Source organism: Macaca thibetana, chromosome X (assembly GCF_024542745.1).
Source record: "Macaca thibetana thibetana isolate TM-01 chromosome X, ASM2454274v1, whole genome shotgun sequence".
NCBI lineage: Eukaryota > Metazoa > Chordata > Mammalia > Primates > Cercopithecidae > Macaca > Macaca thibetana.
In genome coordinates, this window is record NC_065598.1 from 87,441,489 (window position 1) to 87,585,667 (window position 144,179).

A 144,179-nucleotide genomic window follows, 5' to 3' on the forward strand; every position below is an offset into this window, starting at 1 on the left:
TGATGAATTGTTGAGGTGATGGATACCTCATTTATCCTGATGTGATTATTACACATTGCATGCCTGTATCAAAATATCTCATGTGCCCCATAATTAAGTACATTTATGATGTACCCATAATTTTTTTTAATTTTTAAAATTAGAAATGTAATTTTGTAATAATTAAATGTTATATATGGACTGTGATGTAGATGTTGCACCTTACCACTTACCTTATGAGTTAATTTACAATAGAAAAAATAACTACATCCATGTGATATCTATATATAATGTGATAGATTATTGTAGGTTCTTTCTATGATTTTGAAAATCGTAACCCCATTCCATGTCTATTATTCTTGTCTCACAATTATCTTCTTCAAATATCCGCTGCTGTCTGCTTCTTTACCTGAGAGGTTTCTCCTGCAGATGAACTTATTCAGCATAAAGGAATAGCAACACCAAGGCGGGGAGATTTAATTATCACAGAGTAATCTTCAAAGGCAAAGACTGGAAAGATTTTTTTAGATAAATACATATCATTATGCTGCTTTTTGCTAATGTATCTGTATCTTACTACTGTCTATAATACAATGAATAAATTATATTAATAAATAGGCCTGTTTGATTACTCCAATATATAATTCCATGCATAAAACTTCAATCAAAGGAAATAAAACATTCTAATTAAGGAAGTAATGAATTCTTTATTTATGTTTCCTCAATTTCTTAAATATCACATTGGAAGGTTACTTTGAGAATACTGATAGGATTACTATCCTCCAAAAATAGCATTTTAAAAATATAAGACTTCAATTTTCTACACCAGAGTGCAAAGAGCTTAGAAATTTTCACTCAACCCTATCTACAAGTAAACAGCTAAGCAAACTAAAAAATCAACAACTTTTCTTAGAACAATGGGTAAAGAGAAATACACAACTCCAGACCCTTTCAATAATTCTGTCTTACCTAAGTAGGGGTGAGGAAAGCTGAGAAGCTCTTCTGAAGTTCACAGTACAGAGGCTCAGGCTCAGCCAGAGCAATCAGGCAACAGAAAGAAATAAAAGTCAACCAAATTGGAAAAGAGGAAGTCAAAATTTCTCAGTTTTATATTCCATAATCTTATACCTACAAAACTCTAAAGGTTCCCCAAAGAGACTCCTAGGTTAAATAAATGACTTCAACAATGTTTCAAGATATAAAATTAATGCACAAAATTAGTAGCACTTCTATACATCAGTAATATCCAAACTGAGAACCAAATTAATTACTCAATTCCATTTACTGTAGCCATACACAGAAAATCAAATACTCATTAATATATTTTCCTGAAGACATGAAAGATTTCTACAAGGAGAGCTTGTAAAACACTGATGAAAGAAATTGTAGATGTAATAAACAAATGGAAAAACAGCCTAAGCTCATGGATTAGAAAAATCAATTTCATTAAAATGACTATACTTCCCAAAACAATCTATAGATTCAATGCAATTTCTATCAAATTACAAATAATATTTTCAACAGAATTAAAAAATATTTGAAACCAAAAAAGAGCCCAAATAGCTAAAGCAATTTTAATCAAAAAGAACAAAGCTGGAGCCATCAAATTACCTGAGTTCAAATTACACTGTAAGGCTAGAGTAGCCAAAACATCATGATACAGACACAAAAATAGACACATAGATCCATTGAACAGAATAGAAAACCCAAAAGTAAATACACATACTTGCAACCAACTGATCTTCAACAAAGTCAAGAACACCCTATTCAACAAATGGTGCTGATAAAACTGAACAACCTTATGTAGAATAATAAAACTGGACCCCTATCTCTAATGATATACAAAAATCAATTCAAGATGGATTAAAGACTTAAATGTAATACTCAATACTATAAAATCCTGGAACAAGCCTAGGAAAAACTCTTTAGGACATTGGCTTAGGGAAAGAATTTGTGACATTGGTGACTAAGACTTCACAGGCAAGTGCAAATAAAATCTAAAATAGACAAACGGGACTTAATTTAAGCAAAGAGCTTCTGCAGAGCAAAATAAATAATCAACACATTAAACAGAGAAGCTACAGAATGGGAGAAAATATTTGCAAATTATGCATTCAACAAAGGACTAATATCCAGAACCTACAAGGAACTCAAACAACTAAACAAGAGAAAAAACAAACAACCAAAAAAAATAAATAAATAAAAGTGGGCAAAAGACATAAACAGACATTTCTTAAAAGAAGACATACAGGTGGCCAACAAACATATGAAAAAAATGCTCAACAAAATTAATCATCACATAAATGTGCATAAAATCCCCAGTGAAGTACCATTTCACAGCAGTCAAAATGGATAACATTAAAAAGTCAAAAAAAGAAAAAAAAACAAAACAGATTTTGATGTGGATGCAGGAAAAAAAGGAACACTTACACATTGTTGTTGGAATTGTATATTAGTACAACCTCTATGGAAAACAGTATGAAGATTTCCCAAAAAGTTAAAAATAGAACTACCATCTCACTAATAGGTATCTACCTGAAGGAATAGCAATCATTATATTAAATAGACACCTTAATTTATATATTTATCACAGCCGTATTCACAATAGCAAAATTATGGACTCAAGTGTCCATCAATAGATGATTGTGTAAATGTTGTAGATATACACCATGAAACACCAGGTAGCCATGAGAATAATAAAATCATGTCTTTGACAGCAACATGGATGCAACTAGAGTTCATTATCCTAGATAAAATAACTCAGAAACAGAACAACAAATACTGCATATTCTCACTTATAAGTGAGAGGTAAATAGTAATTACATGGGCACATATAGAAGAATAGAATAGATACTGGGGACTCTAAAAAAGAGGGAGATTGACGGGGGTGAGGGTTGATAAATTATCTGTTAGGTGCAATGTTCACTATTTGGGTGATGGGTACACTAGAAACCCGGACCTCACAATGATGGAATATATCCATGTAACAAATGCACATAATTACTTCCTGAATCTAACATAATAAAAATAATAATGTTGGTTTCTTTTTGTCTGTTTTAATCCTCTCATAGTGACACTGAATGCCTAATTAAGTGTAGATTTGTATGTACAGTCTTTATTCTTAATTAGTACACTTGATCCTCATAATTCTCAGATTCCATATTTACAACTTCACCTGCTCACTGCAATTTATTAGTAATTTCAAAATCAATACTTGCAGGACTTTCATGATCAGTCACAGATATGCACAGGGTGACAAAAAATTTGAGTCACTCTATGAGCACATTCTTAGCTGAGGCTGAATAAAGGGACACCCTGCCTTCTTGTTTCAAAAATAAAAATAATATAATAAAATACATTAAAAATTTTTAAAGACACATATGGACTAAAAGTGAATGGATATAGAGGTATACTATGCTAATACTAATGAAAAGAGAGTGGAAGTACGTTTATTAATTTCAGACAGAAAAGTCTTCAGAATAAGAAAGGTTTTTAGGAATAATGAGATGCAGTACATAATAATAAAAAATTCAGTAGACTTCAAGAAGACATAAATATCCTTAATGTGTATGTATCCAGCAACACAGTGTCAAAATGGATCAGAAAAGAACTTATAGAAGCACAAGGGTAAATAAATAAATATCATATCACACTTGGTGAATTGAACACCTTCTTACCAGAAATAGATTCAACAGATCAATAAGGACATAGTTGAACACAACAGTATCACTAATCAACTGAATATAACCAACATCTATAGACTACTTTATCCAACAAGAGCAGAATATACATTCTCCTCTAGCTCTAGTTCAAGTAGAAGGGGAACATTCAACAAGATAGACTGTATTCTGGACCATAAATCATCTTTTAACAAATTTTATAAAACAGAAATCATATAATGTCTGCTCTTAGATCACAATGACATTAAACTAGAAATCAATAACAGAAAGGTAACTGAAAAATCCCCCATATACTTGAAGATTAGTTAATGCTTCTAATTAACACATAGGTTAAAGAATAATTCTCAAGTAAAATTAATACGTATTTTGGAATGTATGAAAATTTTTAAAACTTACCAACATTTGTGGAATGCAATGAATTCATGCAGTACTTAGGAGTAAATTGTATACATATATTAGAAAAGAAGAAAGATCTAAAATCAATCACCTATGTTTTCAACTTACAAATCCACAAGAGTAATCTGAGTACAAAGTAAGAAGAAAAAGACGTATACAAATTTAGGGCAGAAATCGATGAAATTGAAAATGGGAAATCAATAGAAAAAATCAATAAAACCCAAAGCTAATTATTTGAAAGCCTAATAAAATTGATAAGCCTACAGTAGGCCAACTAAGAAATATAGAGAGAAGACACAAATTACTATTATCAGAAATGAAATAGGGGATATCACTACAGATGTCATGGACAGATAATAAAAGAGAATTATGAACAACAGTTCATCTACACATTTAGTTACCTAGATGAATGAATAAATTCCTTGAAAGGCATGATGTGCCAATATTTACACAAGAAGAAATACACAACATAAATGAGCCTATATCTACTAAATAAATTGAATTAAAAATTAATAAATATCAAAAACAGGAAGAAGCAGACCCAGATAAATTACATGTTGAATTGTACTAAACAATTTGGGAAGAAATACCAATTTTATACAATCTTATTCAAAACATGGAAACAGAGGTAATTCTTACTCATTCTATGAAGCGAACATTACCTTAATACCTAAGCCAGACAAAACATTACAAGGAAAGACAACTACAGACCAATAACTGTCATATACGTAGACGCAAAAAATCCTCAACAGAAAATTAGTGAATCAAATGTAACAATATATAAAATGAATTATGCACCATGACCAAGTGGGATTTCTTCCAGGTATGCAAGACTGGGAACATTTGAAACACAATTAATTTAATCAATCATATCAACAGAGTACAGAAAAAAAAATAACATGGTCATATTAACAGCTGCAGAAAAAGCATTTGGCAAAATTAAACACACATTTATAATAAAAACTCTCAGCAAACTAGGAATAAGGGTGAACTTCCTCATCTTGAGAAAGAACATCTATGAAAAGCCTACAGCAAAAATTATAATTAATGGTGAGAAACTCAAAAGTTTTCCTACTGAGATCAGAAGCAATAATGTCCCCTTTTACCATTGTTTTTCAACATCATAGTGAAAGTCCTAGCTCATGCAATCAAACCAGAAAAAGGAAATAGAGGTATATAGATTAGGAATAAAGAAATAAAATTGTCTTTGTTCACAAATAACATGATCATCTATGAGAAAGTCCCAAAGAAATCAACAAAAAATTCCTAGAAGTAATAAGTTATTGTAGTAAGGTTACAGGTTACAAGATTAATATTTAAGAAAATTCTATTGCTGTCTTATATACCAGCAATAAATAAGTGGAACTTGAAATTAAAAGTGCATTATCACTTAAGTTATGTCAAAAAACATACATAGATATAAATTTAATGAAATAGGTACAAGATTGATATGAAGAAAACTATAAAATCTTGACGAAAGATATCAAAAAAAAGAATGGAGAGATACTCCATGTTTATCAATAGAAAGACTAAATATTGTCAAAATGTCAGTTCTTACCAAATTGTCTATAGATCCCAAACAAAATCCCAGCAAGTTATTTGTGGATATCAACAAATGGATTCTAAAATTTAAATGGAGAAGCAGAAGTTTTAGAATACCAACAAAATATTAAAAGGTGTTCAGTATTATACATCATCTGTGAAAATTGCAAGTTAAAATGGCAATGAGATAACACTACATCCTTCTTTAGAATGTTCAAAGTCCAAACTATTGACAACGCCAAATATTGGCAAAGATCAACAGAAACTCTCATTAATTGCTGATGGGAATGCAAAATTAAATAGCACTTTTAAAGACAGTTTTACAGTCTTTCACAAAACAAATCATATTCTCACCATATGATCCAGCATTCATGCCCTATGGTATTTACCCAGAAGAGTTAAAAATTTATGTTCACACACACACACAAAAACTGCAGTCATGTTTACAGAACCATCACTTATAATTGCCAAAACTTGAAAGCATCCAAGATGTCCTTCAGGAGATGAATGGATAAATAAATTGTGATACATCCATAAAATGAAATATCATTCAGTGCTAAAAATCCATGAGTTAACAGGCCATGAAAAGACATTGAAGAAGCTTAAATCTATATTACTAAGTAAAATAAACCAGTCTGAAAAGCTACCATTATTGTATGATTTCAACTATATGATATTCAGAAAAAGGCAAATCTATGGAGGAAGTAAAGAGATCGCTTGTTGCCAGGAGTAAAGGAGATGGGAGGATTGAATAGGCAGAGCACAGAGAATTTTGGGGCGCAGTGAAAGTATTTTGTGTGATAACTACAGTGATGAATATATGTCATTATACATTTGACATGTCCAACGCCAAGAGCAAACCCTAATGTGAACTATTGACTTTGGGTGATAATGGTGTGTCAATATATGTTTGTCAATTGTAACAAATGTACCACTCTGGTAAGAGATGTTGGTAGTTGGGTTAGTTGTTTATATTTGGGAACAGAGGGCACAGGATAAGGGAGGTCTCTGTACCTTCTGTTCAATTGTGTTGTGAAATTGAAGCTGCTCTAAAAAATGAAATGCATTAATTGAAAAAAAATGGGACAATGGAAAGAATATAATTCCACTATATATTTTTAAGTGCTTAGTGATCCTGAAAGAAAATATTTTATGTAGATACAAAAAAACGTTTCATGTATTATGGGAACTTTTAAGAGCACAAAATGGTTAAGAGTACAGATTCTAGAATGAAACTCCCTGCCGGTATAGTACTTACTAGCTGTATAACTTCAAACAAATTATTTACCCTTTTGAAGAAACATCAAAAGAAAAATCAACTTAAAGTTGTGCCATATTATTGGTAGAGCAAATTTGATTAAGCGAGATTGAGAAAACATACAGCTTTTTAAGTGTGAGTAAACAAGTTCCTTTCTCTACATAAGCAACTAATTTCAAGAGATCCATCTGGTTCCAGTGTTTCTCCTTGTCCCTTATCATTTTTTTTTTTTTTTTTTTTTTTTTTTGCTTCAATTTGGGGACTGTTTGCCTGAGCATGCAAAATGTGATTGGCATAGGACTCAACAAGAAATGATTATTTTTACAAATCATGAAATGGCATGCTTACTACCCAGAAGGCCAACAATACCAAGAAAAAGCTTCTTGTCCATATGTCAGGTTATGTGAAAATGGTTCATGTAATACTTGTGGTTATTTGGGACTCTTAGGTCCTGCTCTTTTGAATCATATATAAGTTGTATTTTAATTTGTTGTCAAAGGAGTCTCCGTATGGACAACTTTTCCTAACTTACTCGAAAAATAAAAATTCTAGTACTTAAACTTCTGTGTGGGAAACTCACAGAAACTTAGAAATGATAACGAAAATTGTTAATCTTCAACTTCGACTTGGAAAAAAGGAGCCACATGATAGAGGGACACAGGGGGATTGACAAGATAATGAGCAATTCAAGTTTACAAAGCGTGTAATTTGTGTAGAATTTTGAGGTGAACAACATTAGAAAGGAAACAAGAATACATTTATTCCTTTTAGCAAAGCATTTACAGTGTATTTGAGAGCTAAGTGAACAAGTCAGTAAAGTTGCTAAATTACATATATTCCTATTCCAAAATGTTCAGTGTAGGCTACGTGCGTTCTGAAGAATTAAGGCAGGGACAGTCCAATTTTGACCTTAGGCTTAGATTTGAAATCAGAGAAAGCTTTACAGAAGGTTCACATTAAATCACTTTCTCTTTGATTCTCACTTGTTGGTACATAATTTCAAAATGACTCCAAGAAAACTAGTTTGCACTTTTCAAAAAAAAAATAAAAATAAAAATATGATTTCCAAGAAAAAACCTTATTTAAAATTACCGTGAGCTTCAAGTCACACTGTACTTCAATGATAGCTCAAAGTGCCTATCATTATTATTAAACTGCCAGTAATTTTGATGGTGAGAAAAATTTTGATGGTTACAAGCCAAGTCACTTGTAACCTCCTTAAATTTATCTACAATTGTCTTCCATTTCGCTTAAAATAAATGTGAAGTTCTTATTTGCTATTTGTTTCATTAATACCTGTGCAATGACACCATAAATTATTACCTCTTCTTCAATGAAGCTTTATTTTAAAAAACTGATAATAACATTCACGAGAAAGAAAGGTTATGCCAAATACCATATTGAGCAGTTAAAATGGATTTGTCAACTTTTCACCATCATTGTTCCTAGAGAACAAATGTAGTATGAGGACATTTAGATCCTGAGGGAAAAAAGACCAGAAATTTCTCTACAGGGAAAGTTAAAAAAAATAATTTTTACTATTTATTTTTAACTTTATTTCTAAATATTTGCATTCCATAACAATTTATGCTAAATTAATAGTACTATTCATTTTTCTTTCTGTATTAAGATAAACTGAGACATGCACATGGCCACATGTATATGTTTGTGTGTAATGGTGATTATCTTTTTATCCAAGGGCATTCATTTGCAACAACAGCAAAACATGTTTACCTTAACAAAAGGAATAAAACTGTTTAACTTTAAGAAATTAGTTGAATAATGACCTCAAACTATGGTAAGGTAATTTTGCTCCATAGGAGAAATAACACAAACGCAAAAAGTTCTAATGGGGTTGTTCTTTTGTGTGGGTCCTGTTCTCTTATTTCAAATAGAAGAGAACGATGAACAATGAACAAAAATGTATCTGAAGTCACAGATAACTAGAGGGTGAATTCGCGGAAGATCTAAATGTTACCCAACAACATTGACATCAACAAATGCTGCACCTTCAAAATTCTAACAATTGATAATCTAACCAAATATATGCACTAGCAAACCTCAAGTTTTTATATAAATATTACAGATTGCCTCAGTATTTCTAAGAATAACTGGTTTTTCATTAGGTAATTTCAAACTTGTTAGGTGTATATTTTAACTATTATTTCCAAGTTTTTAAAGAGAAGATCTCTCACAGATCAATCACTACACTGAACAATTTGAGGAGAAGCCTAGAGCAAACATCCTTAGCTCCTCTCAGAGCCGTATACATTCTGCTCTGCTTTTGTATCCAGTTTATTTAAAACATATTTTTTAAGATTTGTCTCCTTAAATATCAGCTAAACATACTTACACTTTTTAATTTAATATATTTCAAATATACATAAAATATAGAGAATAATTTTTAAATTACAGCAAATAATTTAAAAATATTATAGCTACTGACCCACCAGCAAGCTTTATCAACTCTGAATATTCTGCTATCATTTAATATGCATTTTTGGTATAGATGCATTATAAATTCTTAGAAAATATATATTACAAATACATTGAAACATGCTTTATAAACTTCCTTTGTATATTCCCCTGTCTCCCTCACCAGTGTAAACTACTATCTTCAATTGAATGTTTATTGTTCCTATATTTTTATATGCTTAACACTTATTTGTCAATTAAACTATACAGTTTCTTGCCTTAAACTTTACAGCTTTATAATAAATAGTATGACACTATATATCATTTATCTTTGCTGAGACTTATATTTTAAAGGTTTAACCATGTTTATATATGCAGCTCAAGATTGTCACATTAACTGCTTATTTGTTTTCCACAATATGAATATATCAGTATGTTCTCCTAGTGATAGGCATTTGTTATTTCAGATGGTTCACTATTATAAATACTACAAGCAAGTCTACAGGATTATAACTAGAAGTATAACTGCTGGGTAGAAGAGTGGGGGCATTTTCAACTTTACCCGATATTGCAAGTGTGTTCACCTAAATAGTAGTATTAATAAATATGTCCAGTAGCCATGCAGAAAAATGCCAGTATTTTCATATCCTTGCCTGATTTGTTTTTTTCAGACTTTTTCCCAATACGCTGGATTCAAAATGGTATCTCACTATAATTTAAATTGTATTTCCTTGATTATTGATGAAGTTGAGCATATTTCCATATTATTATTCACTAAATGGATTTTCTTTTCTGTGAAACACCTGTTTAAACTCTTGCCTGTATTTCTCGTGAAGTTTTGGTGTTTCATTACTGATTTGTGAAAATACTTTATATATACTATATATTAATCCTTTATTGTTTATATGTGTTTAAAATTTCTTTTCTCAATCTATGTCTCATTTTAAAAAATTTTACAGTGATTTTTGTGAGAGATCTTTCAACGCAGTCAAATAATCTTTTTAAGATCAATTTCAACTTTTATTTTAGATATAGTGTGTATATGTGCAGGTTTGTTACATGAGAATATTCTGTGATGCTGAGGTTTGGAATATGGATCCTATCACACAGGTGGCAAGCATAGTTACCCAGTAAGTAGTTTTCAACCCATCCTTCCTCTCTTCCCCCCCGATCTAGTAGTCTCTAGTGTCTATTGTTTTCATATTTATGTACGAGTGCGCTCAATCTTTAGCTCCCACATATAAGTGAGAACATGTGATATTTGGTTTTCTATTCCTGCATTAATTAGCTTTGGATTACAGCCTCAAATTCCATCTGTGTTGCTGCAAAGGACACGATTCCATTCTTTCCTATAGCTGTGTAGTATTCCATTGTGTATATTTATCACATTTTCTTTATCCAATATACCACTGATTGGCACCTGGGTTGATTCCATGTGTTTGCTATTATGCATAGTGCAGGGATGAACATGAGTGCATATGTCTTTTTAGTAGAATAATTTATTTTCTTTTGGGCATATGTTCAGTAATGGGGTTGCTGTGATGACTAGTAGCTCTGCTTTAGGTTCTCTGAAAAATCTGCGGACTGCTTTCCACAGTGATTGAACTACTTCACATTCCCACCAACAGTGTATAAGTGTTCTCTTTTCTCTGAAACATTGCCAGCATGTATTATTTATTTTTTATTTTTTACTTCTTAATAACAGCCATTCTGATTGGTGAAAGATGTTATCTCATTTTGGTTTTGATTTGCATTTTTCTGATGACTAGTGATGCTGAGAATTTTTTCATATGTTTTTTGACTGCTTGTTTGTCTTCTTTCCAGAGGTGTTTGTTCTTGTCCTTCACCCATTTTTAATGAGGTTATTTGGTTTTTGTTTGTTGGTTTGTTTAAGTTCCTTATAGATCCTGGATATTAGGCCTTTGTTGGATACATAGTTTTTGAATATCTTATTTTATTCTGCAGGTTGTCTGTTTGCTGTTGATTATCTCTTTTGCTGACAGGATCTCTTTAGTTTAATTAGGCCCACTTGTCAATTTTGTCTGTTGTGATTGCTTTTAAGGATTTAGTCAAAAATCATTTGCCAAGGCTGATGTTGAGAAGAGTATTTCCTAGGTTGTCTTCCAGGATTTTTATATTTTGAAGTCTTCAATTTAAATCTTTAAACCATTTAAGTTAAACTTTGTATATGGTGAAAGGAAGGGTTCAACCTTCTGCATATGGCTAGCCAGTTATCCTAGCATTATTTGTTTAAAAAGGAGTCCTTTCCCCTATTGCGTATTTTTTGTTGGCCTTGTTGAAAATCAGATGGTTGTACTTGTGCAGCTATATTTCTGAGTTTTCTATTTTGTCTCATTGGTCTATGTGTCTGTATTTGTTCCAGTACCAAGCTGTTTTGGTTAGTGTGGCTTGATAGTATAGTTTGAAGTTGGGTAGTGTGGTGTCTCCAGGTTTGTGCTTTTCGCTCAGGATTGTTATGGCTATTTGGGCTCTTTTTGGTTCCATATTATATTTAGAATAGGTTTTTCTCATTCTATGAAACACGATGTTGGTAGTTTGATAGGAATAATATTGAATCTGTAAGTTTCTTTAAACACTCTGGCTATTTTTTAAATATCCACTCTTCCAATACACGAGTATGGAATGCTTTTTCTTTCATTATTGTATTGTATCGGATGTTTCTCGACAGTGTTCTGTAGTTTTCCTCATGGAGATCTTTTGCCTCCTAAGTTGGATATATTCCTAGATATTTCATTTTCCTTGTGGCTATTGTAAATGAGATCATATTCTTCATTTCCTTCTCAGTCTGGACATTGTTTCTGTGTATGCAAGCACTATGTATGTTTCCTTCTTAATAAAGGTAAAAAAAAAAATCATGCAAAGCATTTTTCCTATTGCAATGAAATAAAATAAAAAATCAATAATAGAAATAAAAGTGAAATAAAAATAAAAATAAACAGATACCCTCTGTAAAAATCAATGGATCAAACAATAAAACACAAAGGAAATTATAAAATATCCTGAGACAAGAAAATATAAAATACAATATACTAAAGAAAAATTTATAGCTGTAAACATGAAAAGAGAAAAAAAAAATCTCAAAGCAACACCTTAACTTTACAATTTAAGAAGCTAGAAAAAGAAGAGCAAACTAAACTAAAAACTAGAGAAAGAAAATAATAAAAATAGAGTAGAGACAAAGAAAATAGAGAATAGAAAAACAATAGAAAAATCAACAAAAATATATGCATTTTTTAAAAAAGGTCAAAGTATTGACAAATCTTTAGGTATCTTGACTAATGAAAAAAAGAAAAGACCTTGGGATCTGGCAAGATGGCCGAACAGCAACAGCTCTGATCTGCAGCTCCCAGCGAGAACAACACAGAAGGTGGATGATTTCTGCATTTCCAACTGAGGTACCTGGTTCATCTCATTGAGACTGGTTAGACAGTGGGTGCAGCTCACAGAGGGTGAACAGAAGCAGGGTGGGGTGTTGCCTCAACTAGGAAGTGCAAGGGGTTGGGAAACTCCCTCCCCTAGCCAAGGGAAGCCTTGAGAGACTGTGCCTTGAGAGATGATGCTACCCAGCCCAGATACCATGATTTTCCCATGGTTTTTGGCAACCTGCAGACCAGGAGATTCCCTTGGGTGTCTACAACACCAGGTCCCTTGGTTTCAAGCACAAAACTGGGTGGCCATTTGGGCAGATACCGAACTAGCTGGAGGAGTTTTTTTTGTACCCCAGTGGCACCTGGAAGCCCAGTGAGACAGGATCTTTCACTCCCCTGGAAAGGCGGCTGAAGCCAGGGAGCCAAGTAGTCTTGCTCAGCCAGTCCCACCCTCATGGAGCCCAGCAAGCTTAGATCCACTGGCTTAAAATTCTTGCTGCCATCACAGTAGTCTGAAGTCGACCTGGGATGCTCTAGCTTGGTGGGGACGTGGGCATCTGCCGTTACTGAGGCTTGAGTGGTGGTTTTCCCCTCACAGTGTAAACAAAGCCACTGGGAAGTTCAAACTGGGTGGAGCCCACCACAGCTCAGCAAGGCCTCTGTAGCCAGACTGCCTCTCTAGATTCCTCCTCTCTGGGCATGGCATCTCTGAAAGAAAGGTAGTAACACCAATCAGGGGCTTATAGGTAAAACTCCTGTCTCCCTGGGATAGAGCACCTGGGGGAATGGGTGACTGGGGGCACAGCTTCAGCAGACTTAAAAGTTCCTGCCTGCCAGCTCTGAAGAAAGCAGCAGATCTCTCAGCACCATGGTCGAGCTCTGCTGAGGGACAGATTGCCTCCTCAAGTGGGTCCCTGATGCCCTGTGCCTCCTGACTGGGAAGACACCTCCCAGCAGAGGTTGACAGACATCTCATACAGCAGATTTCCGACTGGCATCTGGTGGTTGTCCCTCTGGAGCAAAGCTTCCAGAGGAAGGGGCAGGCAGCAATCTTTGCTGTTCTGCAGCCTCCACTGGAGATAAACAAGCAAACAGGGTCTGGAGTGGACCTCCAGCAAACTCCAGTAAAACTGCAGAAGAGGGACCTGACTGTTAGAAGGAAAACTAACAAACAGAAAGCAATAACATTGACATCAACAAAAAGGACTCCCATGCAAAACCCCCATCCAATGGTCATCAGCATCAAAGATCAAAGGTAGATAACTCCACGAAGATGAGGAAAAACCAGCACAAAAATGCTGAAAATTCCAAAAACCAGAATGTCTTTTCTCCTTCAAAGGATCACAACTCCTCGCCAGCAAGAGAACAAAACAGGATGGAGAATGAGTTTGACGAATTAACAGAAGTAGGCTTCAGAAAGTGGTTAATAACAAACCACACTGAGCTAAGGGAGCATGTGCTAACAAAATGCAAGGAAGCTAAGAACCTTGATAAAAGGTTACAGGAACTGCTAACTAGAATAACCAGTTTAGAGAAGAACATAAATGATCTGATGCTGAACATAAAGAACAGCACGAGAACTTTGTGAAGCACACATAAGTGTCAATAGCCAAATCGATCAAGCAGAAGAAAGGATATCAGAATTTGAAGATCAACTTAATGAAATAAAGCGTGAAGGCAAGATTAGACAAAAAAAGATTGAAAAGGAATGAACAAAGCCTCCAAGAAATATGGGACTATCTGAAAAGACCAAACCTACGTTTGATTGGTGTACCTGAAAGTGACGGGGAGAATAGAGTTAAGTTGGAAAGCACATTTCAGGGTATTATCTGGAAGAACTTCCCCAGCCTAGCAAGACAGGCCAACATTCAAATTCAGGAAATACAGAGAACACCACAAAGATGCTCCTTGAGAAGAGCAACCTCAAGACACATAATCTTCAGATTCACCAAGGTTGAAATGAAGGAAAAAATGTTAAGGGTAGCCAGAGAGAAAGGTCAGGTTACCCACAAAGGGAAGCCCATGAGACTAACAGCAGATCTCTCTGCAGAAACCCTAAAAGCCACAAGAGAGTGGGGGCTGATATTTAACATTATTAAAGAAAAGAATTTTCAAACTGGAATTTTATATCCAGCCAAACTAAGTTTCATAAGTGTAGGAGAAATAAAATCCTTTACAGACAAGCAAATGCTGAAGGATTTTGTCACCACAAGGACTGCCTTACAAGAGCTCTTGAAGGATGCACTAAATATGGAAAGGAAAAACTGGTACCAGCCACTGCAAAAACGTACCAAAATCTGAAAAAAAGAAAAAGCCCCAAAACTAAATCAGATATGGAAGACAGGGCATTACAACTCATTTTACAGAAATAAAAATTATTATTAAATATACAATAAACAATTATACACCAACAAAATGAAAATGATAATGACAGGACATAATTTCTAGAAACACACTACCAACAAATACCAAATCATGAAGAAAGAGAAAATTTAAATAGACTAGTAAGGGGATTGAATCTGTATTTAAAAACCTCCTACCAAAGGAAAGTCCAGAAAGAGTTGGCTTCACTGGTGAATTATATCAAATATTTAAACAAAAATTATCCAATCCTTTACAAATTCTCCCAAAAATTTGAAAAGGAGGAAACACTTCCAAAGTTACTTCATAAGCCCATCGTTACCCTGATACCAAAACCAGACAGACACTTCAAGTAGAGGAAACTTCAAACCGATATCCCTGATGAACATAGAGGCAAACATGCTAAACAAAACACAAGCAAACAAAATTTAACAGCACATTAAAAGGATCGTAAACCATGAACACAAATTATTAATGCCTAAGATACAAGAATGATCTGACACATGCAAATCAATCAATGTGATACACCACATTACCGAAACAAAGGATAACATCACATGACCAACTCAGTAGATATCAGAAAAAGCATATGACAAAATTCAATATACTTTCATGATAAAACTAGTCAAAGCATTTGGTATAGAAATAATTGCCTCAATATAATAAAGGCCATTTATGAAAAGCCCACAACTGATATCTTACTCAATAGTAATGAAACTGAGACTTTTTCCTCTAAGACCAAGAATAAGGCAAGAATGTCCACTCCAGTCACTTCTATTTGACATAGCAATTAGGTAAGAGAGAGGGAGAAATAAAAAGCATCCAAATTAATATAGAATAATTAAAATTATCTCTGTTTGCAGATGACATATTCCTTTATGTACAGAATCCAAAATATTCCACAAAATATTCTTTAAACTAACAAATTTAGTAACATTGCAGAATACAGAATCAAACTACAAAATGGCATTGTATTTCTACACACTAACCAAAAGAAATCTGAGAAAAAAAAATTAAGAAAATAATTATTTACAACATCAAATAAATAGAAATACACCCCATCCTGTGTTTCTGGGTTTAAAATGTTCATAATACTCAAAGCTATATACACATTCAATGAAATCCCCATCAAAATCCCCTTGGCTTCCTTTTTCAGATATAGACAGAAAATCCTAAAATTTATATGAAACCACCAAAAGAATCCAAATAGCCAAAACAATCCTCAAAAGAAAAAAAAGCTGAAAGCCATTCATTTACTAATTTCAAAACATATTACAATTCTATGGTAATCAAAACGGTATGGTACTGGCATAAAAAATAGACATATAGACCAATGGAACAGAATAGAAAGCCCAGGATTAATCCTACACACATACATATGGTCTCCTGATCTTCAACAAATGTGTCAAGAATTCACAATGGGAAAAGGATTGACTCTTGCACAAATAGTGTTGGCAAACCTAGATACACACATGGAAAACAATGAAAATGGATTATTATCTTACACCATACACAAAAATCAACTTCAAATAGATTAAAGACTTACACATAAACCTGAAACTCTAAAACTCATAGGAGGAAATGGAGGAAAAGCTTCATGGCATAGATCTTGGAAAGGGCACCAAATGCACAGTCAACAAAAGCTAAAACAGGCAAATTGTACTTGATCAAACTGAAAAGCTTCTGCAGAGCAAAACACACACACACACACACACACACACACACACACAGACACACAACCATCAACAGAGTGAAAGGCAACCTACAGAATAGGAGAATATATTTGCAAGCCATGCATCTGATAGGGGACTGGGGGCTAATATCCAAAAGACAATCTATGGAATGGAAGAAAATACTTTCAAACCTTGTATCTGAGTAAAGGCTAATATCCACAAAATTTATCACAAACCCCTACAACTAAATAACAAAAAACAATAATTTGATTTAAAAATAGGCAAAGGGTAACATGGATGCAGCTGGAAACCATTATCCTAAGAGAACTATGCAGAATCACAGAACCAAATACCACATGTTCTCACTTATAAGTGGAAACTAAACTTTGGGTATACATGGTCATAAATATGAGAACAATAGACACTAGGGATACAAGGGGGAAAGGGGAAATAAAGGCTGAAAAACTACCTATTGAGTATTATGCTCACGACTTGGGTGATGGATTCCTTTGTACCCCAAACCTTAGCATTATGCAATGTACCTCTGTAGCAAACATGCATATATATCCCCTCAACCTAAAATAAAAGTTGAAAAAAATGGGCAAAAATCTTGAATGGACATTTCTTTCAAGAAGATATACAAATGGCCAATAAACACGTAAAGATGCTCAGAACCACTGCATTAGTCAGTTCTCACATTGCTATGAAGAAATACCTGAGGTTGGGTAATTTATGAAGAAAAGAGGCTTAATTGGCTCACCATTCTGATGGCTGTATAGAAAGCATGATGCTGGCATCTGCTCAGCTTCTGGGGAGGCCTCAGTAAATTTACAATCATGGTGGAAGGTGAAGGGAGAGCATGCATGTCACATGGCCAGAGTAGGAGCAAGAGAGAGAGAAGCCACACACTTTTGAACCACCAGATCTCATGAGAACTCACTCACTATCATGAGGTCAATACCAAGGGGACTGTACTAAGCCATCGCCATCATGAGAAATGCACTCCCATGAGCAAATCACTTCCCACCAGGCCTCACCTCCAACATTGGGGATTACAATTCAACATGAGATTTGGGTTGGTTCACAGATCCAAACCATATCAACCACTAATCATCAAACAAATACAAATCAAAACCACAATGAGATGTCACCTCACACATGTTAGGATGGTCATTATACATTTAAATAAAATAAAATAAAATAAACAGAAAAGAAGCGTTGCCAAGGATGTGGATAAAATGGAACTCTTCTTATCTGCTGGTGGGAATGCAAAGTAATGCAGCTGTTGTGGAAAACAGTATAACAGTTCCTCAAAAAGTTAAAAATAGAGCTGCCACATAATTTGGCAATTTCATTTCTTGGTATTTAATCAAAAGAATTGAAATCAGAATTTTTTTTTTTTTTTTTTTTTGACAGAGTGTCACTCTGTCACCCAGGCTGGAGTGCAGCGGTGTGATCTCGGCTCACTGCAACTTCTGCCTCCCAGGTTCCAGCGATTCTCCTGCCTCAGCCTCCCAAGTAGCTGAGACTACAGGCACATGCCACGATGCCCAGCTAATTTTTTGTATTTTTAGTAGAGACAGGGTTGCACCATGTTAGTCAGGACGATCTCGATCTCCTGACCTCGTGATCTGCCCGCCTCAGCCTCCCAAAGTGCTGGGATTACAGGCGTGAGCCACCGCGACCAGCCAAAATCAGAATCTTGAAGAGGTATTTGTGTCCTTATGTTCATTGCACTGCATTTATAATTGCAAAATTGTGGAAGAATCTAAATATTTATTGATAGATGAATGAATAAATAAGTTTGATATATATACACAATGAAATACTCAGCATTAATAAGAAGGAAATATTGCCATATGCGACAATCTGCATGAACCTGGAGGACACTACCCTAAGTGAAATAAGTCATTACAGAAGGACAAATACCACGTGATTCCACTTATATGAGGTATCTAAAGTAGTCAAACTCATGCAAGCCGAAAGTAAAATGGTGGTTGCCAAGGGTTGAGCAGAGGGGAAAATGGGAACCTGCTGTTCAATTGGCATAAAGTTTCAGTTATGCAAAATGACAAAGTTCTGAAGATCTGCTATACAACATTGTGGTTATAATTAACAATATCGTATTATACATTTCAAAATGTATTAAGGTGGTAGATCTCATGTTTCATGCTTTTTGTCACAATTTTAAAAATCATGAACGAGCACCTATTGAGATAGATAGTAACAGTTCAGTGTTAAATGCTGTAATAAAAATCTCAGCATACTTAGATATTGAGGGGACATGAAACCAAGACGTGGGGGAGAGGGAACCAGGAAAACTTTATAGAAAAAGTGATGCTCAGGTTAGGAAGCTATTAACTAGGTGAATAGAATTTGAATTTAGATGAAATGAGTAAGTCTATTTCAGACATATATTCTAACTTGTGTAAATGTATAGGAAAGGAGCGTAGATAAAGTTGGAGGAACAAAATCAATTCAATATGGCTGTAGACATAAAATGTAGGATGAAGAGTGAACAGGGACATGATCAAAGGAAGATGTAGCTCTCAAGGCATTTATAAGCTTGGTAAGTCATGTAAGGAATCTGAACTTCAAGAGCAATGAAAAAGATTAACATTGACCACTGAAGTGATGTGATCAGAGTAAGGAAGGTGAGTTAGTACTGTGGTAGTAATACAGGTGACTGTAATGGTGGTCTGAACTAATTTAAAATTGAATAGCAATAATAGACAGGCTTAGTAATTGAATAGATGGTGGGGAGAATACAGCTATCAAGGATGATTCCTATGTACGTACGTAAGGCAACCAAATGGGTGGTTTGTAATTCACTGATGCAGAGAAGATATAGTAAAGATGATGAACAGAAAGTGGAAATATGAGAAATAGGGGAGAATCATCAGATTTTGGCAACTTGTGTATAATGGATAATTTTTACTTAAAATTCTGAAATAAAGGCTATGTTTTCTAATTTAGGTTAGAATGTTTTTATTTCTATTTTTAAAACTGAAACAATACAGGTTTTAATATGATGCTGTTATATTAGGATTTTATTAATACAGTGACTCTCTTTTGCATTTTTTTATAGATATCTCGTATCTGTCATACCGGTATTAGTATATTTTACTAAGAAACCAAGTTGGAGGTAGATGTTAACAAATAAAAGGCTCGGTGAAAACAATAAAGTTTCTTGTTGTAAAATTATGCAAATAGCAAGAATGCAAGTATTACAATAACAATGTAGGGTTGTACACCCTATGGTTGTCATTACTTCCTCCAGGTAAAAACATTTTTTTGAGACATAGTGTCTTCTGTGGCTCAGACTAGACTTCAGTGACATGATCATAGCTCACTATAGCCTCAATCTCTCTGGCTCGAGCAACCCTCCCACCTCAGTCTCCTGAGCAGCTGGGACTATAGGCATGTGCCTCAGAGCCAGGCTTTTTTTCTTTCCAAATTTATCTCAGGTTCAGGAGATATGTGTGCAGGATTATTACATGGGTTAATTCCCTGTCATGGGGAATTAGTGTAAAGATTATTTTGTCACCCAAGTAATAAGCACAGCGAATAATAGGTAGTGTTTTTGTTTTGTTTTGTTTTGTTTTTTTTAAATCCTCACCCTCCTTCTACCCTCAAACCTCAAGTAGGCCCTGGTATCTATTGTTTTCCTCTTTGTGTCCCTGTGTACTCAATGTTTAGCTTCCAATTATAAGTGAGAAGATGAGGTATTTGGTTTTTTGTTGCTGGGTTAATGTGCTTAGGATAATGGCCTCCACCTTCATCCATGTTGCTGCAAAGGACATGATATGGTTCTTTTCATGGCTGCATTACAGTATTCCATGGTGTATCCGTTCCACATTTTCTTTATGCAGTCTACCATTCACGAACATTTAGGTTGATTCCATGTCTTCAATATTGTGAATATTGCTACAATAAATATATGTGTACACCTGTATTTATGGTAGAATAATTTATATTCCTTTGGGTATATACCAAGTAATGGGATTGCTGGGTCAAATTGTAATTCTGTTTGAAGTATTTGGAGATATCTCCAAACTGCTTTTCACAGTGGCTAAACGAATTCATATTCCCATGAGCAGTTTATGAGCATTCCCAAGTTTTTCAGTATCTGTTATTTGTCTGACATTTTAGTAATAGCCATTCTGACTGGTGTGAGATGGTATCTCACTATGGTTTTGATTTTCATTTCTCTAATTATTAGAGATGTTGAACATTTTTTCACATGCTTGTTGGTTATGTTTATGACTTCTTTTAAGAAATGTCTGTGAGGTCAGGAGTTTGAGACCAGCCTGGTCAATATGGTGAAACCCCATCTCTATTAAAAATACAAAAAATTAGCTGGGCACAGTGGCAGGTGCCTTTAATCCCAGCTACTTTGGAGGCTGAGGCAGGAGAATCACTTGAACCTGGGAGGCGGGGGTTGCAGTGAGCTGAGATCGTGCCACTGCACTCCAGCCTGGGTGACAGAGTGAGACTCCATCTCAAAAAACAAAAAAAGAGGCCGGGCGCGGTGGCTCAAGCCTGTAATCCTAGCACTTTGGGAGGCCGAGACGGGCGGATCACGAGGTCAGGAGATCAAGACCATCCTGGCTAACACAGTGAAACCCCGTCTCTACTAAAAATACAAAAAATTAGCCGGGCGAGGTGGCGGGCGCCTGTAGTCCCAGCTACACGGGAGGCTGAGGCAGGAGAATGGCGTAAACCCGGGAGGCGGAGCTTGCAGTGAGCTGAGATCCGGCCACTGCACTCCAGCCCGGGCGACAGAGCGAGACTCCGTCTCAACAACAAAAAAAAAAAAAAAAAAAAAAAAAAAAAAAAAAAAAAAAAGAAAAATATGTCTGTTCATGTCCTTTGCCCATTTTTAAAATGAGATTGCTTGCTTTTGGCAAGTTCATTTGTTTATGTCCTTTATAGATTCTAGATAGCCGACATTTGTTGGAGTCATTCAGAAGAGGGTTGTTTAATTTCGATGTAATCGTGTGGCTTTGAGAGATCTTCTTAGCGTTGGTTTCTATTATTATTTCACTGTGATCTGAACGTGTGGTTGGTATTATTTGATTCTTTGTTGAATTTGTTGTTTTATGGCCAATTGTGTGGTCAGTTTTAGAGTATGTGTCCTGTGTAGATGAGAAGTATGTATATCATGCTGTTGTTGGGTAGAGTGTTCTGGAGATATTTGTTAGGTTCATTTGGTCAAGTGTTGAGATTAGGTTGTGAATATCTTTGTTAATTTTCTGCCTCAGTGATCTGCTAATACTGTCAGTGAGTTATTGAAGTCTCCCACTATTATTGTGTGTTCATCAGTCTCTTTAAGAACTTTAAGGACTTGTTTTATAAATCTGTGGACCCCGGTGTTGGGTGCAAATATATTTAGGAAGATTAACTCTTCTTGTTGAATTGAATGCTTTGTGATTATGTAATGCCCTCCTTTGTCTTTTTGCATCATTGTTGTTTTAAAGTCTCTTTTGTCTGAATTTAAAGCAGGATCCCCTGCATTTTTTCCTATTTGCTTGGGATATTTTTCTCTTTTCCCTTATGTTGAGCCTACGGGTGTCACTGCATGTGAGATGGGTCTCTCAAAGACAACGTACAGTTGGTTCTTGCTTCTTTATCCAACTTGCCACTCTGTGACTTTAAGTGATGTGTTTAGTTCACTTATGTTCAAGGTAATGTAAATGGACTGTGTTGATAGTTTATCAACTAAGCATTGATAGTATGTAAATGGACTAAACACACTAAATATTGATATGTGCAAATTTGATCCTATCTTCATGTTGTTATCTGGTTGTTATGCAGATTTGATTGTTTAGTTACTTTACAGTGTCAATGGTCTATGGACTTGTTTGTTTTTGTAGTGGCCAGTAATGGTATTTTATTTCCACGTTTAGCACTCCCTTAAGGACCTCTTGTAAAGCAGGTCTGGTGGTAATAAATTTCCTTAACATTTGCTTATCTGAAAAAAAATTATTCTTCTTTGCTATGAAACTTAGTTTAGTTGGACATTAAATTCTTGGTTGGAATTTAATTTTTGATGCTCAGTGTAGGCCCACAATCTCTCCTTGTTTGTAGGATTTCTGCTAACTGGTTTGTTGTTAGCCTGATAAGGTTCCCGTTGTAGGTGATCTGTCCCTTCTCTCTAGTTGCCTTTAATATTTTTACTTTTGTGTTGACCTTGGAGAATCTGATGACCCCAAGGTGTCTTGGGGATGGTTATCTTCTGTAACCTGTGTCTCACAGGGGTTCTCTGCATTTCCTGAAATTGAAGGTTTGCCTCTCTAGTAATGTTGGGGAAATTTTCATGGACAATATCATCAAATTTTTTTCAAGTTTCTTGCTCTCTTTCCCGCTCTTATAGAGATGTCAATGAGTTGCAGGTTTGGTCTCTTTACATAATCTCATATTTCTTAGAGGTTTTGCTCATTGATTCTTATTTTTTCTTTATTTTTCTCTGACTGAGTTGATTTGAAGAACTTGTCTTTGAGCTCTGAGATTCTTTCCTCAGCTTGGTCTATTCTGTCGTTCATACTTCCAGTTATATTATGGCATTCATGTAGTGAGTTTTTAGCTCTAGAAGTTTAGTTTGGTTCTTTCTTAAAATGGCTATTTCATCTTTCAGCTCTTATATTGAGGTATTAAATTCCTTATATTTCTTTGATTGGGTTTCTACGTTCTCCTGAATTTTGATGCTCTTTGTTCCTATACAGATCCTGAATTCTATGTCTCTTATTTTAGCCATTTCCAAGTGGTTGAGAATTGTTGCTGTGGTGCTAGTGCAGTCCTTTGGAAGTAAGAAAACACTCTAACTTTTTCAGTTGCCAGAGTTCTTACACTGGTTCTTTCCCATCTGTGTGGGCTGATGTTGCTTTAATCATTGAAGGCATCAGGGTATACTGGTTGTGGTGGTGACTCTGTGAGTTCCAAGTGCACACTAGTGGAGGCGGGGCAGCAGTTCAACATACACACTCATGCATGGCAGTGGCAATGAGACAGTGCACATATACGCACTGACAGAGCAGTGGAGGGGACTGGGGGTGAGTGTGGTCCAGCAAAGCAATAGGGGGAGGCTTCTGGTGGGTGGGTGCATGTTCATTGGGGCCCATCTGCTGAAGCTCTCTTATAGTTATGAAAGGTCTGCTAGTGAAGGAGCTATGGTGGCAGTTGCCAGGAAGCACTCCTGTTGGGTGTTCAAGGCTACAATGCTAGCGGGCATGGCTAGGCATGATCCCTGAGAGAGGTTGGCAGACAGGGAGGTGCTCAGGTCATACTGGCCCCATCTCATGGCCAAGACTACCCTGTTTTATTCTAAGTCCAGTTGTCAACAAAGACCAATCTCACTTAGAAAAGCATGGCAAGCCTTGGGGAATGGGCATTGCTAGTCATATTCATCTGCAGCCATTTCTTCACCAAACCATCTGAGCTCTAGACAGTCTGGAGTCCTGACCCTGATACTTCTTAAAACAGCTCTCCCTTTCCGGTCAAATGTCCGTGGGGGTCATCGGACCTCCTGCAGCTAGGATTCTACAAGTCTGTGGTCAGATTGAACCACTTCTTGCCTATTTCACTCATCCCTTTCCCAATAGCTGTTTGGGACCAGGAACTAGTCCTGGTGTTTGTCAGCACCATGCAGGGTTCTCAGTTTTCTCCTCTTTCAGCAGAGTCTGCATTCTCCTTCTGTCCACTCTCAATGCCCTTCTTCCCAAGATCTGCTTGGAGTATGCTGATCTTCTCGACGGTCTGGTATTTTGGTGAGAGATGTTCTTCCTGGTTGCATCTAGTCAGCCATCCTGGCTTTTGTCTCCATTTTTTTGTTGTTGTTGTTTTTATTTTTAGTGGTGACAAAGCCTTGCTATGATTCCCAGGATGTTCTAGAACTCCTGAGCTCAAATAATCCTCCTGCCTCAAGCTCCCAAAGTGCTTGGATTAGCAGCATGAGCCACCACACCAAGCCAAGACTTCTTAATAATGTGTTTTACAGTTATTCAAAATTATTTTCTAGTAGAAAGATGTAGATTACAAGTTTTTATATTTATTTCGTCTTAAAACGTGTGTAATACTTTCTGTCTGATTCACTATGGGTTAAATATGAATAGAATTAGTCATTTATAAAATATTTTCTAATGAAAAATGAAAATATAGAAAGTTATGGAGTGGAATCTAATATTTAAACACTGAGGATTTGTGAATATGTTCTTATAATGAGCTCAAGTTCTCTAATGTGGTTCTTTGGGAAATAATGCCAGTGTTATGTCCAAATATTAAGCCTGTGACATAATCAATGTCCTTTCATTTGGAATGAGATTTCAATATATACTTACTTGTGATATTCCAACCTATTTTCCAGTCAACTTTTTTAGTTAAAAGCATTATCAACTTACTCAACTTTCTTTAAAAATAAAGATAAAAAATTGAAAGCTTATTTTGCCATATTATCATGTTACATCTCCCCTTCCCTTCACATTCAAAACTTTTAAAAAGTGTGATCTAGAATTAGTTTTCATTTTCTTACAAACTATTTCTTTGTTCCCTATTATCCAGTTTTCATTCAAAATGAAAGTACCTTTCTTGCAGGTAATTGGTTATCTCTTAACTGTCAAGTCCAAATGCTTCTTCTCAATCCTCGCTGGGTACTTGACACTTTCATCAACACCATTGTAAACACTGTCTCATTTTTAAAAATCTTTTTTTCTTGCTCTTCACAATAACATTATGACGTACAGGCTGATGACTACCACATCTATAATTCTCGCCCTGCTTCCTCTTTCAAGCACTAGACTCATTTTCAGCATATGGCATGGCATGTGTCTCCTTGTGAATATCCCACTAGGATCCTAAACCTGACATTTCTAATAACAAACTTATCTGAGTCACCAAACCTGTTCTTCCTCTTGTGGTCCTACTCCTTGTTATTTTGGTTCTCACCTTTAAAATAACATCCTTTAAAAATAACATATTAGAAACTTCAAAGTCATTGTAACTCTTTCCTTTCTTTCCACATTCATTTAATTGTAAGACCTTCTAATCATGCTTCCACCACGTTTTTATATATTTTCTTTCCTATCCATGGCCATATGTCACACCTTTATTAATTCTTGCCCAAAGTGTTACCAAAGCTCCCAATTATTTCTGCTTTCTCTATTATTTTTACTAGGGTTATTCTCAACAGGTAAGGTTATGCCACTACTCAGCTCAGAAATATTTTGAGTATATTCACTATGTAGGAAATTGCATCAATTCGTGTTAGCAAAGCATTCAAGGTGTCCTGGCCATACAAACTTTCAGTCTCATTTTCTATTATATCCTTCTATGTTACTTGTGTTCTGGCCACAATGATCTCTTTATCCATAGCTTCATGCTCAATATTCAATGCCCCAGAAACATAGAAGGTTCAGCTAGAATATCACCATTTTCATGAAGCTTTCTGTTAAAAATCAATTTCTTCTTCTGTATATTCCTATAACACTTTTACCTAGGTTATGATACTTGTTCTTCTTTATGCTTTGATAGTTGGTAGAATATCTAAAACAGAAAAGAAACAAATCAGTGTACTATAAAAAGTGTATATACACTGAAGGACATTTGATTATCTAGAATTGAAAGGCTTTAATAATATGTACTACTTGCATGGGGAAGCATTTAATGTTACACTAACAGACAAAGAAGTAGAACATGAAATTGAGAAAGATGGCAAATGTTTTAGGAATCTTGCCAATGAATCAGCTTCTAACCAAGATCATGGTGACAAAGTAATCATTTTTATTCAAATGTTTTGTTACTGGCCGGGCATGGTGGCTCACGCCTATAACAGCACTCTTGGAGGCCAAGGCGGGCGACTCACTTGACATCAAGAGTTGGAGACCAGCCTGGCCAACATGGTGAAACCCCATCTCTAACAAAAATACAAAAACTAGTCGGTTGTGATGGCATGTGCCTATAATCCCAGCTACTTGGGAGGCTGAGGCACAAGAATCGCTGGAACCTGGGAGGTGGAGGTTGCGTGAGCCAAGATCTCACCACAGCACTCCAGTCTAGCTGACAAAGTGAGACTATGTATCAAAAAAAAAAAAGTTTTGTTTATAAGACATTAACATGCAATATGTTTAATATGGATTCTAAATGAATTTCACCAAGATCATTTTTCAAATTCTTTTCTACCACAGAAACAGAGTAAATAATACACATAGATAATAAATATGAATATAGTAGCTACTAAAGTTGCTACTAAATAGTAGGAAAAATACATAATGATATGAATGTATTTACAACCAATGTCATCTTAACACTGTAAACCTGTATCATTGCACAAAACATTAAGTATCAATAGGTACGCAGCAACATATCCTTCATAGACAGCTATTAGCCTTTACCATGAACCAAATGGCATTTATTATTTCTCATTCATGTCTAGAAGAGAGAAGACATTGGTCCCTTACTTATATTTTCAATCACACTGACTTAGAAATAGTAGCCTCTGATTTAATATTGATAACGTGTTCCAACGTACTTCATATTATGTTCCAACATACGCCATATTATGAAAATCACTCTTAAGAACTCTTAACACTATTTGTATATTTGTGCCTTGGACACTATAGGTCAGCCTTTAAAATCAATAATAGCCCTTACTATTATTTGTTAGGACTCTGTGGCAGTGTATCCAGAATAATGACTGTAGAGTTGAAAAGTTATTTTTATATTATTGAACATGCTCCTTTGTTGACAGAATAAGCCTTCTTCTTTCTCTGCACCTATTTCTTTTATGCCTATCTGAGGATCATAGGTGAGTGGAAAATTTCTTAGTTACAATAGTGAAACTTCGGACTATTTGGATAATCCTTCTTCAAATAGTTACATCAAAAGAAAATAATCTCTAATTGCAAAATGTCAAAGTACTCTTTTAAATCAAGTATCTAGTGATTTATTTTATCTAAGATTTTTCTATTCCTTTTTATGTTGGCTAAAAGACACACACTGTTATGAGACAATTATCTGTAGGTCTCTCACACTGCTACACGTCTTGCAAAGAGAGTCATTGTCTGACTTTCTTCCAGTCTATCTTTTTGAGAATGCTTATATCATGAACTGCTTTAGAAGATAGGGGTAATTTCTCCCCCAGAGCATGGAACAGTTTTGTTTACTGTCCAGTAAAATGAAGACAATGTCTCCCTCCATGACAATAATCACATAGGCTTACTGACTCTGAAAAAAGTTTTAAGTTCCCTAAGCTCAGGGTTCCTTTTTTGTAATGTAACCTATTGCATGTATAGGCATCATGTGAACATCTTACATCACTCTGTGACAACTAAGGCTTACAGAACTGGTACAAATGCTGATGCTGACACTTTGGCTACTGTTATTGACATTAGTAACAAACTTACTTTTTTCTGGCTCTGATGTCTCATGTCTCCTGCCAGTATCCTTGAAACTATGGCAGCCTAACTCATTAGCTTGGAAGAAGGGTAAAATCTTAGACCCTTCACAGTTCTCAACACATTCATAAGTGCATTACTGCAGGAAAAAGAAAGAATAGAAAAACAAACTCCAGGCAGCATTGTCCTAGAAATATGTTTCAAATTGGAAAAATATATATGTTAATTTAATTTTCTTTATGCAAATTAATTGTCATGAATTGTAGGCTACTTAGGTAGCTGACACTATTCAAACATTATTTTTCTATTAATTTAATAATTTAAATTGCTATGTAATTTATTTTCATTTGCCCTCTGCATTTGTAGTCTATTTTAAGAGTAAATAAGAGGTAAAACTAACCAAATGCATTTATGTGGCTATACTAATGGGTACACAGAGAGTTGTCTCACACTTTGCTGCTTAAGGAAAAAAATGAGTTACTGCATACTGAACAGTGCTGCTCTGGGAGAATATGGAAAAGGCTATTTAGTTCACAGTAGGAGAGGTTACAGTTGTGTGTGTGACAAATATTGTGAAAAATACAAACACTAAGACTTCTTTTGCTCATGGCAGTTTTTTATAGGGATGGCTTCCAAAGAAAAAAGATACTGCGTTAGATCAAACTACAGCTATTTTCTGTACTCTTGGGTTTAATGGAGGAAGCACTTTTCCTCGTCCTGTCATGCTTACTTTGCAGGAGACTGCAGATGCATGCAATCTGATTTTTGACTCCTCTGTAAGAATGCTACAGTGTGGGAAAACAATTTGGAGAAAATTGCCATAGAGATTTAAAAAAAAAAAAATCGAATCATGCATTTTGCTTCTATAAAAATGATGTGAGTAAACATATCTTATACTTGTGATATTTGAGTTATTGCTATAGCCAACATGTTTACAACAACATTCTGTTATTAGTGTGGTGTCATCTTAACTACAAAATGCTGCATGTTGCTATGAAAAAGAACATGATGTGCCAATTTCTGCTCTGAAACCATTTCACAAATATCTAATTTGGGGGTTTAAAATACCAGAGAAAAATTAAAAAGTCATAATTTAGAAAGTAAGTTAATTCAATATTTCTCAGATTACTCAATGAATAACTATTGGATAAAAATTCTTCCATTAAACAGTATTAAACACACACAGCTTATAATTTGGCTTTTAATGATATTTATGAATGCCTTACACATCTCCAAATGACAAGTAAATATAGCTTAAGGAGACGACTTAGAGTAGTTCAGTCATCAACCATTAATGAATTAATGGTTGAAGGCTCCTGGAAGGGACAAAAGAGACAGAATATGGATTTGAAAATATATTTCTTTCCAAAATAACTGAATATTTGATAAAAATAAAAAGGCATATTTCATATGAAAGGTTACGTATCCCCCACTTAGAAAGAAAATGTGAACCTATTTTGGCATTTTTATCCAAAGCCAAACAGATCAAAATTTCCCTACTCTCTGATTTTGTCATATTCATTCTTTATATTAAATCACTCACTTAGAATGTAGCAGAAAGTTCCATGGAAAGAAATTCTACAATTTCTCCTTTCAGCAAAGCCTTCATACTTAGAAATTATCCACTATCTTATACCCACATAGAGAGCTAAAAATAAGGATGTGAGGGTTTTTCTAATGCAGCTCTGTCACAAATTCCAAATGAAATACTTTAAAGGTCTTTATAGGTCTGATAATGGGACAATTACGTTCCTTAAAGTCCACCTCTCTTTTCTAGTCTCCCTACAAAGCTGGCAGTAAAAGAAGTTCATTTTACTTAAAGAAAATCAGTTGGAGCTCCAAAGTGGAGAAAAGCTAGAAAACTAAATTTAATTTTTATTTTACTCTACGTATGTATTGGTGAAAAATAAGATAAATAAAAGTATTATTAAACAGTTTAGTAATCAGTCATTATATTTTTTCAAAGTTCTGCATCTTAATTGTCCTTAAATTATACAGTAAATAGCCCCAATCTTCCACTAAAATAAAGCAGCATTAATAATGACATAAATCACAGCATAAAAAAATCACATGTGTTCCCCAAAGAGCAAAAACAGCACTCTTTTATCAACCAAAGAGGGTCTCTCTGTTCAAAATTTATGCTAAGACAGACATGAAATCTTCAAAAGTATACAACACCAAAACTATTGTGTGACTTGTTATTTAATATTTAATATTCTGTTGTAAATAACGTCACACCGGTATGACACAACTTAAAATATGCATTGAATTGCATTTGTATTCAGGTTATATGCAAATGCAGATACAATACTTTAAGCTGCTTGGTAGGCATCATTCTTATCTGTGCTTTGCCTAGCTGCCTCTCTTTCTCCTCTCTAACAGAATAATAGAAACCAAAGTTACAAGCAACCTTAGAGGTCAGCTATCCAACTTGTCTTGAAAACACTCCAGGAGTCACTCCAAGTATCCCTGGAAGGTAATTGCCTAACATTTGGTTGAATAAATTCACAAATGAGTTGAAAAGGGATAACGACCATAGAAGTAGAGAATGTTTTATATCAATTATTTCACAAGACTAACTCGTGTGGTGAGAAACATATAAAAATGATGTTCTTTGTGATTATGACCTTGCACAATTATAAAGCCTAGAATGTGCATAATCTTCTAGATTAGTTTTATAAAAATTCAAAAAGCCCATCAAAGATGGACTTACTATACAACTCTGCTAAAATGAAGATAAATGCTAATAGGATATTCAAAAATTGTCAGGTTATTCTTAAGCATCATATTACTTTATACTCAGCCTTATAGTTACTGTGCTATCTAATTAACTGCAATACTAATCTCATAGGTAACTAGAATGTATACTAATTTGAGTATCATTAAGGAAGCTACATTTATATTTATTTAAAAACAAAACAGTATTTTCATAGTTCAGTAAAAATTATCAGTATTTGGCCGGGCACGGTGGCTCATGCCTGTAATCTCAGCACTTTGGGAGGCCGAGGCAGGTGGATCATGAGGTCAGGAGTTCAAGACCAGCCTGACCAATATGGTGAAACCCCATCTCTACTAAAAATACAAAAATTAGCAGGGCGTGGTGGCAGGTGCCTGTAATCCCAGCTACTCAGGAGGCTGACGCAGGAGAATCGCTTGAACCTGGGTGGCAGAGGTTGCAGCGAGCTGAGATCACACCACTGCACTCCAGCCTGGGTGACAGACTCTGTCTCAAAAAAAAAAAAAAAAAAAAATTATCAGTATTTGTCATCTGTCATAACACGTAGATGATCTATGAAGGGAGAGAAATAAATAGAATAGAAGCTAAGTAGAGTGGAGAAACAAAAATAGATGGAAGGAAAAGAGAAAGTTTGTAAGGAGTAAATGAAACCATGTCATTGGAGGCTAGTCACATTCTAAAAATTATCAATATTTACAGTGACCATATGTCCCTGTTTTCCTGGGACAGTCCTCGATTATGCCTCTTATTCTGAAAGCATCCCTCTTTCACTCTCAAAAGTGTTTGGTTTAGATGAGAAATTTTATGGTTACTCTACTTAGGTTAATTTAAGAAATTGATTCAATTGTATTAGATGCTACCTATTTATTTGTTTTTATTTTTAAAATTTTTATTGAGGTGTGATTGACAAATTATTTATAGTTAATGTGTACACCATGACGTTTTGTTTACCTTGTTTAATGATTCCCTAATCAAGTTAATTAACATATCTAGCCCTTGACATAATTACTATTTGTGTGTGTGTGTGTGTGTGTGTGTGTGTGTGGTGAAAACACTTAAGAACTATCTATTCCTTAAGCAAATTTCAAGTTTGAGTTATAAGATGAATAAGTTCTAGAAATCTAACATGCAGCATAGTAACTATAGTTAATAATATATATTGTATACTTAAAATTTGCTAAGGCAGTAAATTTGGGGGCTAAGTGTTTAACACATTCATTATGCTATATGAGTATACTTAATAACAGTATTTTTTCATTTTAAAATCAACGTTATTGAAGTATAGTCTATATTCAACAAGAAAAACACCTACTTTAAGTGCACAATTCACTGGTTTTAAAACATGTACACGCCCATGTAACTACCATTCCGAATCAATTATAGGATATTTCTATTACCCAAAAAATTTCCTTGTGCTGCTTTGTAGTAAATTCCTATCCCCACCTCCACTACCAGTCCTAGATAAATAGTGCTTTCTGTGACTATAGGTTAGGTTTGTCACATCTAGAGATTCATACTGATGGAATCATACTTTATGTTCTATTTTGTGTCTGGCTTCTTTTGTTCATAATAATGTTTTAGAGATCCGTGTATGTGGTTGTGCATATTAATCGTTTTTTCTTTGTCCTCGCTGGTATTCCATTGTATAGACAGATGTGTTACAGTTTGTTTAACCATTCATGTATTGAAAAACAACTGGGCTATTTCCAAGTTTTGTCTATTACAAATAAGATTAGTTTGAACATTTATGTGTTAGCATTTGTGTAGAAAAATATTTTTCTTTCTTTTTGGTGAAAACCTAGGAGTGAAATAGACAGATAATATAGTAAGTGATTATTAACTTTGTATGAAACTACTATATGAAATATTTTCCAAAGTATTTGTACCATTTTACAGTACTGCTAGCTATATATGAGAGTTTACTTGTTCAACATCCTGCCTACAATTTAACTTTAGCTCATCTAGCTGCTATGTAGTGCTGGCTTTACTTTGCATTTCTCTGATACCTAATGAAATTGAACATCTTTTCAGATATATTCTTTTGTGAAGTATCTATTCAAGCCTTTTTAAAATTTGCTTAACAGTATCTGAATTAATGATTAGAGATGATATTGGAAACTGTGTTTTAGAGTCCCTAATAGTCATCCTATGACTTTTATACATAACATGCAAATTACAATGAAATGAGTCAAAACTATAAGTTTGTGGAAATATAAAAGCATGCCAGAATTTCCAAATCTACACAGTGAATGAAGTGATCTCAGCAGTGATTCTATTTTATCAACAGTCTCAGAGACTGTGTCCAGCGCAGTGTCTTGTACCCAGTGTTCAACAAATATCTGTGCATTTATTAATTAATGATCTTATATCATTTTAGATTACTACATCATGGCAGTTAATTTGTGGGAAATGTATTAATTAAAAAATATTTTAAACAATGATTGATTTTTTTTCCTCTTGAAACCACACATTTTTGCTACTGAAAAATCTGCTTATCAAGTTAGTGAAGTATCCAGTTTCTTTACTTCTTTCATCTTTCTCTCATTTAAACTGACTCACTTCTCACAACAGAGAAGTCATATAAGTAAGAGAAAGTAAAATAATAAACGTTGAATTTCTTGTTTCTTAGTAGTTTGGGTAAAAAAGATGCGTTTGAAGAAAGGTAAAGTTATTAGAAGAATGAGCTTTTTACATTAAATATGTTTCATTATCCTTGTTCCCCTTACTTTTAATCAGCAACTATGCATATTATGTTTTTAAGAATACATTCTGCAAATAAGCCTAACCGTTATCTGCATCTGTTTCAGCTGAAATGCTATGCAGATGCAATTATAATAAAAGATAGTAAGATCTAAAACTAGGCTCAGATACTTAGAAAAATCTCAAGCATTTTAGATAGTTTTCAAAAGATTTGAAACATTTATTTTGAGACCTCACTATACTTGATTCCAAAGGGAAAGATACTTATTTCTATTTGGTATCTACAAATCAAACTGAATCTTTTTATTTTATAGTTTTGCTATTTTTAATACTATACTGCAAGTTACCGATTTTAATTTGTTCAACTTGTACTTGAAATTCATAAATTCTGTTCTGTCAGACAACATAGAAAAAAATCTTAGTTTAGTGCAAAACAAACTTAGGATTAGAAGTGAGTTTGTGTATGCAGAATATCATGTTCTTTCTTATATTTCTAAATAAAAAATTTAAAACATGTATATTCCAAATAATGGAAAATTATATTAATTCTAATCATACACCCAAATTATAAAGAATTAAGTGTAACATTTCTTGCCATCTTTATAGAGACAGAAATAATATATCAGCACTACCATAATTCAAGAAAACACTGTGTTTCATTTGGTTCAATTAATAAAAGATGAATGCATAAAAATTGACAACATAATTTAACCTTTTGAATCTAGCCCATTTTATATGTGTTTATTTGAGGATCCTCAGTATACAAAGGCATCCTTCATTACAAAGTTCTAGCTACTAGAACAAGAAAGTGTCCTGTTGAATAAAACAGCTCTTTATCTCTTTGCTTAAGAAGATATAAAGTTAAAAATACAATGTATTCACTATTAAGCAGGATCATCCAATACACTCAGTAGTTTGCAATGGAAAAAGCTGCAGATGATCATACAGGGAGCTGATTCTCTCAAAATGAGAACCAAGAATTGCTGAGATTTCCAATTACACCTTCAGCTTCCCAAGGTTCCCTCTCTAGAACACCATTAAGAAAGTATATCCTTCTTTCTTTAATGCTACTTACTCTTAGCTCTTCTTCTCCTGATTAGGCTTAGGGATGATTTAGCCTTCGTTGAATTAGCTAACCCACTATAGAGAGCAATAAAAAGCCCCAAAATTCTGGATACACAGGTGTGCAGAAGAACAGGCCATATTTGGGTTTGTTACCTAACCCGATGGATATTCCATGGACAATTTCTACTATGAAACAGGCAAGTCCAATTATATGAAGGAAAAAATCTGCCCATGACTTCTATTAGATACAGATGAATATAGCTTGTGACCTAAAACAAATTAATGCTTATCTCCCCTGTAATGAGATATATTTCAACATTTATTGAGTGTCCAGCATTTATAAGGCCTTTTGTTGGGTCTAAGAGTAAGAAAACATGAAAATGTAAAGATGTGATCTTTGTTCTCAAGGTGTTTTCAATCCAGGAAAATTCATATAGCTCCCAAAACAAAGTTTGGAAGATAAAACAAGTGAGATAAACTCAAAATGGTATAGAAACACAATAAAGTATGATAGTAATCGGACTTGGGGAGCTCCAGAAAGGTAGTTATGTTATGAAGAATAGGTCAAATTTTGTCAGAGTGGGAAATTCATAGTCTAGTTTGTGTGGACTATGAGGTAAATGCTAAAGAAGCAGAAGCAGAAGCAGAATCTGGAATAGTAATTTTAATTTTGGTGATAATCATTTTTTTCTTTTATGCATCATGCTTTCTGTGTCATATCTAAAAACACATTTATTTAACTAACCCAAGGCTAAGGTAACAAATACATTCTCTTTTGTTTCCTATTATTTGTTGTATAGGTTAAGGTTTTCTATTTTGGCCTGTGATCCATTTTGTGTGTACTGTGAGAAATATATAGGCTAAGGTTTATCTACTTATTTCTCTTATGACTCTCCAGTTGTTTCTGCTCCATTTTTGGATAAGACTATTCTTTCTTCATTTTCTCCATTGAACTGCCTTTGATAAAAACCAATTGATCTTATATATATAGGGCTACTTTTGGTCCCCCTTTTTCATTTCTTTGATCTATTAGTTTATCTTTTTACCAATATCACACTGGCTTAATTATTGAAGTTTCATACTATCTTGAAATCAAGTAGTCTAAACTCTCTATTTTTTTTTTTCAAAATTACTTTAATCACCCTTCTTGAAACTCAGCAATAATTCTTTTTATGGTCAAATGTCTTGTGATACAACGTGTAGAGGTCACGATTTGTCAAGTTCTGCAGCTGCTGACGTACTTAACTAGTCCACAAATAGCGTTTTTAGGGTCCTTCAGGATTTCTGGTGGACTCAGAAGAAAATAACAACAGGATTCAGGTCATTGAGAATATATGTGTGACAGATTTTTAGAAAGTTCTCAATGAGGTTTATTATAGAAGAGAAAAACTAATTCAACTAGAAGAAAATATTTTCTCAAAATCAATTATTTGGGCTTTTTTAAAAGTTTCATTAAAAATCATTTATGTGAACTATATTTTTTTATCTTTTATTTTAGATTCAGGGATACATATGTAGATTTGTTATATGGATAAATTTCATGTCACAGAGGTTTGGTTTACAAATAATGTTGTCATCTAGGAAATAAGCATAGTATCCAATAGGTAGTCATTCAAGGATACAATGGGGGTACAGGCATTGGGTAAATGCTCCCACTCTAAAAGGGAGAAATTGGCCAAAACAAAGGGGCTACAGGCCCCATGCAAATCCAAAACCAAGCAGGGTAGTCATTAAATTGTAAAGCTCCAAAATAATCCCCTCTGACTCTATGTCCCTAATCTAGGCCACACAAGGGGTGGGCTCCCAAGACCTTGTGCAGCTCTGCTCTCATGCAGAGGCACAGGGGAAGAGCTGCACAAGGCCTTGGGAGCTCACCCCTTGCATTAGTGTGGCCTAGATGTGAAACATAGTCAAATATGGAACAGTGGGTAGAAGACACTGCACTGGGCACAGTCTCTGAGTTTGTACTCTGCAGGTATACAGCCCCCCAAGCTATACCTTGCTTTCATGGGTTGGCATTGAGTGCCTGCAGATTTTCCAGATGGACACGGCAAGCTGTCAATGGAGCTACCATTTTGGGGTCTGGAGGATTGTGGCCTTCTTCTCACAGCTCCACTAGGCAATTACCTGGTGGGGACTCTGTGTGGAGGTTCCAAACCCACATTTCCCCTCAGCACTGTCCTGTTAGAGGTTCTTCATGAGGTTTCCTCCCCTGCAACAGATTTCTGCCTGGATATCCAGGCATTCTCATACACCCTCTGAACTGTAGGCTAAGGCATCCATGCCTCATCTCTTGCCCTCTGTGCACCCACAGGCTTAATACCACATGGAAGCTGCCAAGGTTTATGGCTTGTGTCCTTTGGAGCAGCAGCCTGAGACATATCTGGAGCCCTCTTAGCCATGACTGGAGCTGGAAGGGCTGGAACAAAGGAAGAAGCGTCCCAAAGTTGCACAAGGCATCAGGGCCCGGGGCCCAGCTCACAGGACCATTCTTCCCTCCTAGGCCTACAGGGCTGTGATGGGAGGGGCTGCTACAAAGGTCTGAAGGTCTCCAAAATACCTTTGAGGCATTTTCTCCATCATCTTGGCTATTAACATTGGGCTTCTCTTTACTTATGCAAATTTCTGCAACCGGCTTGAATTCCTCCCCAGAAAAAGTTGTTGTTGTTGTTTAATCTTTTCTGCCATATGGTCAGGCTGCAAATTTTCTAAACTTTTATGCTTTGCTTTCCTTTTAAATATAAGTTCCAGTTTCTGGTCATATCTTTGCTCAAACATATGACCATACATTATTAGAAGCAGCCAGGCCAAATCTTTTCTTCTTTTTGAGATGGAATTTCACTCTGTCACCCAGGCTGGAGTGCAGTGGCAAGATCTTGGTTCACTATAACCTCCACTTCCCAGGTTCAAGCAATTCTCCTGTCTCAGTCTCCTAAGTAGCTGGGATTCCAAGCACCTGTCTGCATGCTCAGCTAATTTTTGTATTTTTAGGAGAGATAAGGTTTCACCATGTAGGTCAGGCCACTCTCAAACTCCTGACATCAGATGATCCATTCACCTCGGCCTCCCAAAGTGCTAGAATTACAGGCATGAATCACTGTACCCAGCCACCAGGCCAAATCTTGAATGTTTCGCTGCTTAGAAATTTCTTCCATTGGCTACCCTAAATCATTACTCTCAGACTCAAACTTCCATAGATCTGTAGGGCAGGGGCACAATGCCTCCAGCCTCTTTGCAAGAGTGATCTTTACTCCAGTGTCCAGTAAGTTCCTCATCTCCGTCTGAGATCTCCTCAGCCTGGCTGGACTTCATTGTCTATATCACTGTCAGCAACCATACAAGAAGTCTTTATAATGTTCTAAAGTTTCCCTCATTTTTCTTTTTTCTTCTGAGCCATCCAAGCTGTTCCAAACTCTGTCCATTACCCAGTTTCAAAGCTGCTTCCACATGTTTAGGCATCTTTATAACAGTATCCCACTCCTTGTACCTATTTTCCTTATTAATCTCTCCTCCTATTGCTATAAACAACTGCCCTAGACTGGGTAATTTATAAAGAAAAGAGGTTTAATTGGCTCATGGTTCCACAAGCTCTACAGGAAGCTTGGCTGTGGAGGCCTCAGTAAAGTTACAATCATGGCAGAGGGTGAAGGGGAAGTAGGCACGTCCTACATGGTTGGAGCAGGAGGAAAAGAATGAAAGGGGAGGTGCTGCACACTTTTGAACAACCAGATCTCATGAGAACTCACTGTCACAAGAACTGCAGGGGGGATATCTGCCCCCATGATCCCAGCACCTCCCACCAGCTTCCTTCTCCAACATTAGGAATTACTATTTGACATGAGATTTGGGTGAGGACCCAAATCCAAACCATATCAGGCACATGCAGCCAGGTGGCTAAGCACAAGATGTCAGCATCCAAGCAGGGTGAGAGCAGCGTGGTGGTCAGCCTAGTGTGGGATATTAAGGACTATGCAGTGTGAGGAGGATCTCCACATGGAGATACAAGTTAGGGCACACTCTCAGACTTGAGCATAACAGTGAGGTTATATGTGCAGAGGAGTGGCTGAAGTTAAAGCCAGGAGATTAATTACATACAGGGCGCCTGATCAAATAAGTAAATATACTAAGAATAATGTAAGCGAGGTTTCCCACTATCATAATAAAAAGGAAATTCAAGTAAGATAAAGGATAAAACTACAATAAACCCAGTAGTATAGATTGGAATTTGAGATACAATGTGAGCCCATGGTTTTCAAAATATAGAGCTATGAAAAGAAATACTACTGTAAACTTTCGTTTGTTTTTGCATATGCACTAATACATGCATACCGTAGCTTATTTACTGAGAGGACAGGCCTTGGAGCAGCAGCATCATAATCTCAATGAGCAAATATAGTGCTCAGATCCTGACTTATAAATACTACTTTGTGATAAAAGGAACCAGCACTGGTTAAAGACATGACTGATTCCAGGGCTGAAGATGGAAAGTATGATTTTGATAGTTGTATTGTAGTTATATCAAGAATGTCCTTGTTCATAAGTAGTAGACATTAAACTGGTATTAGGAAGGTGATGAATATCATGTTGTTAACCAACTTTTAAATGGTTTGTAATAAAATATTCCCTGAATCATACTTATAACTTTTTCTATAAATTTGTGAATTGCTTCAAATTTTTTAAAAGTATATATCATTAAAAAATAATTGTTGTATGTAAATTAAGATGAAGAGCTATGCACCCCAATCAATAGTTTATCCATCGCAGTTCTTAAGTAAATATAGCTCTCATCATTTATCCACTGCAATTCCTAAGTAAAAGTAGCTCTCATCATTTAGCTTTCACGTATAAGTGAGAACATGTGGTATTTGGTTTCCTGTTCTTAAAAATTTTTGGAAAAAAAATTGTACATGATTGAATTTTATTTTATTACTAAGAAATTGAACAACTGGCACATTTTTTCTATTTTATTATTTGCTTCCTTTCCTTAGTTTTGTATACCACATATGCAGTTAAATAAACACTCTTAAAGGTCTACATTTCAAATCTATTCTTTTTTGTTTTTGAAAAAGTTACTTACTGAAGAGGTATTTTATACACCAGGTTGATTAATAAGTTGAAAATAATTGTTCTGGCATTAAAAATCATTACAATATATTTCTTTCAATGATTTCTGCGTACTTTCAAGTACAGAACAAAATTCATGAAAGTGTGCGTGCACACACACACGCACGCACACACAGACGGTAGTAAAAGTAGTAAAAATGGTAAGCCCAGGCTTGAAACCACTGTTGGTTCTGACAGTAAATATATTCTATTACAGTAATTTAACAGGTCTGTATTAACTATCTCCATAATATTCAAAATCTTTAATTTCTTTTCTAGATAACCCAGAACATAATGGAAATTTTTCTTATGTAGTAATGTGGTGAAAATTACAACATTAGCTGGTTTGTGAACGTAAGGAGATTTATGAAATAAAAAAGTCTAGTAAATTTCTGTGGCTAGCAAACACTCTAAACTGTGAAAGAAAATGGAATCTAAGGGCCTCTAATTCACTATGCAAAAGGAAGTTAAGCTTAGGAACTGAGTCACACAATATTTGCTTCCTTTTGTTCCCAACTGGATAGCTGCAATTTCAAAACCTTCATCCATAAGCCAGGTTCTCACAATGATGGAAGGCCATATATCTCCTCAGATGGCCTCGCTCACAAATTTCTAACAGTGGAATTCCTTGTCTCCTTGTGAGCCCCTAAGTCTTTCAGGATATATATCTCCCCTATAAAGTAGCCCTAAAACCAAGTTCCATTGAATCTCTCCCCGACAATATTAATAACCAGCTTATCTTCACAGGTACGGGCAAGGACAAGACCAGAAATCATCCCACTGCATATTCTGAGACTAATGCATAGTTAGTTGGCTTTTTCTCTAATTTCTCTTTTCATATTTATTTTATGTAAATTTGAGATTTACCAATGGGGACAGGAAGGCATAATTGACTTTTTCTTCTCTACTCTCTTTTCATATGTAAAGTGTAGATTTACTGAGCACTAATTGGAGGCACAAAGGAATGTAACCATTTGCAAAGGACATGATATTGTTTTCTATGGCTGCATAGTATTTTATGGTGCATATGTACCACATTTTCTTTAGATTGAGGCCATCATCCTTAGCAAACTCAAGTAGGAATGGAAAAACAAATGCCACATGTTCTCACTTATAAGTGGGAGCTAAATGATGAGAACATTAGAACACATTGAGGGGAACAACACACACTGGGGTCTTTTGGAAGGTGGAGCGTGGGAGGAGGGAGAGGATCATGAAAAATAACTAATGGGTACTAGGCTTAATACCTGGGTGATGAAATAATCTGTAACACAAATCCCCATGACACGAGTGTACCTACGTAACAAACCTGCACATGTAACCCTGAACTTCAAATATAAATTTTCCCTCACTGCCTACACTCTCTTCCTTTTTTTCCTCCTGCTTGCTCTTGCCTCTTTAAATATTGAAGTTCCCAAAACCCTCTTTGGAAAAAGCACAGTGCACAGATACTCCTGTCCCTTCTGTTTTGCTAGGCACATCCTGAAACTTGGGGTACATAAAACTCACCCCTGAGGCAGCAGCCTCCGTCACTTTTTGGTTAATAAAATCTAACCAACATTATCTTCTTGTTACTGAAATAACACCTGTAAGCCTCCACATTTGGAAATGAAGAACCGTCATTCTAATTTGTGTTCAGAACATGCAAGCTAGAGCTTTTTTAAAAGATTAACTTATACTATTATATCATGGAGCATATACACAGAATATTGTAAACCTTTAATTAAAATACTTATATTTTGAGATGGAGTCTCTCTCTGTCCCCCAGGCTGGAGTGCAGTGGTACCATCTCAGCTCACCTGCAACCTCCGCCTCCTTGGTTCAAGCAATTCTTCTGCCTCAGCCTACTGAGTAGCTGGGATTACAGGCGCGCACCACTACGCTCGGCTAATTTTCACATTTTTGGTATAGACGGGGTTTCACCGTGGTTTGCCAGGCTTGTCTCGAACTCCTAACCTCATGATCCATCTATCTCTGCTTCCCAAAGTATTACAGGCGTGGGATTACAGGCGTGAGCCATCGCTCATGGACTAATTAAAATATTTTAATAGAAAGTATTAAATTTGTTTAAAAACAGAAACAGAAAATTCATGAATCAGAGCGTAGAGGATAGGGTCTACAAATAGTTATGGCAAAGAAAGTAGAAAGAATCAACATAATTTTTTAAGAAATTAAAAACATAAAATTACTATTACAAACAAAAGTTTTGCCAATAACTAGAAGATTAAAATTTGCTTTTCTAAGCATCATTGTGCCCTGTATGAGCTAAATAGGAAATCTTTCCATTTACAAGAAAGTACTTAGATTCAGAGTTCTGTTGAAACTAGTCTTCTTGGCTACTTTGAAATGAATTACCATCTCATTAGGACCATGCAAACCTAATAACAACAATTAAGGTTGAAAGAATATATCAACTTGTCTTAAGATTCACTTATTTGTTAACTATTCAATGGCCCAGAATGTACATTCCTTTGGGAAACAAATTTTGTGTTTTTCTTTAATGTGTCAAGCCCTGTGTTTGGAAGTTTACATACAATATCAGATTCACTTTTCACAATAACTTTGTGAGAGAAGAATTACTACTTCTATTTCCTATCTATGTAACTGAGAGTTTAGATAACTCACGACCTTACTGTAAAGGAGAATCCTAGGACTGGCTGGCACTGAATACTATATACTCTTTTCATTAGACTCTTTGTACAAATGCAATGCAGTTAGGATGAAAGGTATTTTGTTCTAATCATAAACTTCTAATGGAACAGTAATTTGGTAAAACCATTTCTAGCAATCACAAAACAACAATTTTATGAAGCAGTGCATAATAAGGATTGAAGTGGCAATGTTAAATGAAAACAACAACAAAAAAATCTCTGTTCTTCAAGTAATACTTGCAAATGACCATTTCCAAGCTCCTAGCACAGTGCGTCTGGTGCACAGCAGGCACTCAATACTTATTTTCTTTTATTCTTTTTCAAATTAGAATATAAATTTAAATAGCATTCTGCACTTTGTAAATCATAACACTTCTTTGGGAAAGCAAAAATTGATTCTAATTCACTGCTTTCAATAGATATTAATTTTGTACACTTACTCTATTCTTTGGGCTCTTAAGATTCTGAGCTCTATTATAAAAAATTGTCAAATGACTTGAGACTAGGTGAATGATAAGGTGTAAGAAAGGGTGTAAGAAGACAAAAGGGAAAGGAAACTGTAATACCATGATTTCTTGTTTCAGAGATAGAGAATATAATTATAAATTATTCAAACAAGAAAAAATACATAATTATAAAGTATTCAATAAATAAAATTCTAGAAAACAACATCAAAAAGATATGAATATGTTAAATATTAAAAACTTTTTAATGATTATCTGTAGTTTAATAATAAATGGACAGGGAGGACAAAATGGCCGGCTAGACACAGCCAGGAAGCACCACTCCCATCAAGAGAGGCCAAGCATTTTAGTAAACCTGTATAACTTAGATGCATCTTTAGAGAGAAAATATTATGTGGATAGTAATGTTACACAGATGATGAGGCTGAGGATGGAGGAGACTAGGGACCAATTGCAGGGTACCAGAACACTGCAGGTAGCTCCTCGCCCTGAACACCTCCTGGGAAATGTGTGAGCGTAGGAACCGTGGGACTGTTCACCATCATCACCACTGAGCTCTGGTATCCTGGTTACAAAGGGGCCCACATCTGCTTTAATGTTTGAGCTTACAGGGGGATCTGCTTGGAGAGTGGACAGAGGCAGGGCTTCAGCCAGCACAGAGCCAGAGGCCTTTGTCCACTGTGCACCTGCAGCAGAGTGTGGCTACAGCACCTGTCTCCCAGGTTTTCCCATCTCTCTCCAAGAAGCTCTAGCCCCAGCTGACCCTGAACCAGAAGAAAGCAGGGCCAACTTTGCTGCAGGACTGGGGCATGTCTGCACTGCATATTCTCCTGCTTGCCAGCCATTTCCAGGGCTCCTGCCTGGCCACCTCGCAGGATTGTGTGGACAGTGTGGCTACCACTGCCCAGCCTGGGTGCTGTACTTCACCCAATTATCTTCCCTGTAACCTGGGAACACTTTGGATCCCCCAGCACACCTGATACCTGACTCTATTGGTACAGAGGATAGAGCTAAGAGACAGTCCTGGCACCCTAGGACTGCAGTGAGGAGCTCAGGAGTGCTGAACCAAGGTCTGTGGCTGGCACTCCAAAAACATCCAAAAATGAAGCCAATTTACTATAGACAATTTACACCACATTTGAAGGAACACTAACCTTTCCACGTGAGAATCAGTGCAAGAACTCTATAATTTAAATAGCCAAAGTGTTCCCTTACCTGCCAACAAGTCCACTAGTTCCACAAAATGGTTCATAACCAATCTGAAATGACAGAAATGATAGGCATATAATTCAGAATTTTGATGGCAAAAGAAGTTCAACAAGATTCAGGAAGAAATTGAAACCCAATCGAAGAAATCCAATAAAATCATACAAGAGCTGAAAGATGAAATAGCCATTTTAAGAAAGAACCAAACTAAACTGCTAGAGCTGAAATTCACTGCAAGGATTTTATAACACAATCAGAAGTATTAACAGCAGAATAAATGAGGCTGAGGAAAGAATCTGAAAGCTTAAAGCATGGTTCTTTGAATTAATTAAATTTTTAAAAAAGAATTGCAAAAGATGAACAAAGCTTTTGAGAAATATGGGATATTTAAAGAGACCAAATCTGACCCATTGATATTCCTAACAAAGAAGGAGAGAGAATAAGTAAATTGGAAATTATACTTGAGGATACAGTTCACAAATTGTTTTGAATTTCACTAGAGAGGTTGACACCAAAATTCAAGAAACACAGAGAACCCAAACTAGATACTATACCATAACACTATCCTCAAGGCACATAGTCATCAGATTCACCAAGGTCAACACACACACAAAAATCTTAGTCAGCTAGAAATAAGGGTCAAGTCACATACAGAGGGAACCCCATAAGGCAAGCAGCAGACCTTCCTGAAAAAAAATCTTAAAAACTAAGAGACACTGTGGGACTATTTTCAGAATCCTTAAAGGAAATGAATTACAACCAAGAATTTCATATCCCACCAAACTGAGCTTCGTAAGTGAAGGAGAAATGTAGTCCTTCTCAGACAAGCAAACACTGAGGGAATTATTTCAACTAGACAAGCCTTACAAGAGGTCCTGAGGAAATGCTATATATGGAATTGAAATAACACCTGCTACCACAAAAACACACTTAAGGGCATAGCCCACAGTCACTCTAAAGCAACTACACAGTCAAGTCTACACAACAAGCAACTAACAGCACAATGGCAGAATCAAAATTACACCTCAATAGTAATCATGAATGTAAATGGACTAAACACCCCACTTAAAAGACATAAAGTGGCAAGCTGGATAAAATGACAAGGCTCAACCATCTTTTGCCTTCTAGAGATCCATCTCACATGTTACAACACTCACAGACTCAATGTAAAGTGATGGAAAAAGATCTACTATGCAAATGGAAAATAAGAGCAAGAGTAATTATTTTTATATCAGATAAAAGACTTCAAGCCAATAAAATTAAGAACAGAAAAGAGCATTACAAAATGATAAAGGGTAAAATCAAACAAGAAGACTTAAGTGTCCTAAATACATACACATCCAAGTGAAAAGACTTAGACAACCACACAATAATAGTGGGAGACTTCAACACCCCACTAACAGGATTTGAGAGACCATTGAGGTAGAAAATTCACAAAGAAATTTGGGGCTTAAACTTGACCCCTGACCAACTGGACATAATAGACATCACCAGAACACTCCATCTGACAACCACAGGAAATATCTTCTTCTTATCTGCACATGGACGATATTGTAAAAGAAACCATATGCATAGTCATAAAGCAAGTCTCTATAAATTCAAAAACTTAAAATCATATCAAGCCCACCTGCAGAGCACAGTACAATAAAAATAAAAATTCATATCAAGAAGATATCTCAAAACCATACAAATACATGCAAACTAAGCAACTTGCTCCTGAATAACTCCTGGGTAAACATGAAATTTAAGGTAAAAAAAAAATTCATTCAAATTAATGAAAATAGGAACAAAATGTGCCAAAATCTCTGGGATACAGCTAAAGCAGTGTTTAGAAGAAAGTTTATAATGCTGAACACCAGCATCAAGAAGTTATAAATATCTCAAATTTACAGTCTAACATTTCACATAAAGGAATCAGAGAAAAACAACCCCAAAGCTAGAATATGAAAGGAAAAACTAAAATTAGGAAAGTTAATGAAATTGAGATGCAAAAATTCATAAAAAGATCAATCAAATGAAGAGTAGTTTCTTTAAAAATAGTAAACAACATTGATAGACTGTTAGTTAGACTAACAAAAAAATCAAAACAGAATATGCAAATAAGTACAATCAGAAAAGACAAAGATAACATTACATCTGATCCCACAGAAACACAATGACTCCTCCAAGACAATAATAAACAACACTGTATACACAAATTAGAAAGTCTAGAGGAAATGGATAAATTCCTGAAAATGCATAATCTGCAAATATTGAAGCAAAAGAGATGGAAACCTTGAATAGACCAATATTGATCTCTGAAATTAAACCAATAATAAAAAATCTAGCAACCAATAAAAGCCCAGGACCAGATGTATTCACAACTGAATTCTACCAGACACACAAAGAAGAACTGGTACCAATTCTACTGACACTATTCCAAAAACAAACAAACAAACAAACAAAAAACAAAATCACAGAGGAGAGGCTTCTTCCTATCTTATTCTATATGAAGCTAGCATCAGACAGACACCAAAATCTTGCAGAGACACAACAACAACAACAAAAAATTACAGACCAGTATCCATTACAAATACAGATATTAAAGTACTCCACAAAATACTAGAAAACCAAATCTAGCAGTATATGAAAAAGTTAATTCACTACAATCAGGTAAGCTTTATTCCTGGGATGTAAATTTGGTTCAACATACACAAATCAATAAATGTGATTTGCTACATACATATAGAATTAAAAAAGAAAAACTATATGATTATCTAAGTGGGTACCGAAAAAGCTTTGGATAAAATCCAACACCCCTTCATGAAGAAAACCCTCAACCCACTAGGCATCAAAGCAACACACCACAAAATAAGTACCATCTATGACAAACCTACAGCCAACATCATACTGAATAGGCAAAAGCTCAAACCATTTCCCTTGAGAACTGGAACAATAGAAGGATGCTCCCTCTCTTCACTCCTCTTCAACATAGTTCAGGAAGTCCTAGCTGGAGCAATCAGGCAAGAGAAAGAAATAAAAATCATCAAAATACGAAAGGAAGAAGTAAAACTACCTGTCCTCACTGATAATATGATTCTATGTGTAGTCCTAAAGATTCTGCCAGAAGGCTCCTAGAAATGGTAAGTGACTTTAGTGAAGTTTCAGAATACAAAATCATGTATAAAAATTAAGAGCATTTCTATACACCACCAACATCCAAGCTGAGAACCAAAGCAAGAACAGAATCCCGTTCACAATAGCTCCCCAATCCCCCCCACACACATAAACACCTAGGGTTACAACTAACCAGAGAGGAGAAAGATATCTACAGGGAGAATTACAAAACCCTGGTTAAAGACATCAGAGATGTGCTAATGAATGGAAAATCATTTGATGCACATGAATTGGAAGAATGAATATTACAGAAGTGGTCATACTGCCCAAAGCAATTTTCAGATTCCATGCTATTCATATGAAACCCTCAATGTCATTCTTCAGAGAATTAGAAAGCACTATTCTAAATTCACATGGAACCAAAAAAACCTCAGTAGCCAAACAACCCTAAGCAAAAATAACAAAGCCAGAGATATCACACTACTAACTTCAAATTATATTATGGGGTTACAATAACCAAAACAGCAAGATACTGGGACAGAAAGAGACATATAAAGCAATGGAACAGAATAGAACACTCAGAAGTAAAGCTTCACACTCATAACTACCTGATTTTCAACAAGACCAATAGAAACAGGCAATGGAAATGGACTCCCTATTCAATAAGTAATGCTTGGATAACTGCCTAGCCATATGCGGAATAATACAATCAGGACACTACTCTTTACCATATAGAAAAATTAACTCAAAATGAAGTAAATATTTAAATGTAAAACTTCAAACTATCAAAATCCTAGAAGAAAACCTAGGAAATACCCTTCCCGACATCAACTTTGGCAAATAATTTTTGGCTAAGTCCCCAAAATCAACTTTGACAAAAACAAAAATAGACAAGTGGGACCTAATTTAATGAAAGAGCTTATTCACAGCAAAAGAAATAATCGACAGAGTAAACAGGCAACCTAAAGAATGAGAGAAATTATTCACAATCTACGCATATGACAAAGGCTTAATATCCAGTGTTTATAAGGAACTTAAACAGATCAACAAGCAAAAAAACAAATAAGCTCATTAAAAATAGGCATAGTACATTAACACTTCTCAAAAGAAGACACAGACATGGTGAAAAGCAATCGCAACAGAAGCAAAAATTAACAAGTAAGATCTAATTAAACCAAAGAGCTTCTGCACAGCAAAGAAAACTATCAACAGAGTGAACAGACAATCTACAGAACGGAAGAAAAATTTTGCAAACTGCATCTGACAAGGGTCTAATATCCAGCATCTTTAAGGAACTTAAACAAATTTACAAGAAAAAACAAACAACCCTAATAAAAAGTGGACAAAGGACATGAACAGAAACTTTTCAAAAGAAGATATACATGCAGCCAACAATCATATGAAAAAAAAAAAAGCTCAACATCACTGATCATTAGAGAAATGCAAATCAAAACCAAAATGAGACACCACCTCACACCAGTCAGAATGGCCATTACTAAAATGTCAAAAAATAACAGATGCTGGTAACATTGTGGAGAAAAAGGAACGCTTATATACTGTTGGTGTACAAATTAGTATAAATTTATACAGGAGTATCAATTAGTTCAACCATTGTGGAAGACAGTGTGGTGATTCCTCAATGGCCTAAAAACAGAAATACCATTTGACCCAGCAATCCCATTCCTGGATATGTACCCAAAGGAATGTAAATTATTCTATCATAAAGACACATGCAAGCATATGTTCATTGGAGCATCATTTGTAATAACAAATATATGGAATTAAACTAAATGTCCACTAGTGGTAGACAGGATAAAGAAAATGTGGTAGATATACACCATGGGACACTATGCAGCTATAAAAAAAAAATAAAGAAAAACAAGATGTGTCCTTTGCAGGAACATGGATGGAGCTGAAGGCCATTATTCCTAGCAAGCTAATGCAAGAGCAAAAAAATAAATGCCACATGTTCTCACTTTTAAGTAGGAGCTAAATGATAAGAACAAATGAACACAAGAGGGGAACAACACACACTGGGGCCTGGATCAGGAGAAATAACTAATGGGTACTAGGCTTATTACCAGGGTAATGAAATAATCTGTATAACAAACCCTCATTACTTAAGTTTACCTATATAACAAACCTGCACATGTATTCCTGAACTTACAATAAAAATTAAGTAAATAAAAATAAAGTGGCCAACAAACATGAAAAAATACTCAACATCACTAATCATCAGAAAAAAATGCAAATCATAACCACGATTAGATACCATCTCACATCAGTCAGAAAGGCTATTATTAAAAAGTCAAAAAGCATTAGATGCTGATGAGACTACAGAGGAAAAGAAACACACACTGTTTGGGAGAATGTAAACTAGTTCATCCCTTGTGTAAAGCAGTTTGGAGTTTCTCAAAGAACTTAAAACAGAGCTATTATTTATCCTAGCAATCGAATTGCTGGGTACATAACCAAAGGAAAAAAATATCATTCTACAAAAAGGACATATGCACACATATGTTTATTACCGTGCTATTCACAATAGCAAAGACAAGGAATCAACTTAGGTACCAATCAATGGTGGACTGAATAAAGAAAATATGATGCCTATACATGGTGAAATACTATGCTGCCACAAAAAAGAACAAAATCTTATTCTTTGCAGCAATATGGATGCAGTTGGAGACCCTCATTCTAAGTTATTTAATGCAATAATGGAAAACCAAATGCCCCATGATCTCACTTATAAGTTGGAGCTAATCATTGAGCACGCACGGACATAAACGTGGGAATAATAGACAAATTGGACTTCCAGAGAGGGGAGGAAGGGATGTGTGGGTGCAGACCTATCTATTGGGTATGTTGTTCACTAACTGGGTGACAGGATCCATACCCCAAAACTTAGCATCATGCAATATACCTATGTAACAAACCTGCACACCTATCCTTTGTATATAAAATAAAAAATGAAGCACTGCTATACACCAACAATATCCAAGCTGAGAATCAAATCAATAACTCAATCCCTTTAACAACAGCTCCAAAGAAAAAAAAATACTCACGAAAGTACTTAATCAAGCGGGTGAAACATCTCTATAGGAAAACTACAAAACACTGCTGTAAGAAATCATATATGACACAAAGAAATGGAAACACCTCTCATACTCATGGATAGGTATAATCAATATTATGAAAATGATCACACTGCCCAAAGCAGTCTACAGATCCAATGCAATTCCCATAAAAATATCATCATTATCATTCACAGAATTAGAAAAAAATCCTAAAATTCATATGGAACCAAAAAAGAGCCCACATATTAACAGTGAGACTAAGCAAAAAGAACAAATCTGGAGGCATCACATTATCCAATTTCAAATTATACTGCAAGGATATAGTTACCCAAATAGCATGGTACTGATATAAAAATAGGCATGCAGACCCATGGAACAAAGTAGAGAACCCAGAAATAAAGCCAATACTTACAGTCAACTAACCTTCGCTAAAGCATACAAAAACAAAAATTGAGTAAAGGACACCCTATTCAATAAATGATGCTGGGAAAACTGGCAAGCCACATGTAGAAGGATGAAACTGGATCCTCATCTCTCACCTTATACAAAGATCAACTCGAGATGGATCAAAGACCTAAATATAAGACTTGAAACCATAAAAAATCTAGATGATAACATCAAAAAAACTCTTCTAGACATTGGCTTATGCAAAGAATTCATGAGTAAGACCCCAAAAGCAAATGCAACAAAAACAGAAATAAATAGATGGTACCTAATTAAATTAAAACGCTTCTGCACAGCAAAATAAATAATCAGCAGAGTAAACAGACAACCTGCAGAGTAGGAGAAAATATTTGCTAATTATCTATTCAACAAAGACTAATATCTAGAATCTACAAGGAACACAAACAAATCAGAAAACACAATCAGAAATGACAAAGAGGACATTATACCAGTCTCCACACAAATACAAAACAAAAAATCCTCAGAGACTATTGCAAACACCTTGACACACAGAAATTTAAAAACCTAGAAGAAAGGGATCAGTTCCTGGAAACATATCCCCTAAGATTGAACCAGAAAGAAATAGAAACACTAATCAGACCAATAATGAATTTTGAAATTCAATAACTAATAAAAATCCTGCAAACCAGGAAAAGCCCTAGACCAGACAGTTTCACAACTTAATTCTACCAAACATATAAAAACCTGGGACCATTCCAACTGAAAATGTTACCAAAAACTGAGGAAGAGAGATTCTTCCCTGATCCCTAATTTATTCTATGAGGCCAAGATCTTCTGGATACAAAAACCTGACAAAGACACAACAACAACAACAACAAAAAAAAACTTTAGGCCAATATCCTTGATGAACATAGATTCCAAAATCCTCAACAAAATACTAGCAAATCAAATTCAGCAGCACATCAAAAAGTAAATTGACTGTAATCAATAGGTATGATCCCTGGAATTCAAGGTTGGTTCAACATACACAAATCAATAAATGTGATTCCTCACATAAACAGAACTAAAAACAAAAGCCATGTGATCATCTCAATGCATTCAGAAAAGGATATCTATAGCATTCAACATCTTTTTTTCTTTTTTTTTTTTTTTTTTTTTTTTTTTTTGAGACGGAGTCTCGCTCTGTCCCTGGGCTGGAGTGCAGTGGCCGGATCTCAGCTCACTGCAAGCTCCGCCTCCCGGGTTTACGCCATTCTCCTGCCTCAGCCTCCCGAGTAGCTGGGACTACAGGCGCCCACCACGTCGCCCGGCTAGCTTTTTGTATTTTTTAGTAGAGACGGGGTTTCACCCTGTTAGCCAGGATGGTCTCGATCTCCTGACCTAGTGATCCACCCGTCTCAGCCTCCCAAAGTGCTGGGATTACAGGCTTGAGCCACCGCGCCCGGCTCAACATCTTTTCTTCATATTAAAAACACTCAACAAACTAGGCACTGAAGGAATATATTTGAAAATAATAAGAGCCATCTACACAATACCCACAGTCAACGTCATACTGAATGGGCAAAAGCTCAAACAATTCCCCTTGAGAACTAGAAAATGACAAGGATGATCACTCTCAACCATTCCTATTCAACATAGTACTGGAAGTCTTAGCCAGAGCAGTGAGACAAGAGAAATAAATTAAAGGCATCCAATTAGGAAGAGAGGAAGTCAAACTATCTCTATTTGCATCCAATGTGATTTTATATCCAGAAAACTCCATAGTCTCTGCCAAAAGTATCCTAGATCTGGTAGACAATTTCAGTAAGGTTTTAGGATACAAAATCATTGTACAAAAATCAGTAGCATTTCTAAACATCAACATCCATGCTAAGTGCCAAATCAAGAACACCATCTCATTCTCAATGGCCATATAAAAAAGATCTAGGAATACCACTAACTAGGGATCTGAAGGATCTCTACAATGAGAATTATAAAACACTGCTGAAAGAAAGAAATCAAAGATGATACAAACAAATGAAAAAAAATTCCATGCTCATGAATAGGAAGGATATATATTGTTAAAAGTGGTCATGCTGCCCAAAGCAATTTACAGATCTAATATTATTCCTATCAAACTACTAACATCATATTTCACAGAACTAGAAAAACTATTCTAAAATTCTATGGAACCAAAAAATAACCCAAAGTGTCAAAGCAATCCTAAGAAAAAAAAATGTTGGAGGCAGTACATTACCCAACTTCATGCCATACTATAAGACTACAGTAACAAAAATAACAAAGTAATGGGACAAAAACAGAAACATACACCAATAGAACAGGTAAGGAAACTAAGAAATAAAGCTGCATACCTACATGCATCTCATCTCTGACAAAATTGACAAAAAACAAGCAATGGGGAAAGAGTTCTCTATTCAATAAATGATGCTGGGACAATTGACCAGCAATATGCAAAAGATTAAAACTGGACTCCTTCCTTAGACCATATACAAAAAGCAATTCAAGATGGATGAAAGACTTAAATGTAAAACCTAAAACTATAAGAACCTAGAAGAAAACCTAAGAAATGCTATTCTGGACATAGGCCCTGGCAAAGATTTCATGACAAATATGCCAAAAGCAATTTCAACAAAAACAAAAATTGACAAATGGGATCTAATTAAACAAAAGAGCTTCTGCACAGCAAAATAAACTATCAACAGAGTAAACAGACAACCTACAGAATGGGAGAAAATATTTGCAAACTATTCATCTGGCAAAGGTTTAATATCCAGAATCTATAAAGAACCTAAACTAACAAGCAAAAGACAAACAAGCCCATTAAAAAGTGGACAAAAGACATAAACAGACACTTTTCAAAAGAAGACATAGATGCAGCCAGCAAGCACTTGAAAAACGCTGAACATAACTAATCATTAGAGAAATGTAAATCAAAACCACAAGGAGATGCCATCTCACATCAGTCGAATGGCTATTATTGAAACATTAAAAAACAACAGATGCTGGTAAGATTTTGGAGAAAGTGGAATGCTTATACACTGTTAATGGACATGTAAATTAGTTCAGTCATTGTGGAAACAGTCTGGAGATTTCTCAAAGAACTTAAAACAAAACTACCATTTGACCCAAAAATCCCATTACTGGGTATATACCTGAAAGAAAACAAATCATTCTACCAAAAGGACATGTGCACTCATATATTAATAGTGAAGAAAGTGAAATAATACCAAAATATTTCTTCTCCTCACTAAAAATTACAGAATTAAAGGGGATCTCAAAGATCATTTTTAACTATCTCACCTTAAAAAACAAATAATTTCCAGGTTTGTTAAGAAGCAAAGTGATAGCTCCAAGATTATCCAGGAAGCATCATAATCAGTCTTTGATTTTACATTCTCCCCACATCCAGATTCAAAACAAAACGTCTCTCCTTTTTCTTTTCAACAATCCCAATGTATATCTCTAATTATCTATTATCTTGTACTGAATTTATTTAATATTGGGTTCATTTGCTTGATTAAAATCTCCTTGCAAAGAGAGATCCTTTTTATTCACATTTGCATTCATAGACACATACATCTCAATTTGTACATTTCAACAAAAGTTTATTAACTAGACAAAATTATTAAATTCAAAAATAAGGGCTAGACATTGGTTTTTATGACTATTATTCTTTTTACAATGTTATCTCGCCACTTCTATTCATTTATTTTACCTACTAAAAATTAAATTATATAGCCTATGTAAAAATTGTTTTTCTGCTGAAATAGTTCTGCCTGCCTCAGGTTCCTCAAGATGCTGTAAGAAATGCTAAAATAATACATGTAAATTAAGAAAAACCTTTTGGCAAAGAATATATTGTTTTAAAATTCCAGGGTCAAGAGAAGGATATGAAATATCCAAAACAGGAAAATATAAAGACAATTATTTGTGGTTTCCTGGGGCTTGAAGGAGAGGAGCTGGGGAGTGACTACTAATGGGTATGTGGTTTCTTTTGGGAATCATGAAAATGTTCCCAAATCAGATTATGATTATAGTCACACAACTCTTTATTCATTCTATAATCCACAGAATTGTACACTGTAAATAGGTGAACTTTATGGTATCTAAATTAAATCTTAATAAAGCAGTTAAAAAATGCTCTCCCCAAATGGAAAAAAAAATTAGTCCATAGTAAAATTGGTTGATGAGAAAGTTTAAATGATTTGAACTCCTGTGATTTAAAATTCTGGATATACTTACCGCTCTTTATATAAGAAAGTTATAATATTAAAAGAATAGATATGTTAACAGTAAAAAATAATTGCTTGGAGGATAATCAGCCTTATCTGGATTCCAATTTTGGCTCTACCACGTATTTGATGTGCAACCAATTACTTAACCACCTTGAACCACCGTTTCCTCGGAGGAAAATATTAGTACCTAATTCATAAGATTGTCATAAATATTAAATAAGACCTATTATATTCAGTGCTTAATGCCTCTTGTTACTCTTTCTCCATTTATTTTTATTTTATGCTATATCCAACTCTAGATTTTGGGGCTTAAGTCTACCCACATAATCACTTATTTCTTCTTTTTTTCATACGGATAATTTGCACATTACAACTGTAGAATTTAATATCTCATCTCGCAAACATTCTCACCTTTGTTTTATATGGGAAAGCTTCATATGTTCCTCTTTGTTTTGTATGGGAAAGCTTCACACGTCTACCTTAATCCTGCTAAACTCTATGTCGATTAGGAACGTAAACTCTTAGGGCAAACTTATTGTATTTAAATTCCATTTCCAAAATTATTAACTGTTTGAACTTTAAGTGATTTGCCTCTCTTGCCTCCGTTTCTTCATCTGTAAAGCAAAGATAAAAATAACATTGACCTTATAGGCTTTAACACTGAGGTGTCTTACTTCATTATGTGTTGCTATAACAGAAAACCTGAGGCTGACTAATTTATTTTAGAAAAATAGGTTTATTGAGCTCACAATTCTTCAGGCTAGGAAGATCAAGGGATGGAAGATCTTCAGGCTAGGAAGATGTACTTGGCTTCTCATGAGGGGTTTTGTACTGCATTATAACATGCCAGAGAAAGTCAAAGGAGAAGTAGACACATGTACAGAGGCATCCTGGTTTTATAACAACCCACTGTTAAAAGAAAAACCTCAAACAAATTAAATTGAACAGAGTTTCACTAAGCAAAGAACAATTTGTGAATGTGAAATTACTCCCTAACCAGAATAGGTTGACGAAGATTCCAAGATTCAGTATGGTCAGAGAAGATTTTTGGACAGAAAAAGGAAAGTGATGTACATAAAATATAAGTGAAATACAGAAACAGCTGGACTGGTTACAGCTTGACCTTTGCCTTATTTGTACACAGTTTGAACAGTTGGCTGCCTGTGGCTAGCTGCAACTCAGTAATTGGTACAGTAGCAGATTATAGTCTATTTACACATCCAATTAGTTTACAGTTCACTAAATATTGAGAAATGTTTCAGGACAAGCTTAAAATATGGAAGGAGACAGCTTTAGGCTAAACTTTAACACCCACTCTCAAGAGAATATTTTCAGTCTCTTGAGAAAGAGAACTTATTCTCTACCACAAACCATTCCACATAATTTATGAGAGACTCATCCTCATAAGCCAAACACCTCCCATTAGTCCCCACTTTCCAATGCAACCAAATTGGAGATCAAATTTCAACATGAGTTTTATTGGGGATGAGCAAACTATATGCAAGCCATAACATGAGGATAGTACCTGCTAAATAGAAAGTTCACAGTCACTATTGAATATCAAAAATGATTAATAAGTATAATTATTCTCATAAAACTCTTCAACTTGTGGATCCATAAAGACTCTGGCATTGCTTGTATTTTCCAATAAATATTCTTATTCACTCTCTTAAACAAACTATTTTATTCTACACTTTACCCCAATAGAACCGTAAGCCTTTGTAGGGACCCTATATAACTGTAACCCTTTTCCTTATTATGTTTATTTATTTATTATGCCTTAGTCCAGCTGGACTTGAAAAATAATATATTCATAGTCTGTGTTCATTCAGCACCCAGTCGTGAAGAATCAGAAGGCTACCTTGGAGGTCAAAGATTTTTACTTGCTCTAGAGTAGCTCAAAAAGTCTACTTGGACACAAAGGTACAAAGTAGGCAAGGGAGATTCTCCAGAATATATCTAGGGTAAGTAATACCTCTAGAACATCTATGTATTCTTGATTTAAAAAAAAAAAAAAGTTTTTATTTTTGTGGGATCATAGTAGGTGATATATTTATGGAGTACATAAGATACTAATATTTTGATGCAGGCATGTAATGTGAAATAATCACATCATTGAGAATGAGCTATCCATCCACTCAAACACTTATCCTTTGTGTTACAAACAATCCAATTACATCGATTTATTTATTTATTTATTTATTTATTTTCAGTTTTTGAGACGGAGTTTTGCTCTTGTTGCCCAGGTTGCAGCACAATGGCACCATCTCAGCTGAGTGCAACCTCTGCCTCCCGGGTTCAAGCGATTCTCCTTGCTCAGCATACCGAGTAGCTGGGATTACCGGCATGCACCACAACTCCCAGCTAATTTTGTATTTTTAGTAAAGATGGGTTTTCTCCATGTTGATCAGGCTGGTTTCAAACTCCCGACATCAGGTGATCAGCCCTCCGCATCCTCCCAAAGTGCTGGGATTATAGGTGTGAGTCACTGAGCCAGGCCTGTTTTAGCTATTTTAAAATATCCACATTATTATCAACTATCCTGTTGCGCTATCAAATAGTAGGTCTTATTCATTCTCTCTAGCTATTAACATTCCCTATTAACATCCCCTATTAACATTCCCTACCTGCTTGCCAAAACCCCCTATGCTTCCCAGCCTCTGGTAACAATTTTTCTACTCTGCATCTCCATGAGTTCAATTATTTTGATTTTTAGATCCCACAGATAAGTGAAAACATGTGATGTTTGTCTTTCTTAGCCTGGCTTATTTCACTTAACATAATGACACCCAGTTCCATCCATATTATTGCAAATGACAGAATCTCATTCTTTTTTATGGCTGAACAGTATGCCATTATGTATATTAGAACATTATTCATTCATCTGTTGATGGTCACTGAAATTGCTGCCTTATCTTAGCTATGTGAACAGTGCTGCAACAAACATGGGAATGCAGATATTTCTCTGATATCCTGATTTCCTTTCTTTTGCATATATACCCAGTAGTGGGATTGCTGGATCATAGGGTAGCTCTACTTTTTGCTTTTCTGAGGAACCTCCAAACTGTTTTCCATAGTGGTTGTACTAATTTACATGCCCACCAACAATGTATGAGGGTTCTCTTTTCTCCACATTCACACCAGCATTTGTTATTGCTTGTCTTTGGATAAAAGCTAGTTTAACTGGGGTGAGATTTCATTTCTCTGATGATCAGTGATGTTGAGCACCTTTTGCCATTTGTATGTCTTCTTTTAAGAAATGTCTATTTAAATCCTTTGCCCAATTTTTTCTTGAGCTATTAGATACTTTCTTATAGAGTTGTTTGAGCTACTTACATCTTCTGGTTATTAATCCCTTGTCAGGTGGATAGTTTGTATATATTTTCTTCCACACTGTGAGTTGGCTCTTCATTTTGTTGATGATTTTCTTTGCTGTGCAGAAGCTTTTTAAGTTGATGTGATCTATTTTGGCTTTGGTTGCCACTTGTGGGGTACCGCTCAAGAAACTTTTGCCCAGACCAATGTCCTGGAGACATTTCCTGAAGTTTTCTTGGAGTAATTTCATAATTTGTCTTAGATTTAAGTCTTTCATCTATCTTTATTTGATGTGTGTATATGTCAAGAGATAGGGGTCTATTTTCATTCTTCTGCATATGGATATCCAGTTTTCCCAGTACCATTTATTGAAGAGACTGTCTTTTCCTCAGTGTATATTCTTGGCACCTTTGTGGAAAATGAGCTCACTGTAGGTATGCAGATTTGTTTCTGAATTCTCTATTCTGTTCCATTGGTCTATGTGTCTGTTTTTATTTAAGCCAGTACCATACTGTTTTACTTACTATAGTTCTGTATCATAATTTGAAGTCAGGTACTGTGATTCCTCGAGCTTTGTTCTTTTTGCTCAGGATAGTGCTGGCTATTTGGGACCTTTTGTGGTTCCATATAAAATTTAGGATAGTTTTTCCTATTTATGCAAAGAATGTCATTGATATTTTGACAGGGATTGCATTGAATCTGTAGATAGCTTTGGAGAATAAAGGCATTTTAACAATATTGATTCATCCAATCCATGCACATTGAATATTTTATAGTAGCCCCTAATGAATCTAAATTTCTACAGTATCAGTTGTAATGTTTACTTTTTCATTCCTGCTTTTATTTATTTGTATCTTCTCTCTTTTTCTCTTAGATACTCTGGCTACAGGTTTATCAATTTTGTTTAGCCTTCCAAAAATAAATGTTCTTGATTTTTTCATATACTGTAAATAAGAAGTATCTGTGTCACCTTTGCAGTTAACTTCCTACTGATTAATAATTGAGAAATATTTAAACATTTTTTTCTCTGCAAAAATAGAATGAGTATTTTTAGATTTTTATAAGGTATTATAGAAAGTTCTGTGCTGCTGTCAAATCAAAACAACATTTTGCTTAAGTATTATGGTAATAATAGCTGTTCAGAGAAACTCAGTGGCTACTGTTTTGTTACTGGCAGTCATAGTAGTGCCCTGGGCAAAGTTATGAAAGGCTCATTAACATTATTAGCCATAATAAACCAGTGTTTTTATTATATTAAGTCAATCTTTTTTTCACAGCATGTAAAATATTTTGAAACAGAATTGGGGTATTATGTATTTTCTTTAATATCCATGGGTGTATATATATATATGTGTATGTATATATAGATAGATGTAGATAGATAGATAGATTAAGCAGCAAGTGAGTGTTTGCCTTTGGATAGTTTGAATATTGCATTAAGCTCCCTATAAGTTTCTCATTTTCTTTCTTCAGCCTTACTTGTTCCTGACTTTTAGTAGTCCGATATGCATCACTGTCACTTTTTCATTAGTGCTGCTACCATGAGCATTTATGATAATTCAGTGTATGTGCCATAGTTATTACTGTAAGCTTCTGAACTGAGAATTAAACCTCATAAAGTCAGTTAACTGTGTAGAATATTTCAGTCTATCACTGTCAATTATTCTTTAAGACTATAACCTCCCACCCAGTGCTCTGGGTAACTCAGAAATAAGAAGATATTTTCATTTATATAATAAGGTTGACGTGTGCCTTTACAATCCTCTTGAGCATATCAAAATAAACATACCATACTTTCTATAAGCAATTGTTACTGTGCCCTCTAATTGTTAATATATGATAAAATCTTCTATCATATATTTGATACACTTATGCATAACATAATGATATACAATAATATGCAAATTATTTTGTTTAAGTATTATAGTAATGATTCCTGATATATGATGGTGGCCCCATCAGATTATAATACCATCTTTTTATCATACTTTTTCTATGTTTAGATACATTTAGATATAGAAATGCCTGCCATTGTGTTACAATTGCCTACAGGATTCAATACAGTAACATTGTATACAGGTTTGTAGTGTAAGATCAATAGACTTATCACATGTAGCCTAGGTGTGTAGTAGGCTATACCATCAAGATTTACTTAAGTACACTCTATGATGTTCACACAATGAAAAAAAATTGTCTAATGATGCATTTTTCAGGATGTATTCATGTCATTAATCAACACATAACTGTATTCAAATATATCATCAATACCTATAAACTATGGATTCATATAAATCATTTGATAGTTATAAAACTTGAAGATACCAGATAATACTTCATTTTGCAAAACTCAGGAAAAATAACAAGATTTGGCATGTGACAGACACATACCTATGAATGTAGGTTTTTTTGCTGTAGTTTTCATTTCTTCAATGTGTGTTATGTGAAATTTGCAGGGTTATATATATATCATAAATATTTAGCTTTTTTGTTCTTAAAATGAAATGTGTTAATATTTTTTAAATTTAAGCTATTTACTATCTATGTTTTAAAGGTTTACCTATATATTATTTGTACATATTTCCATTTAAAAAGAAAAAACATATCACCAAAGAAACAAATAAATGAAATTTGTGCTCCTAACTATCATTAAAACTTGTTAGGCAGTAAGAAATGACTGAGGATTTTTTATGTACTCTGAAGGTGATTTGTTTCTATTGGTGGAGGTAATTATATTGCATTGTAACTTCAACATGCATTCTACATTAACTTTTGTAAACAGCAATAGCAGACAATTGTTTCTAAACTCATCTTCAGAAAAAATGGGTTCAGTATTGGCAGAAAAGTATAGAACATATGATTTTAGATAAAAATATTAAGAGAATTCTGAGAATGAAGTACACGTAAAGTTGAAGACAAAAGGAAAATGCTTGTGTGTATTAAAATAAATGAAATGACATATTGTGGCCAATACTATGCCCCACAAGTTTTATGGCTGTTAAATACCTTGATAGATATAAAGACATACTAGTATCTTTATTTCAGAAGTGAGCAATCTCTCTGAGACTGCAAGTAACTTGCCCAAGATTATCTTGCTAGTAAATGGCATAAAGATGTTGAAATGCAGATAGTTTTGTTCTTGATGCTTGCTCTTATCTACGACAATATACTGCCCCCCAGAAGGAGGAATACATTCATCTGCAAAAGAAAGTGAAGCAACTGAAGGAACAAATTGTGTTTGAAAAGTGTACTGCCTCTAGTTATAATGACCAACATACGAGCTTGCCTCCTAAGGCCAACTGACCTGAAGTAACAACTAATTAACAGGAACTGGTTTTCCACTCTGGGAGTCAATTATGTGAAAAGCTGCATTTAAAAAATAACAATTAAGGTCATTTTATTTAACCATTTTTTAAAAATACTTCTTTGTTCTCCAAAATATACTTTAAATTTTTATTCAAATTCATTTAAAGCACTGACAAAGTGGTCTAAAACATTCCATGAATAAATTTAGGGGAATTATTTTATTAAAAAAAAAAATCTCAATGACACTTTTTTGTGTGTGTGGATATAGTAGGTGAAGTGTTTATCCTTTAGGACACTGACCAAACTTCAACTTTTTCATACATGTCTTTCTGACCCTCTTAGAGAGTATTTGTCCATCTTCCCTTTTTTCTGAACCAATTTTCTCATACCTTTCATGGCAACTCACACGTTGCAATGAAATTTTATTTTCATGCCGACTTCATTAAGTAAACTGCATCAAACACAGGCGGAATTGGGTGTTTACTCCATCTCTGTAATCCCACCACTAAGTAAGAGGCTGAATACATGTGTAATAGGGTAATAAAAAGTCCATGTGCTTAATTACATTTTAAAGTAGAGATGGAAAATACTTTTTGAATTCAGAGTAAGATTTCAACTGTGATATTTGAATCTGAACAAAGTATTAGGTTTTTAAAAATATATATGTGAACTACAAGAACATTGAGTCCCTTTCAAATGGATTGTCATAAGAGCATTAGCAAAAATGCCAGTTTCATTAAAGTTCAGACACTGTAACACATGGCCAACGTATTACCAAGATAAATATATGATTTTTTTCTTCCCCTCTCCTATCCGAATGAAAACATACACAGAAAGAGTGTCTAGGAAATCTCCACATATCCCATTCCCAAACATACATGTAAATTAGCTAGCTTTTAGTAAAAAGAAAATGTCATAAAGGGGAGCATTTAGGTGTTGTTGACTTTTTAAAGTTCTGAATATAATAGTCCAAAATCTGTTTAAATATTTGAAATGTTTTAAGAACATACTGACAACCTACTAGTTTCATTATTGAATGTTTCTTCTAGACAAATCTTCGGTTTCCCAAAGGAGTTATGTGCACAATTGCTTTTGCTATTATTAATTTATGGTAACTTGTTCTCAAGTAGTTCTGTTTGTAGCTACATTTCATGGTGTGCCACTAAACTGCAATAATCTCTGAGTGTATTTCTTAAGCAAAATATAAGGTAATTACAATGCCAGGTGACAATGAAAGAGGAAAGCATTCTACTCTATACATGACTACTTTATCTTCACGTTTTTAATAGTCTATGGAACAAATTAATTGTTAACAACAAAGTTCCTAACCTATAGTCAGAATAAATTCCACCTATATTGTTCATAAACATCTCAGCAACTATCAAAGTGTTTACTTCCATAAGGTAGGAAATTATAAATTATGTAAAATCATTGTTTGGAAATAAAACCAGTTAACTACACATTCCTTTACAATGTCTTCTCAAAACAAATTCTACTTTTAGGTATTTTTTTCTACCTGTCTCCTTCCCATGAATATCTCATATTCATTTTCACAGCACCACCACTGTTTCAATAGAGAGTACTATCCCCTCTAAGAAGAAGATTATTGTCCAAGCATAAAACTAATAATAATTTGATTATTGGAAATTATTTATTTTGGATGGGATAGTATATTGATCAGTATTTAGGCTTAAGTATACAAAGACTTTAATTTTGTCTAAAAATTAATTTATTAAAATGAAAATAGTGGTCAGCTACCAACTCTTGACAGCTTTGCCAGATTAGATTACTTCTATGTGGTGACAAGGGATTCAAATTCCCAAGAAAGGATTAAAAATATTCAATATTGCTTATTTTGCAGTAAGATTTTTAATATTTTACATTTATGAGGCTTCTTTTGGTACTAATAATATAAAGAATTAATGTACTACAAACATAATTTCACAATAGCGAATGAAACTCATAGGATGGTCTTGTGAACACATATTGAAATAGCTTTAAAAACTGTCACCATATGGTTTTAACATGAAGTATTCAATAGGGGTGGAAAGTGAGACATAGTTCAAATTTTACAGACTTACATTTCCTTTCTCAGCCTCTGAACTAGTGTCTAAAATTATTCATTAGCATAACTACTCTAGAATACATTTTGGTTTCTTAAATATGACCTTTTATGATGGAATGAGTTTAGTTCTACTAAAAAATGAATTAATGTAAAATGGAATATGTGTATATTCTTTAATACGCATAAGGAGCAAAAAAAAAATATTGCTTAAGAAGACCTTTAAAGGGAGCAGAAGAAGGGAAGTGGAAACAAAGTGAATAAAAAATAAATTTATTCAGATCTAAGATTTACAAGATCAGCCTTTTCCAAAAATGTACCAATTTATGTTTTCAGAAAAGATATCATTATTCTAACATTTAGTAACTTTGCAATTAATGTTGACTCTGTCATAAACACTATTACGTATACTTGCTGTTTTATAAGTATTTCATCTCAGAAGCCTGCTGTGCTTTTCTGGGCTTCTAATTAATGAGCTTTTCCCACCTTGTGATTATCTAATTTTCACTTAATTGCTTTATAGTAATAAAGTTTATCTTGCATTCTTCTCCCATCAGGGTGAGACTTTTTTAAATGCAACAAATCTTCAACCTGTAGAGCTGAAGATGATACATTATATTAGGACGGTTTCTCTTCCTCTGAGATTTAGAAGATTACATTTTCAACTGAAGGTTGAAAATATTATTATAAGCCTCCCATATCCAGTTGTTCTTCACTTATTGAATGTCATAAATAAACAATTTTTGGAAAAGAACATTTTTCAAGGAAAAGAAGGCAATATGAAACAATATTATACCATATCTATTTCCTTTTTATTGACTTTTGATATGAGATCTCTTTCATGCTCACTGTTTCACCAACTTATTTTCTAAAACTTATTTTACTACTTCTACAACTCATTGTCAAGTGTTCAAACATAATTTGAGCTACTGATTAAATAATACAATAACTAAAGAAATCTCCATATGTTTTTTTATTATGCTCATCCTTTTCTTTAATAAGAATCTATACATTAACTGCACATTTACAGTCATGACAAAACTTCTTCTATGTTTGATACCATACACACTACTGTAATAATTTGCATATTAAGCATAAAGCTGTAGCAATCATGTAAATTAATATATACCTTTTAATATGGTCACCATTTAGACTCAGAACAATTATTTAGACCTAATTTTTATATCCTGGTTTTACTGTATCTAAAAACAATAAAGCAGTGGAGCCTTACAGATAAAGGCTCTGCATGTAAGAGCTTTGTTCTTAAAGAATCTAGCTCAATTCAACCATCAGAATGAAGAAAGTTGATAAGACTACTCCCTTCACCAAACTTTTCAATAACATTAATGCCTATAACAGAAACCACTAATCATTTTTCCTACAGATCAATCAAGCATATTACAAATTTTCAGTCTTTGATCTTTGTGAATTTAATATTAGTTTATCTGGTTTGAAAAGCAAATATGAAGATGGATCAATAATCACTCAGCTATGTAACTGTTATTTGCCTCTGAACATTTGAGTTAAAATATAAAAACTAAAGTGCTCTATTCTGAGCTTCCAAATTTGTCAATTCTCCATTGTATACACCTAGATAAAATTTGAAGAAAATTTGTTTGTGTTACTTTCAAATATGATTAATTAATTCCAGTAAGTGCTTAATGCCTTTAAACAATACTTAGCACAGCTGCCTGTGGAACTCAGTATTTAGTTTTTGTTAATGGGGTAATCAGTTATGGCAGACCAATGATAACACAAGATGGGTACGCTTTTGATTTTATGTAATCAATATTGCCATTGAGGTTTAAGAGGTTCTTTTGTTTAAAAAATGGCAACATAAAATTACTTACTGTCTTTTAAATAGTTAGAAACTGAATTATAATCACTAGCTGTATGATTTTAACATAAAATGACAGAATGTTTCATGTTTGAGTTGTAAAATCTATACTTCTAATATAACCTCCATTATTCCTGAACACTGTTGTTACTGGAGCTTCATGTGGCTAGAAAACTGCCAACAAGAGTGTCTCTAATAAGTGCTACAATTGCAAAACACCATAAGCATCCCAGTCTTAGTTTCATAAAAGGGATGATGAGTTATCTCATGAATACCATTATGCCATAAAAAACAAGGAATCTTTGCTGTCATGGTGTTTTCTTGGTAATAAAACTCTGTAGTGAATTAGACGACTAGATGAGCAACATTTGGCACTTTTTTTCTCCATTCATCTGTTGATGAACACTTAGGTTGCTTCCAAATCTTTGCTACTGTTAACAGTGCTGCAACAAGAATGGGAACGCAGATACCACTTTGATATACTGAATTCCTTTCTTTGGTGTATATACTCAGCAGTGGGGTTGCTGAATCAGAGTATCCCAATTTTTAGGTTATTCAGAAACTTCCAAACTGTTCTCTAGAGTGGTTTTACTAATTCCTGTTCCCATCTATGGTGTATAAGAGTTCCTTTTTCTCCACATCCTTGCCAGTATTCGTTATTGCCTGTCTTTTGGATATACGCCATTTTAACTGGAGTGAGATGATATCTCATTGTAGTTGTGATTTGCGTTTCTCTGATGAGCCATGATATTTAACACCTTTTCATATACTTGTTTGCAATTTGTATGTCTTCTTTTGAGAAATGTCTATTCAAATATTTTGTACATTTTTTGATTAGATTATTAGATTTTTTTTCCCTCTACAGTTGTTTGAGCTACTTATATATTCTGGTTATTAATCTCTTCTCAGATGAGTAGTTTGCAAATATTTTCTCCCATTCTGTGGGTTGCCTGTTCACTTCGTTGACTGTATATTTTGCTGCGAAGAAGTTTTTTAACTTAATGTAATCCCATTTGTTCATTTTTGCATTGGTTGCCCGTGCTTGTGAGTTATTGCTCAGGAAATTTTTGCCAAGACTAATGTTCTGAAGAGTTTCCCCAATGTTTCCTTGCAGTAGTTTCATGGTTTGAGGTTTTAGATTTAAATCTTTAATTCATTTTGATTTGATTTCTATATATGGGGAGAGAGGGGGTTGTGAACCCCAAATAAATGAGACAGGTCTCAGTCAGTTTAGGAAGTTTATTTTGCCAAAGTTAAGGATGCACATCCACAGCCTCAGGAGGTCCTGAACAAATGTGCCCAAGGTGGTCCGAGCACAGCTTGGTTTTATACATTTCAGGGAGACATGAGGGATTAATTAATATATGTAAGATGAAACATTCGTTTGATCCAGAAAGGCAGGATTAATCAAAGCAAAGGCAGGACACCTGAAGTTGAGAGGGGGCTTCCAGGTCATAAGTAGATAAAAGACAAATGGTTACATTATTTTGAGTTTCTGATTAACCTTTCCAAAGAAGGCAATCAGATACGCATTTGTCTCAGTGAGCAGAGGGACGACTTTGAATAGAATGGGAGGCAGGTTTGCCCTAAGCATTTCGCAGCTTGACTTTTTCCTTTAGCTTAGTGATTTGGGGGTCCAAAGATTTATTTTCCTTTCACAGTGTCTAGTTTCATTCTTTCCATATGGATATCAAGTTTCCCCAGCATCATTTATTGAAGAGACAATTTTTTCCCCAGTGTATGTTCTTGGTATCTTTGTCAAAAATGAATTCACTGTAGGTATGTGAATTTGTTTCTGAATTCTCTATTCTGTTCCATTGATCTATGTGTCTGCTTTTTTGCCAGCATGCTGTTGTGGTTACCATGGCTCTGTAGTAAAATTTGAAGTCAGATAATGTGACTTGTCCAGTTTTGTTCTTTTTGCTCAGGATAGCATATGCTATTCGGAGTCTTTGGTGGTTCCATATACAATTCAGGGTTATTTTTCTATTTCTGCAAAGAATGTCATTGGTATTTTGACAGGTATTTCATTGAATCTGTAGACTGCTTTGGGAAATAAGGATATTTTAACAATATTGATTCTTCCAACCCATGAACATAAAATATTTTTTTCATTTTTTGGTGTCCTCTTCAATTTCTTTCATCAATGTTTTATAATTTTCATTATAGAGATATTTCACTTGTTTCGATAAGTTAATTTCTAAGTATTTTATTTTATGTGTGGCTACTGTAAATTGGATAACTTTTAAATTCCTTTGCACATGTTCACCATTGGCATATAGAAATGCTACTAATTTTTGTGTGTTGATTTTGCGTCCCTCAACATTACTGATTTTTAAAATCAACTCCAATAATTTTTTTGGAGTGTTTAGGCTTTTCTAAATAGAAGATCATAAAATCAGCAAGCAAGGATAATTTCACTACTTCCTTTTCAATTTGGATGCCCTTTATGTCTTTCTCTTGTCTGATTCTTCTAGCTAGGCCTTCTGGTACTACATTGAATAACAGTAGTGACAGTGCACATCCTTGTGCTGCTTCAGATCTTAGAGAAAAGGCTTTCCATTTTTTTTCCTATTCAGTACGATACTAGCTGTGGGTCTGTCATATATGGCTTTCATTATGTTGAAGTATGTTCCTTCTATACCCAGTTTTTTTAAGGATTTTATCATGAACCAATATTGAACATTAGCTAATGCTTTTTCACCAACAATTAAAATACTCATGTGGTTTTGTTTTTAGTTCTGTTCATGTGATGTGTCACATTGATTGATTTGCATATCATCCTTGTATCCAAGGGATAAATCCCACTTGGTCATATTGAATGATCTTTCTAATGTATTGTTGAATTTCGTTTGCTAGGATTTTGTTGAGGATTTTTGTATAAATATTTATCAGAGATATTGGCCTATAGGATATTGGCCTATAGATTTTTTTTTAATGTGTCTTTGTCATGTTTTTGTTTCTGGGTAATACTGGACTCATGAAATGAGTTTGGAAGAATTCCTTTCTTCTCTGTTTCTCAGAATAGTTTGAATTGGAGAACAGGATTTACATTACTTCTTTAACATTTGATAGAATTCAGCAGTAAAGCCACCAGTGTGCAGGCCTTTTTTTTTTTTTTTCTGGGAAGAGTCTTTATTATGGCTTCAATCTCATTACTTGTTATTGGTCCATTCAGGTTTTAGAGTTCTTTCTGGTTCAATCTTGGCAGGTTGTGTGTATCTAAGAATTTGTTCATTTCTTCTAGATTTTAAAAATTTATTGGCATATAGGTACTCATAGTTGTCACTAATAATCTTTTGAATTTCTGCAATGTCAGTTGTAATGCCTCCTTTTTCATTTCTGATTTTATTTATTGTAGCTTCTCTCTTTTTTTCTTATTTAGTCTGGATAAAGTTTTGTTAATTTTGTTTAAATTTTCAAAGAAACAACTTTTTGTTTCATTAATTTTTGTATTTATTTCAAATTTATTTATTTATGCTCTAATCTTTATTATTTCTTTTATTCTACTGATTTTGGATTTGATTTACTCTTAATTTTCTAGTTTCATAATATACATTGTTAGATTGTTTATTTGAAGTTTTTTCTCTTTTTTTGACATAGGCACTTATACCCCTTAATTTTCCTCTTAGTACTTCTTTTGCTGTATCTGATAGGTTTTGGTATGTTGTGTTTGCATTATCAGTCGTTTCGAGAAAAATTTCAATTCCTTTCTTAATTTCTTTGTTGACTCACTGGTCATTCAGTAGCATGTTGTTTAATTTCCATGTATAGTTTCCAAAATTTTTCTTGTTATTCACTTCTAGTTTTATTCTATTGTAGTCAGAGAAGATGCTTTATATTATTTCTTTTTTAAATGTTTCAGGAATTCTTTTGAGACCTAACATATTGTCTGTTCTTGAGAATTATCCACATGCTGAGAAAAAGAATGTGTATTCTGCAGCTCTTCAGTGAAATGTTCTGTAAATATCTATAAAATCCATTTAATTCATAGTGTGGATTAAGTCTGATGCTTTCTTTTTTGATTTTCTGTCTGGAAGATCTGTCCAATGCTGGAAGTGAACAAAAAGTAATAACAAGGTGTGGAAGTCTCCAGCTATAATTGTATTGGGGCCTATCTCCCTCTTTAGCTCTTATAATATTTGCTTTATACATCTGGGTGCTCCAGTGTTGGGTGCAAATATATTTCGAATTATTATATCCTCTTGCTGAATGGACCTCTTTATCATTATATAGGGACCTTCCTTTTCTCTTCTGATAGTTTTCATCTTGAAATCTATGTTGTCTGATATACGTATTTTGACTCCTGCCCTTTTTTGGTTTCCATTGGCATGGAATATTTTTTCTTTCCCTTTATTTTTAGTCCATGTGTGTCTTTATGGTTGAGGTGTGTTTCTCATAGGCAACAGATCAATTGACCTTGTTTTTTCTTCCATTCAGGCAGTCTATGTCTTTTGATTGGAGAGTTCAGTCCATTTGCATTTAATGTTATTATTGATAAGTAAGAGCTTACTCCTGCCATTTTTTAATTTTTATTTTTTCTGGTGGTTTTGTGGTCTTTTCTTTCTTCTTTCTTTCCTCCCTGTCTTCTGCTAGTGAAGATCATTTTCTCTGATGATATGATTTAGTTACTTGCTTTTCAACTTTTGTGTGCCTATTTTATGTTTTTAGGTTGAGGTTACCATGAGGCTTTCAGGTATTGTATTATAACCCATTATTTTATCCTGATAAAAGCTCAACACTATTCACATAAACAAACAAACAAAAAATAAAAAAATAATAATAAAATCTCAACTTAACTTCATCTTCCCACTTTTTAACTTTTTGTGCTTTCTATTTATATCTTATTTTACTGCCTATGTCTTGTAAAGTTGTAGGAGCTATTATTTTTTATTGTTTCATTATTTAGTATTTCTAATTAGGATTAGAGCAGTTTTCTCAACCAAAGTTACAGTGTTATAATATTCTATTTTTCTGTGTACATACTATTACCAGTAAGTTTTGTACCTTTAATTGATTACTTACTGTTCATTAATGTCCTATTCTTTCTAATTGAAGTGCTGACTCCCAGGAGAAACTTAGCACATTACTAGCTGAGGTAATTAGGGGGCAAAACTCTTTCTGCTTGAGAAAAGCTGAGAGAAAAGTAAAGGGGATTTTGTCTTATACCCTAGGTACCAACAACACAATAGGTAGGTAGAACACCAAGTGGGTTCTTGGAGTCCCTGATTCCAGGACTTGACTCCAGCACATCAATTAGAAAGAATAGGACATTAATGAACAATAAGTAATCAATTAAAGGTACAAAACTTACTGGTAATAGTATGTAAGTGCTTTAGCATTGCTTTTAGGGTAGGTCTGGTATTGATGAAGTTCCTCAGTTTTCATTTTTCTAAGAAAACCTTTATTTCTTCTTCATGTTGGAAGGGTATTTTTGCTGGATATACTATTCTAGAATTAAAGTTTTTGCTTGTTTGTTTGTTTTTGTGTGTTTGTTTTTCTTCAGTACTTTAAATATGTCACGCCACTTTCTCCTGGCCTGTAAGGTTTCCACTGAAAAGTCTGCTTCCAGACATATTGGAGCTCCATCACCACCCCTGGCCATAAGGAGTACTGCAAGACTACCACAGCTGTTTAGTTAAGGCCCAGCGTCACTTTAGTCAGCTTGTGGTGAATGCTCCCTGGCCTGGGACTCACCCTTCAAAGCAATGGGTTCCCTTCTGTCCCAGGGCTGGTCCTGAAATGCCATCCAAGAGTCAAGTCCTGGAATCAGGGACTCCAAGAGCCCACTTGGTGTTCTACCTACCTATTGTGTTGTTTTGGTACCTAGGGTGTAAGACAAAGTCCCCTTTACTTTTCTCTCAGCTTTTCTCAAGCAGAAAGAGTTTTGCCTACCTCAGCTAGTAATGTGTTAAGTCTCTCCTGGGAGCCAGCAAATCTCAGAGACTCACCAAGGCCCTCACTATAGTACCAGGTATTGCTGCTGGTTATTCAGGTCCCAAGGGCTCTTCACTTAGGAGGTGATGAATGCTGACAGGACTGGATTCTTTCCTTCAAAGCAACCGGATCCCTTCTGTCCCAAGGCATGTATAAATATGTCACCTGGGAGCTAAGGCCTGGGATGGGGGACTCATGACTCAGAATGGTACCCTATCCCACTGTGTTTGAGCTGCTATCCAAGATGCAAAACAAAGTCTCCACACTCTTCCCCCTCCTCTCCTCAAAAGAAAGGAAGGTGTCTCTTTTGGAGCCATGATCTGTGCACCTTGGAGTTAGGTGATAGGAGCACTCCTTTTGCTTCCCTAGCTCGTGTCTCAGTATGTTGTGTGCCTCTGCAGTGTACCGTCTCTGTGGCCGCTTCAGTCGTAGGACTCACCTGAGATTTGCCGTCTTTATGGCCTAGACTGCCTTTCAGGTTTACTTAGAGACTGAGAGCACTTTGACCTTCCTGGTGAGGTTTGCAGACACTCAAGTTCAGATCGCTGAGGTTAGTGATTCCCATCCGGCTGGGGCTGGTTTAAATGCTCCCTGTGTAGGTGGTCATCAGCTAAGTTTGGTCTGATTTTCCCTTCTGTTCTAACAGAACAGCACTGGGTTCAATGCTTCACAATTGCTGTGTTCTTCTTCCCCCAGCACCCAGAGAAGCTCTCTGCACCATGCCCTCAAGCCTGGGGTGGGGGAGGGGTGGCACTGGCGATTCTGGACTGTTTCTTCTATCACTTCAGTGCCTCTTTGAGCAATATGAAGTTAATACCAGATACCTAATTTTTGGTTCTTATACAGATTTTTCTTCTGTTAACTTGGTGTCCTTGCTGGGGCAATGATTAGTGGAGCTTTCTATTCTGCCATCTTGCTCTGCCTCTCTCTCTCTCTCTCTTTTTTTTTTTTTTTCTTTTAGAAACAGGTAAACACAACTGTTTAAGCATTATCATTAATATATAATGTCAAATTTTAAAATATATTATTTTCGTTCTACTAGTTTGCTGGAGCAATGGAGCCAATGCAGAGAAAGATAACAAAATTTATGTCTTAAAAACATGTAAAAAGCCATTTCTCCCAATGTGAGAGACACTAATATGTACTCATCAAACCCATTACTTTCACCTAATCACACAGTTCTACTACATTTTTCAGGCTTCTTTTCTTAAGTGTGATTTTGTGTCTGATTTCTGGACAATAGAATTTAAGAGGAAGTGTTGGGCGGTACTACCAAGGTTATCCCATAAAAAATTCCCGCTGGGATTTCTCATGCTACTGTCAACAACGACTTCAGTCGTTACATGTTGAATATAGAGGAGCCACAAAATGAAAGGAGCCTGGATTACTGAATCACCACTTGGATGAGAGCTTCCAACTAATTGGTAACCTATGTTTTTCACTTTATATAAATGTTTAACCACTCATATTTGAGGATTTATTTGTTACAATAGCTACTATAACTTTATTTAATAGAAATAAGTTCTTTGAAACAAAAAAATATCTGCCACAGCAGAAACGTAAAATACATGTATAAGTTTAATGGTCATGCAGTGAGCAGAAAGGTAACTGATTTGGAGGCTGAAAATATGAAGGCCCATGATATGCAGTGGCAAAACATTTATTAAAACTGTTGCCTGCTATAACTTGGAAAGAAAACCATATGCCCACTGAATATGCAGCTCCAAAGAGTGAGAGTCAGAGTAATAGTATGTCCTGTTCTGATGTCCTGCATTGAGAAAGTATTCAAAGAGATTAATTAAAAAAAATTTGGCTGGTTTGCAAGCAAAAATGAACCTGTCTACTTCTAGATCTGCATAAAGCAAAATTCTGGAAGTTCTTTCTATGCCATGAAAGATGTGTTAGAAAGATTTTGGCCTCTCCATCAATCTACAAAAGTGGGAAGAAAATTGGTCTCAGACTCTAATTAATTTTATTAACAAAAATAAATAGTTATAATTGACAATGATGTATTGTAACCAGTAGTGGATTCCAAATAAAGACTTAATCTCTAAATTTAAGAAAGTTAAAATCCATCTGAGTAAGAAAAAAATAATAATAAAAGCACAATTTAAAAGTAACTACAAACAAGTTAGTTCTAGCTAGATAATTATATATCACAGTGCAAGTCGGTCCTCTAAGTGATGGTTAGGGATGAGCAAATTAATACATTATGTGGTTTTTAGGGTAGTAAGAAACAAAAAGCAATTAATCGATAAATACAGGATTAATGGAAGTTGTGTACCACACACTGAGAGATTCAGGGAAAGGGCATATAAAACAAGAGATAAATGTATCCCAGAAGTGGGTTTTAATCCAAGTGTTTAAGAAGATGTAGGTAGAGTGACCAAACGGGCTGACTAGAAGCAGCTAAAGGGCATGGCTGTCACGGAGAAGAATGGAAGGGGTGAGTAAATACAACACCTTCAACTGAAACATTCAGGTACTTACATTGGGACTAATCATGGAAACAACTTGACCCACGGAGACAGAGAAAATCAAGGCAGGACACTGCCTCATGCAGAAGCAACACAGAGCCAAGGGAAGCTCCACTGCACAGAGAAGCAGTGAGTGAATGTGCCACCCCAGGAACCCATGCTGCTCCCACAGATTTTTTAAAACCCTCGGGTCAGGAAGATCACTCATGAACCTGCTCCACTAAGGGCCTTCAGTCTGACACATAAATGTGTGTCAGGAGCTATGTGGAGTCTCAGCAGAGCAGCCACTCAGGCATATGCAGAGACCCAGGTGCTTTAGATACTCCAGCTTTTCGGGCAACCCAGCAAAAGTAGTTGCAACTGCAGCAAAGTGGGTGGTTAGACTCCTGTACATACCACTAGGAAAGATGCTGAATCCAGAGGGCCGAGCAGTAATGGCCTACAGGCCCCGATTCCACAGCTCCTCCCAGGATAAGAGCCACTGGCTTGGAATTCCAGCCAGCAACAAGTAGCAGCATTGCGCCTCCCTGGGTTCGAGCTCCCAGAGAGGGTGGGAGCTCCCAGAGGGGTGGGCTGTCATCTTTGCTGTTTTGGTGACTTAGCTGTTCCAGCCTTTGGACTTTGGAAAGCCCAAGTTAACCAGGGGTGGAAGCAGTACCCCAGCACAGCACAGCTTCCCTACAAAAACATGTCCACACTGCTTTTTTGAGTGGATCCCCAGTCCCATTCCTCATCACTGGGTAAAGTATCCTAATCAGGGTCTCCGGCTACCCCTACTGGTGTTCTCCAGCTAATAGAGGTTTCAGGCCTCCCTGGAATGGAGCTCCCAGGGAGAGGGGTGGGCCGCCATCTTTGCTATTTGGGCGACTTGGTTATTCCGGCCTTCAGGTTTCAGAGTATCCAAGGTGACCAGGGACTGAAATGGACATCCAGTACAGCACAACTGCTCTACAAAAACGTGGCCAGGCTACTTTTATATGTGGGTCCTCAATCCCATTTCTCCTGACTGGGTGAGACCTTCCAACTTTGGTCTTCAGCCACCTCTCACAGGTGCATTTGGGCCAGCAACAGTCCTGTACCTCCCTGGGACAGAGGTCCTAAAGGGAGGGGCAGATCGCCATCTTTGTTGTTTTGCAAGCCTTCACTGGTGATACCTCCAGGTACTGGAAAATCTGAGATGACTAGGGACTGGAGCAGATCCCCAGCATTCCGCAGCAGCCCTACAGAAAATTGGCCAGACTCTTCCATGAGTACTTGTTCCCATATCTCCTCACCTGTCAGGTCCTCTAGGCCTGGGCCTCTAGCCGTCCCTCACCAGAACTATTCAGCCAGTATCAACTCAGCAACTCTATGGACAGAGCCTCCAGTGGCAACTGAAAGCCTCTTTGCCACTGCATCTAATGCAAAACCATCCTTGCTACCCTCGCACTAACAAAGGAGCAAGCACCCTTTGTATCTCATTCACACTGCCAACAAGCTGCAGTCAACCCAAGGAAAGGAGGCCAGTCCATCTCCCATGGGTGCCCCACACGTCTCATTTCTTACTGCCGGACAGGGAACCCCTGGTTTAGGCCCACAACACAGATCCTCCATTCTGGGCTGATTGCACTGAGCAATTACTGAACAACATCTGTCTAGGGTGGGACTCCGAGGAGATAAGCAAAGTGGTGGAGCAGCAAGCCAGCTGATGTGGAGCCCATAGGGTTTGGTGCAGGTGTGTCTGCAGCCACCCCTCTAGACTTAACTTGCTCCCATAAAAGACTTTAACCCCAGGGGAATTATCAGACCTGATTTCTGCAGGGTAGTCTTGCACATCAGATAGGGCTAGTCCGACCTGAACACTCCTTGGTCTGCTGGCTTCTTCCGGGACCCCAGCCTGGCCATACCTACTTACAGGGCAGTCTCATGTGTCCAGCAGGCCTACATCATAGCTTTTCAGACAGTGGACAGTGTGTGACCAATGGAGGGCTCCAGTAAGTCAGCCACTATATCCACGCACCAGCTGACACATTCCCTTCTCATACTGCAGCTTCCTCTGAGCCCATGGAAAAGCCCCATATTACTTTGCCGGTGCATGTCTGCACAGGCAAGTTTTGCTTTATTTGCCCTACAACCACATGGGAGTGCAGTATGCACTCTGACCCCTGCTCACCGCCATTGCAGACAGAGCTTTGACAGGCATAGAACCAGCAAGCCCCACCATGCCAGCACCCTGCTTTTGCACTAATACTGCATAGAGAACAAGAGATCCTCCTACATCCTAAGCAATCACTCCTGCTTGCAGGACACAGAGAAGGCATTCAGACCTGCACTGGCCAGCACCCCACCCCAAACAAACACCACCACCACCTTCAGTTCAACAGTGCACACAGCCTCCAGCAGAGTCCTCCCACTCACTACCAACTGCCTTGCTTCCACTACTGTGGCAAATGCTCACAGGGAGGCAGGCACCACTGCATTCGCTAACACTTGGATGTAGCTGCAGCACCTTATTTCCCATCCCCAGCACAGTAGCCTCCAAACCTCAAGGAGTCAGAGAACAAAGTGGGGGTTCAAACAAGTCTCTCAGAGCATACAGTCCAGGAGTTGGGAGCTGAACACTGGCCTGTGAGAATCGTCTAGAAATGAAGCCAGTTAGCTGAATCCACTTTAAACCACAATCAAATGCTTAAGATCATCAAACAGAAAAAAAGGAAAAAAGAAGCCCATCCAAAGGTCAGCAACCTCAAAGATTGAAGGTAGATTAGACCACAAAGATGAGGAGGAATCACCACCAGAATGCTGAAAATTCAAAAATCCAGAGTACCTTCTTTCCTTCAAATATCTGCATCACCTCTCTAGCAAGGTCAGCGCCAGACAGAGGCTGAGACGGCTGAAATGACAGAAGTAGAATTCAAAATATGGACAGAAACGAAGTTCACTGAGCTACAGGAGTACACTGTAACCCAATGCAAAGAAGCTAAAAATCATGATAAAGTATTGCAGGAGCTGAGAGACAAAATAACCAGTATAGAGAACGTAACTGACCTGATAGGGCTGAAAATTACACTACAAGAATTTAATAATGCAATCACAAATATTCATATCATAATAGAGCAAGCAGAGGAAAGAATTTCAGAGCTTGAGGACTGCAGTTCTGAAATAAGACAGTCAGACAAGAATAGAGAAAAAAGCATGGTGGCTCGCACCTGTAATCCCAGCACTTTGGGAGGCCAACACAGGTGTATCATTTGAAGCCAGGAGTTTGAGATCAGCCTAGCCAACATGTCGAGACCCCATCTGTACTAAAAATACAAAAATTAGCTAGGCGTGGTGGTGCATCCCTGTAATCCCAGCTACTTGGATGGCTGAGGCACGAGAATTACTGGAACTCAGGAGGCAGAGGTTGCTGTGAGCTGTGATTGCACCACTGCACTCCAGCCTGGGTGATAGAGTGAGATTCTGTCAAAAAAAAAAAAAAAAGAAAAGAAAGAAATTCCAACCAGAATTTTATATCTGGTAAAACTAAACTTCATAGGTGAAGAAGAAGTAAGGTCCTTTTCAGACAAACAGATGCTGAGGTAGTTTGTTACCACCAGAGTTGCCTTACGAGAGGTCCTAAAGGAAGCACCAAATATGGGAAGGAAAGACCGTCACCAGCAACTACAACACCACAGTAAAGTACACAGATCAGTGACACTATAAAGCAACCACATAAACAAGTCTGCAGAATAACCAGCTAACATCATGATGACAGGATCACATTCAAACATATCAATACTAACCTAAAATCTAAATGGACTAAATGCCACACCTAAAAGACACAAAGTGGCAATCCAGATTTAAAAAAAAAAAAAAACAAAAAAACATTAATATGCTGTCTTCAAGAGACCCATCTCACATTCAATGACACCCATAGTCTCAAAATAAAGGGATGGAGAAGAATCTACCAAGCAAATAGAAACAGCAAAAAGCAGGGGTTGCAATCCTAGTTTCTGACATAGACTTTAAATCAACAATGATCAAAGAAGACAAAGAAGGACATTATATAATGGTAAAGGGTTCAATTCAACAAGAAAAAAATAACTATTCTAAATATATATGCACACAACACAGGAGTACCAAAATTTATAAAGCAAGTTCTTGGAGACTTTAAAAGAGACTTAAGGCTCCCGCACAATAATAGTGGGCGACTTTAACACCCCACAGTCAATATTAGATAGATCACTGAGACAGAAAATTAACAAAGATATTAAAAACCTGAACTCAGAACTGAATCAAGTGGACCTGATAGATCTATACACAACTCTCCACTCCAAAACAACTGAGCCTCCCAAGTAGCTGGGATTACCTTCTTCTCATCGCTACATGGCATGTACTCTAAAATAGATCACATAAGCAGAAGTAAAACACTCCTCAGCAAATGCAAAAACACTGAAATCATAACAAACAGTTTCTTGGACCTCATGGCAATCAAATTCAAAATCAAGACTAAGAAATTCATAAATATAACTTATAGAATTATCTGGAAATTGAATAGCATGCTCCGGAATGACTTTTGGGTAAAATAAAATTAAGGCAAAAATCAAGAAGTTCAGCCAGGCACGATGGCTCACGCCTGTAATTCCAGCACTTTGGGAGGCAAAGGCGAGCAGATCACCTGAGGTCAGGAGTTCGAGACCAGTCTAGTCAAAATGGGGAAATCCTGTCTCTACTAAAAGTACAAAATTAGTTGGGCATGGTGGTACGTTCCTGTAGTCCCAGCTACCTGGGAGGCAGAGGCAGGAGAATCGCTGGAACACAGGAGGCGGAGGTTGCAATGAGCCAAGTTCGCATCACTGCACTCCAGCCTGGGCAACAGAGAGAGACTTCAAAAAAAAAAAAAAAAAAAAAAAAAAAAAAATTCAAGAATTTATTTGAAACTAATGAGAGCAAAGATATAACATTCCAGAATCTCTAGGACACACATAAGACAGTGATGAGAGTGAAATTTATAGTACTAAATGCCCACATCAAAAAGCTATAAAGATCTCAAATTGACAACATAACTTCACAACTAAAATAACTAGAGAACTAAGAGTAAACAAACCCAAAAGCTAGCAAAAGACAAGAAATAACCAAGATCAGAGCTGAGCTAAAGGAAATAGAGACATGCACAAAAAACCATTCAAAAGATCAAACAAATCTAAAAGCTGCTTTTTTGAAAAATAAAATAAAATAGACCACTAGCTAGATTAATAAAGGAGAAAAGAGAGAACATTCAAATGAACACAATAAGAAATGACAAGGGAGCTATTACCACTGGCCCCACAGGAATAAAAACAACCGTAAGATAATATTATGAAAACTGCTATGCATGAAAACTAGAAAATCCAGAAGAAATGGATAAATTCCTGGACACACACAACCTCCCAAGACTGAACCAGGAAGAAAGTAAATCCCTGAACAGACAAATGCAGAGCTCTGAAATTGAGGCAGTAATAAATAGCCTACCTCCCCCTAAAAGCCCAGGACTAGATGGATTCACAGCTGAATTCTATCAGATGTAAAAACAAGAGCTGGTACCGCTGCTACTGAAACTATTTCAAAAAATTGTGGAGGAGGAATTCCTCCCAACCTCATTCTATGAGGCCAACATCACCCTGGCATCAAAACCTGTTAGAAATAAAAAAAAAAAAAAAGAAAAAAGAAAAAAAAAAGAAAACTTCAGGCCAACAACCTTGATGAACATTAATGCAAAAATCCTCCACAAAATACTGGCAAACTTAATCCAGCAGCACATCAGAAAGCTTATCCAATATGATTAAGGAGGCTTTATCCTTGGATTGCAAGGGTGGTTCAATATAGGGAAACCAATGAATGTGATTCATTACATAAACAGAACTAAAGACAAAAACCACAATATTATCTCAATAGATACGGAAAAGGCCTTTGATAAAATTCCACATTGTTTCATGTTAAAAACTCTCAATAAACTAGGTATTGAAGGAAAACACCTCAGAATAATCAGAGCCACCTATGACAAACCCACAGCCAACATCTTACTGAATGGGCAAAAGCTGGAAGCATTCCCCTGGAAGCCTGGCACAAGACAAGGATGACCTTTCTCACCACTCCAGTTCAACATGGTATTAGAAGTTCTGGCCAGGGCAATCAGGCAAGAGAAAGAAATACATGGCATCCACATAGGAAGAGAAGAAGTCAAAGTGTCCCTCTCTGCAGATGACATAACCCTGTATCTAGAAAACCTTACAGTCTCAGCCCAGAAGCTTCTTAAGCTGATAAGCAATTTCAGCAAAGTCTCAGGATATAAAGTGAATGTGCAGGCTGGGCAAGGTGGCTCAGGCATGCAATCCCAGAATTTCAGGAGGTCAAGGCAGAAGGATTGTTTGAGCCTAGGAGTTCAAGACCAGCGTGGGCAACATGGCGAGATTCTGCGTCTACAAAAAAATACAGAAGATGGTGGTGTGCCCTTATAGTCCCAGCTACTCGGGAGGCTGAGGTGGTGGGATCCCAGGAGATGGAGGTTGCAGTGAACCAAGGTCTCGTCACTGCACTCCAGCCTGGGCCACAGGGTGAGACATTGTCTCAAAAAAAAAAAAAAATTCCATGTGCAAAAATTACTAGCATTTTAATACACCAACAACAGTCAAGCTGAGAGCCGAATTAGGAATGAACTTCCATTCACAATTCCAACAAAAAGAATAAAATACCTAGGAATGCAGCAGACCAGGGAGGTGAAAGATCTCTACAAGGAGAACTACATACCACTGCTCAAAGAAATCAGAGATGACACAAATGAAGAAACATTCCATGCTCATGGATAGAATCAATATCATTAAAATCATTAAAATCATTAAAATGGATATACTGCCAAAAGCAATGTATACATTTAATGGTATGCCTATTCAACTACCACGGACATTATTCACAGAGCTATAAAAAATATTTTAAAATTCATATGGAACCAATAAAGAGCATTATTAGCCACGACAATCCTAAGCAAAAGGCAAAGCTGAAGGCATCACACTACCCAACTTCAAACTATACTACAGAGCTACAGTAACCAAAACAGCATGGCACCAGTACAAAAACAGACACATAGACAACTGGAACAGAATAAAGTCTCCAGAAATAAGACCACACACCTATAGTTATCTGATCTCTGACAAATCTGATTTAAAAAAAAAAGCAATGAGGAAAAAAATCCCTATTCAATAAGTGGCACTGGTATAACTGGCTAGCCATATGCAGAAAATTAAAATGGGACCTCTTCCTTAGGCCTTATGCAAAAATTAATGAAATATGGATTAAAGACTCAAATGTAAAACCCAAAACTATAAAAACCCTGGAAGACAACCTTGGTAATACAATTCAGGATACAGGCATGGGCAAATGTTTCCTGATGAAGACCTCAAAAGCAATCCCAACAAAAGCAAAAATCAACAAATGGGATCTACATAAACTAAAGAGCTTCTGCACAGCAAAAGAAACTATCATGAGTGAACAGACAACCTACACAATGGGAGACAATTTTTGCAAACTGTGCATCCAACAAAGATCTAATATCCAGCATCTATAAGGAATTTAAACAAATTTACAAGAAAAAAAAAAAAAACAGCTCCAATAAAAAATGGCAAAGGATATGAACACTTTTGAAAAAAAGACATACATGTGGTCAAGAATCATATTAAAAAGCTCGACATTACTATGAATAGAGAAATTCAAATCAAAACCACAATGAAATACCATCTCACACCTGTCAGAATGGCTATTACTAAAACGTTGAAAAATAACAAGTGCTGGCGAGGTTGTGGAGAAAAGAGTATGCTTATACACTGTTGGTGGGAGTGTAAATTAGTTCAACCATTGTGGAAAACAATGTAGCAATTCCTCAAAGACCTAAAGACAGAAATACTGTTCAACTCAGCAATGCCATTACTGTGTATGTACACAAAGGAATATAAATCATTCTATTATAAAGACAAATGCACACATATGTTCATTGCAACAGTATTCACAACAACAAAGACATGGAATCAACCTAAATGTCCATCAAGGTAGCTGGATAAAGAAAATGTGGTACATATTAACACCATGGAATACTATGAAGCCATTAAAAGGGATGAGATTATGTTTTTTTGCAGGAACATGGATGGAGCTGGAGGCCATTACCTTTAGCAAAATAACACAGGCACATTAAACCAAATACCACATATTCTCACTTATAACTGGAAGTTAAGTGATGAGAACACATGGACACATAGAAGAGAACAACAAACACTGGAGCCTATTTGAGGGTGGAGGGTGGGAGGTGGGAGAGGATCAGGAAAAATAATAGGTACTAGGCTTAATGCTTGGGTGATAGCCAGGCTAGGTGGCTCACACCTGTAATCCCAGCACTTTGGGAGGCTGAGGCGGGTGGATCACCTGAGATCAGGAGTTGAGACCAGTCTGGCCAACATAGTGAAACCCCGTCTCTAATAAAAATACAAAAAACTAGCTGAGTGTGGTGGTGGGCGCCTGTAATCCCAGCTACTCGGGAGACTGAGGCAGGAGAATAGCTTGAACCCAAGAGGCAGAGGTTGCAGTGAGCCGAGATCGTGCCATTGCACTCCAGCCTGGGCAACAAGAGTGAAACTCCATCTCAAATATATATATATATAAAAAATTATATATACATAATTATATATTTATGTATATAATATATATTATATTTTATATATATACACACACACACCCCTGGGTGATAAAATAATCTGTACAACATATCCCCATGACAAAAGTTTACCTATGTAACAAACCTGCACATGTACCCCTGAACTTAAAAGTAAAAAAAAGAGAAAAAGAAAAAAAAAGATTATTTGCATGACTTGGTGAAAAAGAAAAATATCTGGGAAGCATTTTGTCTTCATGTTTGTAAACAAGTTTAAAACTTGTTACATCTTAATAGAGTCAAGTCGAGACATGCAAGTCCATTGGCTTAATATTAGGCATTGATCTAGTGACAGGAGACTAAAAATCAGTTAATATTTGACCGTACTCATATACTGCCACTGGTTTGCAGTGGGACAAATTTGTGAAATGGAAACATAGACGGGTGCCTAAAGTCTGACAATCTAGAATTACCATTCAAAAGTACTTTAAAACCATCCTAGACAAGACCATCTCATGTGAAAGGAACAAAGATGGGTGAATTCTACTTCTGGAAAACTTTTTCGTTCTGTCCTCCCCTCTTCCATCTCATGGCCCTTGCATCAATGAGAGGTGTCTATTACACAGTGCCGTCAGCCTCCTAAACCAGTTATTCAGCCTGCCTCTATGACCTCCCAGCCCTCACCTCCTTTGAGCATCCCCCCAACTCAGTGCCAGCAAAGAAACCTTTCTAAAACGCAGATGCTTATGTCAGGCCTCTGCCTAAAATTACTCATTGACAGAGGCCTATCACCCATAGAAGAAATTATAAAATGCTTAGAATGATATGCAAAATCACTTATAGTGGCAGACAAGTCCCTAACTTTTAGTTTTATCTCATATCACTTTTTCTCATGAATCTCATACTGAGTTGTTAGCTGTTGCCTAACACCATATTTTTTTTTATATCTCTTCACCTTCATGTACATTATTCTGCCTGTCTAGAATGATCTTCCCTTCCTTCCATGGTTACCAGCTATCCTTGTTCTGTGGCTTAATCATTACCTTTTATATGAAGGTATACCCAGATGCTGCCCTTATATAAACAGAAATACAGATGCGATGTCTGTGCTCTCTGAGCTGTCCGTATATTGATTTGACCACATTGTATTTCAGTTGTCTATGTGTTTGTCTCCTATCAGGTTTTGAGAGTTTTGCAGACAGTGACCATGTCTGATTCATCTTGAGAACCCCAGTTCATAGCAACACAGAGCAGGTGCACAATCAATAATTTAAAATAAAATTCAGAATATTGGTATGATGCAAGTAAGCAGAAAACTAAGATGGAACAATGAAACGATGATGAACATGGGCTCAAGGCAGAGTCTGTTTTCCCTCTTTTATACTTCTATAAAAAGAAAAGGACTCCAATTTTGATAACATGGCTGTAATTAGTGAACAAAAGAATACAGGGAAAAGTGTAGCCTATTACAATAGAAAAATGCATGCCCTAAAATTAAGGCGTCGCAAAGTACATGTCTTTTTATTCGATGATTTGTTGGTAAACAATTTAAACTTTAGTGGTTTTAAAATGTAAACCACTAGAAAAATCCTCTTGTGGTTTTATCAAATATTTAAAGGTGAAGAAAAATAATTTGCAAAATGCTTAAGGGTTAAATTCGACAAGAATGACCCAGTTGCTTCCACCATTTAATAATATTCACTGTCTGTGTACATGCTTTTTAATGTTTTTTTCTCCCATATTAACCAAATGCTAGGATATAGGGCATATCGAGGCTGTAGCCTACCTAAGCACTAAATGCCGTTCACACACTATTCACTTATTTTATTTTATTTCATTTTCGAGATGGAGTATCCGTCTGTCGCCCAGGCTGGAATGCAGTGGCAGAATCTCCTCTCACTGCGACCTCCACCTCCAGGGCTCAAGAGATTCTCCTGCCTCAGACTCCCTAGCAGCTGGGATTACAGGCATGCGTCATGCCCAGCTAATTTGCTATTCACCTTTTGATTCCAGAGAATCAAAGGTGTCCTGTTGAGCAGTCTTGTGTGAATGAGAATCAGGTCTTGAATAAATTGCTCACAAAATCCATGCCAAACTAATCTCCCAATGACTCCCAGTGGTCACAAAGGTCTTTTACACAAATCTCTGCAATGCTTGACTGACCTCATTGGCCTCCTGCACCTCAGTAAATGGGTCCACAGGGGCATTTGCCTTGTATTTAAGGAAAGAAAGAACCTTTCTGAATTTGGACTAAATGCCATAAAATCTCTGTCATGTACAAATGAAATAATTATTGCAGCTGGGCCTATGGGCCACTTCTTATTAGGAAAAAATCATTTACTTGCAAGAGTTCTAAAAACTCAAAGCATTTAGATCATTCGTGCTGCCACATTTCTGTTATTAATCATTCACTATAAAACCTGCTGAAAGAATCACGTCCAGTGTTTTCTTTCCAGTTATCTAAAGTAATGATAATATTTGTTGTACATTCTAAGACATTGAGATACAGTAATTTTATACATTCTAAGTTTTAACAACACATTTCAAAGGTGTATATGAGAAGCGAATATATCAGAAATTAAGGAAATAGTAGTTAATCACATCTCAATCATTTTACCATTATTTCTTTTAAATACATTTGTATATAATGAAGTTAACACAAATTACTATTTCAGCAAAAAAGAAGAAATATAAGATATTTCTTTGGATGTTATTTCTAACTTTATCATTATGATTCTCTTGAGTTTAATGTTTTAAATTATTATGCATTTATATATTTCCTGATCTATTCACTTTCTTTATGCGTGCTGCCTTAAATACCTGAGCTAGAAGTGACATTTAATATTAACTTTATTCTATTTAGTGTTTTTATTATCAATTTTCCTGATCTGCATTCAAAGGAGAAAAGGAAAAGGGAGGCTATAGGTAAATGGCAAAATATGAATTCTTAAGTTTGAGTCATCCTTTATGACATTAACTAATGAAATGAAGAAGATGCCATTAAACAATGGGCTAGAAGTGGAAAGATTGAGAGTTTTCTTTTCCACTTTGCCTCCAACCGATTTTGTGCCTTAATAGCCACATTGACAAAAATAGCATTATTGGCTTCTCATTTCCCTGGATTGTGGTAAAATTTAAACTGCTGATGGCTAGCCTTTGAGATTCATAATTTGTATCAGGTAAAAGGAAAAGAGCCAAGGACCATATGGATAAGGTAAGAATGTCTAGTTTTAAATCAAAATACATTTGAAATAATCAGAGACAAGAGTAAGAAAACAAGATATTAAAAAGCAAAAAGTATTCATGAATTAACCCTCCAATTGTGTGCTGGAGTGAATACTATCATTTTAATGTACATGTCTATTTTTTAAAAAAGATCTCCTCTGTAGTCTCTGTTGTTGCCTCAGGATATTCAACATTTGGAAAGCTATAGTTGATATTATGGCACAGGACTATGAATGGCTTGCTACATAATCAGGGAAGAAGTCTATAAGATTATAAAGATTTGCACTGATCTATCTTGAAACATATATATTTATATATGTAATGTTCCTTCAATAACTACAAGGCTCTAATTACACAGAGGTGAGTTTTGACAACACAAATATGATGAAAGATAAAATATTTTGAGAATAAAATTACAAGGGTCCTATATATATATCGTGTGTGATAGACTATCATTTTTTACTGTCTTTAAAATAAATTATATTCTGACAGCAATAATTCTTCTTTCTAGAAACAGGTGATTTTCCATTCTAGTATTTAGATTATTTGTCTCTACTGTATCTAAAAATCTTCAGGTAGTATTTTTCTTCGGAGATTTTTTTCAGACTTTAATGCCCACGGGGAGAAAAAGCACACTGCTTTGGGCTTCTTTCCTAGTTCTTGTTTTTCATTAAGTATGAGTTGTAAGTGAGCAAGAAACCCTATAATATCTGAGTCACTGTCAGTGATCACATAATTATTTTTCCGATTCCTTTTCCATTTTATGTTTTTAAGCATTTGCTTCCTCAGAGATCTTCACTTTGCTTTGTCTAAGATTTGGAAATAAAAAAACATATTTTCCTATTTCATAAATTAAAAAAATTTCCTATGTGTATATCATAGATTGGAAAGAAATCCAAGTTACCACTTTATCCCGTGTTCTAATGATAATACTCATATCTTTATACTACATTTGACCTCTAAGAAGGAGACTAAAAAAGAATACTGTAGGCAGCCTTTGTGATCTAAATCATTCCAAATTACTTAGTTATAACAAAACCATATATTAGGCTTTATCTTAGTAAATGAAATAGTCCCATTATTACACAACATCATAGCTATAGGCTTTAAAAAAACTAGAGTGAAATTTCTGCTGTAATTAGCATTTTATAAAATTAGAAATACAATTCTTCAGTCGCTAAAATGATCTTCAATATTCTTGTTCTGTTAAAATCATTCTCTCATAAATTTCTGGAGAGCATATATGAGAAAAGAAAAGAATGTGGCAAAATAATACCTGGATTGTATTAAAGTGAATTATAGTGGATTTAATTTCATTGTAGCTCTCTTTCCAATCCAGTCATACATTACATGACCCAACATAAATTTTGTGGTTTTAAAAGTTGTTAGCTTACAAGATTCACAGCAAACACAGGTGGAAATTTCTGTTCCGGAAGAAGGATAAATTCACAAAGTAGATTAGTTAGAGTCAAATTTCGTTTCTAAAATAAATTACCAAATGTCATTTCTATCTCTGATAGTCAGAATGTGTCTGTGATTATACCATTTAACTAATTGTTTCATAGTAAAATATATTTCATTTGAGGGTTGTGGTAAGATACAATTATGGAATAATTGCCAATTATGTGATGCTTTAAGGCACCTGTGAACAAGAAAAGAAAAAATGAGATTAGATTTTCAAATCTTTTCAACCAGTGGATAATTTTCCCATTATCCGGGGTTTCTTGTTAAAGAAGTCTCTACTCAATAACCCATTTTTCTAAGTGTTTATAGCCACAGATAGAATAAAGAAAAATCATTTGTATTATACCAGAATTTTGTTCCTAAAGATATTTATGAGAAAATGAGGTAAATCAGAGTAGTCAACATACAGCAAAACACTGTATGATATATAGTTAAGATTCCATATTACGAAGCACATTGTTTACGGTACTATGTTACAGTTCCCAGGTCAGCATAAAAAAGCATCTCAACCAACATAACCGTGTTTTTAATGGGGCAAAATACAAATAAACAAAACTTTATGAAATCTACTGGGCTATTCAGTACATTTAAGGTACACCAAAAGAATCATGTGTTCCAACATTGTTAAGTATCTGGTAGCAGAAGCATTTAACGAAAAAGTTAATGAAGAGGACCTACAATGTCTGATAAGTCATTTATAAAGAGAAAATGCATTAACACATGCGAGATATCAACATAGAAGCTGTGCAGAATTTAAATCAACACGTGTGACAGCACATCTGAAAAAGGAAATACAGTATCATAAAATTCCATGTGTCAGAAGGGCATGCAGCTCAGACTCGGGCCTGTCTCTGCTAAGACAAGCAAAATTCCAACATAAGGGTTTACTGTTAAGGCAAGGTTAACACAACACAAACCGTGGTACATAGACATTATTCATGGTCTACAGTGAGGAGGACACGATGGTGTCTAAATTATGAGGGCAAACAAATCAAAATTATTATAGAGACCATGTGCTTATTTTTTAACCTAAAGTTATTCTTAAATTATAGGGTGATCATGCAGAGGCCAAAGGACAGCTAAACAGTAGGTGTTTTCATTCTGTGCCCTTCTCCAAAGTTCTATAACCTGGTAGAAATAGAAACAAGGATTGCTACTCCAGACCCTCACTTTCCCCAAGTTCTCTGTCATAATATATGAACCCCGAAATGTGTCATTGTTACTTTTAAGACTACATGTTTCTTCTGTAGGGATTTTTTTATTTATAGAAAACTAAGGTTTTTTATTTCTATGTTAAGAATTGCCTTATAAGATTTGTATTTGGTAGCAATGAAAGATTCTGCCTTGTCTATAGAAAAGATTTCCATAATATTCTACAGCTGATTTTAAAAATGGAACAACCCATTAAACAATGGTAATATATTTGTTTATTTGGCATTCAATGAGACATGAATATCCTTATGTGAATAAATCAGTCCAAGTATTCTTTACAAGAAATCTATCACCAAATATGGGCCCCTTTCAATATATTCTAGTGGTATCTTGAAAAAAATATTAACAACATTGAAGGTTGAAGTTATGCTCCTGGAAAACACAGATAAATTACACCTCCACACCTCCCGACCACCATCAACTTTTCGTGTTCTAGGAAATGACTTATATAAAGAAACACCCTTCTCCATGGACTTGGATAAGACTATCAGATGACTCCCTTTGCTACCTATGACAAGGGTAGAAGCATCCTCCAAATTCCCATTCTGTGTGTCATAAATGATTAGATGAACTGTCCCTCCAGACTGATCAATTTCTACAAATTACCTGCTAACTTGACTTGGCCAAATTTTAGTCAGGCTTCCTCCCTTCTCTGAGAAATCTGAAGTTTGGCCCACCTTCGGCCCAAGCCAGCATCAAAGTGTAGAACAACCACCCCGTCTTTAACAGTCCCTCTGAAAAACAGGCTGAGCATAAGTAAAAACATTGCCTGATACTGATCAAGTTACCTGTTTGTTCCACTCCCTTACACCGAGTTCCCTCTAGCCTTGTTTATTCCCTATTTTTAAAAAGACCTTTATGTTTGACCTTATAGAGACTCAAGGTTCACAAATCTTTTACCCAACTGCAATGGTCCTCCCCCCTTTATGCAGCAGTCTTTTCCAATAAAGTCTCTTCTTAACCCAATACGGATTTGTTTTTTATTTGGTAATAGTTAGATGTCTCATGAGTACCCTCCCACCCTCAGGGATTACTATTACAGACATCTGCTGAAAAGCAGAACATTCAGTCAACCTCGTAATATTCTGTGTTCCATCATTCTGGCAAGCTACAGTATTTCTCTTTCAACAGTCTATCAAAAAACAAAATGGTTCTTCTGTCAGGTTCTTGTAAAGAGAAACAGCCTATAATTAAATACTTGGCTTAGCTCACATACGTATGGCAGAATCATTTCCAATAATGGTAAGATTGTTGCTGGTAAAGAAACTAGATGATACCACACAAAAAGAGGAGAGAAATGTTCAGGCATCCAGATGAGAAATGTTGGTTGTATGCTTGTTGTTCACGGTTTGTTTTTTTTTCTATATAATAAAAATTCCAATGGTTCTGCTTTAAAACTGTTTAATTATCTTATAACGAAATATTCCTATGAAGAAATGGACTGCCTTAACAAAAATATTGTGACCACTGGAATGATTTAATTCTTGCTACTCTGGTAATTCGTACATGGAAAAAAACAATAATTCCTTAAAACTATTAATTACTTTATTGTCACAGTGTTCATCAAGCTTACAAAATCGTTTTACTATTCCCAGAATACCGTTCAATGATTTCTCCAGAACTGGTGATTAAAGCATTAGGCTAGAATTGTGGAAATGAAGCCTACAGCGGAAAAACAATAGTTTACATTTTTTTTGTTTTCATCTTCAGGGTATATTACTGCAATTCAGACAGAAAAAATAGCTGTGGCCCATAACCAATAAATAAAGAGAAACCATTGTAGAGTTAAGGTAAATCTATCAGTTGTCCTAGAAGAAACTACCCTACAACTCCACATTTTTCTTGTTCCACATAGCTAACAAGGTAAGTATCTAGGAGAGAAACAGGTTATTAGTGACCACTAAGTGTTTACAGTTTCTTAGCATAGTTAGGAACGAACAGGGAAAGGACGTCGCAGTGCTATATGCATCAGAAGGGCCAACGAACAAAGTAAATTAACGGTGAACCTATACTTCATGTTTCTGTTCTGACATGAAATGACCTGGTAAGTCATCACTCCTTATATCAAGAAAATGCTGGACAAACAGAAAGTTAACAGCCTTTTGAATAATATATAATTATTATAATATAATTTTAATAAATATTAATATTTTAAAACTTTTCCAACAACAGGAAGGGAATTTCTCCTCACTATACCAGTATAAACTTCCCAAACCGAGATGCAAAGAGAGAAAAAGAATAAAAAAAAAAAAACAGAACAGAACTTCTAAAAACTGTGGGACAGTATCCAAAGGGTTTAGTAATATATACCAGTAGAAGAAAGAAAGGAAGAACTGGGTAAAAAAAAAAAAAAAAAAATTGAAGTCAAAGATCTAACCACCTTTGCAAAATCCTAGCCATTTCATTGATGGATTAATTTATTTCTTAATCAATTTATTTAAAAAAAAAAAGATTTGTGTGGTACTACTGTATAGACACTAACAGTACAAGACTGAGTGAGATATATTGCTTTGAAGAATGATGTTAAAACAAAACAACGCAAGAAGTTAATAAATTAACTGCAGAATATAAATATGTGCCATGAAGGAAACAAGCAGGACACTACAATGCAGTAGTCATATCTTTTCTGCGATTTTGTTTTCTGAGGTTTCAGTGGTGCAAAAATAGTCAATGGAAATAAACAATTCCTAAGTTTTAAAATGCACACCGTTCTGAACAGCGTGATGAAATCTTGCACCCTCCTAGGTCAGTACTGCCCAGGATGTGAATCTTCACATTGTCTAGTGTATACATGTTGTAGACCCTGCGGCCCATTAGTCACTTAGTAGCCATTTCAGGTATCAGACAGAAAAATTATAGTGTATATAAGATTCTGTACTATGTGCAGTTGCGGGCATCTGCTGGGAATCTTGAAGATTATCCAATTTGGATAAGTGGGGACTACTGTAGAGAACAAGGTTTGGGGAAAATATTTCATTTGGGGCGATTAGGAAAGGCCACTCTAAAGATACGGCATTCAAACTGACACTTAAAGATGAGATAGAGCTAGTTGAATGGAACATGGAAGAATGGAATGCGATCATTCTACGGGTTCATTAGTCTCAATTATGCAAGTCATTTCTTCACAGAGTATGAGCCAGATTCCTATATTACAGAGGTTTCTGTACTTTTGTGTCATTTATCTTTTTGAGAAATGCCAACTCAGGTGTCAAATCTTCCCTGGATCTGCTCAGTCAGAATTCAGCTAACACTTTTATATGTTTCCAAAACATTTTGCCTATGTTTCTGTTGTACTACCTACATTAGCCTTCAATTGATAGTCATTTGAGTCTCCTTCACTAGACTATCAACATCTTGTCTTCTTCCTTTTTTTTCAATCCCCAATGGAAACAATAGTGCATTGTAATGGAGCAAGTGTTTGCCAAATGAATGTTCACATGTGCGTGTGGACAAATGAAAAAATAAACTAGATATAAACTAATGAAAATAATAAACGCCTCTGTAAAAGCTTTGTTTCTCTATTTTTCAGTAATTCTTGTTGGAATTCCCTAAATCCTTAGGTTATTATGTTTATAGTCAATGAGATGTTTCTTTTAATTAATTAGTAACTCAAAAGTATCTTACTTTTTATGTCTTTGGTATAGGTAAATATTTTTAACAAGTCTCTTTCATATTTTTATTTTGGAAAAAAGTAGAGAGGGTTGATTGTTTTCAGGATCAAGTTTTAAAACAATTACTCAGCCTTGCTCCTGCTTAAAGGCATTTCTTCCAAAAAAAATTTCAATCAATTGTCTATGTCTATCTTGGCTATAAATACTATAAATGGAACGAAAGTGGGCAATTTAAACTAATTATAACCTGTAAAGCAAGAATGAAAGGTTATTACTTTAAGTTAATTCAGAGACTGAAAGTTTCACAATTAACAACTGACATTTTCTAATTGCTGAGTTTGATATGTGCATTAAGTCACTATATTCCCTTTATAACAACTTTAATTCTGTCTCAAGGAGAGTACATGTATAATGGGTTAAGTCTGTCTTATTTAGTCTGTTTTAACCTCATACCTTGATCATCAGTCAGTCAAGAGGGGAAGGGGTTTATCAGGTAATTCTATGATGCAAATAAGGTTTTATCGGCCATTAAAGTGAGACTACCAATTCCTTTTACTTAGTATCTGAATAACAAACAGCCTGTATTAATTTGCTAGGGATATGACGCTGGGCATCATTGAACACAAATATACTCAACAGATGATGTGCCATATGGTTTTGCCTTCTTCTACCATGAATAATTTACATATGACTCATCAAAAGTCATAGTAGAAGTTCATAATCACCCAGTGCTCATTAAGTAAGTAATACGCAACGTTATTAGGTTGCTTTCCAGCAGCCATCTTCAAAAACAATGGGAAGACACATGCTTATTATTTTTCATGTGTTATATTAGTTATATCTTAATCAGGCCACATAACTGTTTTTTTAAAGAATATGTTCACTTCTAATAAACTATCTGTAAATGTTGGTTGCTACAAGGTTAATTAGGCAGAGTTCTATTACTGCTCTGCCTAATAAAGTCTTAAGTACCATTTACAAATATTCATTAAAAGTTGAAATAAAATCTCCTTTTGAATGAATGGCCATTGAATGGGCTGGAGGAGAAATGAAAATAAAGCAAAAACACCACTTGTCATTCTGCATTAATTGAAAATCAAGTAATCATATATCGATTAGAGTGCATTTAAAAATTGTTTCAAAATGAAAACATGAATGTGGTGGCCTGGGCCTGTAGTCCCAGTTATGTTGGAGGCTGAGGCAAAGGGATTGCTTGAGCCCAGAAGTTCAAGGGTGCAGTGAGCTATGATTGCACTACTGCACTCGAGCCTGAGTGACAGAGAGAAACCCTGTCTCCAAATACATGTGTGTGTGTGTGTGTGTGTGTGTGTATATATATATATATAATTGATTCGATATAATTTATAAAACCCATGAGAAAAACAATAGTCCATTTATGGACACATATTTATAATCTTTCAGTTGTTCTTCTTCCTTCCTGATGCTCCAAGATGATTTCTTTTATCTCTTTAATTGTTTGACAAACTTCCTTTAGCCTTTAAGAGTAGGTATGCTAGAGACAAACTCTTTTAGTTTCCTTTAATCTGATAAAGTTTCTAATTTCCCTTTCATTTCTGAAGAATAGTTTTGCTAGATATAGAATCTGGTGTTAACAATTTCTTTCAGCACTTCCAAATTTTTGTGACACTATTTTTTTCCTAGAAAATCTGTTTTATTAATCATTCTCTCCGTATATGTTTTAATAAGTGATGATGCTCTCATTAATGGAATTCATTATTAACCTAATTTTCTAATGGAGGAAGAGGAAAAATAATTATTACTTTCTGTGGAACAAATATTCATCTATCAACTTATGACCAAATAATAGCAGTATAAGAAATCCAGAAACAGTAAAGATTTTGGTTTATATTTCATGGAAGGTGATGCTGTTCCAACCTTGTAAAGTAAAACTGTCTGCTTTCCAAATTCCAAAAATTAAAATACTATTCTTCTCATCATTCTAACCACTGTCTTTTGTTTTTCGTTTGTTAGAAAAAGGAATGATTAAAGAGTTATCAATTATGGATATACCATTTTGACTTTGGAAATTTTCACACACAGAAATTATATCAATTGGCCAGACACTTATTTTATAGAACAGTTTAAATACTACACATTAGCCAAATCAACTTATTCCACCCACCCTGTTGGAGGCAGTAAAACCCATACCCATAAAACAACTTAACTTCACATAATGTGTCTATCAACAATAAGTAGCTTAAATAGCTCTCACCAAAAAAGTGTCTGGTTTGGCTTTTAAAATGGGAAAGTCATATGTTTGAAAAGTAAGTACAGTTAAAATTGTAAATTAATTATAATTTGAACCTAATGAACCATGCAAGAAGTAAAAGCTATTAAACTAATGTGCTTTGAATTGGTTCAAGTACTGATATTTCTGAGCATAAATATTTAGTATATATACATGTATATATCAGGATATCATGACAAAAGAAAAAAAAATCCCCAAAAAGAAAAATATTAAACAAATCAAAGTTTAACATGTGCCAGTTGACCATGTGTGAAAATGCAAAGCAGGTATTAAAACTGATATGTTCAATATTTAAAACCAGTATGTAATTGAGAGAACATTTAATTCCTTGATTAAAAAACACAAATGACAAAAATTAGCAGCATTTCTATATGCCAACAGTGAACAATCTGAAAAAGAAATAAAAACGTAATTCCATTTACAATTGCCATGAATGCTAATAAATACCTAGGAATTAACCAAAGAAGTAAAACCTCTCTACAATGAAAGCTATAAAACACTGAAGAAAGAAATTAAAGAGGACACCAAAAGATGACAAGATATTTCACATTCATGAATTAGAAGAGTCAATATTGTGAAAATGTCCATACTAACCAAACCAATCTACGGATTCAATGCAATCCCCATCAGAACACCAATGACATTCCTCAAAAAATAGAAAAATTCTAAAATTTATATGGCACCACAAAAGACCCAGAATACCCAAAGCTTTCCTTAGCAAAAAGAACAAAGCTTGAGGAATCACACTTCCACACTTCAAACTATACTACAGAGCTATGTTTACAAAAACAGCATGGCACTACCATAAAAACAGACACGTAGACCAAGGGAACAGAATAGAGAATGCAGAGACAAATTCACATACCACATTGAACTCATTTTCCACAAAGGTGCCAAGAACATACACACCTAGGAAAAGACAGTCTCTTCAATAAATGGTGCTGGGAAAACTGGATATCCATATGCAGAAGAATGAAACTAGACGCTTATCTCTTGACATATAGAAAAAGCACAAAAAATGAATGAAAGATAAATCTATGACCTCAAACTATGAAGCTACTACCAGAAAATATTGGGGAAATTCTGCAGGACTTGATCTGGGCGAAATTTCTTGAGTAATACCCCACAAGCACAGGTAAGCAAAGCACAAATGACAAATGGGATCACACCAAGTTAAAAAGCTTCTGCACAGAAACAAAAACAAAAACAAGAAGAAACCCGCCAACAATGTGAAGAGACAACCCACAGAATGGGAGAAAATATTTGCAAATTACGCATCTAACAAGGGATTAATAACCAGAATATATAAGGAGTTTAAAAAACTCTATAGAAAAAGAGTCTAATAATTCCACTGAAAAATGAGCAAAATATCTGAATAGAAATGTCTCAAAAGAAGACATACATATGGCAAAAGGTGTTCAACATCATTGATCATCAGAGAAATGCAAATCAAAACTACAATGAGATATCACCTCACCCCAGTTAAAATGGCTTATATCCAAAAGACGGGCAATAAAAAACTCTGGTGAGGATGTGGAGAAAAGGAAACCCTTGTACACTCTTGGTTGGAATGTGAATCAGTACAACCACCATGGAGAACAGTTTGGAGGTTACTCAAAAAACTAAATGTGGAGCTATCATAAGATCCAGCAATCCCACTGCTGGGTATATACCCAAAAGAAAGTAAATCAGTATATCAAAGATATCTGCACCCCTATATTTGCTGCAGCACTGTTTAGCTAAGATTTGGCAGCAACATATGTGTCCATCAATAGATGAATGGATAAAGCAAAAGTGGTACATATGCACAGTGGAGTACTATTCAGCCATAACAAAGAATGAATAAGATCTTGTCATTTGCAACAACATCTGTGGAACTGGAGATCATTACGTTAAGTGAAATAAGCCAGGCACAGAAAGACAAACATCACAAAATCTCATTTATTTGTGGGATATAAGAATCAAAACAATTGAAATCTTGGAGACAGACAGTAAAAGGATGATGACCAGGAACTGGGAAGGGCAGTAGAGGTTGGTGGTGGAGGGAAGTGGTGATGGTTAATGGGTACAAAAAATAGAAAGAATGAAAAACGTCTAGTATTAGATAGAACAACAAGGTGTCTATAGTAAAAATAATTTAATTACACATTTTTAAATAACTAAAAGAGCATAATTGGTTTGTTTGTAATACAAAGGATAAATGTTTGAGGGGATGGATATGCCATATACTTTGATGTGAATATTTCAAACTGCATGCCTGTATCATAGTATCCCATAAATATGTGCACCTACTATGTACCCACAAAAAATTTAAAATTTAAAAAAAAAAAAAACATAAAAGAAGTGAAAGCTTTAAACCAGTACACACATTTCACACCTATATTTCAAGCTTGGCAATGCAAATTTGCAAGCAGCAATACAAAAGTGTTCATGAAGAATGCATAATTTCTGATATTTATAAAAACATAGCTACCAATACATTTTTAAATACAAAACTGACTACCATATTTGTTAATTTTATGTAGTGAGAGAAGTTCTTTTTTTTTTTTTTTTTTTTTTTGAAACTGAGTCTCGCTCTGTCGCCTAGGCTGGACTGCAGTGGCGCAATCTCGGTTCACTGCAACCGCCGCCTTCCTCCTTCACGCCATTCTCCTGCCTCAGACTCCCCAGTAGCTGGGACTACAGGCGCCCGCCACCGTGCCCGGCTAATTTTTTGTATTTTTAGTAGAGACAGGGTTTCACCTTGTTAACCAAGATGGTCTGGATCTCCTGACCTCGTGATCCGCCCGCCTAGGTCTCCCAAAGTGCTGGGATCACAGGCTTGAGCCACCCCGCGGGGCGAGAAATTCCTTTTTAAGACAGATACAATTCAGTCTTTAAGTGTTAATTGTGTGAATGACAGCCTTTTAAAAACATGATTTCTTCATTGTTTGGAATCCTTAAGCATGCAAAGGCATTGAACAGGAAATTCCTCAAAGGAACCATGGTTGTCTTATTGCATTCAGTTAAGCCAGAGCTGGGAATGCCTCTGGGTCATCCATATCAGGAACAGAAGCACCTGACTTGTCAGTCATGCTGCTGCAGTCCTGAGGTCCACCACACATTCACCTTGTCTTCCCCTCCCATGTCCTCGAGGGCCGGGGTCTCCAAAATTGATCTCCCACTGAGACATTATGTCATTTGCTGGCTTTCAAAAATGAGGGTCCTTAACGAAATGTGCAGCATAAATCTCTTGTTTTTGATTTATGAAGAGCACAACTCTTCTTGCAGTACTGATCAATCAGTACCTTTGTTTTCTTTTTGGATATTGAATTCTACTTTTGGCCAGTCCTTGTTTTGAATAGCATTCCACTTATCCAAAGTCATCTCTTTTGGACCCTCTTTTTTTAACCCCTTAAATTTCCTTCTCCTTATTTTCAGTGTCTGCCACTGGATATTCTTCACCTTCAGGTGTTTCCCAGGTCATGTTTGATTAATCCAAGTCATTTAAATTACCTTTTACAGTTCCCCAGTTGTAAAATCCACTACCTCCATGTTTGTCCGTGTGCTTCAGACCTGATCTATGCCTTCCACGATGCCTATCAAATTCACATTTGCCATAAAAATCAAATCCATACCCTTGGCCCATTTCACTTTGCTAGCCCTCTCTATTTCTTCCAAGGCCACCACAGCCTCGAATAGGTTGGTCAATGATAGGTCTATCAAACAAAAAGTTTCCTCTTTCACCCTTTTCAAGTGGCTTTTCAAATCTTCCTTCATGATCCTTCATGAGGTGGTTGCCTTTCTCCATCTTATCTCAATTATTTTCCCGTCACCTTGAAGTTGTTGATTGGGTCTTGTTCCAATTCACCTTATTCCTTCTTTCTTAACCTCCATGGGCACTGTATGTCCTCTTGTCAATCATGCCAACTTTGGGGGCAAGTGGGTTCTTGCTGTCTTTCTGAGACTCTTTATACAGCTGCTTGTCTGTGGCATTGGAGTTGCTCTGGGCCATGGCCTGAGATGAGCTTTTGGCCCCAGGACTCCCAGTGATATACGGGTAGGCTTATTTTCTCTAGTTCTCAGCTGCCTTCAGCACCTTGAATGAGTCCAATTTGTCCTCAAAAATCTGGTCAAATGGGTTGAGGACCATGCAGATGAAGCACTCCTGTAAATGGCCAGGCACAATGGTAGCTTGGAGGCATGTTCCTCAGTGGATTGCAGCTGGCTGTGCAGAACCAAGAGCACATTCTTCAGTTCTTCCCACAAGATCTTATGACACTTTAGATTTTGGCTTCTTAATTTATGGTGAGAAAACCACTATCATTAGGGTATTGGTATTCTCCTAACAGCAATGCATCATTTTTCTCTAGCTGCTTTCCATATTTAAATATTGTCTTTAGTTAACAGAAATTTAATTATTACATGTGAATTTCTTTGAGTTTATCTAATTAAGGTACATTCATGTTATTGAATCTCTGAATTATTGTTTTGCACTAAGTTTGCGATGTTTTAAACCATTATTTCCCTGTATAGTCTTTCAACCCTTCTCTCCTGTGGGGCTACAAAAATGCAAATCATTGTATATTTTGCTATTGTCCCATAGGACACTGAGGCTCTTTAAAAAAAAATCTGTTTTCTCTCTTGTTCAGAATAGGTGAATGCTTTTGATCTACCTCAAGTTCAGTGATTTCTTTCTCTTACAATTCATTCAAGCTTTTTTTTTTCTGTTAATGTATTTTTCCAAAATTTCCATTTTATAACTATTATTTCATTTCAAAAATGTTCTATTTTCCATTTGTTTCAGGAGACTTTGTAATGCACTGCTGAAATATTTGTATGATGTGTGCTTTGAAATCCTCATTAGATAATTCGACAATTAACAACATCTGATTTGTCTCAATGTTGGCATCAGTTGACTGTCTCTTCTCATTCAAGTTGTGATTTTCTTTATTCTTAGTATGACCAGTGATTTTCAGTTGTATCCTGAATATTTCTTCTATTATGTCAGCAGTCTCTGGGTCTATTTATATCTTTGATTTCATCAGATCTTCATTCTGCTTATAGTCAGCATGCAGATTCTGGTCTACTTTTCTGGACTGTGGTTTCAATGACAATATATTTTCAGAGCCTTTGTTGTGTAATTTTGTTTTTCTCGGTTTATGTAATACTTATCTCCTACTTGTCCATGACAGCAATGGCTATAGTAGCAGAAGGGATTTTCCCTGGCCAGTGTCTTTCCATGGGAAAAGGGATCCCAGGTCTCCTGAGAGGAAGAGGATTCCTTAATAATATGACTGGTTTCCAAGAATTCCTACGAAGGCCTTCCCAGTTGCCCCTGTGTCTCTGGGTGGAGGAGGGTATTTTCAGACCCGTTGGGAAAAAGAGACTTTCTGAGAATGACCATCCACTGTGGCTGGGCTCGTCCTGCCCATCGTACCTGCCTGACACTTTGTATCCCAGCAGGGGAAGAGAGTGTGAGGCCTGTGGGGGAGAGGAGGGTTCTCTGACTTGGCATTTGTTTTGGCAGGATCTGCCTTACCTAAGGGGGATGGAGAGAGCTTTTTGGGCCAGGGCCCTTTTTGAGGCAGGATCCCCTTACCTGTGTCTCACGATTTCCCTTATATCTCTGAGAAGGGGATGGAAGTCTCAGACCCTGAAAAGAGAGACTTTCTGAGCCACACCATTTGTTTTTGCAAGGTCCTTCTCGCCTCTATCCCCTCAGTATCTCTTGGTGAGGGAAGGGAATTCTCAGTCCTGCAAGAAAGAAAAGCACTTTTTTTGGTTGCTTATTATTCTTAGGGTTCCTAATCAATCCTCCTTGTTGATGATGCCAGGCTTCCTTAGTGTGTTGTTCGATGAAAGAATGGGCTTATCTGGGCTGCCTTCTATGACTGGATTTGGCTTTTGAAAATGTTAGGTCTGAGTCACATTTTGTCTCGTGGGAGGAGATGTGATGCTCTGCTGCTATGGTGTGTCACCAGTCCTGGGGTTTCAAATCGATACACCTACTTTATCACCTTTTCAGAGTTGTTTGATTGCCTCTTGTATCATGCCCAGGGTTTTTTATTGTACTTAGTGGAGAGAAGAAAGATAAAATGTATCTGTTTCATCTTGTCCAGACTGTAAGTTGATATGTATTTTGATTTGCATTTTCTTTATTGCTGGTGAGATTCTACTTATATCCTCTTTCTTTTCCTCACTTCTACCTCTTTCTTTGTGAATTATTTGCCCACTACATATTAGGTATCATTCCTGTGCACTTGCTTTTCTGTCATACACCTTTATCACCTTTTGTAATTGGTAGACTATTTCTTTGAATTTTCCATCGAGACTCTGGCTTGAATAAATCATCTTTATTTTCCTTTTCAGGTTAAGGCCAGATTATGGACTAATTGTTGGCTATTTTATATGCTCACTAAAAGAAGCAGGGGAGGGCCGGGCGCGGTGGCTCAAGCCTGTAATCCCAGCACTTTGGGAGGCCGAGACGGGCGGATCACGAGGTCAGGAGATCGAGACCATCCTGGCTAACACAATGAAACCCCGTCTCTACTAAAAATACAAAAAAATTAGCCGGGCGAGGTGGCGGGCGCCTGTAGTCCCAGCTACTCGGGAGGCTGAGGCAGGAGAATGGCATAAACCCGGGAGGCGGAGCTTGCAGTGAGCCGAGATAGCGCCACTGCACTCCAGCCTGGGCGACAGAGCGAGACTCCGTCTCAAAAAAAAAACAAAAAAAAAAAACAAAAAACAAAGAAGCAGGGGAGAGGTAGTCACTAAGTATTTTGTCAATGAATAAAAGAAGGAATTGCAATTTAGGTAACTTTAAAAAACTGATATTTGTTCTTCCTTTAACCTCCAAATGTGAAAACACTATATAACTGATTTTGCATGCTGTAGTAATGACAGGTGAATCCAGCTGGACTTCCTGGGTTGAGTGGGGACTTGGAGAACTTTTCTGTCTTACAAGAGGATTGTAAATGCACCAATCAGCACTCTGTGAAAACACACCAATCAGCATTCTGTGTCTAGCTAAAGGATTGTAAATGCACCAATCAGCACTCGTAAAATGGACCGATCAGCATTCTGTGAAATGGACCAATCAGTGCTCTGTAAAATGGACCAATCAGCAGGATGTGGGTGGGGACAAATAAGGGAATAAAAGCTGGTCACCCCAGCCAGCAGCGGCAACCTGCTTGGGTCCCTTTCCATGCTGTGGAAGCTTTATTCTTTCACTCTTCACAATAAATCTTGCTGCTGCTCACTCTTTGGGTCCCTGCCATCTTTAAGATCTGTAACACTCACCAGGAAGGTCCATGGCTTCATTCTTGAAGTCAGTGAGACCAAGAACTCACCAGAAGGAACCAACTCCAGACACAATAGGGTGGTAAGAATTACTGTACCACAAATTATGGCAACAAGCTGTAAAGCAGAGCGTATAGGAGAAACCAACTATTTTTTCTGTATACTCTGACATCATCAGATGTGTGGTTTCTTTCCCAAACCAATAAATTATTTAATTATTTGTAGACACCAGCTAAGTGTCCTATGATTTAACTAAATCTAACACTATCTGGAGTTAGCATCAGGTTAAGGGTTGAGTTCCACAAGATTGCCCTCACTTTAGATGCCTGTCACAAATCCAAGTTGCCATCTGTGCTTCTGACTAACCAGATAGAAAACAGACATTTCCATGATTATCTTTGTGTTTGATCATTTGTTAGAATGACTCCCAGAATTCAAGAAAACAATTAACTTAATTGATTACTTGTTTATTATAAAAGGATGCAGCTCAGAAACAGATGAAACAGAAACACAGGGCAAGGTATGGAGGAAGGAGCACAGAGCTTCTGTGCCCTATCCAGGCTTGCTACCCTCCCAATACCTCCACGTGTTCACCAACCTGTTAAAGTCATTAACATAATAATACAACTTATTCATATTATGAGCCAAGTTATTTAAGAGTTAAAATGCATCAACCATTACTGTGTGTATTAAACTGTTTCTTAGAGCCTGGTAAAATTATAATTTGGTGATACTGTCAAGTCACTAAAGACATTCAGTTTTCCTCTCATTTTGTTAAATATGACTGAAATGCATAAATATCCTCCTTCTCTCATTTACATATTGTAGTTCCTATAGAAAAAATAATATTTCCTTTTGATAGCCTGTGAAGAACTTGTTGAATAGTGTTTTGTTATTGTGTAAGCTAATAGTGGCAGGTATGTTTTTCCAGATATTTCTACGGAAATAACTTTATTTTTGTCAGACTAATTGTTTCATCTGAATTTCATTGCTAAATATAAAATATAACCATGATAATATTTTATTAAGTATGATGAAGGTGGAGAAGATGATGAAGATGATAATGTGTAAACATTAAGAATAATAATAATAATAAATAATGTGTAAGTTTATTTCTTGAACATTCCAGACATTATATACAATATGTAAATAAATGTTTATCATTTTTAAGAAGGATATTTACATAAATTATCCTAAAGATATTCATTATCCATTTTAGCAAGCCTGAAATTAAGTTTACTACTGACTTTTAAATTCAGTACTATGTTAATTTAGAAAAGAATGTCTGAATACATAAGCACTTATAAAATTTCCAGAAGCTTATATATTTCAGATTCCATATTTCACAAATTAACATCATAATACATGCTATGTAAAAACCAGTAGATTTTCTTCTTCACACATTAAGAAGAATAAGAAACATTTTAATATGGTTGCAATCAACATTTATTCCATTTTTTTTTTTTTTAGGAAAGCAGCTAAAATCACAGTGAAAAGTAAGCCTTTCAAAAAAATGATGAAAATCCTTAAAAGAGCAAAACAGCAAAGATATGTTGGGGGAACTATGCCAAATATTAAATTGTATAAATTTATAATGTCTACATCATGTATTTTCATAATAAATATTCCAAAATTGTTACTACTAAACTATTTGGTAGGTAAAGGGTAAACATATTTAAATGGATTGTTACTTTACCAACGTACACATAAGAAAGTCTAAGAAGAAATTTTGGCTCAGACTATGGACTGAATGTTCATGTTCCCCAAAAAATTTATGTTGAAATTTTAACCCCTAATGTGATGATATCAGAAGGAGAGACCTTTGGTAGGTGATCAGATCAGGAAGGTGGGGCCATTATAAAAAGACAGGATTCAACTTCCTTTCTCTCTTTGTTCTCCACCATGCGAGGATATGACAATACAACAATCTGCAAACCAGAAAGAGTGCCCTCACCGGCCACCAGATCTGCAAGTGCTTTGGTGTTGTACTTTCCAGCCTCCAGAAATGCATGAAAAAATATTCTGTTATTTAAGTCACCCAATCTATGGTATTCTGTTAGAGTGGACCGAAGTAACACAGCTCTAGTCTGTAAAATTATTCAGTGAGCAAACTGAATATTTAAAGAAGTGACAGTAATAATAATGGGACACAGATTTTTTGAAAATAACTGAAAGTTTATGTAATAAGAAATAATAGTTTAATATGAACAAATTTAATACGACTAAATCAATACATGTTCAATATTAAATACAATCCCATGAAGTCTCCGGGATGTTGTTACTATAAATAAAGTTATCTGGGCTAAATATCTTTAAATGTTTTCTGATATTGCCTTTTCCTTTGCTCCATTCAGCCCAAAAGTCATAATTGTTTTATATTTCTAAGAGAGTTTATAGATATATTATCCAGTCATCAAGCCCTCCTGACATTTTTTTTAAGGCATCCCATTTCCCTTCCTTGTTATTACGGCAGTATTATTTTAAGTCAGACATCTCATCATTACATTTTCTTCCCAGCTTCTCAGTTATTCTTCCTGTGTCCTAACTTTTTTTCCACTCTATCTTCTACAATTCATCCTGTAAAACAACGGTATGTAATAAAAGTTTATTATGCCACAACCACTAAAATCCTTCCATTGCTTCTTGTTGCTTATTAGAAAATATGGAAACTCTTTACTCTTGTATTCTACATCTTCCATTTTGTATTCCGACTTACCCTCTACTATAATCTTTACCCTCCCTACTTTGCTCAAATATCTTCATAATTACTTATCTACAACTGAGAACTGAGCTGAAAAAAAGACAAAAGGGTGATAAAGAAGGAGCACAGGTTTTGGAGTTAGGAAGACTTGGATACTTCCACTTACTAGCTATTTAGATTTCAGGTAAATTACCTCATCTTTCAGAGTCTCACCTTTCTCATCTATAAAATTGAGATGATACTTACCTTTCCATGAAGGTTGTGAAAGTTACATGAAACAATATGGGTAAAAGTGCCTAGTACAGTGCTTGACATAAAATAACCACCTAATAAATATCACAGGCTGCTGGTGTTATTATTATCAGCATTAGTATTAATAAAAGTGGCTTTAAGGCTGGGGGTGGTGGCTCACACCTGTAATCCCAGCACCTACGGAGGCTGAAGTGAGAGGATCACCAGAGTCCAGGAGTTCAAGACCAGCCTAGGCAACATAGTCAAGCCTCATCTCTACAAAAATAAAATATATATATATTAACTTGGCATGGTGGTGCATGCCTGTTGTCCCAGCTACTTGGGAGGCTGAGAAGCGAGGACTGCTTGGTCTGATGAGGTAAAGGTTGCAGTGAGCTGTGATTGTGTTACTGCATTCCAGCCTGGTGACCAGGCGAGACCCTGTCTCAAAAAAAAGAGGTTTTAATAAACAGGATTTCAGCTTAAAAAGATGCTAGAATTTTTAGAAACTAGGTACCGTAACCAAGGCTCTTGACAATAGAGAAAACAGAGAAAGATTAAAGCCATTAATAGAAAGACCAGAATTGTGAATTTGGGGTGTGATTCCATATTTCTCTGGTATCTACTTCAAATGCAATCTGGTATGCTTTGAGGCTTGGGCTCTGAATCTAACAACCATGCTACACACTGTGATTCTTCTTTTCTTATTTAAAAGAATTATTTCTTTTTAAACGATTGCAACAAAAACCAAGGCATACAGTTGACTATGTATTGACAGTATCGTGAATAAATGGCTTTTACTGTCATGTTAGTAGCCAGTCTTTATCAAGTCAATTGCACTGAACCTCCTTCAGGTACTTGCATGACTCATTCTCACTGGATTGTAGCCTTTGCTCCCTAAACATCTTATTTAAAGTAATCCCTTATCTTGTTTTATTTTATTGATAGCATTTGTGACTAACTGAAATGACCACATCGTTTCTGCCACTTTATGATTGTTTGTGTCCCCTCAATCATTCCAATTTCTTATTCTTTACACTTGATGATATGCTTCAGAATGTACCATGCATCTTGTTTTAACTTACTAATTTTGTTGTTATACAAACATGTAATGAAATACTTTTTTGACTTTAATCTTTCAATCCATCTAGTTTTCTTCTACAGTGAGTATTTCAGTTAGGTAAAATGCTATGCTTAATTTTAAATAAATATTATTGCTTCAATAATTAATTGATTAAACGAATGATTTACAGAGAGAATTTTCACATTCTCCTCTTCTCAAATCTGCCCCCTTCCACTATATTATATACATAATATCCACTCCCCCTTCTTTTCCTATATCAGAGAAAATGAATGAGGAAGCTAGATTTCTACATGTTTTAGTCATATTTCTTTTCACATATTGGAATACATATTTCCCTTTAATAAAAAAGTAAGGTTTTAAAATCAATTGCTTGCTGACTGCATTTGTGCTTTTTTTTTTTTTTTTTTTTTTTTTTTACTCTGAAAAGCCTTTACTAAAGCATCAGTTTTTATTATTCTTGGTTCTTCTAGCTTACAAACAGATTAAAAGATATTTGTAAAACAACGTTTTTAAAAAAATACATGGTGCCCTATGCTAGTTTTCACTGAGATGCTCAGTATGGTGTCTTCAAGTAGCTTGGAGTAATCACTATAGGAAGCAGTATTAAGAACCTGTACAAAGAGCGTCTGTAAGGCGTATTTTTTTTTCCATTTGGAAAAAGGTTGTTTTCCTCTCTGACTGTGTTGGCCATAGTTTCAGAGACCACACTATTGTTTGATTTCAGTAATGGAAAAGAATTTTCAGTGACTGTCAAATGTGAAGGAATCTGACCCTCAGGCACTCCATAATCCTAGTTTCTGGCTACTACCAGTTTATTTTCAAGCATCCTCTAGTTTAAATCAACCTTAGTGGTGACATCTTTCTCTTCCTCCAGTTAACTACCATCATAGATACAAGATGGTGAATGGCAACTAGATCATATGGGTAACAAAGCAAATTGGAATCGGCAACTTTACCTTTTTAAAGAAAAAATATTAAGACCGACAATGCATGTAAAGTCCCAGAATATTATAAACTCCATGATTGTGTCTGTTTTGTTCTCTGTTGTATCCCCAGCACCTGAAACAGCTCCTAGCATACGGTAGACTTGCTGTACACATCTGATGAATAAAATAATAAAACAAACCACCAAAAGCACATGCAAAAAAAACCAAAAATAAAATAGTGGAACTACATCAAACTAAAAAGCTGCTCCACAGCAAAGGAAACAATCAATAGAGTGAAAAGACAACCTTTAGAATGGAAGAGAGTATTTGCATACCATATGTCTGATAAAGATCTAATACTAAAAATATATAAGGAACTCCTATAACTCAACAGCAAGAAAACAATGTGAATAGACATTTCTCAAAAAAGACATACAAATGGCCAATGGGCATATGAAAAGATGATCAACATTACTAATCATCAGTGAAATGCAAATAAAAACCAAAATGAGATATCACCTCACAGCAATTAGAATGAATATTATTTAAAAGAAATACAGGCCAGGCGCGGTGGCTCATGCCTGTAATATCAGCACTTTGGGAGGCCGAGGCGGGTGGATCATGAGGTCAGAAGTTCAAGACCAGTCTGGCCAAGATGGTGAAACCCCGTCTCTACTAAAAATACAAAAATTAGCCGGGCATGGTGGTGGGCACCTATAATCCCAGCTACTCAGGAGGCTGAGGCAGAGAATTGCTTGAACCTGGGAGGCAGAGGTTTCAGTGAGACAAGATCATGCCACTGCATTCCAGCCTGGGCAATGGAGTGAGGCTCTGTCTCAAGAAAAGAAATACAAAAGTTAATAAATGTTGGTCAAGATGTGAAGAAATTGGAATTCCTACATACTGTTGGTGGGAGTGTAAAATGATGCAGTTGCTAGGAAAACAGTATGAAGGTTCCTCAGCTACTTTATGATCCAGCTATTCCCCTTTATTTATTTATTTATTTATTTATTTTTGAAGCGAAGTTTCACTCTTGTCACCCAGGCTGGAGTGCAATGGCAAGATCTCTGCTCACTGCAACTTTAGCCTCTCGGGTTCAAGCGATTCTCCTGCCTCAGCCTCCCAAGTAGCTGGGATTACAGGCCTGTGTCACCACGCCCGGCTAATTTTTGTATGTTTAGCAGATACGGGGTTATCACCATGTTGATCAGGCTGGTCTCCAACTCCTGGCCTCAGGTGACTCACCTGCCTCAGCCTCCCAAAGAGCTGGGATTACAGGTATAAGCCACCACACCTGGCCAGCAATCCCACTTTTGAGTACATATTCAAAAGAATTTACATCAGAATCCCGTAGAGACATTAGAACTCCTATGTTCATTCAACACCATTTACAATGGCCAATATGTGGAAACAACCCAAATCAAATGTCCACCCATAGATGAGTGGATCAAAGAAAGGTCCTATAAATAAACAATGAAATTCTATTCAGCCTTAAAGAAGAACATCCTGTTATATGGAATGACGTGGAGAAACCTGGAAGGCTTTGGGCTAACTGAAATAAGCCAGCCACAGAAGGACAAGTACTGCATGATTCTACTTACATAAGGTATCTTAAATCATCAGATTCATTGAAACAGAGTGTAGCATGGTGTTTATCAGGGGCTGAAGGAGTAAGGGGAAATGGTGAGTTGCTGGTCAACATTTATATAGCTTCAGTTGTGCAAAATGAATATGTTCCAGAGATACGCTGTATAACATTATGTTTATAGTGAAAAACACTGCATTGTACACTTGAAATTTTGTTAAGAGAGTCGGTCTCATGTTGACTGTTTTTACCACAATAAAAAGTAATTTTATACGTTTAAAAAAAATAGTCCATATTAGCTGCCCCTCCATTATATGCATCCCTAGGCAAACCCTGGAGAGATAAGCAAGCAATCTCTAAGACTTTGTAAGTAAAACCTTCGAGAATTTGAAAACAGTTCAGAGAAGAGCCACATATCTGAGGAAATAATTGTAAAAATAGAAAAATAAGGCAAGTTTAAAAATGTGCAATTATGCAGCACAGAGCTAAAAAGGGGACGTAGCATAAGATTGGGGTCATCATGAGCAAATGAAAAATGATCACCCAAACAAAGTGGAAAATTGTCCCTAATTCCAACGAAGATAGAAAGAAGGCAAAACGCCCACACTACAGTATGAAATCTAAATCTCTCAGCATTCTCTCTGAAAGGTACACTTCTCTAGTGCTTTTGAAAATAGACTTTTTTTTTTTCTTCTGGTCATTTATATTTCAAGTGTGGTCCTGAAGGGGAATGACTAGATGTTTTCTCAAGCAGAGTTAACTCTGTGTGTGGGGTGGAGGTGAGGGCTCCAGAAGGAGGAAGAGTTTAGAAATTAGTAAGTTGTAATGTCTGCTGAAATAACTATATTCTGTATTGTCTGGCCAGACCCTAAACTTGGTTGTACTGCTTTACAAAAGAAAAGGCTTTTGCACAAGGCCCTCTTGCTTTGTCACCAAAGTGAGTTTCTGTGCCTGATTTAAGAAAATGCAGTTTGAGAGATGTGATAATTGAATAATTTTGAGGCTGTCCAGAGTACACAAGGGAAGTTGATTAAAGTAGTAAAGCATAGACTCTCTGACTATGCTGCAAATCTTTCCAAGCCAGAAGAACCAACATTGTTATGAAGGTTCTTTTGCTTAACAGTTTGCTTTATTTGCTTAATAATGACTTAAATAAATTTAAAACAATGAAATATTTTTACTTTTTTACTCGTAAATATAGCATTTGAGTATTCTCTTAGTAATGAAACAAGTTTCACTTAATAAGACACTATTAATAATCTTATTAATGGTTCTGGTTGTTTTCTAAACAGAGTAAACTATATGGTGAGTTATTTACCTTACATGGGTAAATTAGGATCCTTTGATGCAGATCTAGTTGCTTCTTCTCTGAGGTTCTGTGTGTAAGGTCAGTTATTTGAACAGGAAACTGTCCTGAGAGAGGAAACCCAAGATATCTATATTTGTTATTTAAGTAATCTATGACATTCTTGTGTGTTTTAGTTGATCTTCTATTTCATGGGAAAGAACCAAAAAAAAAATATATCATCAGTTTTAGACACATGCACACGTATGTTTATTGTAGCACTATTCACAATAGCAAAGACTTGGAACCAACCCAAATGTCCATCAGTGACAGATTGGATTAAGAAAACGTGGCACATATACACCATGGAATACTATGTGGCCATAAAAAAGGATGAGTTCATGTCCTTTGTAGGGACATGGATGCAGCTGGAAACCATCATTCTCAGCAAACTATCGCAAGAACAGAAAATCAAACACCGCATGTTCTCACTCATAGGTGGGAATTGAACAATGAGATTACTTGGACATAGGAAGGGGAACATCACACACCAGGGCCTGTTGTGGGGTGGAGGAAGGGGAGAGGGATAGCATTAGTAGATATACCTAATGTAAATGACGAGTTAATGGGTGCAGCACACCAACATGCCACATGTATACATATGTAACAAACCTGCACGTTGTGCACATGTACCCTAGAACTTAAAGTATAATAAAAAAGAAAAGAAAAAAAAAGAGACTGAGGAATAAAGGAATGACAAAAAATTAAAAAAAAAAAGAAAAAGAAATTGGGGCTAGATAAAACACATGCATATATGTTTTTTCTACTTATTTCTCTAAACATGGTCAGGTAAAAAACAAAAAATGGGTAAGGATTCCAGAAAATCAAAGAAGATATTTGAGAATGAATATTTCAATACCTTGACAATTTCTACCCCACTGATATTTTTATTTTTTTATTAAACTTTAAGTTCTGGGATACCTGTGCAGAATGTGCAGGTTTGTGACATAAGTATAAACATGCCATGGTGGTTTGCTGTATCCATCAACCCGTCATCTACATTAGATATTTCTCCTAATGCTATCTCTCCCCTAGACCCCACACCGCAACAGGCCCCGGTGTGTGATGTTCCCCTCCCTGTGTCCATGTGTTCTCGTTGTTCAGCTCTCACTTATGAATGAGAACATGTGATGTTTGGTTTTCTGTTCCTGTGTTAGTTTGCTGAAGATGATGCTATCCCCATAAAGCTACCATTTTCTTCACAGAATTAGAAAAAACTACTTTAAATTTTATATGGAACCAAAAGAGAGCCCATATATCCAAGACAATCCTAAGCAAAAAGAACAAAGCTGGAGGCATCACGCTACCTGACTTCAAACAATACTACGAGGCTACAGTAACCAAAACAGCATATATAGACCAATGGAACGGAACAGAGGCCTCAGAAATAACACCACACTTCTACAACCATCTGATCTTTGACAAGCCTGACAAAAACAAGCAATGGGGAAAGGATTCCCTATTTAATAAATGGTGTTGGGATATTTTTAAAATAAGAGGTTGGTCTAGGATTGCAAACAAAAATGTTCCCCAGAAAACTCTTGCGACACTGTAACAATGGGAGATTTCTATAACAGGTATGTTTTTAGATTTAGTCAAAATTTTAATTAGAAAAGCTATATATGCCGAAGGACTTTCCTTCATAACATGAAAAAAATGCATATTGCCAAATATATTGGTTATTTTTAATTTAACTTTACAATTACAGAAATTTTATTGATGATTTTTTAAATGCATTTGTTAATTCATCTCTCCATTCTGAACACTGTAGCAATCACTGTTCATAAATCTTAGCTTGCAGAATTACAATTATAATCAGAGCTATAGTGAAAAGAATGTCATACATTGAGTATTAGAATATAACTTCCTGGGCAACCAGGACAAGAGACACACTAGGAGACACAGAAGGGAAGAACTAGCACTTTTCAGAAAGTATATTTAAAGTCCTTTGATTGAGAGCTTAAAGGCAGGACTGAAGTTATGCCTTTGGCCATCAGCATAGTTCTTATAACATAAACATTAACAATCTACAAATGTTCATTTACAAATTTACAAACGTAGCCCACTTGTTGCAATCATGATAGGAGTCAGTTTACTGATGAGTAAAACCTATTATTGACTCTGTTGGCAGTGGAGCGTTCATTCTCAACATTCTCTGGGGATTTTATTCAGAAAAGATTGTAATACTGGGTACATTTTTATGACTTATCACATGTTATTTACACAAGTAGTTAGGATCAAAGTGGTAGTTGACCTGGATCCAGAGAGTTCATTCTCACTACGTTGCCCAGGATGATCTAGAACTCCTGGCCTCAAGTGATCTTCTGGCGTCAAGCCTCCAGAGAAGCAGAAATTATAGGCTATGTGCTTAATTGCTAAACATTTTAATGACAATAACATGACTTCAATACAAAACTAGTAGAGAGAAAGTCACAGGAATCCCAAATCTGTCTTATCTCACTCAATTTCTGTGCCTTCTAGTGTTATTTAAAACACTGAAATCTCTTTATTTTTCACTCAGAAATACAAAAATCGAGATAGTCCCATTGGTAGTAAAGATGACCTCAGCTCCAGTTCCTAGGGCCTAACAGGACTTTGGTCAAGCCTAAAACAAGCTAGATGTTCATATCATTTTTCTTCACATAATTATTATCTGAGACACCAGACACGTCCATTCTAGGACACATTGGGTGCTGCATTGAGAAATTCATTTGTAGGCCGAATAATTTTTCTAATCTTAATTTTCTTCTCACAACACAAGAGAGTAAATGCTTCCTAACTTCTTCATATGCTTTAGAAAAAGCATACCAAGTCAAGGCCGGGCATGGTGGCTCACGCCTGTAATCCCAGCACTTTTGGGAGGCCGAGGCGGGTGGATTACGAGGTCAGGAGATGGAGACCACCCTGGCTAACACGGTGAAAGCCCGTCTCTACTAAAAATACAAAAAACTAGCCGGGCACGGTGGCGGGCACCTGTAGTCCCAGCTACTCGGGAGGCTGAGGCAGGAGAATGGCGTGAATCCAGGAGGCGGAGCTCGCAGTGAGCCAAGATCGCGCCACTGCACTCCAGCCTGGGCGATAGTGCAAGACTCCATCTCAAAAAAAAAAAAAAAAAAAAAAAAAAAAAAAGGAAAAAGAAAAAGAATACCAAGTCAATAAATAAATCCACCACTAGCTCTGAGATTTTTCCCTTCACCAAGCCCAGAAAAATTGCATTTAAATACAGAATTTATTTCTGCAACTTTCACTCTGAAAAATCTTATTATTACTGAGGAAAAAGAAACAGTATTAGCTCTACGAAGAGGATTGCTGTGCTACATTTGCATACTTCTTAACATGATAAGAAAAAAATGCCTACGACATATATTTTTGACAGTTTGACAGTTTCACTGTTCAGATTTGACATTCAACATTTAAAAGGCAAGCAATTGAACCTGCTATTACCCTGCTAAACAGAGTTCATGAGCTATTGTTATGGATTTTCATAGATGTTAGAGAGATGATATTTTCATAAGCCTCACTATCAGTCTGTTTAAAATGATAATAAGAAGGTCGGGCATGGTGGCTCATGCCTGTAATCCAGCACGTTGGGAGGCTGAGGTGGGTGGATCGCTTGAGGTTAGAAGTTGGAAACCAGCCTGGCCGACATGATGAAACCCCGTCTCTACTAAAAATATAAAAATTAGCTGGGCATGGTGGCGTGCGCCTGTAATCCCAGCTACTAGGGACGCTGAGGCAGGAGAATTGCTTGAACTCCGGAGGTGGAGGTTGTAGTGAGTCAAGATCCTGCCATTGCACTCCAGCCTGGACAACAGAGTGAGACTCTGTCAAAAAATAAATATATAAGAAAAATGTATTTGTCATTTCTCATTGTTATTGAGTTACAATACTTCCTTAAAGTGCTCGTGGTATACATATTAGCTTCCTACTTGTGCCATGTATACCTGTTCTATATATCAATTAATCATATAACAGTGGCACTAACATTTAAGATAAGAATACATAAGTGCTGGTCAGGCATGGTGGCTCACGCCTGTAAGCCCAGCACTCTGGAGGCCGAGGAGGGCAGATCACCTGAGGTTAGGGGATCGGGACTAGCCTGGTCAACATGGTGAAACTCCGTCGCTAGTAAAAATACAAAAATTAGCAGGGCATGGTGGTGGGCGCCTGTAATCCCAACTACTTGGGAGGCTGAGACAGGAGAGTCGCTTGAACCCAGGTGGAGGTTGCAGTGAGCAGAGATTGTGCCACTGAACTCCAGCCTGAGCAACAAGATGGAAACTCCTTCTCAAAATAAATAAATAAATAAAAATAAAGTAAAATAAAATAAAATAAGAATACATAAGTGCTTCATTTATGCTGTGATGTTTCCTTAGCAACTTTCTTGTAAAAGATATGAAAAAAATATTTCTGTATAGTTTAAAAACAGGAGTTTCCATGTATAAATTCACTATATGTAGATATATTGAATGCATAAATAATCTTCTTTCCTACATTTTACTTAGTCACTATTGTCGGAATGTTAAAATTGCATACTATTTTTAAAACATAACTTGACTATCTTTTGCCATATTATTTTATTTAAAGACAGAATATTCTTAGGAAAATGGACCTTAGGTACTTAAATCAGAAGTTCAAAGACTAGCCAGGAGTAATTTTGGAGGACATGGCTTCTGTATAACTCAAAGTATGTGTTCTTTATGTCAATAATAAATATAAAATTTATTCGTGGGAAATGTTCCTTAAATGCCTTGAATCAATTCCAATTTTTATTTTTTAATCAATAATATTATTAAATATTTCTCCCCTAGGCTCAACACCAAATATCATCAGATGTTTCCCCTCTAGACTAGACCTCTAAAAATATAATGAAAAAGTGGAAATGCTGTCAGAACAAAAGTTACATGCAAATTATTCAGATATTTTTTTTAATTCCATATGGGTTCTATGCCACCTGTTATAATCAGAGAAACTTTCTATCCCACCTCTAACAAGTTGTCAAATTCAGTTTCCAATTAAATCAATTTCTGGAAAACAGTTGTTGCTTTAATTTTTTCTGTCATAATTATTGCTACAGCTTTTTGAATGCTTTCATTACAGCAAATATCATTTTTTTAACAACCAGTACAATAAAATGACTTGACTTTTGCAAAGTTTGTGTCTATCTGCATTAATTCACTCCAATGTAGTGTTTGAGACATTTTTAGAAAAAGGTATTACTTTTACAGATTATACTGAGAAGTATACACATTTTTTGCTACACATTTATTTTTAAGGAAAACAATTTTCACAGATATATTTGGTATGAGATGAAAATGATATTTTTTGACTTAAGCTATCTGTCTTTAGCTGACTAGTACATTGTCTCAAGAAAAGTAAACATGTATTTCTTCTTTTATTTTATTTAACTTTTATCGTAGGTTCAGGGTTACATGTGCAGTTTTGTTATGTAGGTAAATTGAATACCGTGGGGTTTTGGTGTACAGATTATTTTATCACTCAGGTAAATAAGTATAGTACCTGATAGATAGTTTTCTTGATCCTCACCCTCCTCCCACCTCCAACCCTTAACTAGGCCCCAGTGTCTGTTGTTCACTTCTTGTTGTCCATATGTACTCAATATTTAGGTCCCACTTATACGAAAGAACATACGTTATTTGGTTTTTCTCTTCCTTTGTTAGTTTGCTTAGGATAATGGCTTCAAGCTCCATCCATGTTTCTGCAAAGAACATGATCTCATTCTTTTTTACAGGTCCATGGTATTCCATGATGTATATGTATCACATTTTCTTTATTCAGTCTACTGTTGATGGGCATTTAGGTTGATTCCATTTCTTTGCTATCATGAATAGTCCTGCAATAAACATATGCATGCATATGTCATAATGGTAGAACAATTTATATTCATTTGGGAATACAGCCAATAATGGGACTGCTGGGTCAATTTGGTTTCAAGTTCTTTGAGGAATCACCTAACTTTGCTTTCCGCAAAGGCTGAACTAATTTACATTCCCACCAGAAGTGTGTAAGCGTTTCCTTCTCTGCAACTTTGTCAGCATCTATTATTTGTGACTCTTTAGTGATAGCCATTGTCATTGGTATGAGATGATGTATCACTATAGTTTCGATTTGCATTTCTTTAATGATGAGTGATGTTGAGCATTTTTTCATATGCTTGTAGTTCACATTGTGCCTTCATTTGAAATGCGTCTGTTCATGTCCTTTGTCCACTTTTTGATGGGGTTCTTTGTTTTTTGCTTGTAATTTGTTTAAGTTTCTTATAGATTCTGGACATTAGACCATTGTTGGATGCACAATTTGCAAATATTTTCTCACATTCTGTCTGTTTAATCTGCTAATAATTTCTTTTGGTGTACCGAAGCTCTTTAGTTTCATTAGCTTCTATCTGTCCACTTGTGTTTTTGATGCAATTGGTTTTGGCATCTTTATCATAAAGTCTTTGCCAGGTCCTGTGTCAAAAATAATATTTCCCAGGTTATCTTTCAGGGTTTTTGAGTTTGTGTTTTAGATTTATGTCTTTAATCTATCTTGAATTATTGTTTGTACATTATGTAAGGAAGGGATCCAATTTTAATCTTCTACATATGGCTAGCCAGTTATCTCGGTATCATTTATTGAATAGGAAGTCCTTCCCCCTTGCTTGTTTTGGTCAATTTTGTCAAAGATCAGATGGTTCTAAGTGTGCAGCATTATTTCTGGGCTTTCTATTCGGTTCCATTGGTCTATGTGTCTGTTTTTGTAGCAATAATATGCTGTTTTGATTACTGTACCCTTGTAGAATAGTTTGAAGTTGGGTTATAAGATGCTTCCAGCTTTTTTTCTTTTTACTTGGGTTCCATATGAATTTTAAAATAGTTTTTCTAGTTCTGGGAATAATGTCATTGGTAGTTTGATAGGAATAGCATTGAACCTGTAAATTGCTTTTCTGTGTAAGGCCATTTTGACAATACTGATTTTTCCTGTCAATGAGAATGGAAGTTTTTCCATTTGTTTGTGTCATCTTCAATTTCTTTGAGCAATGTTTTCTAATTCTCATAGCAGAGATCTTTTACCACCTTGGTTAGTTGTATTCCTAGAAATTTTATTGTTTTTGTGGCTATTGTTGAATGGGATTGCATATGACTTCTTTTCCTATTTGGATGTCTTTTATTCCTTTCTGTTGCCTAATTACACTGACATGGACTTCCAGTACTATGTGAAATAGGAGTGGAGAGAGTGGGCATCCTTCTCTGGTTCTGTATATCAAGCCGAAGGTTTCCAGCTTTTTCCCATTCAGTATGATGTTGGCTGTGGATTTTGCATATATGGCTCTTATTATTTTGAAGTATATTCTTTCAATGTCTAGTTTGTTGAGGGTTTTTACTATGAAGGGATGTTGAATTTTATTGAAAGCTTTTCTTCAGCTACTGAGATGATTTTGTGATCTTGCTTTTAGTTCTGTTTTTGTGATGAATCACATTTACTGATTGGTGTATGTTGAGTCAACCTCGTATCCCAAGGATAATGCCTACTCAATTATGGTGGATTAGCTTTTTGATGTACTGCTGGATTTGGTTTGCTAGTATTTTGTTAAGAATGTTTCCACCTATGCTCCTCAAGAATGGCGGGCGGATCACAAGGTCAGGAGATCGAGACCACAGTGAAACCCCGTCTCTACTAAAAATACAAAAAATTAGCCAGGCGCGGTGGCGGGCGCCTGTAGTCCCAGCTACTCAGGAGGCTGAGGCAGGAGAATGGCGTGAACCCAGGAGGCGGAGCTTGCAGTGAGCCGAGATCGCGCCACTGCACTCCAGCCTGGGCAACAGCGTGAGACTCCGTCTTAAAAAAAAAAAAAAAAAGAATATTGGCCTGCGTTTTTCTTTTTTGTTGTTTTTGTGTCTTTGCCACGTTTTGGTGATGCTGGTCTCATAAAAATGAGTTAGGAAGGAGATCTTCCTCCTCAACGTTTTGGAATAGTTTCAGTAGGAATTATATGATTTCTTCTTTATACATCTGGCAGAATTTGGCTATTAATCCATCTTGTCCTTGGCTTTTTCTGGTTGGCAGACTTCTTATTATTGATTCAACTTCAGAACTCATTATTGGTCTATTCAAGGATTCAATCTCTTTGTGGTTAAATATTTGGAGGTTGTATGTTTCCAAGAATGTATACATTTCTTCTAAGTTTTCTAATTTTTGTTCATAGAAGTGTTCATAATTGTCTCTTAGGGTTTTGTTCTATTTCTGTGGTATCACTGGTAACATTCCCTTTGTCATTTCTGATTGTGTTTATTTGAATCTTGTCTCTATTTTTATTAGTCTAGCTAACTGTTGATTTATCTTATTTATTCTTTCAAATAACCAGCTCCTGGATTAATTGATCTTTTGTATGGTTTTTCACTTCTCAATTTCCTTCAGTTCAGCTCTGATTTTGGTTATTTCTTGTATTCTCCTAGGTTTGGGGTTGGTTTGCTCTTGTTTATCTAGTTCCTCTAGTTGTAATATTAGGTTGTTAATTTGATATCTTTCTAACTTTTCGATGTGGGTGTTTAGTGCAATACACTTCCTACTTAACATTGCTTTGCTCTTATTCCAGGTATTCTAGTATGTGGGTTTTTTTTTTTTTATTAGTTTCAAAGAATTTCTTGATTTAGGCCCTAATTTCATTGTTTACCCAGAAGTCATTCAGGAGCAGGTTAATTTTCATTTAATCATATGGTTCTGAGTGATTTTCTTAGTATTTATTTCTATTTTTATTGTGCTGTGGTCTGAGAGTGTGGTTGGTATAATTTCATTTTTTAAAATTTTCTGAGGATTGTTTTATGCACCATTGTGTTGTTGATTTTAGAATATGTGCCATACGCAGATAAGAAGAATGTATATTCTATAGATTTCTATTAGGTTCATTTGGTCAAGTGTTAAGTTTCCAAATATCTTTGTCAGTTTTCTGCCCTGATAAGCTGTCGAATATTGTCAGTGGCATATTAAAGTCTTCCACTGTTGTTGTGTGGTTATCTCAATCTCTTTGTAGGTCTCTACGAACTTGCTTTATAAATCCGAGTGCTCCTGTATGAGGCACATGTACACTTAGAATAACTAGGTCTTCTTATTGAATTGAGCCCTTTACCATTATGTAATGCCCATGTTATTTTTTAAATCTTTGTTAATTTTAAGTTGATTTTGTATGAAATTAGAATAGCAACACCTGCTTTTTTTCTGCTTTCTGTTTGCTTGGCAGATTTTTCTACATCCCTTTATTTTGAGCCTATGGGTGTCATTGCATGTGAAATGGATCTTTTGAAGATGGCATATCATTGAGTTTTGCTTCTTTATCCAACTTGCCACTCTGTGCCTTTTAGTTCAAGCATTTAGCCTGTTTACATTCAAGGTTTGTATTGATATGTGTGGATGTAATCCTGTCATTATGTTGTTAGCTGGTTATTATGCAGACTTGTTTGTGTGGTTGCTTTAGAGTGGCACTGGTATATGTAATTAACTGTGCGTTTGTGATGACTGGTAACAGTCTTTCCTTTCTATATTTAACACTCTCTTCTGGACCTCTTTTAAGGCAGGTCTGCTCTTAAATTCTCTTAGCATTTTCTTGTCTGAAAAGGATCTTATTTCTCCTTCACGTATGAAGCTTAGTTTGGCCAGATATGAAATTCATGGTTTAAAATTCTTTTCTTTAAGAATGTTGAACATAGACTGACAATCTCTTCTGGATTGTAGGGTTTCTGTGGACAGTTCTGCTGTTATCCTGATGGGATTTCCTTTGTAGGTGACCTGCCCCTTCTCTCTAACTGTCTTTAACATTCTTTCCTTTCAATCTTGGAGAATTTGATGACTATGTGTCTTGGGGATGGTCTTCTTGTGTGGTATTTCACACAGGTTCTCTGCATTTCCTGCATTTGAATGTTGGCCTCACCAGTAAGGTTGGGAAATTTTTCATGAAAAATATTCTAAAATACGTTTTACAAGTTGCTTGGTTTCTTTTCCCCTGTTTCAGGCATGCCAATGAATTGTGGATTGGGTCTCCTTACATAATCTCATATTTCTCATAGGATTTGTTCATTCTTCTTTATTATTTTTATCTTTATTTTTCTCTGACTGAGTTATTTTATACAGCCAGTCTTCATGCTCTGAGGTTCTTTCCTCAGACTGGTAAATTCTGCTGTTAATATTTGCGATTGCCTTATGAAATTTTTGCAGCCTGTTTTTCAGCTCTAACTGATCAGCTTGGTACTGTCTCATAATGGCCATTTTGTCTATTAGCTACTGTGTCATTTTATTGTGATCCTTAGATTTCTTGGATTGGGGTTTGACTTTCTCCTATGGATGATATTGATGGTCATCATTCCTATCCATATTCTGAATTCTGTATCTGTCATTTCAGTCATCTCAGCCTGATTAAGAACCATTGTTGCCGGACTAGTGTGATGAAGGAGAAACTGGATTTTTGAATTGCCAGAGTTCTTGTGCTGGTTCTTTCTCATCTTTGTGGGCTGATTTTCCTTCAATCTATGAAACTGTTATTCTTAGGATGGGATCTTTTTTCCTTTTATCCTATTTGATATACATGTGAGTTTGATTGTGGTATAATGTGGGGCGGTTGACTGGATTAGTTTCTGGAAGATCTTCAGGGTCCACATCTTAGCTCAGTACTCCTGGACCGCAAGCTCTAAGTCTATGGGTCTTGTATTGGGCCCTGGACTTTGTTTTCTGGTCACTCGAGGTTAGGAACCTGCTCCAATGGAGGGTCTGAGGTGTTCCTGGATTGCTGTTTACAATACTCTGATGGGTGGTTCCAGCCAAAGCGCTTCATAGAGTGGTGGCAGCAGGAATCATCTTCATTTGTACATGCTAGCAGCAGCAGCAGGACAGCAGACTGCACACTTATTGGCTACAGTGGGATTTTGGTGGTTTCAGGGGTGCCAGGCTTCATGTGGCTGTTTGCAGTGGCAGCAATGGCAGCACAGTGCAGAAAGTGGGGCCCCACCAGCATCACTGCATGTATTTGTACCATCAGTGGTGTTGCTATGGGGGCAGGGTGATGGTGGCTGAGGGACTCTGTGTGCCCTCTGTATGTGCATTCATGCAGGCAGCTATGGCTGCTCAAGGCAGGGGCAGGTTTGCTGGTCTCCTTGCACAGTTTTGTGTTGGAGGCTCCATTGGTGCAGTGGTGGGACACTGGTGGGTGCAGGACTGGCACCCTCTGTGCACACATTCACGTGGGCAGCAGAGGCCGCACAGTGAGTGAGGCAGCTCTGCTGGTCACCATGCAGTTTTGCGCTGGTGTCAGTGTCAGTGTAGGAGCAAAGCCCTAGTTTGTCGGGGGTCTGTGAGTCTCTTTGACTGTGAAAACTGACAGCAATGAGTGGCATGGCGGGGTGCACACACACCCACGTGCTGGCGGAGAACGGGAAAAAAAAGGTCTTCCTGCATGCACACAGGCTGGCGAAGCAATTTTGAGGTTCACCATGGGTGAGTGCATGCAGGTAAAGTGTTATGGGGGAGGCTGTGGTGGGGCAAATGTATGGGTGGGCTGGTGTGCATCCACGGGTGCCACTCTGCTGGAGCTCTCCATTGGTGAGATGCACTATGCCAGTGCAGGAGCTTTAATGTGGGTCTGTCCCCAGGATGCACCTCATCTGGGCATCTGAGGCTGCACTGCAACCAGGCTAGGGCCCCAGGAGAAGCCAGTCGACTGAGGGGTGCTCGGGTCCAACTGGCTCTGTCTAATGGGCAAGACGACCTGCACCGTTCAGGTCAGATAGTTCCCTAGGGCTAAAGTATCCTAGGGAACCAAAGTGAGCATTGGGGGATGGGCATTCCTGGCCATGCTCCGCTGCAGATGCTCCCATACCAAATCCTCTGGACTCCACACTGGCTAGAGTTCTGCCCCTAACACCTCCCTAGGCAGCTCTCCCTGCCATCTCTAGTATCTGTAGGGGTTGTGGGGTATCCTGATTCCAAGATTCTAGAGGCCTACTGTGAGAGCAGGTTGCCACTGGCTTGCTCAAATTATCACTTCTCCAGAAGTCGTTGGGGGCCAGAAACAAGTCCTGGTGTACAACAACCCTGTGCAGGGTTCCCAGCTTCTTCCCACTCCAGTCCGGCATCTGGGTCTTTCCTCCATCCACTCTCAATATCTTTCCTCTGAAGATCTTCAAGGAGTGTGCTAGTTGTCCAATACTCAGGTCCCCTGGTGGCAGATGTTCCTCCTGGCTGTGTCTTGTTGGCCATCTTGCCTATATCCCATTCTTTTAAATATTGTTTTACATGGCTAATAGAAACAATTTGGTAGAGTAAAATATATGACAGGAAAAGGAGAAAGGAAGGAAGTGATAAAGGGAGAAGAAGAAGAAAGAAAATAAAACAAGAAAAGCAAAAACTAAAATTGGTTGACTTAGAAATACTATTAGAAAAATTCTTACTTTAATTCAGATTTAAAGATAAGTCAGCTCGAAGCAATTTTTTGTTGGCAATATAGTACCGTGAATACTGCTCTGGTGACAACAATCAATACACTATTTTTTAAATATTTTATCAGCCGCTCTGACGGTACATTCACAAAGAATTTATAGAATAGGATTCTATAAATGGAGAACTGGAGAACTAGATCTCACAAGTATAGATTTAAAATTACATTTTTTAATTCTTTCAGTTTTTTGTTAAATTCATTATGTGAGCAGTTCTTGACGTCTTGAATGATTTAATGATTTCATAAATGCTACAAGATGAGGCTGGGATTATGTATAATTGAAAGGCTAAATTCCCATTAGAATAGAGCAGTCTTGCCCCCTAATTACCAATTAGGAATCCCCTTTTTTATTTCCTTCCAATAAAATTTAGTCTTTTTATTAGTGCATTCTCACACTACTATAAAGAAATACCTGCGACTGGGTAATTTATGAAGAAAAGAGGTTTAATTGACTCACAGTTCCACAGGCTGGAACGAGGCATGGCTGGGGAGGCCTCAGGAAACTTACAGTCATGGCAGAGGGTAAAGAGGAAGCAAGCATGTCTTCACATGGCTAGCAGGAGAGAGAGAGTGTGTGAAGGGGGAAGTGTTACAGACTTTCAAACACCCAGATTTTCTGAGATCTCACTCACTATTATAAGAACAGCAGGGGGAAAATCCACCCCCATGAACACATCACCTCCTACCTGGTCTCTCTTCCAACAATGAGGATTACAATTCGACATGAGATTCGAGTGGGGATACAGAGCTAGATAATATCAGTCTTATATACAGTTTTCTGGAAAGATTTTCTAACATCTCCAAAGCAGGCATTTTGATTATATAGACTCTTTTCTTCTTTCAATAGAAAGCAAAAGGAATTTACTTATCATATAAGTAGATCTAAATGTTTGTTGATTTTTATTTCAAGTTTTACATTTGGAGCACTGTTTCTAGGTCAGGTTAAAAAGGAATTTTATGTATTCCATTTAAAGTATATATATATTTTTTTTCTGAAATGTGTTTTCGTCACTTAACTTCAACTCTTCTATATTTACTTTTGTAATTGGAAAATTTTTTGGATATTGGCCCACCTGTATATTGAGACTGTTTTCTTAGACATATTACTGATAAATAACATTAGTTGCCATCCCCCGTTAATATTTTAAGATAATATAACTACAGTTTAGAATAAATTAAATTATGGTAAGTTGTTGGTCTAAGTAAAATTTCTTTCCATCAAGTCAAAATGGGATTCTCTTACCAAAGTTAACATTTTATTATTTTTCCTCCTCAAACACAGCACTTTTCTGCTTTACTTAGCAAAGAGTTTTCTTTCTGCAGGTTAGTGATTTTATTATGAGAGGAGTTACATGACTATTCCTTTATTTTCTCTCTCTCTCTCTCTGTGTGTGTGTGTGTGTGTGTGTGTGTGTGTGTGTTTGGAGAATAATTTTAAAAGATTGGGGGTTTTGGTCCTTTTATTTAAGTTTGGCTTGGTTTAATTGCCCACATGAAAATATGTAAAGCACCAAATAGTATTACCCTTGGGACAGGAGGAGAGAGATAAACAGTGAGAGAGACAGATACAGAGAAAGAACAAAAAACGTCATAAGATTTTTTTTCTAACGAGATCTCCACTATACTTTGAAACAGGGGCGGAAGATAAACCTGGAACACAGTTGTTGTCTTTGACACAATGGACAGTATGGTAAGAAATATTTAGAGAATAGGATGTCAATAAAAGACAATAGTTATGCAATTGCCTTTGATCGTAAAATAAACACTGCAAAGGCTTTTAATGGCTAAGAAATTACAAACACATTTTATTTACATACTTTGAGTTTGTATAAAAAATATTTTAAAATACCATATTGTAACAGAATTCTGGGGTATTCGTAATAAAATTGTAATACTTTGTACTTTAAAACGTAAACTTATTTTATTCTTGTAATTTATTTATTTATTTATTATTTCTTCTGAGAAAGGATCTCACTCTGTCACCCTGGCTGGAGCGCAGTGGTAGCACAATCATGGTTCACTGTGACCTCGACTTCCTTAGGCTCAAGTGGTCTTTCCCCCTCAGCTGCCCAGGTAGCTGTACAGGCATGCACCACCACGCCTAGCTACTTTTTAAATTTTTTGTAGAGATGGTTCTCTCTATGTTACCCAGACTGGCCTCAAGCTCCTGGACTCAAATGGTCCTCCCACTTTGGCCTTCCAAAGTGCAGGTGTGAGCCACTATACCTGGCCTATTTTTGTATTTTAGAAGATTATTCAATAATGCTGATACTCAACTTCAACCAAATACTGATTTTAATATTTGGTCATTTGGCATTCAACCATGTGTATACAGCACATCTCCTATTATGGACTGTGAAAACATTTTTTTAATTTGTACATATTTATGGGGTACATGTGAAATTTTGTTACATGTGTATAAAGCATACAAGTCAAGACAGAGTATTTAAGGTGTCCATCACCTGAGTACAATATATTTTTGTTCAGTATAGTAACTGTACTCTGCTATCAGGCATTGAACCTATTCTTGCTATTTTTCTGCATGCCTATACCTTATAACACACTTGTATTGTTCCTCCCTTCCATCAGTCTTCTCAGTCTCTGTTACCTATGTTTCTGCTCTCTACTTAATGTAATCAAATATTTTATCTACCAGATATGAGTGAGAATATGCAAGGTCTTTATGCTGTGCCAGGCTTATTTCACTTAAGATAATGACCTCAAGTTTCATTCATGTTGCTGTAAATGACATGATTTTATTCTTTTTATGGTTGAATATTATTCCACTGTGTATATATACCACATTTCTTCATCAATTCATCGTTGATGGGCACTTAAGTTGATTCCATATATTTGCTCCCATGAATAATGCTGCAATAAACATGCTAGTGCAGGTATCCATTTGATATACTGATTTATTTTCCTTTGGGTAGATATCCAGTAAGGACTGCTAAATCAAATGGCAATTCTAGTTTTAGTTTTTTGAGAAATTTCTATACTGTTTTTCATAGTGCTGTACCAGTTTACATTGCAATAAACAGTGTATAATTTTCTCTGCACCCTCGCCAATGTCTGTTTTTTTGTATGTGTCTCTTTAATGATAACCATTATTACTTGGGTAAGAGGGCATCTCATTATGCTTTTAATTTTCATTTCCCTGATGATCTGGGATGTTGAGCATTTTTTCATAAACTTGTTGCCTGCTTGTGTGTCTTCTTTTGAGAAATGTCTGTTCATGTTTTTTGCCCAGTTTTTAATAGGATTACTTGGGTTATTTTCCTATCATTTGGGTTCCTTGTATATTCTGGGTATTAGTTCCTTATCAAATAATTAGTTTGCAAATATTTTCTCCTGTTCAACAAGCTGGTTGTCTCTTCACTCTGTTGATTATATCATTTTCTTTCTACTTTAATTATATCCCACTTTTACTATTTTTGTTTTTTGTTAAATATGCTTTGGAGTCTTTGTCACATACTTCTTGTTCAGGAAAGTTTTTCCTGGGTTTTCTTCTAGAATTTTGATAGCTTCAGGTCTTATATTTAAGTCTGTAATCCATTCAGAGTAGATTTTTTATGGTGAGAAATAAGCATCCAGTTTCTTCCACATGTGGCAATCTAATTTTCCCAGCATCAGTTATTAAAGAGGGTATTCTTTTCCTAATGTAAGTTCTTGTTAGCTTTGTAAAAATATCAGTTGGATTTATTTCTGGGTTAACTATGTTATTCCATTGGTCTATGTGTCTATTTTCATACCAATACCATGTTGTTTTGGTAACTATAGCCTTGTAATATATTCTGAAGTCTGGTAATGTGATGCCTTCAGCTTTCTTCTTTCTGCTCGAGATTGCTTTGGCTATTCAGGTTCTTACTTGTTCCATATACATTTTAGGAAAATTTTTCCTAATTATGTGAAGAATGGCTCTAGCATTTTCATAGTGATTAAATTAAATCTGTAGATTTCATTGGGCAGTATAGTCATTATAATGGCGTTAATTCTTCTGATCCATGAGAATGAGATAATTTTTATTTGTTCGTGTCTTCTTCAACTTATTTCATCAGTGTCTTGTAGTTTTTCTTGTAGAGATTTTTTGCTTCCTTGGTTAAATTTGGTCCTGGGTATTTTATTTTTTTGTTGCTTTTATAAATGGGATTGTCTTCTTGATTTCTTTTTCAGCTAGATCATTGTTGGTATATAGATATGCTAGTGATTTTTGTACATTTATTTCATATTCTGTAATTTACTGAATTCATTTACTGCATCCATGAGGCTGTGGTGAAGTCCTTAGATTTTTCTAGATATAAGATTATGGAGGGTGGGTATGATAGCTCATGATTGTAATCCCAGGACTTGAGAGGATGAGGCAGGCAGATACCTTGAGGTCAGGAGTTCGAGACCAATCTGGCCAACATAGTGAAACCCTATCTCTACTAAAAATACAAAAATTAGCCAGGCGTGATGGCAGGCACCTGTAATCCTAGCTACTTGGGAGGCTGAGGCAGGAGGAGAATGCCTTGAATCAGGGAGTTGGAGGTTGCAGTAAACTGAGATTGTGCCACTGTACTCCAGCCTAGGTGACACAGTGAGACTCTGTCTCAAAAATTAAAAAAAAAAAAAAAAAAAAAAAAAGATGACAGAAGCAAAGAGAAACTATTTGAAGTTCTCATTTTTAACTTTGATGCTTTTTATTTCTTTATCTTACTTGATACCTCTGACTAGGACTTCCAGCACTATGTTGAATAGGAGTGGTGAAATTGGGCAACCATGTCTTGTTCCTGTTCTTAGAGAAAAGGCTTTCAACTTTTCTCCATTCAGACTAGTGTTAGCTGTGTGTTTTTCAAATATGGTCTTTATTATTATCAAATCTGATAGTTCTGTGCCTAGTTTGTTGAGAGTTTTTATCATGAAGTGATGTTGAATTTTATCAAATGCTTTTTTCTACATCTATTGAGAATATAATATGGCTTTTATCCTTCATTCTGTTGATGTGATGTATCATGCTTATTGATTTGTGTATGTTGAAACATCCTTGGCTCCCTGAAATAAACACTCCTTCATTGTGGTGTATTGTCTTTTTGTTGTCCTGTTGGATTTGGTTCACTAGTTTTTGTGAGTATTTCTGTGTCCATGTTCAAGAAATACATAGCCCTGTAGTTTTCCTTTTTTGTGACTTCCTTGTCTGGTTTTGGTATCAGGGTGATGTTGGGTGCATAGAATGAGTTAGGAAGCATTCTCTTTACTTTGGTGTGTTCAATAAGCTGTAACAAGATTGTCATTGTGATCAGCTGGATTTCTGTAGTGATACAATGTGAGTCTTTTATTTTCCTCTTTTGTGTTACTGCGTTTATACTTTTGTGTGTTCTCATAATGGTAAATGTCATCTTTTCTTATCCAGGCTTGGGAGCTCCTTGAGCATTTCTTGTAGGCCTGGTCTAATGTAATAAATTCCCTTGTCATTTGCTTGCCTGGGAGAGAATAATTCTTTTCCATTTATGACAGATAATCCAATGGACAGTGTTCTTGGGTGGCAGATTGTGTTTTTTATTACAGCAATTTGAATATATCATCACATTCTCTTCTGGCCTATAAATTTTCTGCTGAAAGGCAGAGCAAGATGGGAGAATAGAAACCTTCATCAATCATTCTCATCACAGAAACACTAAATTTAACAACTATCTACACCAAAAACACCTACATAAGAACCAAAAATTCGTTGAGTGATCACAGTACCTGGCTTTAACTTCTTATCACTGAAAGAGGCACTAAACAGGATAGGAAAGACAGTTTGGAATTGCCAACACCACCTTCTCATATGATGGCAGGGGATGCATGGTATGAGAAAGAATCTCTGTGCTTTAGTGAGGGAAAGTGCAGCAATTGTGGGAATTATCATTGGAACTCAGCGCTGCTGACACCAGGAAGAACTCAGCTGATAAATACAGAGAGAGCATTGAGATAAGCCCCATCCTGAGTAGAATTAGTCACCCCAGTGGTCATAACTTGAGTTTCATCAAGCCTTGCCACTGGGGGAAAAAGTGGTCTGGAGTTTTAAATAAACTTGAAAAGTAGTCTATGCCACAAGGACTGCAACTCATAGGCAAGTGTTAGTGCTTCGTTCAGAGCTAGCATACTTGGGGAACATGCAACATAGTAAGACACCAGCCAGGGTGGCTAAGGGAGTGTTTGCACCACATTTTCTGACTATTTCATAAGATGTTATCTGATTATTTGAAATCACATTATCTGACTTCAAATTATACTACAGAGCTATAGTAACATAAACAGCATTATACTGGCATGAAAACAGACACATAGAACAAATGGAACAGATAAGAGAATCCAGAAATAAATGTATACATTTACAGTGAACTGATTTTTGACAAAGGTGCCAAGAAGATACATTTGGGAAAAGTCTCTTCAATAAATGATGCTTTGAAAGCTAGATATCCATATGGAGAGTAAAAAACTAGACCCCTATCTCTTGACATACCCATAAATCACATTACAATTAATAAGAGGCTTAAATCCAAGGCCTCAAACTATGAAACTACTATAAGAAAACATTAGGGAAACTCTGCAGTACATTGGACTGGGAAAATATTTATTGAGCAATACCGTGTAAGCACAGGCAACTGAAGCAAAAACGCACAAATGGGATCACATCAAGTTGGAAAGTTTCTGTGCAGCAAAGGAAACAATCAACAAAGTGTAGAAACAACTCACAAAATTGGAGAAAATATTTGCAAACTACCCATCCAATAAAGGATAATAACCAGAATATATAAGGAACTCAAACAACTCTATATGGAAAAAAAACACAATAATTTGATTTAAAAATGGGCAAAAGTTTTAAATAGTCATTACTCAAAAGAAGATATACAAATGTCAAACAAGCATATGAAATAGAACTCAACATCATTGATCATTAGAAAACTGCAAATCGAAACTACAATGAGATATTACCTCACCACATTTAAAATGGCTTATATCCAAAAGATAGGCTATAGTAAACGATGGTAAGGATGTGGAGAAAAGGGAATCTTCCTACACTTTTCGTCACAATGTTAAGTTAATGCAACCACTACGGAGAACAGTTTCAAAGTTCCCCCAAAAAAGTACAAATAGAGCTACCATGTAATCTAGCAATCCCACCTCTAGGTATATACCCCAAAGAAACGAAATCAGTGTATCCAAGGGATATCCACACTTCCGTGTTTGTTGCCACACTGTTCACAATTGCAAAGATTTGGAAACTTCCTAATTGTCCATCAACACATGAGAGGATGAAGAAATGTGGTACATAGACACGATGGAGTGCTAATCAGCTATAAAAATGAATGAGATCTGTCATTTGCAACAACGTGGATGGAACTGGAAGTCATTATGTTAAGTGAAATATTCCAGGCACAGAAAAACAAATGTCACATGGTTTTACTTATTTGTGGAGGTTAAAAATGAAACAGTTGACCTCATGGAGATAGAGAGCAGAATGATGCTTACCAGAAGCTGGGAAAGGTACTGGGTTGGTGAAGAAGTCAGGATTTTTAATAGGTACAAAAATTAGAAATAATGAGTAAGATCTAGTATTTGATAGCACAACAAGGTGCCAATTGTCAAAATAATTTATTGTACATTTAAAAATAACTAAAATAGTATAATTGGATTGTTTGTATCACAAAGGATAATTGTTTGAGGTGATGGATACAACTTTTACTCTGATGTGATTATTATACTTTGTATGCCTGTCTCAATATATCTCATACATCACATAAATATATACTTACTGTGGGCCCACAAAAAATGAAAATAAAACATTTAAAAATAAATAGGTGGAACAGCCAAGATGGCCAAATAGAAACAGCTCTGCTCTCTGGCTCCCACCAAAAAGGATGAAAACAGTGCGTGAATTCTGCATGTTCAATTGAGGTATCAAGGTTTTCACAATGGGACAGACTAGGCAGATGGCATGACCCACGGAGTGCAAGGAAAAGCAGGGTGGAGTGATGGCCCACCTGGGAGCTGCACAAGGCATGGGGAGCTCCCTCCCCAAGCCAAGGAAGACGGTAAAGCACGTTTTTCCCATAATCCTTGCAATCCATGGATCAGGAGGTCCTCTTGTGAGCCCACACCACCAGGGCCTTGGGTCCCAAGCACAGAGCTGTGCATACTCACTGGGGCTGCTCAGGTGGGCAGCTGCTCTAGCAGACACTGAGACACAGGAGTTTCTGCATACCCCAGCTCTGGGAATTCCAGTGAGGCAAGAGATCTGTCCACTCCCACGGGAAGGGGGCTGAAGCCAAGAAGTCAAGTGACCTCGCCCAATGGGTCCACTCCCACAAAACCCCACAAGCTAAAAATCCACTGTCTTAGAATCTACGCTGGCCAGTGCACCTAGCTAGAGACTGCTTGAAAAGACGGAGTTTGGGGCAGGGTAAGGGAAGGCCACCATTATTGTGCCTGCCAGCTGGCCATTTTCCCCTGTTGCCAGTGCCAGAGAGACTGGGTGGTTTAGACCAGGAGCAATTCCCCACAGCACAGCGTCTGGGGCATTTTGTGGCCAGACTACTTCTTTAAGTGGAACCCTGATTCACTCTTCCTCACTGGGTTGGGTGGAGTCTCCCTGTGGGAATTTCAGCATCTCCAAGCAGGGGTTTATGGACAGAGCTCTGGTATTCTTGAGAAAAGCCACTAGGAGGAGGGGCAGCTGCAATATCATGTGTCAATGGTCTTAGTCTTTTCTTCCTGCTGGCTCTGGAGAGACAGGGCAGCCAGGATGAGGGGGATTCCCCCAAGCACAGCACACCCACTCTGCCAAAAGGCAGTCAGACTGCTTATTTAAGCGGGTCTCTGATCCCCCTCCACCTAATGGGGTGAAGCCTCCCAAAAGGAGTCCCCAGACACCTCAAACAGGAGTGTTCCAGCTAGCATTACATAAGTGCCCCTCCAGCCTGGGCGACAGAGCGAGACTCCGTCTCAAAAAAATAAATAAATAAATAAATAAATAAGTGCCCCTCTGCATCAGAGCTCCCAGAGGAAGGAGCCAGCTTCCATTGTTGCTGTTCTGCAGACTCCACTGATAGTACCTTCAGGGGTGGGAGGTACTCACGTGAATAGGGTCTGGAGTAGACCCCCAATAAATCACAGCAGCACTACGGAAGAGGGACCTGACTGCTAAAAGCAAAACAAACAGAAAGCAACAACAACAACAACATAATTGAAAAAGACCCCACAAAAACCTCTTCCAAAGGTCAGCAGCCTCAAAGATAAAAGATAGGTAAACCCATGAAAATGAGAAAGAATCAATGCAAAAATGCTGAAAACTCAAAAAGCCAGAGTGCTGCTTCTCCTTCAAATGATCACAACACGGCTTCAGCAAGGGCACAGAACTGGGTTGAGGCTGAGACTGATTAACTGACAGAAGTAGGCTTCAGAACATGAGTAATAAGAAACTTCATTGAGTTAAAGGAGTATGTTCTAACTCATTGCAAAGAAGCTAAGAACCATGATAAAACATCATAGGAGCTGTTAACCAGAATAATGAGTTTAGGGGGGAACATAAATAACCTGATGGATCTGAAAAACACAACAGGAGAACTTCACAATGCAAGCACAAGTATCAATAGCTGAATAGACAAAGTGGAAAAAAGAATGTCAGAGCTTGAGGACTATGTGGCTGAAATAAGGCAAGCAGACAGGAATAGAGAAAAAAGAATACAAAGGAACAAAGAAAACCTCTGAGACCTCTGGTGTCCTGTTAAGAGACCAAACCTATGACTGTTAAGGGTACCTGGAAAGATGGGGAGAACAGAAGCCAATTGGAAAACACACCTCAGTATATCATCCAGGAAAACTCCAACCTAGAAAGACAGACCAATATTCAAATTCACAAAAACCAGAGAACCCCAGTAAGATACTCCACGAGAGGATCAACCCCAAGACACGTCATCATCAGATTCTCCAAGTTGATATGAAGAAAACAATGTTAAGGGCAGACAGAAAGAAGGGCCAGGTTAGTTATAAAAGGAAGCCCATCAGACTAACAGCACACCTTTCAGCAGAAACCCTACAAGACAGAAGAGATTGGGGGCCAATATGCAACATCTTAAAGAAAAGAATTTCCAACCTAGAATTTTATAACCGGCCAAACTAAGCTTCATAAGCTAAGGAAAAATAAAAATTTTTCAGGCATATAAACACCGAGGGAATTCACCACCACCAGGCCTGCCTTGCAAGAGCTCCTGAAGGAAGCACTAAATATGGAAAGGAAAAACCATTACCAGACACTACAGAAACACACTGGAGTACACAGACAATTGACATGATAAAGCAACTACATAAACAAGTCTGAAAAATTGCCAGCTAGAATCAGATTCACACGTAACAATATTAATTAAATGTAAATGGGCTGAATTCCCTAATTAAAAGACACAGGATGGCAATCTGGATAAAGAGTCAAGATCTACCATTGTGCTATATTCAAGAGACCCATCTCACATGCAAAGACACACATAGACTCAAAATAAAAGGATGGAGGAAAATTTACCAAGCAAATGGAAAAGAGAAAAAAGGGGTTCCAATGATGGATTCTGACAAAACAGACTTTAAATCAAGATCAAAATACAAAGATTTAGGGAAAAAAAAAAAAAAGAAAGGCATTACATAATGGTAAAAGGATCAATTCAATAAGAAGAGTTAACTATACTAAATACATATGTACTCAATTTAGGAGCACTGAGATTCATAAAACAAGTTCTTAGAGGTCTACAAAGAGACGTAGACCACCACACAATAATACTGGGAGAATTTAACACCCCACTGTCCCTGTTACACAGATCATTGGGACAGAAAATTAACAAAGATAGCCTGGATTTGAATTCAGCTCTCAATCAAGTGGACCTGATACATATCTACAGAACTCTCCACCACAAAACAACAGAATATACATTCTTCTTGGAGCAACATGGCCCTTACTCTAAAACCAATCAAATAATTGGAGTAAATCACTCCTCAGCAAATGCAAAGTAACTGAAATCTTAACAAACAGTGTCTAAGACCACTGCACAATCAAATTAGAATTCAAGATTAAGAAACTCACTCAAGACTACAAGACTACATGGAAATTGAACAATCTGCTTCTGAAGTTCTCCTGGGTAAATAATGAAATTAAAGACAAAATCAAGAAGTTCTTTGAAACCAATGAAAACAAAAAGACAGCATACCAGAATCTCTAGGAGACAGCTAAAGCAGAATTAAGAGGGAAGTTTATAGCACTAAATTACTACATCAAAAAGCTAGAAACATCTCAAATCAACGCCCCAACATCACAACTAATGGAATTAGAGAAATAAAAGCAAACAAATCCCCAACCTAGCAGAAGACAAGAAATAACCAAGTCCAGAGTGGAACCGAAGGAGATACAGACACAAAAACCTAATGAATTCAAGAGCTCTTTTTTTTGGAAAAAATTAATAAAATAGATAGACCTCTAGCTAGACTAATAAAGAAAAAAGAATGAAAAATAAAAAAGACACAATAAAACATGATAAAAGGGATATCACCACTGATCCTATAGAAATACAAACAACCATCAGAGAATACTATAAATATCTCTATGCAAATAAACTAGAAAATCTAGAAGAAATTGATAAATTCCTGGACACATACACCCTCCAAAGACGGAATCAGGAAGAAGTTGAATCTCTGGATAAACCAATAATAAGTTCTGAAATTGGGGTAGTTACCAAAAAAAAAAAAAAAAGCTCAGGACGCGGTGGATTTAAGGCTAAATTCTACCAGAAGTACAAAGAGGAGCTGATACCCCTTTTTCTGAAACTATTCCAAACAATTGAAAAAGAGGGAATCCTCTCTAACTCATTCTATGAGGCCAGCATCATACTGATACCAAAACCTGGCAGAGATACAACATCATCAACAACAACAACAAAAACTTCAAGCCAATATATACCTGTTGAATACTGATGCAAACATTCTCAATAAAATACTGGCAAACCAAATACAACAGCACATCAAAAAGCTTCTCCACTATGATCACGCTGACTTCATCCCTGGGATGGAAGGCTGGTTCAATGTATGCAAATCAATAAACATAATTCATTACATAAAGAGATCTAAAGACAAAACCCACATGATTATCTCAATAGATGCAGAAAAGGCTGTTGATAAAATTCAACATCCCTTCACATTAAAAGTTCTCAATAAACTAGATATTGAAGGAGCATACATTAAAATAATATAAGCCATTTATGACAAACCCACAGCCTAAATCATACTGAATTGGCAAAAGCTGGAAGCACTTCCCATGAAAACTGGCTCAAAACAAGGATGCCCTCTCTCACCACTCCTATTCAACATAGTATTGAAAGTTCTGGCCAGAGCAATCAGGCAACAGAAGAAAATAAAGGGTATTCAAATAAGAAGAGAGGAAGTCAAATTGTCTTTGTTTGCAGATGACATTATCCTATATCTAGAAAACCCCATCATCTCAGCCCAAAAGGTACTTAAGCTGAGAAGCAACTTCAGTTAAGTCTCAGGAAACAAAATCAATGTGCAAAAGTCACAAGCATTATACCAACAAGAGGCAAGCAGAGAGCCGAATCATGAATGAACTCCCATTCCCAATTGCTACAAAGAGAATATCTAGGAATACAGCTAACAAGGGAAGTGAGGGACCTCTTAAAGGAGAACTACAAACCACTGCTCAAGGAAATCAGAGAGGACACAAACTAATGGAAGAACATTCCGTGCTCATGTATAGGAAGAACCAATATCATGAAAATGGCCATACTGCCCAAAGTAATTTATAGTTTCAATGTTATTCCCATTAAACTAACATTGACATTCTTCACAGAATTAGGAAAAGTGATTTTGAAATTCATATGGAACCATAAAGGAACTTGTATAGCAAAGACAATCCTAAGCAAAAAGAACAAAGCTGGAGGCATCACACTACTGGACTTCAAACTATACTGCAGGGCTATAGTAACCAAAACAGCATGATACTGGTACAAAAACAGGCACATAGACCAATGCAACAGAATAGAGAATGCAGAAATAAGACCACACACCTATGACCATCTGATCTTTGGCTAATCTGACAAAAACAAGCAATTCAGAAAATATTCACTATTTAATAAATATTGCTGGGAGAACTGGCTAGCCTTGTGCAGAAAATTGAAACTGGACCCCTTCCTTATACCTTACACAAAAATTAACTCAAAGTGGATTAAAGACTTAAATACAAAACTCAAAACTATAACCTTGGGAAAAAATCTGGGCAATACCCTTTAGAACATAGGCACAGGCAAGGATTACATGACGAAGTCACCAAAAGCCACTGCAACAAAAGCAAAACTCTATAAATAGGATCTTATTAAATAAATAACTTCTGCACAGCAAAATAAACTAATATCAGAGTGAACAAACAACCTACAGAGTTGGATAAAATTTTTGCAATCCATCCATCTGACAAAGGTCTAATATCCAAAATCTGAAAGAATTTAAACAAATTTACAAGAAAATAATGAACAATTCCACTAAAAAGTGGGCAAAGAACATGAAAAGATATGTCTCAAAAGAAGACATTCAAATGGCCAACAAACATATGAAAAAAGCTCAACATCACTGATGCTTAGAGAAATGCAAATCAAAACCACAATGAAATACCGTCTCACACCAGTCAGAATAGCAATTATTAAAAAGTCAAGAAACAGCAGATGCTGGCAAGGTTGCAGAGAAATAGGAACACTCTTACACTGTTGGTTGGAATGTAAATTAGTTCAACCAATGTGGACAACAGTGTGATGATTCCTGAAAGGTATAGAACCAGAAATACCACTTGACCCAGCAATTCCATTACTGGGTATATACCCAAAGGAATATAAATCATTCTATTACAAAGATAAATACATGTGTACGTTCATTGAAGCACTATTCACTATAACAAAGACATAGAATCAACCCAAATGCTCGTCAATGATAGCCTGGATAAAGAAAATGTGGTACATATACATCATGGAATACTATGCAGCCATAAAAAGGAACAAGATCATGTCATTTGCATAGACATGGATGAAGCTGGAAGCCATTATCCTCAGCAAGCTAATGCAGGAACAGAAAACCAAACATCACGTATTCTCACTTATAAGTAGAAGCTGAAAAATGAGAACGCATGGATACAAGGAAGGGAACAACACTCATTGGGGCTTGTCAGGGGGTGGGGTATGACAAGAGAGAACATTAGGAAAAATAGCTCATGCATGCTGCACTTAATAGCTAGGTGATGAGTTGATAGGTGCAGCAAACTACCATGGCACACATTTACTTATGTAGCAAACCTGCACATCCTGCACATGTACCCCAGAACTTTAAAAACAAAAATAAATAAATAATTAAATAAAATAAATGTTCTACTGAAATAGCTGCTGGTCATATGACGGGTTTTTTCTTTATATGTGACTAGACACTTTTATCTTGCTGGTTTTAGGATTCACTATATTTGATTTTAGACAGTCTTACTATAATGTGCCATGGGGTAGAACTGTTTGTCCTGTATCTCCCTGAGATGGCAGGGCCTCCTTTATCTAGATGCTTAAAACTCTTGATAGACGTAAGAAGATTTCATCTATTACTTTGTTGAATAGATTTTCTAATCCTTTCTTTTTCTCTTCCTCCTCTGGGATGCTGATAATTTAATATTTGTTTGCTTAATGTTGTCCCAAATGTCACAAGTCTTCATGTATTCTTTTTGCTTTTTATTTGTTTTTATCTTTCTGGATTATTTCAAAAACTAGCCTTCAATTTCTGAGATTTTTTTCCTGATCTAGTCTATTGTCAAATTTATTTTGTATTTCCTTCAATTAATTCTTAAGTTCCAGAATTTCTATTAGATTATTTTTTAAAAATTATTTTTTGATCAATTTCTCATTCATATCCTGAATTAATTTTCTGACTTTTTTGTATTGTTTTTCAGAACTATCTCGTATCTCACTGAGCTTCATTAGTATCAATATCTTGAATTCATTATCTGGTACAAAAAATTCTTTTTTTTATTAAGATCTATTGCTGGAGAGGTATTGTGCTCCTTTGTAGATGTTGTGTTTCCTTGCTTTTTCGTGTTTCCAGTTCTTCTACATTGACATCTGCACATATGGTGTAATAGTTGCTTCTTACTATTTTTGAATTTTTTTGTAGGGGAGAACTTTTTCCTGCAGGTATACTTGTGGTTTTGGTTGGGTGGGGCACTTTGGCTTTGATTATGGGTGTGTGCAGTAGTGTAGTCTCTATTTCACCAATTGTAAACAGTATTAGTGCTTTCTTTGATTTCCTCTGTAAGTTAGGGTGCAGTTAAGAGTGGAGGTTTTGACGAAGTTGTGCTGGGGACTGGGAAGCCAGGTGAGCCAGTCTTCAGGACCCAGTTGTGGCAGCAGTGGGCTGAGTATGCCTGTCTTTGTTCTCTGGGTTAATGTATACTCACACCGTGTTGGTGGTCCCTGACAGGCTGCTTCTTGGGCCTCCAGGTGGCCTGCACAGATACCAGTAGTGGCAGCTGTGGACCAGGCAGGTGAGCAGGCCCCTTGGCAGGTGGCATGATGTGGCCGATGGCAGTAGCAGTGGTGAGACAAGCCTCTGGTTCGCAAGCAGTGCACACTGGCGTTAGTGGTGGCTGTGGTGTGGTTTCATCACCCACAGTCCCAAACATGCTTCTCTCTGTGGAAACTACTCTGAAGTGACACACAGAGGTGGAGTTGGGACCTCCAGCCTTCACACTGGAGTCCTGGCATGAAGGCCACATCACCATTGGGATCACAGTCACCATTCATAGTTCCAGACAGGAAGCTCTCCAGTTCACACACTACAGCTTCCGGTGGCAGCACGAATGGGTGTGTAGAGGGAGAGGTGGGTCCCCGTTCTCTATGTATGAACCCAAGCACAGAGGGTGTTCCATTGATGGGGAGGCATCTCATCCTCTGTTTATAAAGCCAAGCACAGAATTTGTTTCACTGCTGGGGCAAGGTCACTTCTCACAGCCCCAGACAGGATGCTCTTGAGTTCTGGAAAGTGTACGCTTTGATTTCCTTTGTTCCAGGGGCTGCCTTCTCTTGTGCTGCACCATCCTTTCCCTGCGGAGTAGTTTTCCTTGTGGACTAAAGTACTGGATACCCCACAGCACCTTTGGTTCTAGTGAGCACGGTGCCTCTACAGCCCTCCAGGTGGACACTGGGGAATGCCAATGGGAGGCCCTGGCATGTGGAGATACAGGGGCTGTTGTTCCCAGGGCTGGATACACTTTCATGATGGCTGCTCTTCTAAAATGGCACCTTGTCACAGCCACTCGAGTCACGGGGGTGGAATGTGATTTCACATGAGTTCCATGCCTGGTGCAGTGCCCTCTTGGAGTCTCCAAAGCACTGCCTATGCTAGTGTCAGGGTTCAGGAGGGTAGAGGAGCCTCCCTGCAGTTTGGAATGCAGCAGTCCATGGCGGGATGTGGAACACTGAAACTCTCTCACACTTTCCCCACAATACTGTGCTCCTCCAGGCTCTCAGCAGATCTCAGCTAAGTTGGCCACTTGCCTGTTTGCCCTTCTGTGCCTCAGGTGCTTCTCCTGAGTTTTTTGCTGGCCTCTAGTGTACTCTTAGATGTTCTCTTCCAGGTTTGACTTCCTATTCATAATTTTGGTTATCCTTGCCCGAGAGGGCAGGTGTCTCCTGTCTCTATTCAGCCATCTTGAACTAGAATCCTGTGAAAACAGTTTCAAAAGCAGTACACCGACATTATCAGCTCCCCAAAATCTTTACGCCATAGGAATACATTTGCTATAATAAGCTTTCCACTTAAACTTTTAGTTACACATGCTTTACAAATAAGTCCATCGATTTATTTTATATATATTAATATGTAATTTCTCATTTTTAACTCAAAGTCATAAATATCAGTTTTATTTTGTAACATGACAAATTTAATTTCATGCTTAATGCTAAAAAACTAGTAATATTTTCACATTTTATCATATTGCCCTTACTATTTTTACTTTCTTAGAGTTACGACTGAAAAATAATTCAATGATTATTTCTCCCACATATCTGAAAAATACGTTTCCACTTAAGCTTCATTTCCCCAGTTGGCTTGTAAAATCTGTGAAATAATCATTTAAAAGAATAGGTTTGTGTGTTCTTGTTTCACCTTCAAGAGAGAGTACAAAAACCATCAGCATTCAAGATTCCACAATCAATCCCCTTGCTGTGTATAGCAGTCCTCACAATTCATCGTTGCAAAATAAATATTCTACTATATCTAATGGAAAGTAAAGAAACTAATCTCTGCCTTATAGGAATCCACAGCACAAGAGGAGACCGAGTTTTTCCAATGTTTTGTGGTTCTGTGTTCCAGCATCTGGAATAGTTTCCTTGCTTGCTGTTCTAGTAGCCTAGTTCCCTCTTGTTTTAGGGAAAGAGAATAGTCACATGGAGAATAAACAGTTATGAAATTTGTTCCAAGAATCATTCTTATCAAGGCTTTGGCCAGATATCTCATTCCACTATGTAATTTAGTGTGACCCAAGCTGATGGTCAAAACACTGTAGCTGTCAAGCACACAGATACTAACTGAATTTTATCTAATAATATCCAAGAGGACATCGGTTGTGAATACCTTACAGAAGCAATAACTTCCCAGCTTTTATTTCTCTGATCCTGTGGTAATGATTCTTTTACCTTTGAAAACAGATATGTTTCTGATACTGAAAACAGGAAGAAAAAAACACCTAATGAAATTCCTGTGTTTTAACTTGATAGATTTGTTTCCTTCAGCGTGCAGACCAATGAATAAAAGAAGTAAATATCTTTCCAAATACTACATTCTGATTGTCATGGCTTCTAAGCACTCAAAAGAAGAAAATCTAAGAGGGTACAGGCTCATCAAAGAGCAATGAAATGTGCTGCACTCCAAGATAGGAAAAGATGATGGTACCAAACATGTAGATGGCTTCAGACTGAACAAAAATATAAATGAAACAGATATTTAGGCCTATACATTATGTATTGATGCTTAACTACAATAGATACAGTCCAAGAATAAAGGCATAGTGAATGCTCTGAAGGCTTGAAAGAGGAGTTTGAATATGAGAAAAGTGGGATGTTTCAGTGGGAGAAATAATAGCCTAGGAGTCAGGAAATTTGGATGATTTTCTCCAAACATACTACACTGGGAGAACTTGGACAAGGTAAAAACATGCATGGAAAAAACACACATGTTCGTACACAACTGAGAAGACAGGGAGCAGCAAGATTAGCATAAAAACAAACCATCCGTGTTTACTAGCAGTGCTACTAATCTCTTGAGAAAACAGTGAAGCTTGTGCCCTTTGTCACTGATATTTCGCCGTATTTCCCTGAAGCTTTTTCCAAAATTTGATGTGGTACATCTAAGGGCACCTTACATAAATACAATTTGGAGATGATCCTTGGCCATCAAAAGTCAGAACACAGGATAGGCACCAACAAAAAGGCAGCATCTTTAATCAGAAATTGTAAGCATTTTTCTAATTTAACACAAATATATTGACCAGAAAAAAAATCCTTCAACATTGTAAGTAAATAGTTTACTTCTTTCAAATATTCCCAAAGCTTCACATATTATTAGTAGCTAAGAAACTCCATCTTATACTATTAACTCTTGTTTGCCAAAAAAATATATAAAATGCATTAAGGTAATTGCAACAAGATTTTCTTAGTTAATCTAACTTTTAGGAGAGCGATTGGTCATTGTGTCCCATTAATGCCAAGTAACTCTTAATTAAACTAAAATATCAAATCCATAGCCTGGAAAAGATTCACAACACAGTGTTCTCCTACAAATCAAAAGAATCAATGAATATACCAGACAAACGTTTACTTTTCTTGCAAAATGTTACAAAAATTTACAAAACTCTTTTAACGAATATCAACCTATTTTTCACTAGAGTGTTAATGACTCAATATGTTATCTCTTCTTTTAGTAAATACATGTGAAATTTTTTTCTTCATTATAATGAGACTCTGCCCTTCCCAAAAAGGAATCAGACATGACTTTGTTCAAAATATCAAAAACAATTCTTTCCATCAGGTTTAGATGAAAATCCTATATTTTAGAAAATTATAATTTAAAATAAAAGGTAAAAATACAACCCACAAGTTGGTTCGTTAGAGTTTTTATATTTTCAGCGGTTTTTTTTATGATTTGGTATATTTTGAAATTATAGTAACAGGCCGGGCGCGGTGGCTCAAGCCTGTAATCCCAGCACTTTGGGAGGCCGAGACGGGCGGATCACGAGGTCAGGAGATCGAGACCATCCTGGCTAACACGGTGAAACCCCGTCTCTACTAAAAATACAAAAAAAAAAAAAAACTAGCCGGGCGAGGTGGCGGGCGCCTGTAGTCCCAGCTACTCCGGAGGCTGAGGCAGGAGAATGCCGTAAACCCGGGAGGCGGAGCTTGCAGTGAGCTGAGATGCGGCCACTGCACTCCAGCCCGGGCTACAGAGTAAGACTCCGTCTCAAAAAAAAAAAAAAAAGAAATTATAGTAACAATAAAATTTACAACTATTGCCCTCAATTCCATAAAATTACTGAGGCATAATAGCAAGGCTATCCTTAGAGACAGCCAAAAAAATGGGTACTTACATGGTTTGATTGAAATTATCAAATATTTCACCACACATTCTTCACTCTTGACTATTCTGATTATTTTATCAGATTAACCCAAAAGTACATATTACTAATTTGGCAGAAATATGGCTATTGGCAAATGCATTTTAAAATATGGTTATTGGCAAATGCAGACAGAGTGGAGAGGGAAAGTATGGAAAAGCCAAACAAGTAAGGCACCACGTAGGTTACATCTGATGGAGAGTGAAATTGTGTGACTAGGAAACCCTTTGTTGTTCTGATTTTAGAAAGAGAATCATTGTACATGATGTGTTCATTGCAACAATTTCTAAAAAATGCAGCAATGTGTAAAAGAATGAAATTCCCTGAGGCCCTATTTCCCCTCCTAATTCTATTCCTCAGGGGTACCTGTCACCTTTTATAGTTTAGAGTGTGTGCTTCGGCTGGTAGACTTTGCAGTGTCTCTGCAAACAAGGAATCCTATTAAGAAAATACTTCTGCACTCACACAACTTCCTATAGACAATTCTACCTAGAAAATTAACGCTATGCGTATTTTTTCTCCTTTTATCACAGGCAGGAAACGGAAAACAATAGAAGTAAGAAGCTAAAATCTAGTATCCATCATTTTCTTTTAGATATGCAGAGTATACAGAGCAACAAGCATCTTCAGTGGAGAATTAAGTAGTCTCATTTGTCTAAAATATATGGATGTTCAATTAAACAGAGACATAAACAGGACTTATGTGTAGCTGTCACCTTCTTCAACGTTGATCATTAAACTTATTTAGCAATATTTTGATGATTAAACACTTGCCTCTGAACTAATAAAACCACCAGGGCAAATACTGTAGTAAAATAACTAAGAGGATGACTACAGCAATACCATTAGAGGGCAGATGGGAAGAGATCACATTAAAATAGAGCAATATCTCTGTAAGTCAATAGGAAATACAGATAGGCAAAATAAAACAGTACTTCCCTAGTGACGCATAATTTTAATTTTGGTTGCCTGTAGAAACAGCTCTCAACATATTAAGCAATTGTATGCATCTAATTGCATTTTGTACTGCATGTCTCCTTTAATCTTTATCGGGTAATTAACTGATTGCTTCTATTGCAGCACTCATAGAAACGTCTGGATTTTAAATTAAAATGTTACAGAAGTTCACACAAGCTTATGACAGGGTAACAATATATTTAAAAAACCAATATAAGAGAAAGTAGAATTAATTATGTTTATGTTGATTTATATGGCATAACATAATTTCATTTTGTTAAACTTCACTGGAGTCAGAGTATTTTTTATTTTTGATACCTAATGGATTGTTCACATAGTTTCAATCTTACATATTATATGAAACATTTAAGCACTTATGAAAAAAAAATTTTAACTTTCCAATACAACCTATAAATAAGACAAACTTATCTATAGTATTAAATATTTATAGTTCCTAAATAACCACAAAATTGTGTGTGTGTGTGTGTGTGTGTTTACAGTTTCTCATGTAGCTATTAAGTTCCCTTCTTGTTCCTCTCACAGGCACCTAATGTAAAATGACAAACATTTCCCATTATTTTAAATGTAATGAGTAGTCTTGGATATGTTTAAATAAAATCGTCATCTCTAAACAGTTAAAAAATGAAAGCTAGAAATAACCACTGTGTGACAAAAAAAACAAAAAAGGTGGAAGTCCAATTATCACTAAAATACAATGAATTCTCTCTGTATAAGTAGGGAGTCAGGAAGTTCATTGAATGTTTCACAAGTAGTTTAAAACCATACGTTGCCTCTAACAGAAGAAAAGCATACAACAAGAAGACAACTTAAGCAAAGAGAATCTCAAACGTAACACCTAAAAGCCAGAGTAAAATTTGCAACACCTGCATTTCCTCTTAAAAACACTGGAGAGTCTGAATCTTATTTTTTATTTTGTAATAGTAGTAGTAATATTAATGGTATGACTAAGTATTTATTCTCCTTTTCAAATTATGTGTATTTTTTTTTGTTTTTACTCCATCTAACAGTTATTGTATACTGTGACTGTTCTTACAAGTCCCTTAGAAGATACTAACAGCTGAACTGCAATTTAGCAGTGGCAATAGTTTTTTCCAAATGAAAAAATGATAACAAAGCAGAATCATGCTTATTAATTAAACTGCATACAAGCTCTTACAAATACATTGTTTTCAAATGTGACTTAAACACAGACCTGAAACTACCAAAATCCTAGAAGAAAACTTAGGTAAAACTCTTCTCAACATTGGCCTAAGCAATTAATTTATGATTAAGTCTTCAAAAAGACATACAACAAAAACAAAAATAGACAAATGGGACTTAAACTAAAAAGTGTCTGCACTGCTAAGGACATAATCAACAAAGTGAAGAGACAACTAATCTGTTGAATGGTAGAAAATATTTTTAAATATTCATCTAACAAGAGACTAATATTCAAATTTTACAGGGAACTCAACACACACAAAAAAATCCAATTTAAAAAGTAAGAAAAGTACATGAATATATATTTCTCAAAAGAAGACATACAAATGGCCAAGAAGTATATGAAAAAATGGTCGACATCACTAATGATTGAGGAAATGCAAATTAAATTCACAATGAGATATCATCTTGTCCCAGTTAGAATGGCTATTATCAAAAAGACAAAATAACAGATGCTGGCAAGGATGTGGAGGATATACAAGGATATACTGTTCCTGGGTAA